Genomic DNA, 144,179 nt, shown 5'->3' on the forward strand with positions numbered 1-144,179 from the left:
TAGTAGGCAGGCCACCCTGCCAAACAGGAGGTGGCAGTAGCTCAGGCCTTCTCTACACTGCCACTTACAGCACTGAAACTCTCTTCGCTCCGGGGTGTGAAAAAACACCCCCCTCCAAGCGATGCAAGTTTCAGCGCTGGAAAGTGGTAGTGTAGGTAGGGCTACAGTGCTGGGAGCTCTTCCCCTCGTGGAGGTGGTTTTATTACAGTGGTGTGTCAGGATATAGATATTCAGGCCTGTCGGTAAAGGCCTGTACTCTAATTTAGGTGTATTCTTATCACTTAGCTAGTTCTAGAGGTATAAAAGAGAGAATCAAAATCACTGTCTGCTGGTGTAAGGTCCTTCTCTTACTGTGACAGTCTGAGGCCCTGTGCTTAGGCTAAGGCCCTTGGCTAAGCAGCAGAGGCAGCCATAAGCTGGGAAGCGACCGGTCACCTCCTCACATTCCAAACCAGTCACATTGAAATAAGGTGCTATTGGGCTGTTAAGAATACAATCCTGTCCTGATAATGCCTATCGCCTCCAGAGAAAGGAAAGAGCCTAGGGGATGTAAAAGGAAGTTTAGTTTGACAGTTTTCTGTTCAGTAACAACTTACTTATCAATAGACATAGCTGGGAAACCCTTATGTCTTTATAGATGTAGTTGTGAAATCCTCACTTCTGTATTGTTTTGTCATTATAGTTCCCACTTTGCTATTGTTTGTCTGTATAATCTCTGTCTGGTTCTGTGATTGTTTTTGTCTGCTGTATAATTAATTTTGCTGGGTGTAAACTAATTAAGGTGGTGGGATATAATTGGTTAAATAATCATGTTACAATATGTTAGGATTGGTTAGTTAAATTTCAGGAAAATGATTGGTTAAGGTATAGCTAAGCGGAACTCAAGTTTTACCATATAGTCTGCAGTCAATCAGGAAGTATGGGCGGGAATGGGAACAGGGACACAGGTAAGGCTCTGTAGTATCAGAGCTGGGAAGGGGGACACTCAGGAAGGAAACTGGAATCATGCTTGCTGGAAGTTCACCCCAATAAACATCGAATTGTTTGCACCTTTGGACTTCGGGTATTGTTGCTCTCTGTTCATGCGAGAAGGACCAGGGAAGTTAGTGGGTGAAGGACTAACCCCCCTAAGACGTTGGAAGAGCATTCTCCCAGCACTGGAGCCGCAACTACACAGCCACGTTAAAGTGCTGACGTGGCAGCACTTTAACATCGGCTGTGTAGACATACCCTCAGTCATGTTTTTTGTCTACTCAATGAGCTGGATGCAAAAGTTGTGAATTTTGATGAGAAAGAGATACATGATTTTTTCATGAAAATATTCCCATTTTCAACCAGCTCTGTTCATTTTTTGTGAAGAATGTGAAAGAAGAAATTCTCTCTGTCAAACCAGAAGGAGAGGGTGGTGTCTTTCTTAACTGGGACAGGGAGTGCATTCTGTCAGTAGTAGGCTGGCACAGGAAGAGATAAGGAACTACCAGTGGGATGATAGTGTGGTTCAAGGCAAGGACAGAGATCGAAGAGATCAGGCTTCAACTTTGTTAGGAGAATGTGAAGTAAATAGGGTAGAGACTAAACAATAATAATCTTGCTTCTGGGCATGCTTTTAGTTTAAACAGGCTGAATAGGCAAGCAAGAGAATGTAAGTGAAAGCACAAGGCTGCACCCTCCCTCCTTCTATCGGCATATAGAGACAAACCTGACTGGTGTGGAGGGCTTTGGAATAAGCTTGCTTGTTTAGCCCCAATAAACCCATCGAATTGCCTGCAGACTGGACTCTGGAGTTTTATTTTCCAGCCAACTGTGTCTGGGAACTGAGAGGGAGGAGGGAGCTGGACCCCTGCCAACATCTTGGTGCCATGACTCAGATACACTTCCCTGGATGGGTAAGTAATACAGTAGCAGTCAGGTAAGTCCCCTGCATCAACTGTCTGCACAGCTGTTTGACGTGGGTATGACAGGCTCTCATGAAGGGAGTTGCGGGTTCTCGAAAACTGGGGTAACTGATTTTTTAAACAGGTGGATATGGAGGAATTGGGGCCCATACCAGGTACAGGGGTCAACCTGGACAGAGATTGAGAAGGAGGTGGGTGAGGTGTTAGAAGATCCCAAGAGATAGGACTTTATACAGAGTAAAACAAATTTATTTGGGGTTTGGATACCATTGGGAACTGGGGGCTGGAGATAGATGATCTGCTGAGCAATTTTTGGTTAAAGTCTGCAGCTTTGGGGACATGAACCAGAGCTGGGTCTGTGTTGCAGCAGGCTAGCATGTCTGGATCAACAAGGCAGGGTTCTGAGTCCCAAGCTGGCAGGGAAAACAGGCTCAGAGGTAATCTCAGCACATCAGGTGGCAGTCTCAAGGGGATCTCTGTGACGAAACCCATCACAGGTACCTGTGGATGGGATTATGTTTAATAATCCAGGACACATGTGTAACCACTCACCGAATACCCACCTGTGAATTAATAAAGTGGGAAGAGGAATGGGAATCAGTTCCAGCAATATGGACAGATGGGTTAAGGGAGAGTGTAGAGGGGGAACGGAAATGTCAATAGACTGTATATGCATCCGAAGTGAGCTGTAGCTCACGAAAGCTTATGCTCAAATAAATTGGTTAGTCTCTAAGGTGCCACAAGTACTCCTTTTCTTTTTGCGAATACAGACTAAGACGGCTGCTACTCTGAAACCTGTATATGGAATGGATCAAGAGCCTTTACTCCGACAGATTGGAAATCTATCAGAAAATATTACATGGTGGGCTGGAGGTAATGGTATAATAAATGAAGGTGTCACAGATACATCATGGCATCTCAATGATAATGAGGTTGAGTATTGGATTAACTCATTGTATTCCTTACAGTGGTATCAATCAAAAGGGAACCAAAATTTGACATTCCAGACACCAGGGGTGTTGGCACAAAGAGGTGTCCCATGATGTAAATATCATTTTGTCCACATGTAATGATGAGGACAACATGGATCAATATAAATGGAAATGCTGATGTGGAGCTAAAATCACTCTAGGGGCACACACAGGGAAATTAAATCTAACTGGTTTGCAAAATGTAACCCTACAGATGGTGTAGATGCCCATCTTGAAAAATCTAGACCTGAACTGGCCACAGCCCAGAGCTAAAAGTATTCCCTGACAGGCAGACCTGAGTGATCCTTTATGGAAGCGAGTGCAACTGGCACTCTTTAATGTGTCCTTTTGATCTGTTACATGGGTAGTCTGTCCCAGTGAGTGGTGGGTGGGCCGGCTATATCCCAACTGCAGCACATCCATAGAATGGTTGAAACAACAATTTAATAGGTGGGTGAGAGGACATACAGAAAAGAGGATTATGGTGAACAATAAACAAGGGAATGGAGCATGGACCTTGGGGGAAAATTGGGCAACTAAGCATTTGATGAGTCACAATGTGAAATTGCAACAAGAAATTAATGAATGGATGGTACATCAAGTAGCTGCAATTGCAGATGAGTGGGAAGTAGCAAAATGAATCTACGGATAGCTGATTGGGCAGGACAATTGGTGAAATAGGCAGGAGATAGTTTTAGACGTTTGATGTGGGGAGAGGTGTGTATGGGAATGCAGAATGCTCAAGTAATGATATTAATAAATGTTATGAGGGACACATGGTTGGGACAGTGACTATCAGTTTTAAATCATGGCGCGAGCCCATACCTATCAACACTTGCAAAAACATGTCCGTCCACATGGAAAACAACATCCCCAACCTGTAAGGCTAGCACTGTGATACCCTGGGAGGGAAATGCAACCAAAGTAGTCCCCATGAGCCTGACGGGAGTACAGGAAAAGAGAAGGATTCAATAGGAACCCTTGGAGAATCAGTGGATAGGATGGAATGGTATAAATTGGACCATAATTGAATAAAACAACTGTGTATTCAGGGGGGGATATATGGATATGGCCCACCTCAATGGTGTCAGAGAAACAAAATGTGTGGCCTATTGCAAAGGGGGGACACTTAAATGTGATGTATATGGGAGATGGAGTGTTCTCCTGGGAATGCATGTAACACTCCTGCAATGTAACACTAGAGGGAAGAAACACAACAGCACATAACCGAACTGCACGCACCTATAAGCTGTTACCAGGACTATGGTGCACAAATGGGTCACTGGAGCAAATTGTTGTGAATACCCGGACCAGTGTGTACTACCCCATCCCACACCAAGTGGTCGAGTTGGTTTGGAAGATACCAAATTTTACTATTGACATTGAATGGACTTATAATATGGACAAAAGCACTCAAAAATTGCAAGAGCTGCTCACTGCAACTGCTGACAATTGCACGCGTTTCAGAACAATGCTGAAAGAATTCTAGCCATGTCAAAGAAGAATAGGTTTGCAAAATGTAACCAGTGCCAGTGGTGGTGGCCAAAATGATGGACTATATTTCATTGAGCAGGACATTCGATATTGCTATGAATTATCATGACACTTGGCCTACTATTAAGTGTTGCTTCTGCAACACTTAGAAGGCAGTGGGCAAGGAGCATATGGCAGTGAAATCAAGAACAGCCATCAATGGGAAGCCTGAGACACTGATTGGAATAGTGTGGAATGCCTGTATGAAGGAAGGTGCGGGCACTAACTCACAGTAGGGCACATCAATCAACAGCACTTTCCATCTTGATACCTGGCCCTATCAGGAAACGTGCTGCCATATGTCCTATGTTTTTCCCAGGATGCCTGGGCAGCGTCTCTTTTACCCAATGGGCCTGCTGAGTTCAATGGAGCCTGTCATAAATATAAAGGGAAGGGTAAACCCCTTTAAAATCCCTCGTGGCCAGAGGAAAAATCCTCTCAGCTGTAAAGGGTTAAGAATCTAGGATAACCTCGCTGGCACCTGACCAAAATGACCAATGAGGAGACAAGATACTTTCAAAAGCTGGGGGGAGGGAAAAACAAAGAGTCTGTCTGTGTGATGTTTTTGCCGGGGACAGAACAGGAATGGAGTCTTAGAACTTAGTAAAAGTAATCTAGCTAGATATGCCTTAGATTCTGATTTCTTTAAATGGCTGAGAAATTAAGCTGTGCTGAATAGAATGGATATTCCTGTCTGTGTGTCTTTTTGTAACTTAAGGTTTTGCCTAGAGGGATTCTCTATGTTTTGAATCTAATTACCCTGTAAGGTATTTACCATCCTGATTTTACAGAGGTGATTCTTTTTATTATTACTTTTTTGTTACTGTTACTTTTATTAAAATTCTTCAAGAACTGAATGCTTTTTTCATTGTTCTTAAGATCCAAGGGTTTGGGTCTGTATGCAAATTGGTGAGGATTTTTAATCAAACCTTTCCAAGGAAGTGGGGTGCAAGGGTTGGGAGGATTTTGGGGGGAAAGACATTTCCAAACAACGCTTTCCTAATAAAATAACCCAGATAAACGTTTGGTGGTGGCAGTGGAAGTCCAAGGGCAAAGGGTAAAATAGTTTGTACCTTGGGGAAGTTTTAACCTAAGCTGGTAAAAGTAAGCTTAGGAGGTTTTCATGCAGGTCCTCACATCTGTACCCTAGAGTTCAGAGTGGGGAAGGAACCTTGACAGAGCCACACCAATTTACATGAGCTGAGCCTTTGACCCAAACTGTCAGATACCTGAGCTGAGAATCTCCAAAATGCAAGTTACCCACAGTTTTATGCTCTTTGATTTTTTTTTAAATAAGATCAACACTACTTGAGAAACTTGAATTTCCCCAGTAATTTCCCCCCAGCTGTTTTCATCTGTATTTTCAGGCTGTAGATGATGGTATTTCGCATCGGGGTCAAGATGTTGTACTGGATAGAGAACATTTCATCCACAACCATGGAAGAGACTGAGCTGGGTTTTGTGTACTGTACAGAACCTGTCGGGTACCATAAACCAACCACAATCAGGAGGGGAGCTGCAGGTGGAGAAGGCTTTACAGCTGCCCTCCGCAGAGCGTATCCTCAGGATGGTGGCGATGATGTGAATGTAGGAGATCAGGATGAGGAGGAAGGAGCTTGATACAAATATCACAACAGAAGTGAGAAGCACCACTTGATTGGTGAGGGTCACAGTGCAGGATAGATGCAATAGGGGAGGGAGCTTCACAGCTGAAATGGCTGATTTGATTGGGGCCACAGAAGTGCAACCTGAGGGCTAAACCTCTGTTAAGCAGGGAATTTATGAAGCCTATTGCCCATGCCCCACTCACCAGCAGAACACAGATCCCTTTGCTAATGGTCTCCATATAACACAATGGGTCACAGATGGCAGTGTAGCAGTCATACACTATTGCTGAGAGAATAAAAATGTCAGCACCAGTAGGCAGGAAAATGAAGAATATCTGGACAAGGCAGCCATCAGCAGAAATGATTTTGTGCTCTGCTAGGAAATTGACCATCATCTTAGGGACAATGGCTGAGGAAAAGCAGATATCGACAAAGGAAAAATGAGACAGGAAGGGTGTGAAGGTGAGGATCAGCCCTTATCAGTATGATCACCACGTTTGCCACAAGCGTGATTAGGTAAATAACTATAAACACCAGGAATAGGAAAATCTGCATCTGTGGGTCACTGGAAAGTCCCAGGAGAATAAATGTAGTCACTTTGGTTTGATTCCGAGTCAGGAAATCTGACCTGTCAGACTGGGGGGAAAAATAATGAAATTAACACAGAAATAAATTGAAATGGCCTGTCGAAATCATCTGACCAAAAGGATTAATGTAAACCGAGGCTGACTACATCCTATAAAATGTGTGCTGTAAAAAGACAAAATGGGCTAGTTGCACAGAACGACTTTGGCACCTACCTACCATTTTAGGTGCCTAAATCCCAGAATCAAGCCCCACTGGTACTCACAAAAACCCTGCTCAGCTATGACATTGAGGGACCCCTATGTCAGTCTGTCCCAGTCTCTCCTGTTGAAGCTGTTCCACTGTGGTTAAATAATAAAAGAGGCTTTGGAGCAGAGGCACCGGATACTCAGCCGTCTGCATCGGAGGGTGAGTGCTCTAACCACCAGAATATACAGTCATTCATGCTCTTGCTGTCTCTCTCTGGCCCAATATCTCTTTAATCTGTCCCACTAACTTCAACAGAGCTACATCTGATTTACACCAGCTGGAGATTTGATCCCTTGACGCCTATGGAGCTATGGATGATTTACACCAGCATGGGATCTGGCCATTCTATAAATACTTTACAAAAATACAGAATGTAATATCGTAGAATTTTATTGGATGGATTCCTATTAACATCTCTAGGATTCTAGAAGAAGACAAAGACAAAGAAGACGAGGAGGAGGCAGAGGAAGTGGAAGAAACCTCCAAGGCCTAGAAATTCTGGTTTAGCACCCAGCAGGGTATAGTCTGTCAATCCAAACTAATATGGAGAATACAGGTAATTGATAAATATTATGAATGCCATAAAGGGGCGGGGGGTGGGGTGGTCAGACAAGCTTATCTGGGACAGCCTCCTCCCCTAGCAGGGTGAGTTGTCTGAAGGTAGGCAAGCCCATGTATCATTCAACTGTTCAAATAAACAACCAGAGATCATTAGAGTGAAAAGGACTCATCTTATAAACCAAAAAGTGATCTGAGGTTGTCTTTTGCAAAACCAGAAGAGAGGCTGAAGCAAACAAATGCTCCAACACTGGAAGGAGAGAAATGACAACACAGAGAAAGAAATGAAGGAGCATAGACTCACTGCACAACTGAGAGCTTTATTCCAAATAGGAGAATTTATGCAAATGGAGATTGAAAACCTGAAAAGGGAGGTTAGTCATGTAGAACTACATGCAAACATTTTGGTAGAAGCAATGATACAGGATAAAGAGAAACCAGCAATGGAAGAAAAATTGAGGAAAAATATGAATGAAACAGCACCTGAAGAAAGTACAGGAAATATGAATAATTTGTTGATTTGAGATCATGCAAAGTGTAACAGACATTGAGGATTGACCAGTGTTGCCAAGTAAGAAATTTGTACACCAGGAAAAACTGGATGATAACACAAGAACTTAATGAAGGACTCAAGGAAACTGGAGTAAAACCACCAATAGCCGGTAGAATTATATAATTTATGCTACAGTAACAGTAGCAGCTCATCAGCGTAAGATCAAGCCATCTGAGGATGTGAACCATCTTTCATGGCAATGAAGGTTAAAGCAGAAGAGTAAGCTTTTATATCAGCCTACGGGATGCATGAGAAAAACCATCTGAAGAGGTAAGAGAAGCAAACAGCCTTGGAGATAGCAGCTGGATGAGAGAGTCGTGAAGGAACAATGTAAATGAGAGCTGATCCATCTGAGTCATAGCCTTGAAAGATATTGAACACAAAGTTATTAGTACCAAGAGAACAGTCTCTTCACCAGAGACCCAAGGAGATTCTTTGATCTGATGGATGTTAAAAACAGAATAGGCAAAAATAGAGAGCCAATAAATGAAGTGGAATAGTTTCAGCACTGCTGGAAAGAAATCTGGTCTAAGACTGTGCAACATAATCAGACAGTGAACCGGATTAAAAATGAGAGGAAAAAATTACAAATCACACCCCAGAGGAATAGAAAGAAAGAAAGAAAGAAAGAAAGAAAGAAAGAAAGAAAGAAAGAAAGAAAGAAGGTACTAAGAGGAATGAAAAATTGGAAAAAACACTCAGACCAGCTGGTATGTTTGGATTCTGGATGAAACGTCTTAGAAACACTCCATGATTGTTTATTTTAACAATTTCATAAATGTTTGAAGAACGGATTTCCAGGGTGGATGATGACAGGGACAACTCTCCCCATACAGAAAAGAAAGAAAGAAAGACATAGTGATCCTAAGAATTATAGACTGACCATATGTTTACCCACTATATGGAAACTTCTAACAACATCTCTGGCAAAAAAAAATCTGGAAAGTGCCAGTTAGCAATGGAATGCTGGTTCCTGAGCAAAGAAACAATACAGTAAATATGAAAGGGACAAAAACCAGCCCAGGCCGAATAGGAGGATCACCTGAGTTGCAAACAAAGAAAAAGTTAGTGATTGTGTGGATAGACTACCTTCAAGGCATACAAAAGCATCTCACAATCATGGATCACTGAGACCCTGAAAATGCCCAAGGCTCATCCAAAGATCATTTCCTTTCTGCAGCAATCTATGTTTAACTGGAGCACTTGACTCTCACTGGAGGGGACTCATTGATGAGGTCTAAATTAAAAGAAATCTTTCAAGGATATGCCTTAGCACCAGCACTGTTTGTGGTACCCATGGTGCCACTGGCACAGATCTTGTTTAGATATGATAAATTGTGGCGATCAGCAAAGAGCAATGACCAGTTAACCATTTGTTAGACATGGGCAATCTGAAACTCCATGAACAGTCACAAAAAGGGGCTACAAAGAAGGATAATATGTGGAAAAGTTTGGTGAAGATATAGAGCTACTGATTGGCTTGGCTAACTGTGTGTCAGCGTCTGTAAAGATGGCTAGACTGGTACAATCTGATGACATACACATTAATGAAGGAACTGTCCATGCTATCTCAGCATGACCCCTACAAATATCTTAGAATCAGGGAACTGTCGGAGCTACAACATAAGAAATTGAGAGACAAAGCAAGGAAAGAATATTGCAGATGTGTAAGAACTACTCTACGGACAAAGCTCAAGTCTTAAGAATTTGATCTGAGCCATTAATATGCGGGTGATGCCAGTAGTAGACAAGATTGCTGGAATAATCAAGAGGAGAATAAAAAAGTATGTATCAGCAACAGCTGTCCTGCTTGGATGTCAGAGTATTGACTAGCAACCAAGGCATGGACAAAATGTAAATCCCATGATGTGACAAAGGGAAAATTCTGCTATCTGTGGAGGAAGCACTTGATAATGAAGAATATTATATCAAACTATGTGAGGAGTCAATCAGAATAAAGATCATCTGATCATGTTAACAAGCAATGATTGAGCTGCATCCTAGCCCAAGAAATCATGAAAGAAAGGAGAAAGGATACTACTAGAAAAGAGTGGAAAGATGTACACAGAAATGGAAGGAAAAGGCCAGGGTAGGGATCGTCGAATCGTGGAAGTCAATGAATGGCTACGCAGGTGGTGTCGGAAAGAATGCTTTGGATTCTTCGACCATGGGATGGTGTTCCAAGAAGGAGGAGTGCTAGGCAGAGACGGGCTCCACTTAATGAAGAGAGGGAAGAGCATCTTCGCGAGCAGGCTGGCTAACCTAGTGAGGAGGGCTTTAAACTAGGTTCAACGGGGTAAGGAGACCAAAGCCCTGAGGTAAGTGGGGAAGCAGGATACTGGGAGGAAGCACGAGCAGGAGCGTGTGAGAGGGGAGGGCTCCTGCCTCATACTGGGAACAGGGGGCGATCAGCGGGTTATCTCAAGTGCCTGGGAAATGCACAAATGCACAAAGCCTGGGAAACAAGCAGGGAGAACTGGAGGTCCTGGCGAAGTCAGGGAATTATGATGTGATTGGAATAACAGAGGCTTGGTGGGATAACTCACATGACTGGAGTACTGTCATGGATGGGTATAAACTGTTCAGGAAGGACAGGGAGGCCAGAAAAGGTGGGGGAGTTGCACTGTATGTAAGGGAGCAGTATGACTGCTCAGAGCTCAAGTATGAAACTGCAGAAAAACCTGAGAGTCTCTGGATTAAGTTTAGAAGCGTGAGCAACAAGGGTGATGTCGTGGTGGAAGTCTGCTATAGACCACCGGACCAGGGAGATGAGGTGGACGAGTCTTTCTTCCGGCAACTCGCAGAAACTACTAGATCGCACGCCTTGGTTCTCATGGGCAACTTCAATCATCCTGATATCTACTGGGAGAGCAATACAGTGGTGCACAGACAATCCAGGAAGTTTTTGGAAACTGTAGGGGACAATTTCCTGGTGCAAGTGCTGGAGGAACCAACTAGGGGCAGAGCTCTTCTTGACCTGCTGCTCACAAACCGGGAAGAATTAGTAGGGGAAGCAAAAGTGGATGGGAACCTGGGAGGCAGAGACCATGAGAGGGTCGAGTTCAGGATCCTGACACAAGGAAGAAAGGAAAGCAGCATAATACGGACCCTGGACTTCAGAAAAGCAGACTTTGACTCCCCCAGGGAACTGATGGGCAAGATCCCCTGGGAGAATAACATGAGGGGAAAGGAGTCCAGGAGAGCTGGCTGTATTTTAAAGAACCCTTATTGAGGTTACAGGGACAAAACATCCCGATGTGTAGAAAGAATAGTAAATATGGCAGGCGACCAGCTTGGCTTAACAGTGAAATCCTTGCTGATCTTAAACACAAAAAAGAGGCTTACAAGATTGGACAAATGACCAGGGATGAGTATAAAAATCTTGCTCGGGCATGTAGGAATGGAATCAGGAAGGCTAAATCACACCTGGAGTTGCAGCTAGCAAGGGATGTTAAGAGTAACAAGAAGGGTTTCTTCAGGTATGTTGGCATTAAGAAGAAAGCCAAGGAAAGTGTGGGCCCCTTAACTAAATGAGGGAGGCAACCTAGTGACAGAGAATGTGGAGAAAGCTAACGTACTCAGTGCTTTTTTTGCCTCTGTCTTCACGAACAAGGTCAGCTTACAGACTACTGCACTGGGCAGCACAGCATGGAGAGGAGGTGGCCAGCCCTCTGTGAAGAAAGAAGTGGTTCGGGACTATTTAGAAAAGCTGTACGTGCACAAGTCCATGGGGCCGGATGCGTTGCATCCGAGAGTGCTAAAGGAATTGGCGGATGTGATTGCAGAGCCATTCGCCATTATCTTTGAAAACTCATGGTGATTGGGGGAAGTCCCGGAAGATTGGAAAAAGGCTAATGTAGTGCCCATCTTTAAAAAAGGGAAGAAGGAGGATCCTGGGAACTACAGGCCGGTCAGCCTCACCTCAGTCCCCGGAAAAATCATGGAGCATGTCCTCAAGGAATCAATTCTGAAGCACTTAGAGGAGAGGAAAGTGATCAGGAACAGTCAGCATGGATTCACCAAGGGCAAGTCATGCCTGACTAATCTAATTGCCTTCTATGATGAGATAACTGGTTCTGTGGATGAAGGGAAAGCAGTGGACGTGTTGTTCCTTGACTTTAGCAAAGCTTTTGACACGGTCTGCAACAGTATTCTTGTCAGCAAGTTAAAGAAGTATGGGCTGGATGGACGCACTACAAGGTGGGTAGAAAGTTGCCTAGATTGTCGGGCTCAATGGGTAGTGATCAATGGCTCCATGTCTAGTTGGCAGCCGCTATCAAATGGAGTGCCCCAAGGGTCGGTCCTGGGGCCAGTTTTGTTCAATATCTTCATTAATGATCTGGAGGATGATGTGGATTGCACCCTCAGCAAGTCTGCGGATGACACTAAACTGGGAGGAGTGGTAGATACGCTGGAGGGTAGGGATAGGATACAGAGGGACCTAGACAAATTGGAGGATTGGGCCAAAAGAAATCTGATGAGGTTCAACAAGGACAAGTGCAGAGTCCTGCACTTAGGACAGAAGAATCCAATGCACCGCTACAGACTAGGGACCGAATGGCTAGGCAGCAGTTCTGCAGAGAAGGACCTAGGGGTGACAGTGGACGAGAAGCTGGATATGGGTCAACAGTGTGCCCTTGTTGCCAAGAAGCAATGGCATTTTGGAATGTATACGTAGGGGCATTGCCAGCAGATCGAGGGACATGATCGTTCCCCTCTATTCGACATTGGTGAGGCCTCATCTGGAGTACTGTGTCCAGTTTTGGGCCCCACACTACAAGAAGGATGTGGAGAAATTGGAGAGAGTCCAGCAAAGGGCAACAAAAATGATTAGGGGACTGGAACACATAAGTTACGAGGAGAGGCTGAGGGAACTGGGATTGTTTAGTCTACAGAAGAGAAGAATGAGGGGGGATTTGATAGCTACTTTCAACTACCTGAGAGGTGGTTCCAGAGAGGATGTTTCTAGACTATTCTCAGTGGTGGAAGAGGACAGGACAAGGAGTAATGGTCTCAAGTTGCAGTGTGGGAGGTTTAGGTTGGATATTAGGAAAAACTTTTTCACTAGGAGGGTGGTGAAACACTGGAATGCGTTGCCTAGGGAGGTGGTGGAATCTCCTTCCTTAGAAGTTTTTAAGGTCAGGCTTGACAAAGCCCTGGCTGGGATGATTTAATTGGGGATTGGTCCTGCTTTTGAGCAGGGGGTTGGACTAGATGACCTCCTGAGGTCCCTTCCAACCCTGATATTCTATGATTCTATGATCTCTAGTTTTTTTATATAAGAATGCCTAGCACTGCTCACATGGGATTCTTAAATAGGTTAAGTGCCAGATGGGGAAGGGGAGGCATAGAATCCAAACCCACTACAGTACCTGGAAGTGCTGTGAAAAGAACCAGAAGACTGAAAAACTTCTTATTTTGTTCACTATGGAATCCAGCTGTTAAATGCAGTGGTGTTTCTCTGGGATTAGATCAGTGTAACTAAGGTCACAGAGTGACCCAAACTCTCCTGGCTCACGGTTCAGTGCCCTACACACCAAACCATAGATGCTCATGATCAGCGTACTAGGGAATAGGTCAGAGGGAAGAATTTACGCTGCAGTTTCAAAAGGATCCCAAGATAGTTAGCCAGCCACTTCTGATGGGATTTGGGTAGCTGATCTCTTAGGCTCCTTTTGAAATCTAAGCTTTAGAGTAGATATTTTTCTTTCAAAATTTCTTTTTCATGTTTATATTATTTCTGTTATTTTTCACAATATTTCACAATGTACATTGAAATAGTCTATTATTCCATTGTATTCTTCTATTATACTAAAAAAAACTGACAGTCACCACTCAGAAGAGATTGAAATATCTTCTTTCTAGATCAAAAGGGCTCTTGTTTCTGTTCTGATGAGACAGTTTGCCATTTTCACACTTTTATCCTAGTTCCTTCTCAAAATTGTCGAGGAAGCAAACTGCTCCAATCTCTGCTAAGTAGCAGCTGCCCTCCAAAACTGGTTGGTTTGTGAAAAGGAAAAAGGGAAGAGAAAAAATAAATGAGAAAAGAAAATTTTGACTTTTATTATTATATTGTGAAAACTTGACATAATAAGGCATGCCATAGAGTGCAGACTACTGACATGTCATGACAATGTTAAAATAAATGGAATAACGTACATTGCAAAACAAACATTTTGAAGTGGAATTTTGATTCCTCCCCCCCCCCCAACAAACGGTTTGAAATGGGTTTGTTTTGCAATTTCCATTTCACATGACATTTGGAAAATACTGGTTTCTGCTGTGATTTGGAATGAAAACAAATGTCAAAAAGTCTCCATTTTCCCCATTTGATTTCCTGTCACTGCCTGCCTAAATCAGTTATATCCAGGCCATTGGGCAATAGTATCATGTCCTACTCGGGTGCCCAGATGTCCCAATTTTATAGGGACAGTCCCAATTTTTTGAGTCTTTTTTTTTATATAGGCTCCTATTAGCCCCCACCCCCATCCCGATTTTTTACACTTGCTGTCTTTTCACCCTATATCCTACTGAATGCCTTTCTCAAGATTTCTTTAATGTCTTTGTTCCTTAGCGTGTAAATGAAAGGATTAAGCAATGGTGTCATGATAGTGTTCAAGAGGGTGACAACTTTGTTCATTTCCAGTGAGTTTTGTTTGGAAGGCTTGACATAAAGAAAGATGGAGCAGCCGTACCATAAAACCACGACGGTGAGATGGGCAGAGCAAGTGGAAAAGGCCTTTTGCCAGCCTTGGTCAGATGGGATTCTCAGGACAGTGGAGATGATGTAAATGTAAGAGACCAGGATGACGGCACAGGATCCAAGGATGACAATAAAGCAGACAGTAATATACACCATCTCAGCGAGATGCGTGTCGGTGCAGGACAGCTCTATCCAAGAATCTACATCACAGAAGAAATGGTTGATGACGGAAGAGTCACAGAAGGACAACCTGGTGATCAGAAACGCCAGCACAGAAGTAGTCAGGAGGCTACTTGCCCATGATCCAAGAACCAGCTGAATGGACAAAGTGCTGTTCATGATACAGCTATAGCGCAATGGGTGGCATATGGCCAGATAGCGATCATAGGCCATGACAGACAGAAGTAGATATTCGGTGCAGCCAAGGGAGAAGACAAAGTACATCTGCAGGAGGCAACTGGGGAAGGAGATGGTTTTGCTTTGGGACACTAGGAGAGCAAGAGTTTTGGGAATGTAGCCTGTGGTGAACCAGATGTCCAGAAAGGAGAGATTACAGAGGAAGAAATACATCGGGGTGTGCAGGTGGCGGTGGATCCCCACTAAGGAGATGATGGTGATATTTCCCATCAGCGTCAGGAGGTACATGAACAAGAAAAGCAGGAAGAGAGCAATCTGCAAATACCGAGAGCCAGGGAACCCCAGCAGAATAAATTCCCTCACATTGGTCTGATTTCCCTTCGCCATTGGGTGCCCTCTTAAAACTGTTAAGACACAGGAAACTATAAAGGGAAGACAAAGAAATACCCAGGTGACTTGGTTAATTGCAGCTCATTGTTAACAAACTGAGCAGTCATGTACATAGATAATATATATTATTTTTTTAAAGCCCAAAGGGATTATACAATCTGACCTCCTGTATCACACAGGTTGGATAATTCCTTTCACCAAAGCCCAGTAGCTAATGGTTGAACCAGGGCTTACCTCTTAGGAAAAAGATATCCTATCTTGACAAGAGCCCTCATCTCCCATTAAAGAGCAGTATCCTGCAGGATACTGAACACAATTTATGTGAAGTAGTGCACATTCAGTTCTCAGTAGGAGATGTGAGTATGTTGTCATCTGAGAACTAGAGTTTCAATGGCAGATTGGCACCTAACTTCCCTAGGTTCCTTTGAAAATCCCAGCCTTAGATTCTGGTCCTCCCACAGAGCCAAGAAACCTGGCCTAACTGACCTCCCAAAGCCAGATGTAGAATCCTGGATTTCTTGCTCTCAGCCCTCTGCTCTAACCACGAGGCCCCACTTCCCTCCTAGAGCTGGGAATGGAACACAGGAATCCTGACTTCTAGCCCTAGAACCCTTAGACCCCATCCCACTCCCAGAGCTGGAAAACAGAACCGAAGCATCCTGATTCCTTTTTCTAAGCCAGAGGTTCTCAAACTGTGGTCTGCGGACCACTAGTGGTCTGCAAGCTCCATTCAGGTGGTCCACGGATATTTCCCTCTAAGGTGAGCATCTGGGCAGCCTCACACAAGAGAATGAAGGGCCACCCACCTAATTAGTGGAGCCATGAAGGTGTGGCTTCACTAATTAGGTGCCTGGACCCTTAAGACGCACATGTAAGGTGAGGTTGTGGTCTTGGAGGGAATAGGGGGTAGGTGGTAGGGGCAGCAGGGTGAGAAGAGTGGGTCTGGTGAATTTGGGACATGCAGGGCTGCAGCGGCCAGAGAGGTGACTTTCCCCAGCTCCAGGGCTGCGGATGCCAGAGAGAGATGACCCTCCTTCCCAGTCCCAGCTTGGGGGCTGCTGTGGTCGGGTAGAGGCACATCCATTGCATTAAAAAGATAGACTACAGATATTAAAATATGAATTGTGTGCTTTTATTTGTAAAACAAAAAATACATTAAGGTTTTTTTTATATCGCGCTTTTATCCAAACCACTTTACAATAGTTAGCTAATGGTACAAATGTTTGGAAAGATCATAAAGTGGTCTCTGAGACCCTAAGCAATTTTCAAGTGGTCCATCGGAAAAAAAAAGTTTGAGAACCACTGTTCTAAGCTATTAGCTCACACTCCCTCCAGAGCCAGAACATCAGAACATAAGAACAGCCATACTGTGTCATGTGGAGGGATAGCTCAGTGGTTTGAGCATTGGCCTGCTAAACCCAGGGTTGTGAGTTCAATCCCTGAGGAGGCCATTTAGGGATCTGGGGCAAAAATTGGGGATTGGTCCTGCTTTGAGCAGGGGGTTAGACTAGATGACCTTCTGAGGTCCCTTCCAACTCTGCTATTCTAGAATATCAAAGGTCCATCTAGCCCAGTATCCTCTCTTCCAACAGTGGCCAATGCCAGGTGCCCCAGAGGGCATGAACAGAATGTCTGCCTTGAGACATCTAAAGGACAATCCTCTGTTGTTGATGGAGTGCATATTTGACTTATACCTCCTTTGAACCATTGGTAACCATGATGGTACCCCCGATTTCCAGACTCCATTCACTTCTAATTCTGGGTATTCTCTATATTAAGGTTCCATTCATACATAGTTTGTAAAGGATTAATAATTGAAGCTTTAATAAATGCTTACCCAATTTGTATTGAGGCCAACCACTCCAAATGTGTTTATAAACCCGATATATAACCATTTCTGAAACTTTCTACTGATGTGCTTATAACCCTGGGAACATATACTGCTTATGTCTTTAGCATGCTTAAAATCAATTAAACTTTGTCAATAGGCATGGAAGAATTCATTTTCCCCATTGCTAATATCAATGCTTATTTTTAAGCATTGCTTTTCTATTTTTATGGATTTAGATTTCCATATTTGCACAGTATTATGCTTTTAAGTGTTTATTTCCATTTTTATCAATTAAATGTTCAAAGTTGCAGTTCATTATGTGGGCCAGACAATGGAGCAGAGTCAGACAATTATTTAATGACAGTAGATGCTGAGATTCAACATGTTAAACGTTTATAACTGTTAAAACTCTGTCATCACTTGTCAAAATAAGCAGAGCAAATACCCTTAAGCAGCATTTTCCTTCCTGACCTGTTAATTTGGATTATTGATGGAAATATATTTATGTCATTTTCTGGGTGTGCAGTGAAGTCAACGTTTATTGTCATTTACCGACAAAAATCTGATAATTCCAAGCCTGTTTCTAAAGGACTTAGAAAGGGAATCCTAATATGAAGTGTGATCCCATTTTCTTCAGTTTAATTAGCATCTCTGCAAACTGCACTCTCTTCAAGATGTTCTCACAGGAGTCACTGACAGGAATGTAGTAAACAATTCTGTTGGTGATACAATCGCTAGAATCTTTGTCTTTTCCCTCTAAAGTCACCGTATGACTCAGACTAAGTTTGGGGGAAGATTAGACCTGCCAAAACAAAACAAAGGATCTCTGCATAGTTTGCAAAACTACAACTATTTTGTAAGACAGCAAGAAGGTCAAACTGACCAGAAACCGAAAGTGAAATGTTTTTATACTGGAGAGTGAGCGCAATGCAGAAGCATAGGATTGCGTGCTCTATGATGCTTGAGGGAATTATGAACCCAAATCCATTGAATTTCTGAGGGATTTGTGCAACTTCCTCTAAACTAGTATTAATTTGAATGCTAAGAATAATAATAACACCACCACATCTGATTTCATTTAAACCGGTGTAACTTATAAGCATTCTGAGTAGATACTCAAAGAACTTTCAGAATACTCACTGTGTGGGTGGCAGTTCTGTGGATGCATCCTGAATGAAACATAATTGCCATCACATCAAATGTAGAAAAAAGGTGCTCTCTTAAGCATAGAGAGAAAAAACCAACAGTTATTTTTTAAACACAGACAATCATTCTGCTTCTCTGACACATTTTTTGAACATTTTCAAAAGATTCAAGCACACAACCTGCTCTAATGAAGTCAACCATCAAATATCCTTAATAGATTATCAGCATATCTTAGTATATACTTATAATTGAAAATGAACTATGTATTTTATATGTTATTGTCTTCCTCTCTCTCCCCTATGGCACTGAAGTCTATTTATCTCTTATATACTACTGTCTTCTTAGGTGCTCCATTCAGGCAATGTAAGAGTGTTCAATCCAGGATGACTTATTTCATCAGCTCAGGCGGCCACCTTGGGACATAATCTTCAGAGAAATTCACAGACTTTCTCAGAACTACAGAGGGAATTGCTTGAGGGGCCATGAACCAAATAATTCAAGAGCCAATCCTCAGAGAAGCTGGCTGTAATTCCCACATGGGTTTTGTAAACTCACACTTACCTACCTTCATAGATTTCCTCTGCACTAAATTCTGAGCAACTTCTACATGCTCTTGCCGCATGTCAAACCTCAATCATTATTCGTGGATCCAGTCCTGAGACGAGTTGGCTGAATAACAGAGCGCAGTGGGACAGATTCTTTAGGCAGCCAACCAATAGCAACAACACTTAGCTCTTATAGTGGGCTTTAAATCAGTAGCTCTCAAAGAACTTTACCAAGGAGGTCAGGGTCACGATCCCCATTTTACAGATGGGGAAACCGAGGCACAGACAGGGGAGATTCACGCTGGAATGGGTGAGAGGGGAATCAGCCAAACTGAGTGTAGTGGAGTTACTCCAGATTTACATGGGGGTGAATGAGAGGAAGAATCAGGCCCATTGACTGCAATGGGCCAAAAACCAGAGTCTCTTCTCCTGATCGTCCACTCACTGACACTGGGCTTACACAGCTATAACTCCACTGACTTCAGGAGAGTTACTCCAGATTTGCACTGGTATAGGAGCAGGATCCTGCCCCATGTGAACATAGCATGTGCCTGAATTTTAGAGGTGCAGAGGGGAATCACAACCCTGGCCAAACTGCGTGGACCAGATCCTCGCCTTGTGTGAATCAGCAAACCTCTATTGATTTCAGCTGAGCCAATTCTAACTTATATCCACTGGGGATCTGACCCAGTTTGACTTGGGATATCAGGAACTATAGGTGCCCATGTCTCATTCTCTTGCCCTGAACTGAAATCTAGTAGACACTGCATTTCATTCTCAAAAACACATTTCCTTTTTTGTTTCCCTTCACTCAATTGAGTTAGAAAGTGGTTTGTTGTCTTGAAATACAGGAAAGTAAAATAAAGCACAAAGTATCTGTCATTCCCTCCTCATGTACCAGGCAACCTCTGCAGGAGAAACAGCAGCCAGACAGTGAGGTGCCCACCTCACACTTTGATCTTGTAGGCCAGGTGTTTATGCACATAAAGGTGCAGCAGGAGCCTAGGAGGACTTTCCAAAGCACCTGAACAGATGAGGTGCCTAACTCCCTTTGGATGTTACATGGCTATCCTGCTTAGGTACTTTTGAAAATTCCATTGAGGCTGTCAAGGTTCCTCCCCCACTCTGAACTCTAGGGTACAGATGTGGGGACCTGCATGAAAAACCTCCTAAGCTTATCTTTACCAGCTTAGGTCAAAACTTCCCCAAGGTAACAAATATTACCCCCGTTATCCTTGGAATGGCCGCTACCACCACCAAACTAATACTGGTTACTGGGGAAGAGCTGTTTGGACGCGTCCTTCCCCCCAAAATACTTCCCAAAACCTTGCACCCCACTTCCTGGACAAGGTTTGGTAAAGAGCCTCACCAATTTGCCTAGGTGACTACAGACCCAGACCCTTGGATCTTAAGAACAATGAACAATCCTCCCAACACTTGCACCCCCCCTTTCCTGGGAAATGTTGGATAAAAAGCCTCACCAATTTGCATAGGTGACCACAAACCCAAACCCTTGGATCTGAGAACAATGAAAAAGCATTCAGTGTTTTACAAGAAGACTTTTAATAAAAAATAGAAGTAAATAGAAATAAAGAAATTCCCCCTGTAAAATCAGGATGGTAGATATCTTACAGGGTAATTAGATTCAAAAACATAGAGAACCCCTCTAGGCAAAACCTTAAGTTACAAAAAAGATACACAGACAGAAATAGTTATTCTATTCAGCACAATTCTTTTCTCAGCCATTTAAAGAAATCATAATCTAACACATACCTAGCTAGATTACTTACTAAAAGTTCTAAGACTCCATTCCTGTTCTGTCCCCGGCCAAGACGACTACAGACAGACACACAAACCCTTTGTTTCTCTCCCTCCTCCCAGCTTTTGAAAGTATCTTGTCTCCTCATTGGTCATTTTGGTCAGGTGCCAGCGAGGTTACCTTTAGCTTCTTAACCCTTTACAGGTGAGAGGAGCTTTCCCCTGGCCAGGAGGGATTTCAAAGGGGTTTACCCTTCCCTTTATATTTATGACAGAGGCCCAGCTCCTCAAAGGTATTTAGGTGCCTAACTCCCATTGATTTCAATGGGAGTTGGGCACCAATGTGTCTCTGTATATCTTGAGGCACCAAAATACCCTCCATGTAGTGACCTCAGGTGTCTATCTACATTTATGCCTTCAATAGAGCAGGAGTAGCCCATTATGCAGGGATTGTTTACAAATGTTTCCCATGGCCATCAAGAGGTATGTGAACAAGAATAGCAGGGAGAGAGAGATCAGTAAATACCAAGAGCTAGGGAAGCCAAGCAGAATAAATTCCTTCACATTGGTTTGATTTCCCTTCACCATTGATTTCACAATCTGCCAGAACACAAACCATAAAAGGAAGGACAAAGAAACCACAGGTGGTGTGGTAAGGGACAGATCATTGCTGATAGATAAATAATTGAGCTAGGAGAAGCAAGCTAATCTTTTTTTCCACAGTACATCTTAATATCAGAAAATGTGGAATAGCTGAAATCAAAAATTGTCCACAGGAAAATGTCAATTTTGACAAGGTGGAACTGCAGCACTTCTGGGGCAGAATGTAGTTTCCGCTGACAAAAATTCTGCAGGACAAATGAATTCTTTGTGTGTGCAGTGGTACAGAATTCCCTCAAGAGTAATATATATTACTGATATGGACTTTATTCTGGTTTCACATTATAAATGTAATCAGATCATAACCTCTAGTACCTATTCTACCATTAATTTTTAAGTCTGTGATCAGTTCCTCTTTATCTGTCAGGATAAGGTCTAATGTAGAACTACCCCATGCAGAATGCAACATTTATTGAGTTAGAAAATTGTCATCTATGATGTTTAGAAATTACAAGGATGTTTTAGGACTGACAGCAAATAACCTCCAGCATATGTCACTCACATTGACGTGCCCCATGATCACAGGTTTTTTTCTGCACATTATAGATAGGTGCATAAAGAGGTGATCATCTTGTTCCCAGTTTTGATTTGGTGGTCTGTAGCAGAAACCATCTTGTGCTTTGGCTGTTAGGACATTGATCCATAAGCATTTAAGATCATTTTCTTCCAAGTTATCAGTAACTCAGAAACAAGTAATGTTATTGATGACCTATAGTGCCATTCCCTATTTGATCTTTCCTAAATAGGTTATAATAATAGATTTTAACATTCCAGTTGCATTAATCATCCCTCCAAGTTTCAGTAATACCAAACAGATCAAATTTATTCTAATAAACGAACAATTCCAAATCCCCTTGTTTGTCACCCAGACTCCTAGCATTCATGTATAGGCAGTTCAGTAATTCCTTCTCTTCATGTCCTTTGATTCCTTGATTAATTTTGTTCTATATATTTCCATTTTGTTCTGAGTGCTCATATCTTCCCTCTTTTTAACCTCCCCTTTTGCTAATAGTTTAATCCCCTCCTGACTACTCTAGCCAGCCTGTCCCCAAGAAGACTGGTCCCACTTGTACTGAGGTGGACTCCATCCAAACTATATATCCCCCCTCCATAGAAAGTGGACTGATGTTCCACAAAACCAAGACCCTGTACCCTACACCACTTACCTAGCCAGCCTTCACCTCCACACTCTTCTTAGAATCATAGAATATCAGGGTTGGAAGGAACCTCAGGAGGTCATCTAGTCCAACCCCCTGCTCAAAGCAGGACCAATCCCCAATTAAATCATCCCAGCCAGGGCTTTGTCAAGCCTGACCTTAAAAACTTCTAAGGAAGGAGATTCTACCACCTCCCTAGGTAATGCATTCCAGTGTTTCACCACCCTCCTAGTGAAAAAGTTTTTCCTAATATCCAACCTAAACCTCCCCCACTGCAACTTGAGACCATTACTCCTTGTCCTGTCCTCTTCCACCACTGAGAATAGTCTAGAACCATCCTCTCTGAAACCACCTCTCAGGTAGTTGAAAGTAGCTATCAACTCCCCCCTCATTCTTCTCTTCTGCAGACTAAACAATCCCAGTTCCCTCAGCCTCTCCTCATAACTCATGTGTTCCAGACCCCTAATCATTTTTGTTGCCCTTCGCTGGACTCTTTCCAATTTATCCACATCCTTCTTGTACTGTGGGGCCCAAAACTGAACACAGTACTCCAGATGAGGCCTCACCAATGTTGAATGGAGGGGGACGATCACGTCCCTCAATCTGCTCGCTATGCCCCTACTTATACATCCCAAAATGCCATTGGCCTTCTTGGCAACAAGGGCACACTGCTGACTCATATCCAGCTTCTCGTCCACTGTCACCCCTAGGTCCTTTTCCGCAGAACTGCTGCCTAGCCATTCGGTCCCTAGTCTGTAGCTGTGCATTGGGTTCTTCTGTCCTAAGTGCAGGACCCTGCACTTGTCCTTGTTGAACCTCATCAGATTTCTTTTGGCCCAATCCTCCAATTTGTTCTTCATTCAGTCTTCTTTCATTCATGGGACAGGAAAGATCTCAGAGAAGATTGCTTGGATGTTCTTCTTCTTCAGCATGCTTCCAAGTTCCCAGAAGTCGTCTATTGTGAGATATCCCACAGCACAATGTCATTAGTGTATTATGAACCACCACCAATGGATCCTTGCCTGTTGACTTCAGAAGCCTTATTTTATTTCATGTGAAGAAGACATACCACCAAGCTCTTGAGAAAGAATTTTCTGTACCACTTCAGACCACCAAGCCACCAGGTCTTAAGCCATGTCTACACTACCGGCTAAATCGGCATTGCTGCGATCGATGCAGCAATGTTGATTTAGCGGGTCTGGTGAAGATATGCTAAGTCGATGAGAGAGCACTCTCTTGTCAACATCTCTACTCCACCTCCCCGAGGAATGGAAGCTATGCTGATGGGATAGCGTCTCCCGTCGACATAGCGTGGTGTAGACACTCTGTATGTTGACCTAAGTTCGTCAACTTCAGTTATGTAACTTTCATAACTGAACTTAGATCAACTTAAGCATTAGTGTAGACTAGCCTTTAGCTCTGGGAAGGCAGCACACCATGCTGTTGTCCACCAGTCCCTTGCAAAACATTCTTTCAATTCTTCTGAGTATTGAATCTACAACAAGGATCATTTGTCTTCCTAGGACAACTGGAGAACTGAGCTGTCCAACTTTTGCTTTGATTTTTTATACAAAAAAACCTATCAGAATTTTGGTCTGTAGGGAATTCTGAAATCTTTATTTTTGTTCTCATTCAGAATAAAAGAAAAAAATGACATTTTGGAAATTCTAATGGAACAGAAATTCTGGGTTCTGACCTGCTCTAGTTCTGATCAACATGAAATGTTTTGACATTTCTGAGACTAAAATTTTTTGAACATTTGATTCCACAAAAATATTTGGTAGTTCATCTTTTCATCCTGATTCAGCATGAAAAGAAATGTCAAGCTATTGGAATTTCCTATGTGATGGACATTCCATTTTCCAGGAAGCTCTAATTATGGATGGGATGTCCAAAGACACCAAGAAGTGCAAAAATTCTATTGAATCTCACTCACGAGCCTTTGGTAAACCCCAACTACATCATCTATGATGCAGTAAGGACCAAATTTGTTCCCCAGTATGCACAGGCCCAAATCCCAAATGTGTGTGATTTAACAGATCTGACTGAAAAATAAAAATGTATGGCTCCAAAAAAGTTGGCATGATTTTGGGGACGTTTTTTATTATTCTGTAACAAAATATTTAGTTTGAAAAGCAACAAAACTAACATTTTATTTCATTTACTTTCAAATTATTTCTGTAAAAATAAGCTAAATTATTTGAAATCACATTGTTTTCATGAAACATTTTGATTTTGATGAAATATCATGTGAAACATTGAAAACATTTGGCCAGTTCTGGTGACTGAGAAATGGGTTTTACCAATGAGGTCTAAGAGGGTTAAGCAACCTCCTTGAATTGAAAGTCATAGTGTAAAGCCAGACGGGACCATTAGACTATCTAATCTGATGTTCTGTGTATCACAGGCCATTGATTTTCATCCAGTTACACATATATTGAGATCAGTTACTTGGGTTAGACTTTCAGTCCTTAAGAGACTAAGCTGTTGTGAGCCACAGGCAGAGACCAGGAGAGACCGAGGTGACACCAATGCCCAAGGCCCCTGCAAGGACAGGGAACTGGTCACCTGAGATCTGTCCAGATGATTGTACCAAGCAATCTATGTCCCATGCTGAGGGGGTGAAAAAACCCCAAGGGGAAAATTCCTTCCTGACCTGACATCTGAGGATCATTTTGACCTGATCATATGAGGAAGACATACCAACCAAGCTCTTGAGAAAGAAGTTTCTGTACCACTTCAGATCACCAACCCACCCCGTCCAGTGTCCTGTCTCCCGCTGTTTCCAATCTCTGATGCTTCAGAGGAAGGTTTAAACAAACAAAACCACCACCACTGCCACCCACAGAATACGGAGCAGCAGGGGAACAAATCCCACCTTCTTCCTGACCCTTGCATGTGACCAGCTGAAGCCCTGAAGCATGGCATTTGATTATAGTAATTGTCTGAATGCAAGTTTTATTAGAATGTTGAGGGCAATGCAGGCAAATCTGTTCTCTCTTGGTATGTCTACATAGAACAGTAAGCCTGGGTGTCTGACACAGGTTTGAGACCAAGACCCTCTTCTGTCCACACACAAATCAGTCTGACTTAAGTCAGCAAGCACTCAGGACCCGGGTCCTAGGACTGTACTAGGGGCACGGGTCAGAGCCCACGTCCTGCTGTGACTTGGCTCTAAGCACTATCATTTTGCTGTATGGACAGAGCTCAACCCACAAACCTGAGTCAGAAGTTCTGCATCGTGCAATATGCACGTTACCATGGCTGTGGGACCTGGGTCTAGCAATTGTAAACCCAGATGGACGCTCAAGCATAGGCTTGGGAACCTGAGTCCACAAGGCCATGAAGAAGGGGGATGAACACGATTCATAGACTCACATTTTCACAGGCTGCAAGGCCGGTAGGAATCACCACCATCATCCAGGCTAACTCCACAAACCCACATACACAAATACATACAGACCTCAGAATTTCTCCCAGATGCTGGATTAAAGCATGCCTTTTACAAAGAGATCTAATTTTGCCTTAAGGACTTCAAGTTATTGTGAGTCCACAACTTCCCTGGCAAACTGTTACAATGTTTTATTACCCTCACTGCTAGGACACTGCAAAGGCAGTTGGATGTCTCATTTTCTTGCACTCTTTTGAAAAATCCCATCTTAAATAAGTACAATACTTTCCAAAAGATTGGAGGATAAAAAGGTACAATACAAACTTCATTTACATTCTGATGTTATGAATGGGTGTAAGCAAATATACAACAGACATCAATTATTCACATACATAAGACATTTCTTATTACAATTATATTGAAAAATGAAGGGCATTCATTTCCATATTTGAAATTATAAGGATTTTTTTTTCTTATATCTGTACTCTACAGAATCTTCCTGTTGCTGAATATTCATTGCACAGTAAGATAAAATACATGGACTGGAGAGTTCATGTATTTCAGTCCACTCAGCAGCTGAGCCTGGGACACCACTTAAAGTGGAACTTATAGTCCAGTGCTGTTAGATATCGCTTCTTTTGTTCAAGGGCAGGAGGCCTCCATTTTCACACTGTCTATATGTTAATATGATTTCTCAAAATAACCCTAAATATAATCCGGATTTGTTTGCCATCTCATTCACCAATGTGTATTATATGCATTTTTTCTAGGGTTTTCTAAATATTCTAAGGAAACTAGTCAGCCAACTCTAATTGATATTCATTGGAAGTCATTCTCCTAACTACCTTCAGTGCATTTGAAAATCCCAACTAGTACAGCAGTAGTGGCCACCAATGCCGTATACAGAGGTAATATCTCCTCCTGTCACCTTCTTGGTATTTCCCTACCTATGACCTACAAGGATCATATAAACCTTTCTTTGCCATAGCATCACACTCCCCAGTTAGTTATCCACAATGACGCATAAGTCATTTTCAGAGTCACCACTTTCCAAGATAGAGTCCCCTCACCCTGTACCATCTACAGAAAATTGATCCATAGACAGATCCCCTCAACAGAGAGTGCTTTCTCCCCAGATCTCAGGTTCTTTGTCCTGGGCTTAGTGATCTGCATTGTCACAGAGGAACACAGCTGTCTTAGTGGTTCATAGGTGGAGATACACACTTTGAGGTAACGAAGGCTTGAACCCTTAATGCAGCCCTGTTGATTTTACAATGTTGACCTTTTAGAAATAATATCATGTCCCAAAGAAAAGGAGTACTTGTGGCACCCTAGAGACTAACAAATTTATTTGAGCATAAGCTTTCATGAGCTACAGCTCACTTCATCAGACGCATGCAGTGGAAAATACAGTGGGGAGATTTTATATACACAGAGAACATGAAACAGTGGGCGTTACCATACACACTGTAATGAGAGTGATCAGGTAAGGTGAGCTATTACCAGCAGGAGAGAAAAAAAACCTTTTGTAGTGATAATCAAGGTGGGCCATTTCCAGCAGTTGACAAGAACGTCTGAGGAACAGTAAGGGGGGAAATAAACAGGGGGAAATAGTTTTACTTTGTGTAATGGCACATCCACTCCCAGTCTCTATTCAAGCCTAAGTTAATGGTGTCCAGTTTGCAAATTAATTCCAATTCAGCAGTCTCTCATTGGAGTCTGTTTTTAAAGTTTTTTTGTTGAAGAATTGCCACTTTTAGGTCTGTAATCGAGTGACCAAAGAGATTGAAATGTTCTCCAACTGCTTTTTTGAATGTTATAATTCTTGACGTCTGATTTGTGCCCATTGATTCTTTTACGTAGAGACTGTCCAGTTTGGCCAATGTAAATGGCAGAGTGGCATTGCTGCCACATGATGGCATATATCACATTGGTAGATGCGCAGGAGAACGAGCCTCTGATAGTGTGGCCGATGTGATTAGGCCCTATGATGGTGTCCCCTGAATAGATATGTGGACACAGTTGGCAACGGGCTTTGTTGCAAGGGTAGGTTCCTGGGTGAGTGGTTCTGTTGTGTGGTGTGTGGTTGCTGGTGAGTATTTGCTTCAGGTTGGGGCGCTGTCTGTAAGCAAGGTCTGGCCTGTTTCCCAAGATCTGTGAGAGTGATGGGTCATCCTTCAGGATAGGTTGTAGATCCTTGATGATGCGCTGGAGAGGTTTTAGTTGGGGGCTGAAGATGACAGCTAGTGGCATTCTGTTATTTTCTTTGTTGGGCCTGTCCTGTAGTAGGAAACTTCTGCGGAACCACCTGATCAACATCCTATACAGCAAACAGGGAAAGATTAAGAATGAGCTCTCAAAACTGGATACTCTCACAAAAAAATAGGAAGGAAGGAAGGAAGGAAGGAAGGAAGGAAGGAAGGAAGAAAGGAAGGAAGGAAGGAAGGAAGGAAGGAAGGAACACGGAGTAGCCATAGAGTAAGGGTCTCTGGATGTAGGTGAATAAGTAATATTAAGTAGGATTTAGGGAGGCTTGGGCAGGGGTTGAATTTTTTCCCCACATACTCCCATATCCCTCCATTCAGTCACTTTTCCCAATTAATGTTTTGGCAGTGAGGAAAGCAGACTGTGGAGATGAGAAAGGGAAACCACTCCTCACACACTGACTTCATCGTCTTGGGCTTCCCAGGGCTCCCAGAGCACCAGTGGCTGCTCTTTGTGCTGTTTGTAACCATCTACGTTCTGACCCTCATGGAAAACCTGGTCCTGATTGTGACCATCAAGTTGAACTGCCAGCTTCACACTCCCATGTATTTCTTCCTAGGCAACCTCTCCCTCTTGGAAATCTTCTATGTCTCGGTGACTGTTCCCAAACTTCTCTCCAACCTCCTGTTGGGGGAGAAGGTCACCTCTCTGGGGGGATGCATGGCTCAGCTGTATTTCTTCTTGTCCCTGGCTTCCTCTGAGTGTTTTCTCCTGGCGGCAATGGCCTGTGACTGCTATTTAACCATCTGCCAACGGCTGAACTACCCAGCTCTTATGAATCACAGAGCCTGCACCGTGCTGAACCTGGGCTCCTGGCTGAGTGGCTTCCTGGCTTCCTTCCCATCCATTGTGATGATCTCCAGGCTGCAGTTCTGCAGCGCTAACACCATCCAACACTTCTTCTGTGATCTCCTGCCCCTCCTGAAGCTGTCGTGCACAGACACCTCGACCATTGAGACGCTGGATTTCGTGGCAGCACTGTCTGTCCTTGTGATGTCCCTACTAGTGACAGGAACCTCCTACATCTGCATATTCTCCACCATGGCCAGGATCCCATCCACAGCCGGGAAGCATAAAGCTTTCTTCATCTGTGCCTCCCACCTGGTGGTGGTCTCCATGTTCTATGCCACCACCATCTTCATGTACGCATGGCCCAGGGCTGTTGGCACCTTTGACCTCAACAAGCTGGTGTCTGTCTTGTACACAGTGGTGGCCCCGTTTCTGAACCCATCATCTACAGCCTTTAAACAAAAGGAAATCTAACGCATTTCTAGCTAGATTGCTTACTAACTTAACAGAAGTTCTGAAGAGCATTCCTGACCTGATCCCAGACAGACAGACCCTTTGTTCCTCCCCACCTCCAGCTTTGAAAGTATCTTGTCTTGGCCTGCTAACCCCAGGGTTGTGAGTTCAATCCTTGAGGGGGCCATTTAGGGATCTGGGGCAAAAAATGGGGATTGGTCCTGCTTTGAGCAGGGGGTTGGACTAGATGACCTCCTGAGGTCCCTTCCAACCCTGATATTCTATGATTCTATGATTCCTCATTGGTCATTTTGGTCAGGTGCCAGCGAGATATCTTAGCTTCTTAACCCTTTACAGGTGGAAGGGTTTTGCCTCTGGCCAGGAGGGATTTTATAGCACTGTATACAGAAAGGTGGTTACCCTTTCCTTAACTTCCCTTTATTTTTATGATAGTAACTTTACTTTGTTCTGTCTGATATTATTTGGAACCACTTAAATCGTACTTTTTATACTTAATAAAATCACTTTTTTTGATTATTAATTAACCCAAAGTAAATAATACCTGGGGGAGCAAACAGCTGTGCATATCTCTCTATCAGTGTTATAGAGGGCAGACAGTTTATGAGTTTACCCTGTATATGCTTTAAACAGAGTAAAACGGATTTATTGGGGGTTTGGATCCCCTTGGGAGCTGGGTGTTTGGGTGATAGAGACAGGAGCACTTACCAAGCCATTTTCAGTTAAGTCTGCAGCTTTGGGGGCATGGGTTAGACCCTGGGTCTGTATTGCAGCAAATTAGTCTATCTGGCTTAACAAGACAGGGCTTTTGAGGCCCAAACTGGCAGAGAAAATGGGCTCAGAGGTAGTCTCAGCACATCAGGTGACAGTCCCAAGAGGGTCTCTGTGACCGAACCCGTCACACTGACCTCAAGCCATTGCCATGTGTTTGATGTTCCATTAAACACACACATCAATGGCTTTATAAACAAGCCCAGATTGGAGCCCACACCAAGGCCTTGCCTAGCAGAAGACAACACACTCTGCCCCTCTGGCCATGCAATAAGAGAGGAAAGAAAGTGGACCTGCTTTGGCCAACAGAACGTATCACTTACAGTTCTGAGGATCCTGAACCTTGTTAACTGCTGTGTAACATGTGATACTTGGACCATGTGTGGTGCTGTCATGGAAAGGTGCCTCTTCAGCATTCTGAAGAGGGAAGAGAGTCATGATGGATGAGAAAAGGGCAACTACACTGTATAATGGGCACTAGGGACAGCAGAGGCTGAGGGATGGGGAAGTGAATAATTCATTCTGGTTTTCACTTGCTCAAGTTCTGGTGCCTATGCTTAAAATATGTGAATTGGGCCTGCTTGACATAAATCAGAAGAAATTCCATTAACCCCCACGCATACGTTTACACTTTAGAGCCTTGTAAATTAATTTGAATGGAAAATTAAATCACAAGATTACATATGTGAATTCATGTGAATGGCTGGGTGGGGAAATGAATGACCTCCCCTGTTTCAGCGGAAGGACAGTTGAAATTAGGTTTGAAAGCTGGGGAATGATTGTTTTATGTGGTGATGTATGTGCAAGGCCCTTTGTGTGCAATTTTTTTATTTTGTTAAAAAATTCCTGAGGATTTACCAGTGTTTATTACAAATTTTAAAAACGATGAAAATCAATGCAAAAAAAATAAATTCCGTTTCTGTTAAATATTGAGGTTAATATTGGGGGACAAGAGGACAGAAAAAAAACAACAAATAGTGAAGTAAGAGTATTGAAAATAAAAACAGTTTAATGATGTGGTTTATTTCATGAACTGTACTTTAACAGTACATACACATATGCACATTCATGTTTGTTTTTTTTGTGTGTGTCTTCCACTGCATTGCCTTACTTTAACAGTCTAAGTGGAAATGTTAAGCTAATTTATTATTTCCAGAAACACATCTACCTAAAGTAATGTAGCAGAGTTTCTAACACAATCACTATTTTCATAGACTTGAAAACTCCAAAATTCACGTTCAAACTGGTTAAAAAAAAACATGTTTTTGGAAAAATCTGGGAAAATTTTCAATAAAAATTGGTATGTGTTAGAGTGCTACTGTGTGTGTGTGCACGCATTCACATTGTGTGTGTGGGTCTTTGTTTGAACCTCCTTTCATGGAATATGTGTGCGTGTGAATGCTTAAGGGTAATTCCTTTATATGTGTGTGAATCTGTGCATGTCTCCCTCTGCCTGCATGTCTATCAGTGTGCACATTTGGGAAATGAATGCTTGGTTACTATTTGTGTGTGTGAGAGTTGTGATTTGCTGCGTATCACACAGCTGAAGGCAGAACCCCAGCTGGTGTAAGTGAACGTAGCACCACGGAGGACAACCCAGTTGGCTGGTGAAAATGAGTATGAGGATCTAGCCCCATATTCCAATGTCTCCCTGATTTCTCTCCCATACCACTGATGTTCAGGCACAATTGTGCTCCACAGAGCTGCTCCTGCAATTGGCTGATGCTAAATGCACCACTGCCTGAGGTGGTATGGGGCCATCGACATCGCTGGCAGCAACTGCATATTGCCACAGTCTTACAGCTCTGTCCAGGCCTCTCTATGAATTGCTTGATGGTCTTCTGTCTAATCCATAGCAGCAATGAACCTGAATGAAGCTTCCTGGACTTCAGGATCTGAGACCAAAAAAGCTCAGATCCAAACACCCCCAATAAACCTGGTGAGTCTCAGAATCCAGAACTGAATTTCACAGCCCTGGTCATTCACGAGTTCTTAATTGGACAAGCAGCCACATGAGAACCACCACCCTGTGGATCGCACCAATTGGTCTCCTTACTGGCAAGCTCAGAAGCCACATGAAGGGACAATAGACATGGAATGTGAACAAACTTCTGGGTTCTGACCTATAGAAATGAGCACCTTGGGGCACTTAGGGAGCTCACTGCCTGATGGGGGTCAGGGAGATAGCATGTGCATGTATCCCTACTCATCTACCTTGTCATCTTTTTGTCCATCCATCCATCCATCCATGTGTATAATCATCTGTCCATCCACCTAATTGTCTTTCTTGTCTGTCCATCAAGATACCTGTCCATTTTCTCCTCCTTCTGCTATTTGTCCATCAAAGAATCTACCCCTTGGTCAGCCTGTGGAAGTGGACTTCAGTGGGCAGGGGCTGCTGAGTGGGGACATGTCACAGTCACTAAGTTCAATTTAAAGATATAACCTGATATTTGGTAACTAAGAAATATTCCTTCTCACTCTGTGTGCTGCTAATTCACAGGCAAAGCAGGTGGGAATTGGAGCTCACAAGAGGCTGGCAGAGTGACTGTAACACTCTGGTAAGGACAGCAGTGGCAAGGGGATAGACTGTAACAAGTGCTATCTTGGTCAGAGAAGTGGCAATGAATGGTCTGTCCGTGGTGCAAAAGGTGCTTGACCTTAAGGATGCAGCTGATTCTATAGGTCTGATCACAGATTTGCTGTGACAGATCCCCAGTGTGAAGGAACCCTGATCAGTTTTATTTGGAACATGTTAATTTCACTGATGCTTTGCTTAGATAAAAATATTAAAAAAAAAAAACCTGCTTCCTTATGTGCTTGTTAAAACTATCTCAGCTAGCAACACACTTACTAAAAAGAAATCTCTCCAATTAGCCATGAAGCACGTGTAACTCTAGAGAGATTTAAAGGAGGACACACAGATCATTAAAACTTCATTTGTCTTAATCAGCACTCTGAGGAATGTTAAACCCAGCCGAGAGCTGGACACTGCTTGGAGATTTAACAAACCTCTTAAGGAGTTACAGGCCAGTGGCAGAAACAAAGTTCCTCATTATTTTAATGGGTCCCATGGAGGGCCATTAGAATAGAAACAGTGTCGGGAAATGTAGGTCCCAGAGGTGGTCCCATAGGAGCTGATTAGAAGAGAAAGTCAGAGGCATTGATTAAAGTTAGACAAAGGAAGGGACAGGTCTGTTCCTGTGTCAAGTAGCCCCTGCTGGTTACAGTGAAATGGTCAAGCCAGTCATTCCCAGCCCCTGTGAACGGTGATCCCTTCCTTCATAAATTCCATCAGACCCCAGGGAGTAAGGGAATGCAAGGGAGATGGATGGGGGCAAGGAAACTGACATGTAAACACACCTCAGATTCCCTCTAGGTTAGCCAAGGCAGCATGGCCCAGGCAATTCCAGGTTTCTAGGCCTCAGGGAAGGAGCTCAGCCAACGTACCTGGGTTATGACAGGCTTTGCTGTCCTGCCCACGAACCCCAGCTCTGCTGATCCCCCTCAGACAGAACTCACAGCCTCCTCCACTGTTCCATCTCTGGGTTCACACACCCACAGCTCTGATCCTGCATCTGATTCCCAGCCTGCAGCCCCTGCTATCCCAGCCCCGGGCTTCCCCACAACACAGCAATCTGCTGGTGGGCTTCAATCCTGATCTGCAACCCCCTGAGCTCCCTGCACCCATGCACAGTTCTGTCATTGCCCCTCAGTCCTGCTCTGCAGCCCCCTGTTCTCTGCTGAAGCCCATTAGTCCTGACCCAGGGTTGGCTCCCTTCGCTGCTTTGGTGACATGCCTCAGTCCTGACTTACATCACCCCTTCTATTCCTGCCCCCAAACCGCTCCCCAGCTCAGCCAATGCATCACAATAGCGAGCCACAATCCCCCTATCATTGCTGTCCTACCCCCAACACACAACACTGACAACGCTCCTCGGTCCTGACCCACTGCCACTCCAGTTCACACCCACTCCTCTTTGAACACCCCGATCTTGACAATGCCCTGGCTAACCCAGGCCTGACACCCTCAGCGCTCTGGTATTTCTGCTGCGTTCTGCCCCAGAGCACCCCCTGGCCAGGCCTGGGACTGAGCTGAGCTGTCTCAATGCATTGCAAAGCAACTTGCGCTTTCCTTCCCCTACGCACGCGCACACACACCGCTGCTATGCTCCTCCTGGGCCACACCCACCAGAGTACATTGGGCTTTACCTGTAACAGCCCCTTACCCATGTGCATGGAACAACAACCCTACAACAATCGACAACCCACACCCCTGCCCAAATACTCCACATTGCACAAAACTTTGATATTCATTCGGGATGTGCGCACACACACACAAGACCTCAGTCCATCCAACAGGGAAGTCCACACACACACCAGACTGCAGCCCACCAAACAGGGGCAGTAAGTACACGCACACCCCACAAGTCTTATTGCCTCCAGAAGGGGGTAACAAGACACACATGCGTACACAAATACGCACACGCTGAACAGGATTCATTTTCCCACCGGGGAGCAGGAATCTCTCTCTCTCTCACACATACACACACACACAGTGTGCGTCCCTCAGCATGGCAATGACAGACAGATGCAAGTACATATTGAAATGCTCATTCCATGCAGCAGGAACACACAGTTACACACCCATAGAACAGGGTTGTTTACCACCAGCAGGGCTCACTCAGGGATTCCTGCACAGAGATGAAGTTCTGATCATGGGTTTAAGGCACTTGACCAGCCCTCAGACCTCTCAGCTCAGTTTCTGTCTTTACCACTGGTCCTGCATGGGGCACTGAGGGTGAAGTTTACAAACCAAAATTAATGGGAATTTGTGTCTCCAAATCCCACAAGCAGGCTAGAAAAAAAAATCTTAACATTAAACCCTGTGGACCGGACCTTCACCTGGTAGAAACTGGCCATAGCTCCATTTGATTCAATGGGGCCAGACCCCAGCTGGTTGCAATGGTCCATAGCTCCTTGTGTGAATCACTTAATTGTAGTAAATTACTTAATAGTTTCCATGCCTTGGTTTCCCTATCTGTAAAATAGAGATAATCGCATGTCTCACCCTCACAAGGTGTTATGACGTTAAAGTCTGTTCTTGACTGTGAGATGCTCAGACACTACACAGATGAGGCCTGTGTAAATACTAGAAAATATAGAAGGCTGGATCCTCCGATGCTGCAAATACACCTTTCTGTGCCTCAATTTCCCTTCATTTAACATGGGGATAAATCCCCTCTCCTTATTTCACATGAATGATGGGAGGTTACATTTATCATTGGTTGTGGTGTGCCCAGACTCTACCATGCTGGGAAGCATTTAGCTACCTAGACAGACGTAATCCCAAGCAATGGGCCCTAACACCACTGAGATCAAAGACCAAGCTCCCATTTGTCTCAGTGTTACCAGGACTGGGGCCTACGTGCATTGCCGGCTGATGAAGTAACAATACAGAGGCAAATTTCTGTGGGTGCCTGGGGCACTGCGAACCCGTCCACATTTCAAGTGTCCCAACTTGGCTAAGGAGCTGTTTTGGTTTAGCAATTTTACACTCAGACTTTCAGGTCAGAAGGGACCATCATGATCATCTACTCTGACCTCCTGCACGTTGCAGGCCTCAGAACCTCACCCACCCACTCCTGTAATAAACCTCTAACCTCTGGCTGAGTTACTGAAGTCCTCAATTCTTGATTTAAAGACTTCAAGTTACAAAGAATCCAACATTTGTCTAGTTCAAACCAGCAAGTGACCCATGCTGCAAAGAAAGGCAATAAACCCCCAGGGTCTCTGCTAATCTGACATGGGGGGAAATTTCTTCCCGACCCCAAATATGGGGATCAGTTAGACTCTGAGCATGTGGGCAAGACCCACCAGCCAGACTGGGAGAGAATCTCTGTAGTACTCCAAGCCCTCCCCATTTAGTGCCCCATGTCCGGCCATTGGAGTGGTTTACTAATAGCAGTTACAGATGGGCCATATGCCATTTTCACGGATAAACAGGAAGCATTGATCTGGATCATGATCATGCTATCAAAGTAAAAACAAGAGACTGAGAATAGGGCTCATATCAAAGAAATGCTGTTGCTTTCATGTGATCACTAGAGGGAAGCAAAGAGTAAGAAATGAGAAGGAAGCAGCATTGTAGGGAATGGATGGAAGGAGACAATCATTCACCCAATTTTAAGGCCAGACAGGACCAACGTGATCTTCTAGCCTACTCTCCTGTTTAACACAGGCCATGGGACATGCCTCACTTAATTCCTGCTTCTAATGCAAATAGATGTGGTTGGACGAGAACAGATCTTACAAAAACACATTCAGAACTGGGCAGCTCCTCTGTGAAATGACAATGACGAATATGAACAACATACAACACATTGACCATCACATTACCAGTATTATCACCACTTTTTACTACTGATTGTCATCTAGTGAAAACATTGGTTTTCAAAGTAGTCTAAGCCAACTCCAGCCCACACATTAGTATAGCACCCAGAGACTCTAACTGAGATCAGGGTACCATTGTACTATACCCTAGTACAAGACAGTCCCTGCACCCAACAGCTTCCAGTCTAAGCAGAGAGGGCAGACAAAGGGAGGAGGGAAACTGAGGCACAGAGCAGGGACATGAGCTGCCCAAGGTCACGCAGCCTGTCAGTAAAAGAGTCAGGAATTAAACCCAGGGCTCCTGGTTCAAGTTTTACTAGAGAAAAATTAGAATACAATTCATTCGAACTTGATGGTACCTTGAAATGAAAATTAACAGGTATGTTTATATCATTGTTTTGCATTACTATGGCACCCAGAAGCACCAGTCAAGACCAAAGCCCCATTGTGCAGGGTGCTGTAGAAACGCAGAGAGAAATAGCCCATGTCCAAAAGAGCTTATGATTAGGCTCAAAAGAATTTGATTTTATTGGTAATGCTGACTTCACCAAACACACATGAACCGACAAAAAATATTTCCATCGTTAATAATCAAAATTTACAGAGAAGCAAAATAAGAAAAATGCTGCCTGAGAAGATAGAGTTTGATTTCAGGTTATTTCCTGTATTTGTTGATATGTGATGTTGAAAATTTGTGTTTTAATGTTTATAGAACTTTAACTTTTTGAATGTCAATGTCCACTGTCATTAAATAATTACTGCCTCAGCCCTGCCCCAATGTCTGGCCTCCCACATCATTTCCTGCAACTGTGAGAATGTAAAAAATAAAATGGAAAAAAAAGGATTAAAAATAAGCTTCAATATTGTCTGCTGACGTGTTAGAAAATAAATCAAATTCTGTCAAGCCTACTTATAATGGAAACACACAAGACAGACAAAGGGTGGGAGGGAACCAACTGCCCAGCGAAGTGGACATTACACTCAGTTTAACAAAGTTATTTAAACATCTGAGGAGTGTTGGGAAATGTCATGCTTCCACAGGTTTTGTAGAGTTTAGGGCCAGAAGGGACAACTAGATTAGCTAGGCTGATCTCCTTCTGTAGAACACAGGCCATTAAGTCTCACGTAGATACCCCTATGGAGAGCTGGGCAAAATTTGTTGGCTGAATAGTTTATTTGTGGAAAAGGCAATGTCATTCATCCCAAGCTAGTGACAAATTTTACAAAAAGTTGCCAAATAGTTTTGGACAATTTTGCAGGTGTTAGGGGATTTAGGCATCTTTCAGCAAACAGCAGTGCCCTTCTTGTGACCTTTAGTCCCAGGGTTAGGGCACTCACCTGGGATGTGGAAGGCCCAGGTTTCATCCACCCCTCTGGGTCACGGCTGGGACAGGGGCAGCCTGCGTGTACCGGCCAGGCAATGAGTAGCAGGGCTGAGGGCGAGCCAGGTCAGAATGCCAGGCCCAGGCACCAAGTTGCAGGCGGCAGGTAAATAGGAGTGTCGGGGTTGTGCCAGGTCAAGAGATCAAAAAGTTGGGGTCTGGTGTCAGGTTATAGAGAACAAGCAAATAGCAAAGTCATGGATAAACCCGGGCCAGAAGCCAGAGTCTAGGGTGCATGGTAAGCAAAATCCAGAGCAGAAGAATGCAGACACTGTTACTCAGGGGGTTGGACTAGATGGCCTCCAGAGTCCAGATGGCCTTCCAACTCTGTTATTCTATGAAATAACCCCTCTCCACCCCCCAACCATGGCTTCCTGGTTTAAATACTAGTATCAGCCAATCAGTGGGCTGCGAGGGGCCACCACTCAGGCCCTGCTGGGCAGTACTTCCTGTAGAGCCTAGTTCCACATGGTCCTCCAGCAGAGCACAAACCCCCATCCCACCCACCCCTGAGCTTACAGTGGTGCTGTGGAAATTTCAATAACCCCCGTACCTATGGTCATAGGTTTGCCTCCTGAAAGGACTTATAGTCTATGCCTCCTAAGGAGAAAGGACAGGCAATGGGGTCTTGCATATTGCAAAAGAGTGCCTTAGCTACTAAGCTAGTCGGTTAGGGGAGTAAACTGAGTTTCTCTTGTCACAGGTGTTCCCTGTTGTTTAAACGGTCATTGGCACTGGCCTTCACCTTGCATGCCCCAACTATCAGGCTAGAGTCATTTGCATAATCACTCTGTTCCAGTGCCATTATGAATGATGCTGTATTGCCACTAATGATAACAAAGTAAGCGTCCTAACGACTGAGCTAAGCATTGTAAGGAAGGTACCTTCACCTCTACCACCACTGCCCTTTGGGAATGGAACCTAAGTACCTCCTTTTTCTCTTTTTTTTTTTTTTTTGTTGGGGCCATAACTAGCCAGTGAATTTATTGAGCTGATCATCTAGGTTGACCCCTTATGTCTGCCTCTGATTCACTTCTTTCAAAGACAGACTCTCCCATCTTGTTAGTAACAACCTGCATTCTTGGTTCCCAGATGGGTTACGTTGCATTTTGCAGTGTTAAAACACATTTTGTAGAACTGTGACCATTTAACCAGGTGATTCGGATCTCTCTCCTCCTCATTATTTACCACACCATTTATCTTTGTGTCATCTTCAAAGTTCACCAGCAAAGATTTCATATCCTATCTAGGTGCACCAGAGACAATAAGGCCAGACTCAAATACCTACATAAAGCAGATAAAAAGATTGACGTGACCACAGTGAGATGTGATCCACTAGTGGGGAAGGATTTGCTTCTGCCCTATGTTGCCTGGATTCTCAGGATGGATGAGATGATGTAGACATAACAGACGAGGAAGTTCAGAAATGAGCTCATTCCTATGATAACACTAGAGATGAGGACCACTGTATCATTGATGAAGGGGTCTGTGGAAGACAGATATGGCCAGGGAGTGATCTTGCAGCTTATCTGATTCTGTTTGGCCAAAGAAGTCTAAGTAATTCAAGAAGAGGACATTCACCAGTGTCTTCAGAAGCCCAATGACCCAAGCACCAATGAGCATCTGAATACAGGCAGCTCTGTTCATGATCTCCATGTAATGTAAGAAGTGAAGTGGCATATATACATGTCAGTCATAAGCCATTGCAGAGAGAATGTGATAGATAGATAGATAGATAGATAGATAGATAGATAGATAGATAGATAGATAGATAGATAGATAGATACTCTCTTGAACTCTGTCTCTCTCTTGTTCTCTATCTGGAGAAGCAAACCATGTCATGGCAGAAATCTATACTTGGAACCTGGCAAACCTTCTCCAATGTTAAATTTTAATAAAATTGTAGCCTGGTGTTTAAAATCCGTCTATCTATCCCAGTATCTGTCCTCATGCACTTTCATGTCCTGATCACCATTTTAGAACAGGACCCGGTGGAAATAACTGGATATTTATATTTGAAAAACTCTGTATATTTGGCTGTCTCCCTCTTCTCCACCCTCTGAATTAATTGTGTTTGCTTTCTTAGGGCCTGATTCTGCAAACACTGTAACACTTGAGTAACTTTGTGTAGTTTGTCACATTCCAGGGCAACTGCACCTGTGTTCCCCCACTATGGTCCCTCAAGGTCACCCGCTCTAGGCTCCCGGCTTCCCAACTTCACTTCTCTTGGGTGGAGACACGTCTTTCTCTCTCCTGACCAGGGTTATTCCAGGCCACACCGTTCCCTGCCTAATTGTGAATTCTCTAGCAATATGGACTGCCACAACAGGCCTGCTTTGGAGGACTTCCTCTTCTCCTCTGAGGCCATACGCAACATAATTGCCCACAGTTCAGTCAGCACAGAACTCTCTGTAAGCAAGGACAGTTATTATTAAGGTGAAAGCATTACAGAGAATAAACATCTTAAAGCAATAACAGAATTTACATGCTGTGACAGGATCCCCGGGGTGCAGCCTGGGATGGTGGGACCACGGTACCCCCTTAACTGTCTCCACCCTGGCTGACTCTCACAATGCCTTGCTAGTGACCAGCAGCAAACCCCTCCAGGTGCTGTTATCACTCAGCACAACTGCATGTGGAGACCCCGCAGCCAGCTAGACTGCATGAATGCTCCCAGAGCCATTCATGAATCACACAGAAAGGCACCAGATCCAAATTCCCCAGCTCCCAGCATTGTACCTCAGGAATATACCATCTTGCATTGCTCAAGACGAGCAGTGCAAATTTATTAATTGGTTCACCACTTCATCAATGGAAAATGGACAGACAGCAGCCTTTGCAAACCTGAGCACATTTGCCACACACTTCAGGCAAACTCACTGGTAAAGGTAAACAGTAAAAGAAGTTTATTGATTATAAAAGATAGTTTTAAGTGATAGGTTTCAGAGTAACAGTCGTGTTAGTCTGTATTCGCAAAAAGAAAAGGAGTACTTGTGGCACCTTAGAGACTAACCAATTTATCACTTCATCAGATGCATCTGATGAAGTGAGCTGTAGCTCACGAAAGCTTATGTTCAAATAAATTGGTTAGTCTCTAAGGTGCCACAAGTACTCCTTTTCTTTTTAAGTGATATTAAGTGATAGGCAAAAAGTCCGAGTTAGTTACCAAAATAAAATAAAATATAACCCTGCAGTCTAAACTCTCAAACCTATTAGACTGGGTAACATCTAGATTAAGCTGTTTTTCTCACTCGACTGGATATTACAGTCCATAGTATACAGATTTCACCCTTGAAATCTGGGAAGTCCCCTCAGTTGGAGTCTTCAGAGTATCCTTGTTGCTTTCAGCATAGGTGGGTGAAGGAGAAAGGCCCAGCATTGGTCTCCTCTATTTGGTTTTATACCCTCAGTCCATGTGCTTGGAAAACACAAGTCCAGGCATGTCTGGGGGGCATTGCTGAGTCTCCAGGGAAGGTTGAGTAATTCCCCTGGTGTGGGCTCATGCAGGTAAGTCATTGCATCGTAGCTCCCTTGCTGGACAATGGTTGTTGATGGGTTGATTGATACCCCACCCTGGTGTTGGCTACTTTCCTTGCTGTTGCCTCTGGAGAGCTAATGTCTGATTGATATCCCAACTTAAAGCATGTTTTAGTGACCACCATACAACACAATTCTCATAACTTCATATGCATTAATAATATATGTATATGGACAAAGAAATGACTTTCAGCAGATCATAATCTTTCCAGATACCTTACAAGGCCTGCTTTATATGTAAGATCACGATTATATAAAAATGAGAAATATGGGGTTTCCAAGACACTCCCTCAAGGTATAGAACATCACACATGCATGCTAATAAGTCTACCAAAGATGATCTCAACTCCAACAAGGAACCTGGCCAGTGATCAGTCTTTCAATACTCACACAGGGTCTATTTTTTTTTCAGTGGTTACAAGTTCATGACAGCTGTTCTCTCAGAACAAGCACATCCATGAATCTGAGAGTCAGTTATAACCCATTTGGGTCTCTGTTCTGGTCCTCGTGTGTCAGGTGATCATTAGATAATGGAAGGGAGTACTTGTGGCACCTTAGAGACTAACCAATTTATTTGAGCATAAGCTTTTGTAAGCTACAGCTCACTTCATCGGATGCATACTGTGGAAAGGATAGAAGATCTATTTATATACACACAAAGCATGAAAAAATGGGTGTTTACCACTACAAAAGGTTTTCTCTCCCCCCACCCCACTCTCTTGCTGGTAATAGCTTATCTAAAGTGATCACTCTCCTTACAATGTGTATGATAATCAAGGTGGGCCATTTTCAGCACAAATCCAGGGTTTAACAAGAACGTCTGAGGGGCGGGGGGTGGGGGTAGGAAAAAACAAGGGGAAATATGTTGGGTCATCCTTCAGGATAGGTTGCAGATCCTTAATAATGCGTTGGAGGGGGTTTAGTTGGGGGCTGACGGTGACGGCCAGCGGCGTTCTGTTATTTTCTTTGTTAGGCCTGTCCTGTAGTAGGTGACTTCTGGGAACTCTTCTGGCTCTATCAATCTGTTTCTTCACTTCCGCAGGTGGATATTGTAGTTGTAAGAATGTTTGATAGAGATCTTGCAGGTGTTTGTCTCTGTCTGAGGGGTTGGAGCAAATGCTGTTGTATCGCAGAGCTTGGCTGTAGACAATGGATCGTGTGGTGTGGTCAGGGTGAAAGCTGGAGGCATGTAGGTAGGAATAGCGGTCAGTAGGTTTCTGGTATAGGGTGGTGTTTATGTGACCATCGTTTATTAGCACTGTAGTGTCCAGGAAGTGAATCTCTTGTGTGGACTGGACCAGGCTGAGGTTGATGGTGGGATGGAAATTGTTGAAATCATGGTGGAATTCCTCAAGGGCTTCTTTTCCTAGCCGTCACCTTCAGCCCCCAACTAAAACCCCTCCAACGCATCATCAAGGATCTACACCTATCCTGAAGGATGACCCAACACTCTCACAAACCTTGGGAGACAGGCCAGTCCTTGCTTACAGACAGCCCCCCAACCTGAAGCAAATACTCACCAGCAACCACATACCACACAACAGAACCACTAACCCAGGAACCTATCCTTGCAACAAAACCCGTTGCCAACTGTGTCCACAGATCTATTCAGGGGACACCATCACAGGGCCTAATAACATCAGCCACACTATCAGAGGCTCGTTCACCTGCACATCTACCAATGTGATTTATGCCATCATGTGCCAGCAATGCCCCTCTGCCATGTACACTGGTCAAACTGGACAGTCTCTACGTAAAAGAATAAATGGACACAAATCAGATGTCAAGAATTATAACATTCATAAACCAGTCAGAGAACACTTCAATCTCTCTGGTGACTCGATTACAGACATGAAAGTTGCGATATTACAACAGAAAAACTTCAAAACCAGACTCCAGCGAGAGACTGCTGAATGGAATTCATTTGCAAATTGGATACAATTAACTTAGCCTGGAATAGAGACTGGGAGTGGCTAAGTCATTATGCAAGGTAACCTATTTCCCCTTGTTTTTTCCTCCCCCCTCCCAGACGTTCTTGTTAAACCTTGGATTTGTGCTGGAAATGGCCCACCTTGATTATCATACACATTGTAAGGAGAGTGATCACTTTAGATAAGCTATTACCAGCAGGAGAGTGGGGTGGGGGAGAGAAAACCTTTTGTAGTGGTAAACACCCATTTTTTCATGCTTTGTGTGTATATAAAAAGATCTTCTATACTTTCCACAGTATGCATCCAATGAAGTGAGCTGTAGCTCACGAAAGCTTACGCTCAGATAAATTGGTTAGTCTATAAGGTGCCACAAGTACTCCTTTTCTTTTTGCAAATAGAGACTAACACGGCTGTTACTCTGAAACCTGTCATTAGATAATGGGTTTCTCCTTAGGATGCAGCTTAAAAAGGATGGTTCCAGGGGCAAGAATTTCCCTTCCCCTGCTCCCAGGTATTTCCTAGCATCCCACATAACCGTGGTTGTCTAGCACATGATTTCAAAAATTCCTTTGACGCTAATAACACCTCCAAAGATTTACGAGTCACATTTCCTCCAGAAGTTATAGACAATCCCACAACAGCACATAAACCTTTGCATTTTTAATACAGTGAACTCTGAAAATACTTAAACTTAATTCAATAAGGTTAAACTCAATTCCACTTTGTACAGTGTATACAACTTGTACTTTCCACAGATTGCTGGGACGGGCTCAGAGTCAGCAGGTTATGATGATGGATGAAATAATATAGCACAACAAATGCAGGCATCTATGGTGTAATTTTGGCCTTTTAAAGTCAATGGATATTTTACCACAGTTTTGCATGTAGTAGTTCCATAGCTCAGCAGTTAGACCACTGGCCTTATAAACCAGGGGTTAATGAGTTCAGATCTCACTGTGGCCTTGGTTGTTAATGTGTATGGTCAGAGTGTGTTTTATATGGGGTAATATCTCAGAATTAACCCCTAGGATCCCCCCAGCACCTTCAATTTTATCTTCACTATAGACCTGCCCCAATGAATGAATTTTTCTAGGACACAACATGGGCTCAGGTTTCTGTCCAAGCACGATTTGCTGTTGAATCAGAACCTAAACTAGATTCCTCTTGTTATAGCTGGTGAAAGCCAGTGAGAAACCCCGGTCAAATGCTGACCCAGGTTGTCTATGCCTCCTTCAAAGTCCTTGGAAATCACCTGGTATTCACTAATGGATCAATCAGTGCTAATGGCCATTCCTAGCACTACCCTGCCTCTCTGCTCATCTCTTGCCAGGCAAAGTAATTGAGCAGGTCAGAGGAGAATCAGAGGGATGGCCATTAATATGGAAAAGATAAAAACAGGCAAGCGATCTCATGGTCTGTCAGCAATGATGAAGTTGACTTAGAACTGGCCCAGGATTCAGGACACCTGGGTTCTATTCTTAGCTCTGACAGTGACCTTCTGTTTGACCTTGCTGCCAATACTTCGAATCTCTGTGCCAGAGTGGGCCATCTTTATCCTCTAGTCTGAGCTCCTGCATAACACAGCCCATAACATCCAGCTGAACCGTAGCCTTGCTTAGAAGCACATGCAGTCCCACTAAGGCCCAGATTTTCAAAGATATCTAGGTGCCTAAAGATGTAGACAGTCACCTAGTGAGTTGTTCAAAAGTGCCAAGACACCTGACTCCCACTGAAATCAAGGCACGTAGGCATGGTTGAAAATCTCACTAAACCCCTATCTTCTTTAGTCATCAAAATACCGTTAAAAATCTGGCCCTGTATGCTTAAAAAGTATCTACCAAAATGGGACCCCACTCTTGGTTGGTGTCTCTAGATATTCCTGTAATAGAAATAATACATAGACATTTTAGTCCAGAACAGTATTAGCTCCCAGTTCCCAACTCTTGTTACTAGGATGTATTTTCTCCCTGAGTCAATAATGGACTCCTAGGGCATGTCTACACTGCATTGTAAACACAGGTCTGTGGGATCTGGGCTGGTGGACTCAGTGTTCCCAAGCCCTCACTTAAGCATCCACATGCCATTGTAATCCTGGGTTGATCTGGGTCTCACAGCCACGATAATGGATCCATACTGCACTGCCCAGACCTTCTGATTTGGGTCTGCAGCCTGAGCTGCGTCCACACTGCAAAATGACAGAGATTAAGACCACATTGCAGTGCAACTCAGGCGCAGACCACCCCCCTACCAGGGTCTGCCAGCCTGAGTCCTGAGGGCTTGCTGACCCAAATCAAACTGAGTTGTGTGTGGATGGTATGGGGGATTTGGGCTTAACCCTGAATCCAAGCCTGGGGTAACTATGCAGTGTAGTCCCACTCCTAATACCTAGAACACATTTATCTATCTATGGCAGATACCTATACAACCTTCCTCATGGTATTATCTGAGCACTTCACAGTCTTCAATGTCTTTGTCCTCACTACACTTTTGTGGGATAGGGAGTTACTGTTAAACCTGATGCAGAGAGAGAGACAAAGGGCCAGACTTTTAAAGGTGTTCAGAGGTGTTTAGGCCTAATGTTGCAGATAGTGAGATTTTCAAAAGTGCCTGGTGACCAGATTTTAAAGATATTTAGGTGCCTAGGTGATTTTAAAAATCCCACTAGTTCCTAGATTGTTAAATCTTATTGCTTTCAAATGAAGCTTTAGAAAACCCAACCAGGCACCTACCCTCAACTTCAGGCACCAAAATACCTTTGAAAATCTGGCTGCACATCACAGGGGGTCATATGCCAGAGCTGGGAAAAGCCCTTAGGTCTCCCAAGCACCAGGCTAGCTCTGTAATGCCCCATACTTCCTGCCTTACTACACCACCCTACAAATTCACTCTACATAATGACAGGTTTCAGAGTAGCAGCCGTGTTAGTCTGTATTCACAAAAAGAACAGGAGTACTTGTGGCACCTTAGCGACTAACAACTTTATTTGAGCATAAGCTTTCGCGAGCTACAGCTCACTTCATCGGATGCATTCAGTGGAAAATACAGTAGGGAGATTTATATACACAGAGAACATGAAACAGTGGGCATTACCATACACACTGTAACCAGAGTGATCACTTAAGGTGAGCTATTACCAGCAGGAGAGCGGGGGAGAGAAAACCTTTTGTAGTGATAATCAAGGTGGGCCATTTCCAGCAGTTGACAAAGAACGTCTGAGGAATAGTGGGGGGTGGATGGGGGGAAATAAACATAGGGAAATAGTTTTACTTTGTGTAATGACCTATCCACTCCCAGTCTCTATTCAAGCCTAAGTTAATTGTATCCAGTTTGCAAATTAATTCCAATTCAGCAGTCTCTCATTGGATTCGGTTTTTGAAGTTTTTTTGTTGAAGAATTGCAACTTTTAGGTCTGTAATCGAGTGACCAGAGAGATTGAAGTGTTCTCCCACTGTTTTTTGAATGTTATAATTCTTGATGTCTGATATGTGTCCATTGATTCCTTTATGTAGAGACTGTCCAGTTTGACCAATGTACATGGCAGAGGGGCATTGCTGGCACATGATGGTATATATCATATTGGTAGATGTGCAGGTGAATGAGCCTCTGATAGTGTGGCTGATGTGATTAGGCCCTATGATGGTGTCCCCTGAATAGATCTGTGGACACAGTTGGCAACGGGTTTTGTTGCAAGGATAGGTTCCTGGGTGAGTGGTTCTGTTGTGTGGTGTGTGGTTGCTGGTGAGTATTTGCTTCAGGTTGGGGGGCTGTCTGTAAGCAAGAACTGGCCTGTCTTCCAAGATCTGTGAGAGTGATGGGTCGTCCTTCAGGATAGGTTGTAGATCCTTGATGATGTGTTGGAGAGGTTATAGTTGGGGGCTGAAGGTGATGGCTAGTGGCGTTCTGTTATTTTCTTTGTTAGGCCTGTCCTGTAGTAGGTGACTTCTGGGTACTCTTCTGGCTCTGTCAATCTGTTTCTTCACTTCAGCAGGTGGGTATTGTAGTTGTAAGAATGCTTGATAGAGATCTTGTAGGTGTTTGTCTCTGTCTGAGGAGTTGGAGCAAACGCGGTTGTATCGTAGAACTTGGCTGTAGACAATAGATCATGTGGTGTGGTCTGGATGAAAGCTGGAGGCATGTAGGTAGGGATAGCGGTCAGTGGGTTTCCGGTATAGGGTGGTGTTTATGTGACCATCGCTTATTAGCACCGTAGTGTCCAGGAAGTGGATCTCTTGTGTGGACTGGTCCAGGTTGAGGTTGATGGGGGGATGGAAATTGTTGAAATCATGGTGGAATTCCTCAAGGGCTTCTTTTCCATGGGTCCAGATGATGAAGATGTCATCAATGTAGCACAAGTAGAGTAGGGGCATTAGGGGATGAGAGCTGAGGAAGCGTTGTTCTAAGTCAGCCATAAAAATGTTGGCATACTGTGGGGCCATGCGGGTACCCATAGCGGTGCCGCTGATTTGAAGGTATACATTGTCCCCAAATGTGAAATAGTTATGGGTGAGGACAAAGTCACAAAGTTCATTCACCAGGTTTGCTATGAAGAATTCCAACCCCAACCTGAAGCAAATACTCACTAGCAACCACACACCACACAACAGAACCACTAACCCAGGACTCTATCCTTGCAACAAAGCCCGTTGCCAGTTGCCAACTGTGTCCACAGATCTATTCAGGGGACACCATCATAGGGCCTAATCACATCAGCCACATTATGATCATTTTGTGGGTGGGGACTGCCCAGTGGATAGAGCAGGTTGGGTCAGATTTCCATGTTTTGCCTCCCTCTACTGCAAAGCAAACTCCCTTTGAGTCTGCATTCCACTTAAGATATTACATGTTGGTCCAAGTACATTTATGCACATGCATAAGTAGTGGTGGAGCATAGCAGGTTTTTATAAATTCTGTTCTGTGCCAGGCTGCAGAAGGGACCTCAGGTGGCCGCTGGGGGTATGGCAATTGGTAGTCAGGTCCTGTCTCACCCACTGACCGCAAAGTGCGTATGTAAAACCTGAGGAGAATGAAGATTAAAGTCTGGGAGACAGACTCCCAGCTTCCATATTTCTCTTTAGAGACACTAGCTCACACCTTAATACTCAGGCTGGGTACTGCTGAGTTCTTTCCAACTCAAAGGTTGTTGCCACAGTTCAGGGCAAATGTGCCTGTGTTCCCTCTCCATGGTCCCTTGAGGGCACCCACTCTAGGCTTCTGGCTGTTACCTTTCTTGGGCAGAGACCCACATCTCTATCCCTCTTGACCAGGAGTTTTTCCAGGCTGCATAGTTCCCTGCCTACCCTGTGATATCCCCAGCAAGCCAGACTGCCTAAGCACGCCTTCTTCTATGCTTTGCTTTCTCTCCAAAGGCTTATGAAGAACATAATTGACAGCTGTTAAAAGGTACCCACATCCCTTTCCAAACAAATACATTTGTTCTTCATGTGAAAGAATTACTGCGAAAACACATACAAAAATCAAATTTTCTATGTGTATGCTAAAAGCTTACCAGAGGTCACCCATCCATCTTATGGGGCCACAGTAGGCCAAAGTCCTTCCACCCCCTGCCAGGAAGGATTGAGGGTCCCCGAAACTGAAGGTCCTGTCTCTGCTGTATAAGAAGGAAGGCCCTGAGTCAATTTAAACTTATGTGATTTGTCCAAAAGTCCTTTCTTGGTCTCTTAGGCTCTGGAGAATCCAGTTAGAACCAGTATACACAAGCCTTTTTAGGTGGGGGTACCTCTCTGGAGGTGTTACAACCTGAGTGAATTTGCCTAATCACCACCCCACCCCATTCTTAGTTCCTGCCGGGCTGATGTCACCCTCCCACATGGAATTATACACAGTGCCTGGTCCACAATGATGCAGGAACTTACTACAGTAAGATCTCCCAAAGATATTGCAGGAAATTATCATCTCTATCACAGATATCATTAAAGAAAAAATGAAAATACTTCTAAATATAATGACATGAGTATGCATTCTCAGTTCATTGTATGAGCTCAGGCTATTGAGCACTCAGTTCTTCTGTGCATCGTTGTTAGCTAGTTAAGCAACATCACTAACATGACTTGAGCGTATTTTCCCCAGAGCCATTTTCACTTCTTTTTTTTTTCAGGCTGTAGGTGATTGGGTTTAACATGGGAGTTAAGATGTTGTATTGGATGGAGAAGAGTTCACCAAGGGGCCCACACGTTCCTTGGCTTTCTTCTTGTTGCTAACATACCTGAAGAAACCCTTCTTGTTACTCTTAACATCTCTCGCTAGCTGCAACTCCAGGTGTGATTTAGCCTTCCTGATTTCACTCCTACATGCCTGAGCATGCTTTTTTTGCCTCTCTCTTCACGAATAAGGTCAGCTCCCAGACTACTGCACTGGGCAGCACAGCATGGGGAGGAGGTGGCCAGCCCTCTGTGAAGAAAGAAGTCATTCAGGACTATTTAGAAAAGCTGGACGAGCACAAGTCCATGGGGCCGGATGCGTTGCATCCGAGAGTGCTAAAGGAATTGGCAGATGTGATTGCAGAGCCATTGGCCATTATCTTTGAAAACTCATGGTGATCAGGGGAAGTCCCGGAAGCCTGGAAAAAGGCTAATGTAGTGCCCATCTTTAAAAAAAGGGAAGAAGGAGGATCCTGGGAACTACAGGCCAGTCAGCCTCACCTCAATCCCTAGAAAAATCATGGAGCATGTCCTCAAGGAATCAATTCTGAAGCACTTAGAGGAGAGGAAAGTGACCAGGAACAGTCAGCATGGATTCACCAAGGGCAAATCATGCCTGACTAATCTAATTGCCTTCTATGATGAGATAACTGGTTCTGTGGATGAAGGGAAAGCAGTGGACGTGTTGTTCCTTGAATTTAGCAAAGCTTTTGACACTGTCTCCCACAGTATTCTTGCCAGCAAGTTAAAGAAGTATGGGCTGGATGGATACACTACAAGGTGGGTAGAAAGTTGGCTGGATTGTCGGGCTCAACGGGTAGTGATCAATGGCTCCATGTCTAGCTGGCAGCCGGTATCTAACGGAGTGCCCCAAGGGTCGGTCCTAGGACCGGTTTTGTTCAATATCTTCATAAATGATCTGGAGGATGGTGTGGATTGCACCCTCAGCAAGTTTGCGGATGACACTAAACTGGGTGGAGTGGTAAATATGCTGGAGGGTAGGGATAGGATACAGAGGGACCTAGACAAATTGGAGGATTGGGCCAAAAGAAATCTGATGAGGTTCAACAAGGACAAGGGCAGAGTCCTGCACTTAGGACGAAAGAATCCAATGCACTGTTACAGACTAGAGACCAAATGGCTAGGCAACAGTTCTGCAGAGAAGGACCTAGGGGTGACAGTGGACGAGAAGCTGGCCAAGAAGGCCAATGGCATTTTGGGATGTATAAGTAGGGGCATTGCCAGCAGATCGAGGGACGTGATCGTTCCCCTCTATTCAACATTGGTGAGGCCTCATCTGGAGTACTGTGTCCAGTTTTGGGCCCACAGTACAAGAAGGATGTGGAAAAATTGGAAAGAGTCCAGCGGAGGGCAACAAAAATGATTAGGGGTCTGGAACACATGACTTATGAGGAGAGGCTGAGGGAACTGGGATTGTTTAGCCTACAGAAGAGAAGAATGAGAGGGGATTTGATCGCTGCTTTTAACTACCTGAAAGGTGGATCCAAAGAGGATGGATCTAGACTATTCTCAGTGATAGCAGATGACAGGACAAGGAGTAATGGTCTGAAGTTGCAGTGGGAGAGATTTAAGTTGGATATTAGGAAAAACGTTTTCACTAGGAGGGTGGTGAAACACTGGAATGCGTTACCTAGGGAGGTGGTGGAATCCCCTTCCTTAGAAGTTTTTAAGGTCAGGCTTGACAAAGCCCTGGCTGGGATGATTTAGTTGGGGATCGGTCTTGTTCTGGGCAGGGGGTTGGACTAGATGACCTCCAGATGTCCCTTCCAACTCTGATATTCTATGATTCTATGATTTACAATGACAATTCAGCTGGGTATTTCTCAGAGCTTTCCATACTATGTCACTTCCAAAGATGCAACTTTCATTCTGGACACCTCCCAACTAATGGTCACAATCCCTGGTCCCAGAGATTCCCTGAATTGTGTAGAACCCTTGTATTGTGGTTGCTTCTTGGAGCCTCAGTCTTTGACCAGCATGCCATGATGTACAGCAAGCTGCTGCACAAACACAGAACAAAAAGACAGTCCCTGCCCAAAGAAGCGTACATGTGTGTGCTGTATCTTTGTTCTACCCTCTCTTTTGGCATCTGTGCTTTTTGTTCACTGGGATATACTTTAAAAACTTATATTAATTTCTTTCATTGCAACCTGCCGGTGGGCTTCTCCTATGTGACAAATCAGGAAAATGTCTGTATTGTTTCTTATTAATATTACATATGACTTTGTTTCCTGGTCAGTTTGGAATTACCTACCTGATGCATGAAGTTCAATGGAAGGAGGCTGTAAGAGAGGGGACAGGAGTGCTAAGGAAGGGTACAACAATGGCACAGATAGAGAAAGTCTCCTCAGACTCAATTACCAGGTTTATACCAATGTAGAGGGACTCACTCAGCCTCTATCCTGGCACAGAGCTGTTTGGCCATGGCTGAGAAGGTCAAAAGACATTGATGTGTTAGAAGGTGCCCCCAACAAAGAGGGAGGGGGGAATGGTCAGCATGCTGGAGGGTGGTGGATGGACAGACAGACTGAAAGTCTGGAGCTGCAGTGAGCAAGCTTGGTACCCAGAGAGAACATGAGACAGCAAGGTTGAGTCATGTCTATCTAGGTGCCGAAGGAGAATGCCAAGCACAGGGAAGAAGCTGTGAATACAGTCATAGAATAGAATCATAGAATATCAAGGTTGGAAAGGACCTCAGGAGGTCATCTAGTCCAACCCCTGCTCAAAGCAGGGCCAATCCCTAATTTTTGCCCCAGATCCCTAAATGCCCCCCTCAAGGATTGAACTCACAACCCTGGGTTTAGCAGGCCAATGCTCAAACCACTGAGCTATCCCTCCCCCCCCAAACTTGGGCCAGGGAGCTGTGGAGGCAGCAGTGGCTGGTGTGACTACCTGATCACAGAATATCAGGGTTGGAAGGGACCTCAAGAGATCATCTAGTCCAACCCCTGCTCAAAGCAGGGCCAATCCCCAATTTTTGCCCCAGATCTCTAAATGGCCCCCTCAAGGATTGAACTTACAACCCTGGGTTTAGCAGGCCAAAGTTCAAACCACTGAGCTATCCCTCCCCCCAGTCCTCCTTGTTACTTTCATATTGTCTTCTCCAGGCATTGTGGACAATTTGGGCAAAATTCCCCAAACCAGTGTAACATCATTGATACTGACAGAGTTACTCCTGATTTACATTTTACACTGTGCTTCGGCATAGCTAGTAGAGGTCAACCCCAGGTGGCAGTAGAGTGGGGGAATAAAGGGTTGACTTTGAGTAACTACATGATGATAAAATCTACCCATGACTTGTCTCCACTAGGGTTTTAAATAGAGACATCTATCTCAAAATATCTGCCTCAATGAAAAGCACACCCTATTCACAGTGAAGACAAAGTTTGGGGAGTTAGGTATTTTAAAAACCAGATCTACTTGGGTCATTGGAGATGGAAGTTTTAAATGACTTGATTCTCTCATGTGCAAATTGATGATGATCTTCATCAACCCTATCTCTGATCTAGCACATTTCATCAGTGGACCTTCAGATGCCTGAGCAAACAAGGTAAATATCACCATCCCCCAATTTACAAATGGGGACTGTGTGGTACAGAGCAGGTACAGTGACCCATCAGACCAATGGAAGGTCCAGGAAAGGAACCCACACCACTGGTCTGGGACTCCAATATCTCATTAGTAAAATGTCTTTGAAAAAGGAAAAGAGTAAAGCTGATTAAAAAGACTAAAACTCACCTGGACTCCATATGAGAATAACTGCTGATGTGAAGTTTTCACCCTGATCTGTAGCTCTTGGACTCATATAAGTAAAAACATCCTCTGTCTCACAAATCCATTCTTATAGGACATGTAATGAGCATAACCCTGAATGAGCAAATCAATGAAGGGACTTCACTGTGGTTGAACTAACATTCACAAAACCCTGATATACCCTGGATTAAGAGGCTCCCTTTATCTCATTGAAAGATGCACAATTTATTCCAGAATAATGGCTGAGGTTAATGGCTGAGATAATGGCCAGTTTCCCTTGGGCATAGGACCATGCATGTCACACTTATGTTCACTCAATAACTAATCAAAACTTTCGGACTCCTACATTTTGCAGCCTTAAGTAAAGTTCTAGGAAAGACATGATTTTATTTTATTTATACATAGGTACCAAGATTTGGATCCTCAGAGGGAGAAAATGAGTGTAGCCTCATTGATGTTCTCTCCATGGCAGTCTGCTCCTAAGTTAATCTTCCCTGTCTTCCCTTTATTTCCTAAATAGCTTTAACCATCTCTTCGTTGCACCATGTACATTTTATTGCAGTGTTTGGGTGTGTCTCTTTGAGGTTCTGGGGTGAGAGCACGTCCTTGACACTCTTGGTTTTCCATTTAGCATTATGGCTACTCTTCCCCCTGGGAATTCTGCAGGGATGGATGCTGTGCTGTCAAATGCTGTTATATTATCTGCTCACGACACTCGTAGATTCGTACAGTCTCCTAGCTATGTTGTATCCAAAGTCATTTGGGAAGGGAGATGTGAGAGGTTCCCCCACGGGGTACCACTGAGCCCCTGACCCACCAGCCTGGGCTCCCTCTCACGCTGTGCTGCTGTGACAATCTGAAGACATGTTCCCAGTCTTACACTTCCACCAGCATTCACACAGGTAGAGACACACCCAGTTGCAGTTACGTGCAGGCTCTCTGATCAGCCACTGAATGTAAATCAAAAATAGAGAGGCTAAAGCCAAGGTAACCACCAGCTTCCTGGTCTAGGACCCCAGAGCTGTACCATCCTGCTCTGGTCCAAACTCTGAGGAGTCTGAATTTACTATCGAGTTCGCCTCCCTCTGAGCCAAGATTCCCATGCACTTGACTCCAAACTCACTGAACTTGAACTGGAGTACCACTGGCTTAAAGTAAAACATAAAATAAATATATTAACTACAAAAGATAGATGTTAAGTGATTATAAATGACAGCTAACAGATCAAAGCAGATTACCTAGCAAATTAACAAAAACACAAACTGAGTTTAATATACATGATAGACTGGATATGAATTAGCAGAGTTTCACCCTAATTGATGGTACAGGCAGACTTGAAGATTCTTAAGGGGCAAGCTGCACTTTCTTTAGAATCATAGAATCTCAGGGTTGGAAGGGACGTCAGGAGGTCATCTAGTCCAACCCCCTGCTCAAAGCAAGACCAATCCCCAACTAAATCATCCCAGCCAGGGCTTTGACAAGCCTGACCTTAAAAACCTCTAAGGAAGGAGATTCCACCACCTCCCCAGGTAATCCATTCCAGTGCTTCACCACCCTCCTAGTGATTTTTTTTCCCTAATATCCAACCTAAACCTCCTGCACTGCAACTTGAGACCATTACTCCTTGTTCTGTTATCTGCTGCCACTGAGAACAGTCTAGATCCATCCTCTTTGGAACCCCCTTCCAGGTAGTTGAAAGCAGCTATCAAATCCCCCCTCATTCTTCTCTTCTGCAGACTAAACAATCCCAGTTTCCTCAGCCTCTCCTCATAAATCTTGTACTCCAGCCCTCTAATCATTTTTGTTGCCCTCCGCTGGATGCTTTCCAATTTTTCCACATCCTTCTTGTAGTGTGGGGCCTGTCATAAATATAAAGGGAAGGGTAAACACCTTTAAAATCCCTCCTGGCCAGAGGAAAAATCCTCTCACTTGTAAAGTGTTAAGAAGCTAGGATAACCTCGCTGGCACCTGACTAAAATGACCAATGAGGAGACAAGATTCTTTCAAAAGCTGGGAGGAGGGAGAAAAACAAAGGGTCTGTGTCTGTCTGTGTGATGCTTTTGCTGGGGACAGAATAGGAATGGAGTCTTAGAACTTACTAAGTAAACTAGCTAGATATGCGTTGTTAGGATATAGATATTCAGGCCTGTCTGCAAAGGCCTGTACTCTAAGAATGTAGGTGTATTCTTATCACTTCCCTTTTAGGACAGTGTCTGAGCTGCTAACAGCTTTGGATACAAAAGCAAGCTAGTAAGCCTCTGTGTGTAAATGCAAATTACCTAGCTGATGGGCACAAAGGAGCTGCAAATAACAAATACATCCGGTCAGCAAACAAGCTACTAGAAGACTCAGATTATGGCCCTTCAGGAAAGGGAGGTGAAAAAATAAAAAAACAAGTTGTCAAGGTTCCTCCCCCACTCTGAACTCTAGGGTACAGATGTGGGGACCTGCATGAAAAACCTCCTAAGCTTATCTTTACCAGCTTAGGTCAAAACTTCCCCAAGGTAACAAATATTACCCCCGTTATCCTTGGAATGGCCGCTACCACCACCAAACTAATACTGGTTACTGGGGAAGAGCTGTTTGGACGCGTCCTTCCCCCCAAAATACTTCCCAAAACCTTGCACCCCACTTCCTGGACAAGGTTTGGTAAAAAGCCTCACCAATTTGCCTAGGTGACTACAGACCCAGACCTTTGGATCTTAAGAACAATGAACAATCCTCCCAACACTTGCACTCCCCCTTTCCTGGGAAATGTTGGATAAAAAGCCTCACCAATTTGCATAGGTGACCACAGACCCAAACCCTTGGATCTGAGAACAATGAAAAAGCATTCAGTGTTTTACAAGAAGACTTTTAATAAAAAATAGAAGTAAATAGAAATAAAGAAATCCCCCCTGTAAAATCAGGATGGTATATATCTTACAGGGTAATTAGATTCAAAAACATAGAGAACCCCTCTAGGCAAAACCTTAAGTTACAAAAAAGATACACAGACAGAAATAGTTATTCTATTCAGCACAATTCTTTTCTCAGCCATTTAAAGAAATCATAATCTAACACATACCTAGCTAGATTACTTACTAAAAGTTCTAAGACTCCATTCCTGTTCTGTCCCCGGCCAAGACGACTACAGACAGACCCACAAACCCTTTGTTTCTCTCCCTCCTCCCAGCTTTTGAAAGTATCTTGTCTCCTCATTGGTCATTTTGGTCAGGTGCCAGCGAGGTTACCTTTAGCTTCTTAACCCTTTACAGGTGAGAGGAGCTTTCCCCTGGCCAGGAGGGATTTCAAAGGGGTTTACCCTTCCCTTTATATTTATGACACGCCCCCCAAATCTCAGCTAGGGTGAAACACTGGCTGGGATTTCTTCCTGGAGCTCTAGGAAAACAGAGTTAATAAGACACATGCATCTCTAAATATACTACCAAGTACATAAAGACTAACAATATTTTCCACATCTCAAGGACGATTTTAACCAGTTGATTCTGGGAAACTTTCACGGGAGAGTGCATCAGCCACTTTGTTAGAAGCTCCTGAGATGTGTTGGATGTCGAAATCAAAATCTTGGAGAGCTAAACTCCACCGAAGAAGTTTTTTGTTAGTTTCTTTGACGGTGTGAAGCCACTTTAGTGCAGCATGGTCGGTTTGCAGGTGGAAACGCCGTCCCCAAACATATGGGCGTAGCTTTTCCAGAGCGTAGACAATGGCATAACATTCTTTTTCAGTGACTGACCAGTTGCTTTCCCTCTCAGACAGTTTTTTGCTGAGAAACACTACAGGGTGGAATTCTTGATCAGGTCCTTTCTGTATTAAAACTGCTCCCACACCACGCTCGGATGCATCTGTGGTTACTAGGAACGGTTTGTCAAAGTCTGGGGCCCTTAGTATAGGGTCAGACATGAGTGTCGCTTTAAGCTTGTTAAAGGCCTTCTGACACTTTCCGGTCCACTGAACAGCATTTGGCTGTTTCTTTTTGGTTAGGTCTGTCAGTGGGGCAGCGATTTGGCTGTAGTGCGGTACAAATCGTCTGTAATAACCGGCCAAGCCTAAGAAGGATTGAACCTGTTTCTTTGACTTTGGGACAGGCCACTTTTGGATAGCATCCACTTTGGCCTGTAGGGGGCTGATAGTTCCTTGACCCACCTGGTGTCCAAGGTAAGTCACTCTGTTTAGGCCTATTTGACACTTCTTAGCCTTAACAGTTAGTCCTGCCTCCCTTATGCGCTCAAGGACTTTTTGTAGATGTTCCAGGTGGTCTGCCCAGGAATCCGAAAATATGGCCACATCGTCAAGGTAGGCGACTGCATATTCTCCTAATCCCGCTAGGAGACCATCTACAAGTCTTTGGAAAGTGGCGGGTGCATTTCGCAGCCCGAAAGGGAGTACATTAAATTCATACAGCCCGAGATGTGTGATGAAGGCTGACCTTTCCTTGGCAGATTCATCTAGCGGTACCTGCCAGTACCCCTTGGTTAAGTCCAAGGTAGAGATGAACTGGGCCCTTCCCAGTTTCTCTAATAGTTCATCTGTGCGTGGCATGGGATAGTTGTCTGGGCGAGTTACAGCATTTAGCTTACGGTAGTCCACGCAAAAACGTATTTCCCCATCTGGTTTGGGAACTAGAACCACTGGAGATGCCCATGCACTTTCAGAGGGGCGGATTACACCCATCTGTAACATATCCTGGATCTCCCGTTCTATAGCAGTTTTAGCTTGAGGAGACACCCGGTAAGGTTGGACCCTAATTGGGTGAGCATTACCTGTGTCAATGGAGTGGTATGCCCGTTCAGTCAGTCCTGGGGTGGCTGAGAACGTTGGCGCGTAGCTAGTGCACAGCTCCTGGATCTGCTGTCGCTGCATACGCCCAAGGGTCATGGAGAGGTTCACCTCTTCCACACCACCAGCACATTTCCCTTCGTAATAGACACCTTCAGGCCACTCAGCGTCGTCTCCTCCCTGGGCTGTAAACTGACAAACCTTTAATTCTCTGGAATAAAAGGGCTTTAGAGAATTAATATGATACACCTTAGGCTTTCGGTTGGAGGTGGGGAATGCTATGAGATAATTAACAGCTCCCAGGCGCTCCTGGACCATGAATGGCCCTTCCCACGATGCTTCCATTTTATGGGCCTGGAGCGCCTTTAAGACCATGACCTGGTCTCCTACTTTGAAGGAACGCTCTCTGGCATGTTTATCATACCAGGCTTTTTGCTCTTTTTGAGCATCCTGTAAGTTTTCTCTAGCAAGGGCTAAAGAGGTTCGGAGGGTGTTTTGTAGGTTGGTTACAAAGTCCAGAATGTTAGTTCCTGGAGAAGGTGTAAATCCCTCCCATTGCTGCTTCACCAACTGCAATGGCCCCTTAACCTCACGGCCATATACAAGTTCAAATGGAGAAAACCCTAAACTGGGATGTGGTACAGCTCTGTAGGCAAAGAGCAACTGCTGCAATACTAGGTCCCAATCATGGGAGTGCTCATTTACGAATTTACGTATCATGGCCCCCAAAGTTCCATTAAACTTCTCCACCATGCCATTTGTTTGATGATGGTAAGGAGTGGCAACCAAGTGATTTACCCCATGAGCTTCCCAAAGGTTTTTCATAGTTCCTGCCAGGAAATTAGTCCCTTCATCTGTGAGGATGTCGGAGGGCCAACCTACCCTGGCAAAAATGTCTGCTAGTGCCTGGCACACACTTTTAGCCCTGGTGTTGCTTAGAGCTACTGCTTCCGGCCATCGGGTGGCAAAATCCATGAAAGTCAGTATGTACTGCTTTCCTCTGGGTGTCTTTTTCGGAAAAGGACCCAGAATATCCACAGCTACTCGCTGAAATGGAACTTCAATGATGGGGAGTGGCTGGAGAGGAGCTTTGACCTGGTCTTGGGGTTTTCCCACTCTTTGGCACACCTCACAAGACTGGACATAGGTAGAAACATCCTTGCCCATTCCCTCCCAGTGGAATGACCCCCCCAAACGGTCTTTGGTCCTGTTCACCCCAGCATGGCCACTAGGGTGATCATGGGCTAAGCTCAAGAGCTTGGCCCGGTATTTAGTTGGAACTACCAACTGTCTCTGAGGATGCCAGTCTTCCTGGTGTCCCCCAGAAAGAGTTTCCTTGTATAAAAGTCCTCTTTCTACAACAAACCTGGATCGATTAGAAGAGCTGAGAGGCGGTGGGTTGCTCCGTGCCGCCGTCCAAGCTCTCTGGAGGCTTTCATCTGCTTCCTGTTCGGTCTGGAACTGTTCCCTTGATGCTGGAGACATCAGTTCCTCATTGGATTGGGGACATAGGCTTGGTCCCTCTGGAAGCGATATAGGGGATGGAGCTGTTTCTGTTGACTGTGAACCGCTCTCCGCTGGTGCACTATGTGGGGATTCAGGCTCCGGCTGAGCCTCTTGTGTAGGGTTATCGGCTGCTGCCAGTTCAGGTTCGGTGGGGCCCTCTGGTGTTGAGGTTGCAAGTACTGGATTCAGTGCTGGCACGGGGTCTGGTGTTGGTTGTTTGGCTGGTTCCGGTTCTGGGACTGGTTCCGTCTGGGTCTCTGGGACTGGATCCACTACTGCTGTTGCAGACATTGGCCTGGGGTCCAGGTCCATCACCTCTGACTGGGTCCTGATAGAAGTTTCCGGAACAGAGCTAGGCCTCACGGCTTGTTTAGCCTGGTTGCGGGTGACCATTCCCACCCTCTTGGCCTGCTTCACATGATTGGCCAAGTCTTCCCCCAACAGCATGGAGATGGGATAATCATCATAGACTGCAAAAGTCCACATTCCTGACCAGCCCTTGTACTGGACAGGCAACTTGGCTGTAGGCAAATTGAAAGAGTTGGACTTGAAGGGTTGAATCGTCACTTGGATCTCTGGGTTGATTAAATTGGGGTCCACTAAGGAAGCATGGATAGCTGACACTTGTGCTCCGGTGTCCCTCCACGCGGTGACCTTCTTCCCACCCACACTCACAGTTTCCCTCCGCTCCAAGGGTATCTGGGAGGTATCTGGGCCTGTGGACCTCTGGTGTGATTCCGGTGCAATGAACTGTAACCTGTTGGGGTTCTTGGGGCAGTTGGCCTTTACATGCCCCAGCTCGTTACATTTAAAACATCGTCCAGCTGACGGGTCACCGGGGCGAGGTGGGTTGCTGGAGAACCTCTAGGCAAAGAAAACCTGCAATTCACAAGATAATCCCCTTTTGTCTCTGCTTGGCCACAAAGCAGAGAGAAACCAAGCTGCTTTCAGTTTCAAAGCTGCCTTCTGGACTTCCTAAAAATTCCTTTTTAAAATCTGTATTTCTAGTTCAAAAAATCTCAACTGGATCTCAAAATGATTTCAGGTTAATCCCACCACTGTGCCACCATGTCAAGGTTCCTCCCCCACTCTGAACTCTAGGGTACAGATGTGGGGACCTGCATGAAAAACCTCCTAAGCTTATCTTTACCAGCTTAGGTCAAAACTTCCCCAAGGTAACAAATATTACCCCCGTTATCCTTGGAATGGCCGCTACCACCACCAAACTAATACTGGTTACTGGGGAAGAGCTGTTTGGACGCGTCCTTCCCCCCAAAATACTTCCCAAAACCTTGCACCCCACTTCCTGGACAAGGTTTGGTAAAAAGCCTCACCAATTTGCCTAGGTGACTACAGACCCAGACCTTTGGATCTTAAGAACAATGAACAATCCTCCCAACACTTGCACTCCCCCTTTCCTGGGAAATGTTGGATAAAAAGCCTCACCAATTTGCATAGGTGACCACAGACCCAAACCCTTGGATCTGAGAACAATGAAAAAGCATTCAGTGTTTTACAAGAAGACTTTTAATAAAAAATAGAAGTAAATAGAAATAAAGAAATCCCCCCTGTAAAATCAGGATGGTATATATCTTACAGGGTAATTAGATTCAAAAACATAGAGAACCCCTCTAGGCAAAACCTTAAGTTACAAAAAAGATACACAGACAGAAATAGTTATTCTATTCAGCACAATTCTTTTCTCAGCCATTTAAAGAAATCATAATCTAACACATACCTAGCTAGATTACTTACTAAAAGTTCTAAGACTCCATTCCTGTTCTGTCCCCGGCCAAGACGACTACAGACAGACCCACAAACCCTTTGTTTCTCTCCCTCCTCCCAGCTTTTGAAAGTATCTTGTCTCCTCATTGGTCATTTTGGTCAGGTGCCAGCGAGGTTACCTTTAGCTTCTTAACCCTTTACAGGTGAGAGGAGCTTTCCCCTGGCCAGGAGGGATTTCAAAGGGGTTTACCCTTCCCTTTATATTTATGACACAAGTTAAGCCTGAAAATAAGGGGGACAGGTTAACCTTAAGGGGTGTGTGTGTGTGTGTGTGTACAGTGCTAAAATCTGAAGCTGTGTCTCAGCTATTACCTGAGAATAAACTTAAAGCTTGGTACAGCAGAGAAACTATTGCAAACTTGGTCTGTTGTACAAGAGGGGAAACTGAGGTACACCATCTCATGAATTTCATAAATGACCAGTGAGTGAGGTAATTCACTAGCCTGACTATAGAACAAAATAAAGACAGTCTGGAGGTAATTCTTCTGTTTTTCCTGCAAGTAGCAAGGACATTTGTAAAAGAAAGTGGTGTTATTATTAAGCAATAATCTGTCCCCACCATGGGGAAGGAAATTGTTTCTTTTGTTTTTCAGACACTCTACAAGCAAGCTGGCGCCAGCGGGGAAAATAACCCAGAATACCATGGATCTATGTTTTGTGTTGTTTGTCTGTGGTGTTTGTCTTGTTGCTAGCATTGTTGTGTTTTAATGAACAGAAAACCTCATGATGTGGGTGGGGGATGGCTTCCAAAGGCTGGCCTTGTGGGGGAAGATGTGTATGGGAATGCAAATTCTCAACTAGGAGGCCAGCACCTGTGTAATAGCTACCGTGGTACCTGGAAATGGAATGGCAACTAAGGTGGCCCCCACAAGCCCTATGGAAATAATGAAAAGGGGAGGAGCTCACTGGGAAATCAATGGGGGTGTGTGTAAAATAGTGTAAATTAATAGAAGATGTTTGGATGTGCCCCTCTCTTATGACTATAGAGGAGCGGGATCAATGGCCTATGCAAGGGGTGGACAATTGGGTGTACTGTGTATAAGGTGTTTTGCTGGGAATGTACATATTACTGGGGGCACAATTACACCAGCCCATAACCAAACTATACCCATCTACATGCTGCTATATGGACTTTGGTGCACAAATGGATCTGTGAATCTTATTGCTGTGAATAAGCCAGGGCTTACTGCCTGATTCCATACCAAGTGGTCGGGCTGGTTTGGACAATATCCCATTTCTCTGTGAACATTCAATGGACTTGTGATATGGACAAAAGCATACAAAACTTGAAGGAGCAGCTTGTTGCAACTGCCAGCAACTGGACACAAGATCGTGACCCCATCGAAGGAGGAGAGGCAGTATTTTGGGGGTGTCTTGGATGTTGGACCATACTGCAGTGGTCAGGACTCGGTGTTGCTGTGGATTTTGTATTGTTAACTGTACTTGTGTTACGTTGCATAGGGAGATAACCTATTAGGAATGTAATAAGCCCTCCAAACCCTGCAGTGTACTAGACAACCCGGACCCAACCTTCTCAGGCCCACTCTAATGGGAAGTCTGGAACACTAATTGGAATAGGTGTGGTATGCCCGTATGAGAGAAGGTGCAGGGCACTATACTACACAAGGGGCAGTGGGACAAATGGAATATCGACACCTTCCACCTTGATGCCTGGCCCTATCAGGAAATGTGTCGCCATATGTCCTATGCTTTTCCAGGGATACCTGGGCAGGAGGATCCCAAAAGAAAAAGAAAAAAAAAGGGGTGGAGTGTTAGGATATAGATATTCAGGCCTGTCTGCAAAGGCCTGTACTCTAAGAATTTAGGTGTATTCTTATCACTTGGCTAGTGATAGAGGTATAAAAGAAAGAATCAAGATCACTGTCTGCTGGTGTAAGGGCCTTCTCTTACTGTGACAGTCTGAGGCCCTGTTCTTAGGCTAAGGCCTTTGGCTAAGCAGCAGAGGCAGCCATAAGCTGGGAAGCGAACGGTCACATCCTCACATTCCAAACTAGTCACATTGAAATAAGGTGCTATTGGGCTTTTAGGCACTATCAGGACAGGATTGTATTCCTATCACCTCCAGAGAAAGGGAAGTGCCTAGAAAATGTAAAAGGAAACTTAGTTTGATAGCATCCTGTCTGGAAAGAACTCACTTATCAATAGCTGGGATGTGAAATCCTCACTTCTGTGTTGTTTTGTCATTATAGTTCCCACTTTGCTGTTGTTTGTCTGTATAATCTCTGTCTGGTTCTGTGATTGTTCCTGTCTGCTGTATAATTAATTTTGCTTGGTGTAAACTAATTGAGGTGGTGGGATATAATTGGTTACATAATCATGTTACAATATGTTAGGATTGGTTAGTTAAATTTCAGGAAAATGATTGGTTAAGGTATAGCTAAGCAGAACTCAAGTTTTACTATATAATCTGTAGTCAATGAGGAAGTGACGGGGTGTGGGTGGGCATGTGGGTGTGTGAGATGGGAACAGGGAATGGGGGTAAGAAAATTGGAATCATGTTTTGCTAAAGGGGGAGATGGGAACAGGGAATGGGGGTAAGAAAATTGGAATCATGTTTTGCTAAAGGGGGAAATGGGAACAGGGAATGGGAGTAAGGAAGTTGGAATCATGTTTGGCTAAGGGCAGGAATGGGAACAGGGACACAGGTGTAAGGCTTTGTGGTGTCAGAGCTGGGAAGTAGGATACTAAGGAAGGAAACTGGAATCATGCTTGCTGGAAGTTCACCCCAATAAACATCGAATTGTTTGCACCTTTGGACTTCGGGTATTGTTGCTCTCTGTTCATGCGAGAAGGACCAGGGAAGTAAGTGGGTGAAGGAATAAGCCCCCTAACATGCGTTAGATTATGATTTCTTTAAATGGCTGAGAAATTAAGCTGTGCTGAATAGAATGGATATTCCTGTCTGTGTGTCTTTTTGTAACTTAAGGTTTTGCCTAGAGTGATTCTCTGTTTTTTTAATCTAATTACCCTGTAAGGTATTTACCATCCTGATTTTACAGAGGTCATTCTTTTTTACTTCTTCTATTAAAATCCTTCTTTTCAAGAAACTGAATGCTTTTTCATTGTTCTTAAGATCCAAGGGTTTGGGTCTGTGGTCACCTATGCACATTGGTGAGGATTTTTACCAAACGTTCCCCAGGAAGTGGGGTGCAAGGGTTGGGAGGATTTTGGGGGGAAAGACGTTTCCAAACAATGCTTTCCTAATAAAAATAAACCCAGATAAATGTTTGGTGGTGGCAGTGGAAGTCCAAGGGCAAAGGGTAAAATAGTTTGTACCTTGGAGAAGTTTTAACCTAAGCTGGTAAAAGTAAGCTTAGTAGGTTTTCATGCAGGTCCCCAGATCTGTACCCTAGAGTTCAGAGTGGGGAAGGAACCTTGACAGGGCCCAAAACTGGACACAGTACTCCAGATGAGGCCTCATCAATATCGAATAGAGGGGAATGATCACGTCCCTCGATCTGTTGGCAATACTCCTACTTATACAGCCCAAAATGCTGTTAGCCTTCTTGGCAACAAGGGCACACTGTTGACTCATATCCAGCTTCTCGTTCACTGTAACCCCTAGGTCCTTTTCTTTTACAGCTTGGAATGCCCAGGTGTTTCATACACAGGCTAGAAATCCCTTCAGCCTGGGTCCAGCACTTCCCCAGTTAAGTTTTTGTTCCTCAAGTATTTTCAGGAGTACTGTTGTGTGGGGAGTGAAGAACAAGAGATGATGTCACTTCCTGCCTTATTTAGCTTTTGCATATGGCAAGAACCCTTTCCTTCAAAACTTGGTCTTAAGACCAGTTTGTGGAAAAATACTGACATCCCAAGATGGAGTCCAGAGTCATGTGGCCTGGTCACATGTTCTTGTGGAGTAATAGCAGCCATTACAGTTACAGGCTGTCTGGAGTGTTCTCAGGAAGGCTCACCTGGTAGGAGATAAGCTTCTCCTAAGGCCTATTGTTTTCTCTAATGGCTCATTACCCTGAATAGGCCCTTCCCAACCAGCTATCTAGACTGAAAGCATCTTCTCTAGTGGCCATTACCCAGGTGTAAGTACATTTGAAGTACAGATACATAGTCAGTATTTATAACTTCAGATACAAAAATGATACATGCATACAAATAGGATAATCATATTCAACAACTCATAACTTTTCCAATGACACCTCACATGTCTTATCTTGTACAAAATGCATCATAATTATGTCATAATCATATCTTAATAATATTACTATGACAAATATAGGGTGCAATGTCACAGGAGACCATGCAAAGCAGTATTGTTTGTGGGTCAGTCTGTCATGAGGCTTGGCTTCTCTCCCACCTTCTTCCCTGCAGAAACTGCACAGACTCCACTGGTTGTGCCTTCACTGTACCCTCTGATTTTAAGTTCCCTCCAACATTTCCACAACAACCATGCAACAATCTATCTGCAGCACCCACGGGCCCTCTCCCCAAGACCGGAGGGGAACCAAAGCCTCCCCCCTTGAGGCCTCCATGTAACCGAGCTCAGCTAGCCCTGGTCCCCTCTATCTCCTCCCTTTTGGGACTTTCTGCCTTTTTGTCAGCCTTTCACTGATGAGATAATTCAATCCTTATCCCAGCCAGCCTGATTGTCTAATTACCCCCGTCTCTACGGGAACTAATTAACATCGGAGTGATCAGAGTTCAGGGTGCCTGCACTTGGTCACTCAGCCCCCCTCTTGCCCACCAGCAAAGAGGGAATTTAAGACTTCCACAGAGGAATGCCTAAGTCATTACACCTTGAGCTAGCGAGCCACTAGCTTCTAGCCAAAACATATAACACTTTCTCAGCCTCTGTGGACTGCGCAGATGGGGGGTCAGATAAAGTAGACTGACAAGGAGCTTACATGTTTTCTCTGAGCAGAGGAATCTCTACTGAGCACCTGAAGATCAGAGCAGTTCAAATCCCCCCTGGGGTGATAAATGCTATTTTGGGTGTTATACCAGTGATTGAAATAGGAACCTCCTGAAGGCCACCTTCAGTACCCAACCTGTGTACGCACTCATCTTACTAAACCATATTGAAGCTTATGCCACCAGAACTGTACTGGTATTTTTAGAGTGGTAGCTAAATGAAAGCTAATTCTGGGGTGCCTTCTGGAACTGCAAAATGACACCCTCAATAGCAGTGTAAAAAGACCTTCAAGAAAGGACATGTATACTGGCAGGCAACTTCTAATCCATCTCCAGTGTAGGGCTAGTGGTGTGGGGCAAAGCTAATTAGATCATTGCTCTAACAAGATCATTGCTTAAGACAAAGCAGATCTCGCTCCAGGCTTCTTTTTCTATGCATCCAGCCGCACATTGCTCCCAGGGTATGTGTTGCGGGGTCCATAAATGTCACTGCAAACATCCCTTCTAACCCTGATCTTCACACTTACTGTTATTTTACACACGTGAAACTCCACTGACTCCAGTGGAGTTATTCGAGATGGTTGAAAAATCTTATTTTATTTCCACCAAATATTACAAATAATTGTATTCAAAAAATTGTTTGAAAAAATTGTATTTTAGACCACCACCAGAAAAAATGGCATGAGATGAATATTTTTTATTTCAAATTGCAATTTTCATTTTTTTGTTTGTTTCTGTTTTGAAAAACAAACAAACATATTTCTGTTTTCAGATTTCCCCGCAGCGCTTTCTCTCCTTGGTAAAAGAGGAAAAAAGAAGAAAACTGAAAGAAAAAAATGTAGGGAAAATGGTGAAAAAAAATCAACTCCTTCTGACATATACTTTGTCTGCCTTCTTTATTTTCCCACATTTTCAGTGGAAAAGAGGAGGAGAGAGTGAAAAAAAAAAAAATTCTGAAAACCAAAAATCAAAACCCTCATTTTATTCTGTTTTCAAAACCCAAAGAAAACACTTTCTTTTGGCAGGCTTAACAAACAAACAAACAAACAAAAGTACCCTTGTTTTATGTTGTTTTATTTTTTTCTCCTTAAAAATGCTGTAATATTCAATCTTTCGTGAAAAAAAATCTATAAAACTATTTTTGCTGGAAAAATGTTTGTTAAAAAACTTCAGCCAGCCCTAGGAGTCACTCCTGATTTACACAAGGGTGAATGAGAAGAGAATCAGCTCCATTCGCTCCAGTGGAGTTCTGATTTCCATTGGGGTCAGAGGGAAAGGAATAAGCCCTAGTGACTCCAATGCAATCACTCCTGATTTACACCAGGGTGCATGAGATGAGAATGAATCCCATTGACTCCAGATGTTCCCCAGAAAGAGGGATTGATTTGATTTTTGGAAGACTATGGCTTTTCAAATCCATCAACAGAAGCTAGTTTTCCAAGTCCCCTAGCTCAGGGCTTAGAGCACTGGTCTTGTAAACCAAGGGTTGTGAATTCAAATCTCACTGGGGCCGTCTTTCTTATTTTGTGGCACCTAGCATTGGCCGCTGTCAGAAGACAGGATACTGGGCTAGATGGACTTTTGGTCTGACCCAGTATGGATGTTGTTACCTGAGAGACGCCACATCCCTCTTCAAATCCCTTCTCCCCCTAAGGCAGAGGTGGGTCTTCAACCAGGCATCTCCCATGTGCAAGTGAGCTCACTAACCTCTGGGCAAAAGGTCACCAGAAATGACCTCTCCCTCCTGGTCAGTTTGTATGGAGTTCAAGCATGCACATAACTACAGGCAGAAATATAGGGAGTCTTTACAGTGGAAAGTGAGGTGCTATGTGAGTTTGGGTGCCTACAGTGTTCAGGGGTTTCAAACCAGGTCTTTTTTGAATTTCAGTGAAAGTGGCTGTTAGGTGTCTAAATCCCTTTGGGAATCTAGCTCCCATGCCTGAGAAAACTTACAGTCTGGGTGTCTTCTTCTTAGCATATGTGCAACATGCCTCAGGTGGCACGAAGCCAGTTTTCATCCCCGAATTTGGTCTGCTCATTGGATCATTCCCCGGCCCAGGTACATGGAGTCATAGATTCCAAAGGCCATTGTGACCATCTAGTCTGACCTCCAGTATAACACAGTTTCCCAAGCAATGTTAATGTTGGCTCTATAAACAACTTCTATAACACAGGATTGCATTTTAAAATTCCTTGATGGCCAGGATTCTGGGAATGAAAGTGTTAGTTTATTTCAGTCACTCATCTGATCTCTGAAGAGCTTTATTGTGAGTAAGTTTGCATACTGCCTATGACTGTTTCTTCTTACCCTTCTAGGTGAATTCCATACTATCAGATTTTCAGTAGAACTCAACTTAAGTAGAGAATTCTACTTCAAGGCTGATGGTACAATATAACCCATAGTAATTTAAATTTCAATGACTGTTATAAATGTATAGCGCTTTCAAATTCTTGTAGTGGGTTTATTTCATAGACAGAGAATGGAATACACAGATCACTTCTCGAACAGTTAAACAGAAAGACGAATGCATGGCATGGACATATCCAGTACAATACAATCTCAGAAATAAAGTTATTAGGAAAAACTGGCTATGGAGATAAAATGTTCAGTTCTTAGTATCTCAAAAATACAAGAGCTGTCTCCTTAGCATTGATACCAAAGACATTAGAAATTTAATGATGAAGAGAGAGACAGTGAGAGATAGAGGTTATGGAACTGGTCAAGAAATAGTTTAGTTACTGTGGAAAACTTTGATGGAATACAGCAAAGCATTCATTTCCTCAAAATATTTTTTTCAGAAGAAAGAAAGAAAGAAAGAAAGAAAGAAAGAAAGAAAGAAAGAAAGAAAGAATACCTGAGAACATTTTTTTCCAGTTACGGGTTTTTAATTTTTTCTTTAATATCTGGAATTTTTAATAAAAAATACACATTTCCTAAAGAAATTTCATTTTGATGAAAAAGCCATTTTTCATCAAAAAGGGTTTTTAATGAAAGATATTGACTAGCTAGCCAGCCAGCTAGCTAAATATTCCTAATAATTAAGTCATCCTTGATATAACTCATATGCTTTTGGCCACTTGGTTATGGAGTAGCTGATATGCCTGTTTATTTACAAAACTATTAATGAAGGTTTATCCAGTCAGTCCCATGGCGAGGGAGAACCAGACAGTGGTCACTGAGTTCATCTTCCTGAAGTTCACCAGCCTGCCGCAGTTCCAAGTCTTGCTCTTCATGCTGTTCCGAATCATTTACATCTTCTCACTCATGGGTAACCTGTTCATCATCCTCATTGTCCTGATGGACTCCGGCCTCCACACCGCCATGTCCTTCTTCATCTGCAACCTCCCACAGGTGAAGGTCTGGTACATCACTGTCACAGTGCCCAAGATGTTGGCCAACTTCTTAGCAGATAAGAGGACTATCTAATTTCTTTTACTTCTACTTCTCCTTTGCTGGCATTGAGCTGTTCCTCCTGACAGTCATGGCTTATGATAGATACTTGGCCATCTGCAACCCACTGCATTACTCCACCATCTGCAACCCTAGGATTTGCTAGAACTTGGCCATGGCATGTTGGCTCATGGGGTTTGCCTGCCCCACTTTCCCATACTTCATGCTAGCCAGGATTTCCTTCTGCACCCCCAACAGGATGAACCATTTCTTCTATGACACTGATCAGCTCTTTAAGCTCTCGTGCACAGACACCTACACCATCGAGGCAGTAGGCTGTGCCTTCAGCACTGTCATTGTAATGTCTGCCATCCTCTTCACCATGGCCTCTTACTTCCAAATCACAGCCACCATACTGGTGGTTGGACTAGATGACCTCCTGAGATTCCTTTCAACCCTGATATTCTATGATTCTTTGATTCTATGATGTCATCAGCCATCGCCCACAAGAAGACATTTTCCACCTGAGCCTCGCACCTCTCAGGGGTCACCATATATTTTGGGACGCTCATTTTCATGTATGTCCACCCTGCAGGGAAGTATGAATCTGATGTCAGTAAAGTGGTGTCTGTTTTTTATTCTGTGATAACACCACTGCTGAATCTGATAATATACACACTGCGGCACAAGGATGTGAGAGAGGCCCTGAGAAAAACATTCCTGTGTCTCTTCATTCCATTACAAACTCCCATGGCCCTAGACCTCTCTCCTCTAGCATGCCTCCTTGTACCACTGTAACAGAGATTGAGCAATACACAACAGACCGTTTCAAACCTGACCAGTAATTTTCAGTGCCTTAATTTCTGGGTATTCTGCTTGAGACCCATTAAAGTGTCTTGGTTTTCAGAGGATGGCCATTAATAACTTTCTGAAAATGTGCCTCAAGTTCGGCACCCAAAACAAAGAGGCACGTGAAACCAGACTGAAAATGTAGGATCTATATACTCTAGTAGAGTGGCAGCTGTGGTAGACTTAAAGTGGAGACACTTGCAGTTTAACAGATTACCTGCATGCTTACTCAGATTGTCTTGAAAATCGCTTTGCTTCATAGATGGCCAGTGTAGGGTTAGTGATCCAGATGTGAGGTCACTTAAACAAGGGGTTCTTGAGATAATTACCCCCTAATAAATAATGTCAGATTTTTTTTTCTGATTCTTCCAACTTTTTTTTTGGCCCATGCCTGGGGCAACATGCCTTAAGTTTGTTTTTCCAATTTTTAGCAGTTTCAGTTGGTGTCAAGGTTCCTCCCCCACTCTGAACTCTAGGGTACAGATGTGGGGACCTGCATGAAAAACCTCCTAAGCTTATCTTTACCAGCTTAGGTCAAAACTTCCCCAAGGTACAAAATATTCTACCCGTTGTCCTTGGACTGGCCGCTACCACCACCAAACTAATACTGGTTACTGGGAAAGAGCTGTTTGGATGCATCCTTCCCCCCAAAATACTTCCCAAAACCTTGCACCCCACTTCCTGGACAAGGTTTGGTAAAAAGCCTCACCAATTTGCCTAGGTGACTACAGACCCAGACCCTTGGATCTTAAGAACAATGAACAATCCTCCCAACACTTGCACCCCCCCTTTCCTGGGAAATGTTGGATAAAAAGCCTCACCAATTTGCATAGGTGACCACAGACCCAAACCCTTGGATCTGAGAACAATGAAAAAGCATTCAGTTTTTTTACAAGAAGACTTTTAATAAAAATAGAAGTAAATAGAAATGAAGAAATCCCCCCTGTAAAATCAGGATGGTAGATATCTTACAGGGTAATTAGATTCAAAAACATAGAGAACTCCTCTAGGCAAAACCTTAAGTTACAAAAAAGATACACAGACAGAAATAGTTATTCTATTCAGCACAATTCTTTTCTCAGCCATTTAAAGAAATCATAATCTAACACGTACCTAGCTAGATTACTTACTAAAAGTTCTAAGACTCCATTCCTGGTCTATCCCCGGCAAAGACCCAGCACACAGACAGACACAGACCCTTTGTTTCTCTCCCTCCTCCCAGCTTTTGAAAGTATCTTGTCTCCTCATTGGTCATTTTGGTCAGGTGCCAGCGAGGTTACCTTTAGCTTCTTAACCCTTTACAGGTGAGAGGAGCTTTCCCCTGGCCAGGAGGGATTTCAAAGGGGTTTACCCTTCCCTTTATATTTATGACACGCCCCCCAAATCTCAGCTAGGGTGAAACACTGGCTGGGATTTCTTCCTGGAGCTCTAGGAAAAACAGAGTTAATAAGACACATGCATCTCTAAATATACTACCAAGTACATAAAGACTAACAATATTTTCCACATCTCAAGGACGATTTTAACCAGTTGATTCTGGGAAACTTTCACAGGAGAGTGCATCAGCCACTTTGTTAGAAGCTCCTGAGATGTGTTGGATGTCGAAATCAAAATCTTGGAGAGCTAAACTCCACCGAAGAAGTTTTTTGTTAGTTTCCTTGACGGTGTGAAGCCACTTCAGTGCAGCATAGAATCATAGAATCATAGAATATCAGGGTTGGAAGGGACCCCAGAAGGTCATCTAGTCCAACCCCCTGCTCAAAGCAGGACCAATTCCCAGTTAAATAATCCCAGCCAGGGCTTTGTCAAGCCTGACCTTAAAAACCTCTAAGGAAGGAGATTCTACCACCTCCCTAGGTAACGCATTCCAGTGTTTCACTACCCTCTTAGTGAAAAAGTTTTTCCTAATATCCAATCTAAACCTCCCCCACTGCAACTTGAGACCATTACTCCTCGTTCTGTCATCTGCTACCATTGAGAACAGTCTAGAGCCATCCTCTTTGGAACCCCCTTTCAGGTAGTTGAAAGCAGCTATCAAATCCCCCCTCATTCTTCTCTTCTGCAGGCTAAACAATCCCAGCTCCCTCAGCCTCTCCTCATAACTCATGTGTTCCAGTCCCCTAATCATTTTTGTTGCCCTTCGCTGGACTCTCTCCAATTTATCCACATGGTCAGTTTGCAGGTGGAAACGCCGTCCCCAAACATATGGGCGTAGCTTTTCCAGAGCATAGACAATGGCATAACATTCTTTTTCAGTGACTGACCAGTTGCTTTCCCTCTCAGACAGTTTTTTGCTGAGAAACACTACAGGGTGGAATTCTTGATCAGGTCCTTTCTGCATTAAAACTGCTCCCACACCACGCTCGGACGCATCTGTGGTTACTAGGAACGGTTTGTCAAAGTCTGGGGCCCTTAGTACAGGGTCAGACATGAGTGTCGCTTTAAGCTTGTTAAAGGCCTTCTGACACTTTTCGGTCCACTGAACAACATTTGGCTGTTTCGTTTTAGTTAGGTCTGTCAGTGGGGCAGCGATTTGGCTGTAGTGCGGTACAAATCGTCTGTAATAACCGGCCAAGCCTAAGAAGGATTGAACCTGTTTCTTTGACTTTGGGACAGGCCACTTTTGGATAGCATCCACTTTGGCCTGTAGGGGGCTGATAGTTCCTTGACCCACCTGGTGTCCAAGGTAAGTCACTCTGTTTAGGCCTATTTGACACTTCTTAGCCTTAACAGTTAGTCCTGCCTCCCTTATGCGCTCAAGGACTTTTTGTAGATGTTCCAGGTGGTCTGCCCAGGAATCCGAAAATATGGCTACGTCGTCAAGGTAGGCGACTGCATATTCTCCTAATCCCGCTAGGAGACCATCTACAAGTCTTTGGAAAGTGGCGGGTGCATATCGCAGCCCGAAAGGGAGTACATTAAATTCATACAGCCCGAGATGTGTGATGAAGGCTGACCTTTCCTTGGCAGATTCATCTAGCGGTACCTGCCAGTACTCCTTGGTTAAGTCCAAGGTAGAGATGAACTGGGCCCGTCCCAGTTTCTCTAATAGTTCATCTGTGCGTGGCATTGGATAGTTGTCTGGGCGAGTTACAGCATTTAGCTTACGGTAGTCCACGCAAAAACGTATTTCCCCATCTGGTTTGGGAACTAGAACCACTGGAGATGCCCATGCACTTTCAGAGGGGCGGATTACACCCATCTGTAACATATCCTGGATCTCCCGTTCTATAGCAGTTTTAGCTTGAGGAGACACCCGGTAAGGTTGGACCCTAATTGGGTGAGCATTACCTGTGTCAATGGAGTGGTATGCCCGCTCAGTCAGTCCTGGGGTGGCTGAGAACGTTGGCGCGTAGCTAGTGCACAGCTCCTGGATCTGCTGTCGCTGCATACGCCCAAGGGTCATGGAGAGGTTCACCTCTTCCACACCACCAGCACATTTCCCTTCGTAGTAAGGAGGCGGCAGTAATTGAGGCACTGGGGGTGAAGCAGGGGGAGGGATGGCTGCAGGAGCGGACAGGGGTGGCAAGATCAGCAGCCCCTCTATTGGCGCAGGAGAGGGTCTTTCCGAAGCGACACGCTGTGTCGCATCGCCAGGAGGGGGGATGGCTGCAGGAGCGGATGGGAGTGGCGAGATCACCAGCCTCTCTATTGGCATGAGGGAGGGCCTTTCCGAGGCGACACGCTGTATCGCGTCACGGCAGAGGTGCCAGGCATGTAAAGCCTGCACGGGTGCCCGAGGCTCTTTGTGCAATGTCTGGCCCAACCGCTCCCAGTCCGCTAGCTTAAGGGTTCTGGCTTCAGGGTACCACGGGCATTGAGCACTCACCTCCTGTAGCAGGAGAGTGAGTTCTCGAGTGGGGCAGTCGTGCTGAGCCTTACGCAGCAAATACTGTAGCTCACTGCGGTGTTGCACTTGCAAAGCAGAGAGGGAGCTTCCTATACTTACCACAACGAAAAATACTCACCGGGATCCGTGAAGCGGATGAGTGATGCGTCTGAAACCCTTGCCGGGCGAGGTGAGTGCTGAGGGCCCCACGTTTGGGCACCAGTTGTTGCAGTCCAAATACAAGACAGAACAAGGCTTTAAGCAAGCAAGCAGGCTGGTCTGCCTTGTCAGCTTTCCACCCTCTCTTTTATTCCTTTTCTCCTCCTGCACATTACATACTCCAACAGATAAAAGGAATACACTGGCTTTATTTAACTTTCTTATTTATCAATTTCTATCTACCGCATTCCTTGCTCTCGGGCCTTGAGCCCAGTCCTGGGAGGCTTCCCACGGTTCATGTCATCTGGGCGAGTTTCCAAGGTTCATGCCCTTGAGAGGAGCCGTGTGTGCACTGCTCCTACACAACAGTCAGGGTGTGCCCTGAATGTTGCCAAGTGCATGAACCCTGCATGAATGCTACATAGATAAAGCATAGTAAGTTCTTGCCACTATTATTTGTGCATGTCAATTTTTTTGTTGTAAGTGATCAAGAAGAGAGACGGAAGAATGAATTTGATTTGATTTTTTTATGGAGTACCATTCACAGCATGGAGATCATGGCAAAAATAAATAGGGATGTGTGAACTTACCAGTCCCATGAACCTCACAAGTTGTGAGACTGGTTCTACCACCTTTAGTCATGGTGAGAGGTTTCATCTGCTCTGAGTGATGCCACTGCCGTTTGGTGGCCATTCTTTGAAATACTGGCCTTTTACCTTTAACACCGGGGACAATTAAACAGTGGGGCAATTTGACAGATGAGTTGGTTGATTCCCCAGCACTGTAAAACCTGCAATCAAGACTGGGTGTCTCTCTGAATGATATGCTCTACCACAGCAACACATTTTTTGGACTAGATGCAGGAATTATTGGGTGGAATTCCAGGACTTGTGATGTGCCGGATGTCACAAATGTCTCTTGAAGCTTCAAAAATCCATGTAACCTCCACTTTCCCCACTCCATATGTAAAACAGGAAAATGATAAGAACACTACATTTCTAAAGTCCTTTGAAATCAATAGTAGCAAAAATTAGCCATAAAACTGTTAGATACTATCAATGAACTAATGGTTTCTTTTGTAATTATGTATGGTAATGTTTTCAAAAGCTCCCATTTTACCTACAGTTCCTGTTATTGCTAGGGGGTTTTAATAAATACTGGGTGAACTTGTTATGCATTAATTTAAACCGAGTCAAAAATGATGGCTTTGAAAGTGTGACAAAATCTGCCTTGCTTTTAGGGGAGCCTGGGAAAAAGGGAGCAGATGAAGATTTTTTGTGATAGTCTGGGGACTAGAGAACCACAACATCTATCTGTTTCCAACATCCTCAGGAAAGAATCTCCTTTCTACAATGATAGCTGGGTCCTGTCTATACTCTAGTACCATGGACACTAAACTTTCAAAGTAGATGTTACTCTCCGTCTCGCTCACTTTAAATTTTTCATTCAGCCTCAATCTCTCCTTGCTTTTCCAACCTATGGCTTTTATCTCGCAGCATTCCTCATTTCTCCCTGTCTTTATGCATTCATTTTTCATTGTCTCATTAACTCCTTTTCCCCCCAAAACTATATTGTTTCTCTACTTTCACTCATCCCCCAGCATTAGTTCCAGCCACTAACATTATACAATAGCTTGTGTTAAACATTCAAACCCGTGATTTTGGCATAAATTAAAATTAAGGACACAGTGAGTTATCCCTATTGTTGAAAGTTTAACCCAGTACATGAACCATTTTTTTTTTTTTTTTTAGAAAATCAAAAATTTCTGGCTTAATAATAGTACTTGTTTTTTACAGCACTTTTAATCCATTGATCTCAATGGACATTACAAAATTGGGTATGATTTTATATGAGTATTTATGTCTTTCATGGATATTTGTTAGGATACAGATATTCAGGTCTGTCTGTAAAGGCCTATACTCTAAAAATTTAGGTGTATTCTTATCACTTGGCTAGTTCTAGAGGTATAAAAGAAAGAATCAAATCACTGTCTGCCAGTGTAAGGTCCTTCTCTTACTGTGACAGTTCTTAGGCTAAGGCCTTTGGCTAAGCAACAGAGGCACCCATAAGCTGGGAAGTGAACGGTCACATCCTCACATTCCAAACTAGTCACATTGAAAGAAGGTGCTATTGGGCTCTTAGGAATACAATCCTGTCCTGATAGTGCCTATCACCTCCAGAGAAAGGGAAGTGCCTAGAAAATGTAAAAGGAAACTTAGTTTGATAGCATCCTGTCTGGAAAGAACTCAATTCAATTCAAAAGCTGGGATGTGAAATCCTCACTTCTGTATTGTTTTGTCATTATAGTTCCCACTTTGCTGTTGTTTGTCTGTATAATCTCTGTCTGGTTCTGTGATTGTTCCTGTCTGCTGTATAATTAATTTTGCTGGGTGTAAACTAATTAAGGTGGTGGGATATAATTGGTTACATAATCCTGTTACAATATGTTAGGATTGGTTAGTTAAATTTCAGGAACATGATTGGTTAAGGTATAGCAAAGCAGAACTCAAGTTTTACTATATAGTCTGCAGTCAATCAGGAAGTAGGGGGGTGGGGGTGGGCATGCGGGTGGGGGAAATGGGAACCGGGAATGGGGCTGAGGAAATTGGAATCATGTTTCGCTAAGGGCAGGAATGGGAACAGGGACACAGGTGTAAGGCTCTGTGGTGTCAGAGCTGGGAAGGGGGACACTAAGGAAGGAAACTGGAATCATGATTGCTGGAAGTTCACCCCAATAAACATTGAATTGTTTGCACCTTTGGACTTCGGGTATTGTTGCACTCTGTTCATGCAAGAAGGACCAGGGAAGTTAGTGGGTGAAGGAATGTTTTTTTCTGTTTCATATGTGTAAACACCCACAGCACAGACATGCTCAAAATAACATATATACACAAACACACTCAAATGTACAAGCACACCATCATGCACACTCACAAATGCATATGTACAAAGAAAATCAAAATGCATACCTTCAGAAAGTGAAAAACATGCACAAACACACGTCGTGGGCCGATCCTCAAGTGGAGTAAATCTCTGTAGCTCCACTGACTTTCCCCAGCTGGGGATTTGTCTCTCATTGTTTTGTTTTGTGTGTTTGTGCATCTACGTGCAGTGTGCTTGTGTTTGTGAGGTGTGGGTCTTAGGAGTAGGTGTTTGTGTTTATAGAAGATTTACACAGAAGTAGCCATGAAATGCAAATCCAAGCTCAAATCTCACCACACCAAAATACTGGATGGTGTGTTTCACTGATCCATTGACCTTCAGTACTCTTGTGTGTAGTGTGGATTACTCCGAGGTCTGACCTTCCAGACTATAGTCGGGTAACATTCCAAAGCCTGGATCGGGGACTTGAGTGCCTCCTAATGGAAGAACTGGGCTCCAAACAACTTATACTTCAAACATCTCTCTGTCTATGTTCTTATACCATAACGTTGGCACAAAGCACCTTGGAGCATGTATCAGAGCAACACCAGTAGAAAAACCAAACAAAGAGAGTTTTGCAAGGAGCATTTGATTTTAAACAAAAATCTAAGCAAAAATAAAATGTCAGTAAAACAGTCTTGGGTGTTAATAATATTCCTGAGATGATCAACAGCATTCAGATTAAGGATGGGTGAGAATTTTACAAATTTTGATGAGAAGCAACAGATTTTATTTCAAATGATTGTTTTTAAATGAGAGATACAAGGTGGGTGAGCTCTCCAGCTACACAGCACTCTTCTTCTTGTCTGGAAAAAGCAATCAGAGTGTCCCAGTTTGTAACCTCTTCTCCAATGCCTGCAGAAGTGTTAATTGTCCACTTCACTCTAACTAGTTTCCTGCAATACGGTAACCCCTTACCTTTATCAATCTGTCCCACCTTGTCGTTAGCTGGGACACTCTGATTACTTTGTCCAGTCCTGAAAGAAGAGCTCTTTTTAGCTCCAGAGCTCATCTATTCCATTGAAGCTGGTTCCATACAAGCTATTGCCTCACCCACCTTCTCTCATTCATGTCCTGGAACCAACCTGGTTACAGCACCACTGCTAGCAACACTTATATATCTAACACTTGGTGCCCTTCCTATCTTCCCTACTTAATTTCAAGTTCATCTGATCAAGTGTTTTATACTTTGAAAAATACTGTCATATTGTCCTGATATAGAGTCACAGAATCATAGGACTGGAAGGGAACTCGAGAGGTCGTCTAGTCCAGTCCCCTGCACTCATGGCAGGACTAAGTATTATCTAGACCCATCCCTGACAGGGGTTTGTCCATCCTGCTCTTAAAAGTCTCCAGTGATGGCGATTCCACAACCTCCCTAGGCAATTTATTCCAGTGCTTAACCACCCTGACAGTTAGGAAGTTTTTCCTAATGTCCAACCTGAACCTCCCTTGCTGCAATTTAAGTCCATTGCTTCTCGTCCTGGCCTCAGAGGCTAAGAATTTTCTCCATCCTCCATGTAACAACCTTTTATGTACTTGAATGATTATTAGTTAAGGTATATAAACACACCCCTGAGTGGCGTAGTTAAGCCAGTCTGAGTCCTCGTGCAGACACTGCTAGGCCGAGGAAAGAATTCTTCCGTCAACAGAGCTCCCACCTCTCAGGGTTGGCGCAGGTAATGTCTACACCAAAGAACTTCAGCAGCACAGCTACAGCACTGCAAATGTGCCACTGTGACATTCCAAGTGCAGACAAGCTCTAAGCCTCCCATCACCTCTCGGCAGTGGGAATATTATTATCACCTTCATCCTCATTTTTCAAGGGTAAACTGAGGCACACAGGGCCAGATATTTTGCAGGTATTTAGGCACCTCATGGTGTTTTCTAAAGCACCTAGGCACCTAATTGCCATTGAAATGCTTTTGAAATTCCCACTAGGTGCCTAAATATCTTTATAAACTGGGCCTGAAGTGACCTATTAAGGTAACACCGTGACTCTGTGCTGGAGATGAGAATTGACCCCAGAATCCATGATCTCCAATACACTGCACTCTTTACAAGATCAGTTTTTTCCCTGCTTGTGACTCAAAAAGTTAAGGTCACTGGATGTCCATAAACACATTAGTTACAGCTTGCAGTTAGGAAAACAATGCAACATGCATCACTCAGAGTTATTGCTGGGAGGTGATACCCGGGGATAGATTCCCAGAGGGACTTAGGTGTTTTGATATTGAGCTTGACAGCACCTAGCTTGTAGGGACCTAGGAAATCACTGGGATCCCCAAAGCCTGGGTTAGGCACCTCAGCTCCCTCTCCAATGAATGAGCAGAGATAGCTGCCTCAGAACAGGATTCACACTAGCCAGCATGCTAGGCGGGGAGCCATCTAACCTAGCCAATGGGAGATGCCAAGGAGGGGGTAAGGGGTGCCTCTGGATCAAGTGAAGTCCACTCTCTGTCTGAGGGAAGAAAAGAGTAGAGGAGGAACACCCCCCACCACCACCACGTCTGGGGTGGGTGTCCTAGCCAGAGGCCTATGGGATATTCTGCTGTAGGTTTCCCTCTGACTCTCTTGTTGAAGCTGTTCCACGGGCAGCTTGGAACAGCTCAGCCGTGCCCCGGCTGCGACTAGCAGTGCTACTATATGGCTATACCGCTCTTTGTACTCCCACGAGGGGAGCCACACTCCCAGCTCAGATGGCAGATCTACCCAATGAGAATAACTTAGTCCAGGTGAGATCATGCACCAACAGGCCTTAATGGGGCCAGGATTTCACTCAGGATTCCCAGATGATACGTTCATAGACACATTAGAAAAAGAGAGAGAGAGATTGGCTAGATGACAGATATATTTATTAATTTAAATTTATAATTGCAAATTACTTTTACAATAGTTAAAACATCTGCTTGCATACATAACTGTTTAAACTATGCAATATGCTATAATAATGGAGGAGAAGAGGATGGTCCAGCAGGGAGGTGTTCAGATATCATGGATGTAGTACAAGACCCTGGATGGCCTGAGAGAGAGAGAGTCACTATCTGTGAAAGGATAGTGGATAGATTATAGTGGCAAACAATAGACTGACAGACAATCGAATAGAAACAAGGCCACATTTTTAAAGAAATTTAGGAACTCATGGGATTTCCAAATGCACCTAGGCATCTAACACTAAGGATTTGTCTTCACTATGGGGCTAAATTGGCGGTGCTGTGATTGATGCAGCGGTGTTGATTTAGCGGGTCTGGTGAAGATGCAATAAGTCGCTGGGAAAGCGCTCTCCCGTCAACTTCAGTATATGACCTCAATGAGAGGCGGAAGCTATGTCGATAAGAGAGCCTCTCCCACCAACATAGAGCAGGGTAGAAACTGCGGCGAGTCGATGTAAACTATGTCGACTTAAGTTACGCAAGTTACGTAACATACATCAACTTACCCTGTACAGTAGACAAGGCCTAATTAAAATCTATGACTTTTAGGCACTGAAGTGCTTTTGAATACCCCACTATTTGCCTAAATACCTTTAAAGATATGTCCCTTGGACACTATAGAAAACAGGTTAGAAAGAGAGAGTGGGGGGGGCAAGGGGGGATGTTTGCTTGGTGATAGATAGATAGATAGATAGATAGATAGATAGATAGATAGATAGATAGATAGATAGATAGATAGATAGATGATTTATCCGGCATATGAGAGAGAGTGAGAGAGAGAGAGAGAAAGCCTATAGTAAAGTTAGTTAAGTTAAAAGGAATGAAACATATTGACTTAGAGGAATACTTATTTAACATCACACACACACACGCACTCCCTGCCATACTCAGCTTCACCTTCCCCTCTATTACCAACCCCTGTTAGGAATGTTCCCAGCCTTGGGCAGCAGTACACACCTTCCCATCACTGCTTTCCTCAGAGCTTCTTTAACCTCCTTGTTCCTCAGGCAGTATATAATGGGGTTGAGCATGGGCGTCACCACCGTGTAGAATATGGACACCAGCTTGTTGAAGTTGACTGAGTCTTTGGAGTAGCTGGACGTTGGCCGCACATACATGAACATCAGGGTGCCAAAGAAGATGGTCACCACAGCCAAGTGGGAGCCGCAGGTAGAGAAAGCTTTCTGGCGCCCCAGGGCCGAAGGGATCTGCAGGATCGTCACGATGATGAGAACGTATGAGACCACGATTAGAAGGAAGGAGCTGACGATGACGCTGGTGGCCACAATGAAATTGACTGTCTCGGCCTTGCGGGGGTCCCTGCAGGACAGTTTCAGCAAGGGTGGGGCATCGCAGAAGAAATGGTTGATCTCGTTGGGCCCACAGAATGGCAGCTTGCAGAGGGAGACCAGAGGTGGAACATTGACAACAAAAGCACCTATCCAAGAGCATATGGCCAGACGAACACAAACCCTGTTGTTCATGAGGATCGGGTAGCGCAGCGGGTTGCAGATGGCTAAGTAGCGATCATAAGCCATGATGGCCAGGATGAAGCACTCAGCTGTACCCAAGGTGATGAGAAAGTACAGCTGGGCGAGGCAACCGGCATATGAGATGGACCTGTCTGTGGCCAGGAAGACCTGCAGCATCTTGGGAACAATGTTGGAGGTGTACCAGATCTCCAGGAAGGAGAAGTTGCTGAGGAAGAAGTACATGGGGGTGTGGAGGCGGAGGTCGAGACGTACTATTGTGATGATGACAATATGTCCAGACAAGGTCATGAGGTAGATGATCAAGCCCACAAAAAAGAGCAAGAGCTGCAGCTTCTGGAGGCTTGGGAAGCCCAGGATGATGAAGTGGGTTACAATTGTTGTGTTCCAAACCTCCATAGCCACATAGTGTCAGATCTGTGGGGTTAATACAAAGAAAAATACACCATGTCTTACTAGAATTAAACACATGATTAATTAAAGTGGCAGGAAATTGGGGTGGATAGAGAGAGAGAGAGAGGAGGAGGAGGAGGAGGAGGAGGAAGAGGAAGAGAGCCTTATAAGCCCTTGTATTAGAGGCCTGTTATGAGCTAGGACCTGCTTACAGAATTTGGCAAGAATAGGGCTGATATTGCAGAAATACATATTTCTAAGAAGTCCTAAGCACAGAGTACTTACACAAACACATTCCAATATTAAGTGGTACCAGAACATTCTGATATCAAGGATGGTACAAAAACATTCTCCCGGGAACACAATGACCCCTCCTAAAAGACAAGGTCAGGATAAAGTATGTAATAAAAATGTTTTAATTGAACCAACATGTATAAGGTGATGAGTAATAACTAGCCAGGTCAGGGGGCAGTAACTAATCTATTGTTTTGTCCAGCCGAGGGGGGAATGGAAAGTTCCTCCATTCACTGAGCTGTGTCCATTGTCATGGGCATACATATCTTAGTATCCTCGTACAGTCTGCCAGGTGCTATTACTGTGCTTTGGAGACAATAAACCTGGCCTGGTGCTTTCATACCTTAACGAATCTTGTGGTCATTGGGCGGTTCACTAGACGTATGCTCTGCCAGCTGTCTGTGCATAGCTGGGGCAGCACACAAAAAAACCCACACACACACAGCCAAACATCTAACAACAGAGAGAGAGAAAGAAAGAGATGGGGGGGCATGTAGCTAGATAGATAGATAGACTTGAAGCATTACACTCTTTCAGTTAGGTAATGGAAAGAATGGATATCACTCTGTCCAATCAAAACCAATCAACACATCTGATTCTTTATAATGAGTACTTAGATAGACAGATTGCTGCAAACTTAATTTTGTATAAGACTAGAATTGGGCTTTTATCCACAACAGTGGTGATCTCATTTACTTCAGTGAAGCTATTCCTGATTTATAACAGTGTAAATAAGAGCAGATTCATGTGCTCTGAATGATTGATAACAATCATATGAAGAACAATTCTGAATAACAAATCTACTCAAGAACATAGTTATCTGCTTGGAAAATAGGTTAAATTCTCTAAGGCATAAACTTTCCCTCAGGTATATCAGATAAATCTGGAGGAACACTATCCATTTCAGTGGAATTACTCCTACACTGGTTTGACTGTGGCTAGAATCTGATCCCACATCTTTCCCTGAAGTCCAGACTCTTTCTCTCACAGTACGTTTGAACTTGAGTAACCCATTGATTGCAGCTGAACTATTCACAGATGTCGGTACTACGGCAATGTGACTGAGTGCTGAACCCCTTCAGCTGTATACCCCTGTAATTCTATTGAAATCCCCAGTGCAAAACTGCAATAGTGGAGTGCTGGATCAAGTCCTTTGTGACAGAGTTGGGATTGAGAACGTTTGTATTTGGAGATTTCGTTTTCAGACACTTCTAATTTATGGGAAATCACAGTAAATATCTTTTTGTTATATCTTGTAACATTACATCCAACCATGTACAGTTCAGTTCTGCTTAGACACTGCAAAGGGGGAGAAAAATGCTAATAAAATCCTGATCAGGAATTCAGGAATGCTTCATAGGATTGATTCCATTTTAATTACTCTGGTTTACTTTGGGACTGTTGAAGAAAACTCTCAATGAGATTTCAGAGTAGCAGCCATGTTAGTCTGTATCCAGGGGTGCAAGTAAGTTAGAGGACTTACCGTTATGCTGGAGTCCTGAGCAGGGGGCGTGGCCTCAACCGGAAGAGGCGTGGCCTTAAATCCCTGGGCCCTTTAAATCTTGATTTAAAGGGCCAGGGCTCCAGATGTGGTAGCGGCAGCTGGGAGCCCGGGGACCTTTAAATCACCCCCGAGCTACCAGCGGCAGAGGGGGCTGGGAGCCCCGGGGCTCAGGGGCGATTTAAAGGGCCCAGGGCTCCAGCTGCCGCTACCACAGTGGAGCCCTGGGCCCTTTAAATCACTGAGGAGCCCTGGGGTCTCCCGGCTGCCACCGCTACCCCGGGGCTCCGGGCTCTGGCAGAGCTTTAAAGGGCCTGGGGCTCCGCTGTGGTAGCAGCTGCCAGAGCCCCAAGCCCTTTAAATCCCTGCCTAAGCCCTGCTGCCCGAGCCCTGGGGTGGGGTGGGGGGCTCTGGCGGGGATTTAAAGGGACCTGGGGCTCCAGCCACTGCTACCGCCCCGGCCCTTTAAATGCCCGCCGGAGCCCCACCGCCGCTACCCCAGGGCTTTGGCAGCAGGGCTCTGGCAGGGATTTAAAGGGCCGGGGCAGTAGCGGTGGCTGGAGCTCCGGGGCCCTTTAAATCCCCACCGCAGCCCCGCCGCTGCTACCCCAGGGCTTTAAATTGCCCTCTCGGAAAGCTGGTCCTGGTATGGCACACCGGCTCTTACCGGTACGCTGTACCAGGGTGTACCGGCTTACTTTCACCTCTGTCTGTATCCGCAAAAAGAAAAGGAGTACTTATGGCACCTTAGAGACTAACAAATTTATTTGAGCATAAGCTTTTGTGAGCTGCAGCTCACTTCATTGGATTCATGTAGTGGAAAATACAGTGGGGAGATTTTATATATACAGAGAACATGAAACAATGGGTGTTACCATACACACTATAATGAGAGAGATCAGGTAAGGTGAGCTTTTACCAGCAGGAGAGAAAAAAAAAAACTTTTGTAATGATAATCAAGGTGGGCCATTTCCAGCAGTTAACAAGAACTTGTGAGGAACTGTAGGGGGGGGGGGCAGGGAAATAAACATGGAGAAATAGTTTTACTTTGTGTAATAACACATCCACTCCCAGTCTTTATTCAAGCCTAATTTAATGGTGTCCAGTTTGCAAATTAATTCCAATTCAGCAGTCTCTCCTTGGAGTCTGTTTTTGAAGCTTTTTCTCCTGCTGGTAATAGCTCACCTTACCTGATCACTCTCATTACAATGTGTATGGTAACACTCATTGTTTCATGTTCTCTGTGTATATAAGATCTCCCCACTGTATTTTCCACTACATGCATCTGATGAAGTGAGCTGTAGCTCACGAAAGCTTATGCTCAAATAAGTTTGTTAGTCTCTAAGGTGCCACAAGTACTCCTTTTCTTTCAATGAGATTTCGGTGCCTAACTCACTGAAACAGCTTCAAAAATCCCAACCTTCATTGGCTGAAGGCAAAATTTTTTAAAGTATTTAGGTACCTAGTGGGATTTTTAAAAAACACCTTGGTGTCTAGCACCTGTCCTCGATGCCTTTGAAAATTAGGTCCCTAAATACCTTTTAAAAAGTAGCTATAAGTCTTTATAGAGAGATAAAACACACATTGCACCACAGTTTAGATGAAACAGAACTAGAAATATCAAAAAGCAGAGTTGCTAATTTAAATACCCAGGCACGCCTTTTGTAGGCGTTGTGCAGATTTCCTTTGAGGATGAGGACCGATGGGCTGAAAATGGAGTGATCCCTTTATGAAAAGTGTTCCCCCATAGGTGATGTGGTGGTTTTGTCTGTTATCATTTTCCTGTGTGACTTCATTCAAGAGCTAGCGATTGCCTGGTTTCACCCACATAGTTTTTTTGGGACATTTGATGCACCAGAGGAGTACACCACATGTTATGATAGGCATGTGTAGGACCCATGGATCTTGAAAGATGTATTGTGTGGGCTGTTGAGCCTAGGAACCTACATTCATAACTCTCCTTCACACTAAAAGCCATGGGATGAACAGAGACACTGGCTTTATGGCTCTTTACAACAATTTGTAGCACACCCCACTGCCTGCTACCCATTAATTGCCCTCTTTGGTTCAATTGGTCTCGTAAAGCTTGTGTGAATGCCTTATGTTTAACAATCTGTCCCACCTTGTATTTAGCTTGGAAACTCTAGTTACCTTCTCCAGACCTGAGGAAGAAGTCTGTAAAGCTCGAAAGCATGTCCTTTCCACCAAAAGAAGTTGGTCCAACCTCACCCACCTTCTGTCTCTCTAGAAGGTCTTTGACTTGCTCCAATATCAATATTCTTTAAAGCCTGGTCTACACAAAATTATAGGGCTAGTATAAGTATGTTGATTAGAAGTCTATTTTTTAACTAATACAGTCATAGCTGAACAGCCCCTAATATGGGTGCAGCTATACCAGAATAATGTTGATTGATACCAGTAAATCTTATTCCCCTTCCTGCATGGCTATAGCAGGTATACATACTATATATGTCATAAATATAAAGCGAAGGGTAAAGCCCTTTAAAATCCCTCCTGGCCAGAGGAAAAATCCTCTCACTTGTAAAGGGTTAAGAAGCTAGGATAACCTCACTGGCACCTGATCAAAATGACCAATGAGGAGACAAGATACTTTCAAAAGCTGGGGGAGGGAAAAACAAAGAGTCTGTCTGTGTGATGCTTTTGCCGGGGACAGAACAGGAATGGAGTCTTAGAACTTAGTAAGTAATCTAGCTAGATATGCCTTAGATTATGATTTCTTTAAATGGCTGAGAAATTAAGCTGTGCTGAAATAGAATGGATATTCCTGTATGTGTGTCTTTTTGTAACTTAAGGTTTTGCCTGAGGGATTCTCTATGTTTTGAATCTAATTACCCTGTAAGGGATTTACCGTCCTGATTTTACAGAGGTGATTTTTTTTATTGTTACTTCTTTTTTACTGTTACTTCTATTAAAATTCTTCTTTTCAAGACCTGAATGGTTTTTTTTTCATTGTTCTAAGATCCAAGGTTTGGGTCTGTGGTCACCTATGCAAATTGGTGAGGATTTTTACCAAACCTTCCCCAGGAAGTGGGGTGCAAGGGTTGGGAGGATTTTGGGGGGAAAGACATTTCCAAACAATGCTTTCCTAATCAAATAAACCCAGATAAACATTTGGTGGTGGCAGTGGAAGTCCAAGGGCAAAGGGTAAAATAGTTTGTACCTTGCGTAAGTTTTAACCTAAGCTGGTAAAAGTAAGCTTAGGAGGTTTTCATGCAGGTCCCCACATCTGTACCCTAGAGTTAAGAGTGGGGAAGGAACCATGACAGTATGCAATAATGGTGTAAGCACATTTATACTGCTATAACTGCATCCACACTTGGAGTTGAACTGCTCTAATTATACCGGTGTAGACAAAGTCTAATTTTGCCATTCAAATCAAAAGGAAACTGTCCATTTACTTCAATGGCCACTGGATTGAACCAAAGAAGAAGGCATCTAAGAAATAAGGTCCAGTGAACACTTACGCTTTCCACAATTTCTACAAATCAGCTATCTTGCTGCAGTGTGCTCTGTCTCCCAAAGATGCACCTAAATAATAAATAAATAATAATTCAAAGACAATGAGGAGTTTTAACATCAAGAAGCATGTAATAACATCAGGAATTGATCAGAAAGGTTAGGAAAAACTCTTGCATTCTCACAATGGTGATTTTCAGAGAGAATCAATGGACATCACTTTGCCTCACTTAGAATGACAGCATGCAGGCATGATTTAAGTGGAGCAACTGAATACTTACTTTTTCGACAATTTAACAGATCAGATATTTTGAGGCAGTGTTTTATATCTCACAAAGATACACCTATAAAAATAGTTCAGAGCAAGGAATTTCTTCAAGAAACATGCAATATCATCAGTAACAAATTAGACAGTTTAGGGGAAAAAAACATGTATCCACACAATGTTGAATTTCAGAGCTAATTAAGCAGGAGGCTTAAGAGATGATTACAGACCTTGCTACACCTAACTCGAAGTGACAGAAATGGGGAGCATAAAACACTTTTTCTTCTAACTTCCCCTTGGGTCCCTCGTCCCTAAAGAACCATCCAATCACCATAGGATGAGCTCACCAAACAGTTAATTAGCTGTAAAACCAGTGGAGAACACAGAGGGGCGGATTCTGAGCTCAGTTGCTCCGTGAAGACCGAGTCCAGTGTCTGCTGAAACCAAAGCTCGTCTGTCCATTTAAATCAATGGGTGTTGGAACAGCCCCAAAATCAAGAATAGCTGTGCTAATCTCACTGTAATTACTCCAGATTTACACAAGTGTGCAAGAGCTCACTAGGGCTTGGGGGATGGCAACTAAGGGCCAGATTTTTTTCTCACTTACAGTGATTCAATATCACTATTGACCTTAGTGGAGAAGCTCCTGATTTACAATGGGGTGAGTGAGAGGGGAATGAGACATCATGGTATTCTCCTGATAGATTTCTGCCTCCTGGGCTGATTTGTGGACCTTTTCCCACAGTCAAACAAACCATCTTGGAGTAGGAAACCTGTGCAGAGACTAGTGGGATATCATCTCAGATACCCTGATACTTTCACAGGGTTTAGAGATTTCTCTTCCCCCCGAGGATGATGTATGAGGTAATGGGAATGAAGGCAGAGGTGGGATCTGTCCTTGTGTGAAGGGGCATGTTAGTGGATGTGAGCATGGAGACCTTCCATCCAATAAACTTACCAATACACTACAGCTTAGTTCCAATGTATGTATTATGTTCCTAAAAGCTCATGCTTCAGGGTTTCAGCCAGCCATCTGCAGGGGTCAGGAAGGTATTTTATTTTGAGTCTCCTTCCTTTGAAACATCAGGGATGGCCAAGGGCTGGAGATGGGACATTGGATGGAGAAAGCCAGGGCTCTGAGATCGCACCAAGTATTCTCTCGCTCAGGTGCTGGGCTGGCTGGTTCTTGCTCACATGCTCTGGGTCTAACTTTTGGCTTTTGACACAGTCCCACATGATATTCTCATAAGTAATCTTGAGAAAGGTGGTCTTGGGATAGATAAGTGGATAGATAATTGGTTAAAAAACTGTAAACAAAGAGAAGCTATTAATGGAATTGTGTCAGATTGGAGGGAGGTCTCAAGTGGGGTTCCACAGGGATCTGTTCTGTGTCCGGTGTTCTTTACCATCTTTATTAATGACCAGGATGTAGGAATAGAGAATATACTGATCAAATTTGCATATGACACAAAGCTGGTGGGGAAGGGTGCAAACACTTTGGAGGATAGAGCTAAAATTCAGAGGGATCTTGGTAAATTGTAGAACTGGCCTCTAGACAACAAAATGAAATTTAACAAAGACAAGTGTAAGGTGCTGCACTTAGGGAAGAAAAAAACAAATGCCCAAATACAGACTGGGGGGTAACTGGCTTGGCAGCAGCACTGCTGAGAAGGATCTAAGAGCTGTGGTGCATCACAACCTCAAAACAAGTCAGCACTGTGATGCTGTTCCAGAAAAAGGAAATGCAATTTTGGGTTGCATGAACAGAGTCCTAGCATGCAAGTTATGGGAGGCGATAGTACCGCTCTACTTGGTGCTGGCTAGGCCTCAGCTGGAGCACTCTGCCCAGGTTTGGTCACGAATGTAGAGAAAGGATGGAGAGAAACTGGAAAGGATCCAGAGGCGAGTGACAAAGCTGATCAAAGGGATGGAATGCAGCCATATGAGCAAAGGCTGAAGGAACTGTATGTTTAGTTTGGAAAAGAGGAGAGTAAGGGTGGACATGATAGCAGTCTTCAAATACTTGCAAGGCTGCCATAAAAAGATGGAGAAAAGTTGTTCTCTCTTGATACAGAGGGCAGGACAAGCGGCAATGGGTTCAAACGACAGCACAGCAGATTTAGATTAAATCTCAGGAAAAATTTCCGAACTGTAAGAACAGGAGGACAATGGAACAGACGCCAAGAGAGGTCATGGAAGCTCCTTCACTGGAGGTTTTCAAAAGAATGCTGGACAGCTGCCTGTCTTGGATTGTTTAGAGACAACAAATCCTGCATCTTGATTTTGTGGATATGTCTACACTGCAATAAAAGACTTGTGACAAGTCTGCAGCTGGCTCAGGTGAGCTGGCTCAGGCCCCTGGAGCTCAGGCTGCAGGGCAATGAAATAGTGGTGTAGCTGTTAGGGTGAGGGATGGAGCCAGGGCTGTGAGACCCACATGACTGGGGAGGGGAAAGGGGCAGATACACTGTATAAGGAACAATATGCGGAAGCAAAGGGGAAAAGATAGGAAGAAGCAGCTATACTGTATAAGGGGTGGCTATACTGTATAATGGGCACTAGGGGTCAGCAGAGGGTGGGGATGGGAAAGGGGTGGCTATACTGTATCATGGGCACTAGGGGCAGCAGAGGGTGGGGATGGGAAAGGGGCGGCTATACTGTTTAATGGGCACTAGGGGGCAGCAGAGGATGGAGATGGCCATACTGTATAATGGGCACTAGGGGGCAGCAGAGGGTGGGGGTGGGAAGGGGCGGCTATACTGTATCATGGGCACTCAGGGCATCAGAGGGTGGGGTTGGGAAGGGGTGACTATACTGTATAATGAACATCAGGGGGAGGCAGCAGAGGGTGGGGGTGCTCCTCTAATTTCACCTTGCAATATTTCCCTAAGAACAGTGTTATCATAGTTTCATTATTTCAGCATTACCACCCATGTTTTCAGCCACTGCTCTTTGGTCAAAATGATTCTATTCAGTTCAATGGAGCTACACCAGACTGCATTAGCCAGCTCACTATGATTAACATCTAATTAATGCCCAGGAGGCTTTGAGTCTGAAAGTCTCAGGAGCTGGTCATATATTTTCACATCAGCCACCCATAGAGGCTACTTATCCCTTGAGTGCCTCACTTTCCTGTGGGAGGAAGGTGGAGATGGAGGAGGGACAGTCAAGGGATGATCATAAACGGTGTCAAGGAATTGAATCCTTCAGTTCCTGCCATTGTTAGCACAGAGCAGTGTAAATCGCTGTTGGCAGAGGTGATGACCAGCCTCAGAACAGCTAAGAGTAGTTACTATCAAGAGAATTAATTATTCCAAAAGCTTAGCCATTCACTACTGTGAATGAAAAATCTCCCGGTGTATTTTGCTGAGCTGTTTGCCCTGCATTTGTGAGTGTGGCCAGGGCAAGAGACATTCCTGGACCTGGCATGGTCCCTGGTCATTGGCCCAATGTTCACATAGGTCCTGGTGCTGAGTCCTCATTGACTCCAATGGGAGCTGCAGCTGATAAACTGGAGAAGAAGGGCATGAATAATTCCCTGGGGGGAGCAGAACCTTTCCCTTCCCACGGTACTCCCGAGACATTTCATGTGGAGCAACAAAGATGATGCAATGTCCTTTAGCTGTTGCCAGTCAACATTTAGCTGCTGAGTTGCTGTACTTTGTGTCTCTAAAAAATAGCAGATAATCCCCTCCCTGCTCTTCTGGGCCTATTTGGCATCCAGAGATTGTGTCCGTTTGTCTTTGAAATGACCATATCTGTAATTGCTTCACCCTAAACACTACAATCATGTCTCACTGGTGTGGTTAATATTGCCTTGGGTTCCATCACACAGGACCACAAAGTGCTTTAGCAATGCATCAAACTGAATGTGAAATAGAAATGTACTTAGTGGTCTCTGGAACCAAGCCCTGAAATGCAGCTACCTCTTACAGGCAAAGATAGGATTGCCAATTTGGGTTGGACATATTCCTGGAGGTTTCACCCCATGGCAAGATCTTTAAATTAAAGGAGGGCAACAAAAATTATCAGGAGGTTGGGGCACATGACTTACAAGGAGAGGCGGAGGGAACTGGACTTATTTGGTCTGCAGAAAAGAGTGAGGGGGGATTTGATAGCAGCCTTCAAATACCTGAAGGGGGGATTCCAAAGAGGATGGAGCTTGGCTGCTCTTAGTGGTGCAGATGACAGAAAAAGGAGCAGTGGTCTCAAGTTGCAGTGGGGGAGGTGTAGGTTGGATATTAGGAAACACTGTTGCACTAGGAGGGTGGTGAAGCACTGGAATGGGTTACCTAGGGAGGTGGTGGAATCTCCTTCCTTAGAGGTTTTTAAGGCCTGGCTTGACAAAGCCCTGGCTGGATTGATTTAGTTGGGATTGGTCCTGCTTTGAGCAGGGGATTGGACTAGAGGACCTCCTGAGGTCTCTTCCAATGCTAATATTCTATGATTCTATGATTAATCTTTAATTCCTGGAGACTCCAGGACAATGCTGGAGGGTTGGCAACCCTCGGCAAACCAACACAACACTATTAAAAAGATGATGAAGGCAGGAAGGTGAGAATACCTGATGCAAAGTGGGAACTCTGTCTACGTCTACACTGAACACGCGTGGCTGGCCCAACTCAGCTGACTCAGGCTTGTGGAGTTTAGACTAGGGAGCTGTAAAATTTCTGTGTAGACGTTCGGGTTCTGGGATGTCTACAAATTGAGAAGGTCCCAGAGCCCAGGCTCCAACCCCAGCCCCAGCCCAAACCTACATCACAGTTTTTAGCCCCCCCCCAAGCCAGGCCCCAAGAGCCTGAGTCAGCTGACCCAGGCCAGCTGTGATTATTCTGCAGGGCTTTTATTCCAGTGTAGACATACCGTGTGTGTACATTGGCACACGCACATATGCACCACTGCAGCCCCCTGCTGGAAGAAACTGTTACAAAATATTGCCACTAGCCAGTGCACACCACTACACCTGTGAACAGCACAACAGAAAACTTGGTGGCAATAGATGGTTTTGCATTATGGTATCGCATCTAAGCCATATAACTTCCACCAGAAATAGCACTGTGACAACATGGACCAGTGTGTTCCAAACTGAACCCTCTGCCCCCGTTCCCTACAGTGCTGCACTGCCTGGAATGGTGCTGGGCACTGACTTCAGCATGCCCCAAGACAGGAGAGTGCCCCCAACTAAGCCCCCACCCCACTCCCTTCACCTCAGAATCCCCTGACACAGCCCAGGGCGTGGGATTACCACTGACTCCAGAGGAGAGCTCCACCGAACCACACAAATGCTCCAAGCTCTGCAGAGCCCCCAACCGCCTCACTAGGTGGGCATGGACCCCACTTCCTGTAGCGCAGCACCCCCTGGTGGCACACGGGATCATCTGGGGCCAATGCTAACTCTAACGGTGGAGTAGGTCCTGGATTTGCAAAGGTTTGTAGGCCGCTGACTTCCATTTAAATCAATGGAAATTTTAGGGACTTAGGGACTTTTGAAACCCATACTATGAATCTATCGTCTTCTTTAGGCCCTTAGAGCAGTGGTCCCCAACCTTTCTTGTGGGAATAGCATATTGCTATTCCCAGAAGACTGTGGCAGGCGACGGACACCCCATCACCGAAATGCCACCGCCAAAAGGCAGCAGCGGCAAGAAGAGTCACCACCAAAATGCCGCTGAGGAACGGCGGCGGGGTGTCCTGCGGGCGCACAAAAATGCCCCGGCAGGCGCCTTGGCAGGCACTGTGTTGGGGACCCCTGCCTTAGAGTGTGATATCAAAAGCACCTATTTGATTTAGGAGCAAAAGTCTCATTGGCTTGTGTTCCAATATGTCTTTGGCTCTATTGAAAACCCTACCCTAAAATCCATATTTAGACCTCTGGGCTAAGACTTTCATTGGAGCCTAGAGGAGTTAGCTGTCCAATGGCGTATGGATGCCCAACTTCATTAGACCCCTTTGAAAATCACAGCCCAAAATAATTGCCCTGATTTTCAGAGGTGCTGAACCCCCAACAGCTCTCACTGATTTAATGGCAGCCCTCAGAGACATGCATCTCCTCTGAAAATCAGAACTATCCCATGCCATGACTTCAGGAGGTCTGACTCTCTCCCATACACTCCCTTGCCTTTGGTGGCGGTACCCTGCGTTTATACCATTGGAACTAGGGGAAGAATTAATTTGGCTCAGTTACGTCTGTCTGATATGTTCAAAGGAGACTTAAGCAACCAACTTCCCCTGAAATTAAGTGGAATTTGGGCACCTAACTCCCTTAGTCTTCTTTCAAAAACCCACCCTTTCTTCTCAGTTACACCAGTGAACATCCATAGGCGCAACTCTGACTGAAGCTCCGGGGTCAGCTGTGCATAGCTCTCAAAATGGGTAGCCCTCCTCATCATGAAACACTATCCCCAGGCCCAGTCATGCCAGCTCTGCAAAAAGATCCTCTCCCCCCAATCCATGTTGGTTTCCTGTGCCCAGCAATGGTGCTGAACACTGTGTAGGTGACCCAGGAACTGGTCCACTTGTTCCAACAGCATTGGTCAGTCCATGCTGGCTGACAGCAATTCAAAAATGGTGCAAGCTCATCCAGAAAGGAAAAATGGGACAGAGACAGTGGGGGTAGGGGGGAATGGAATGCACCTGACTTCCCACAGTTCACAGCAAATGCATTTCCACGATGCACGTGGATCAGCAGCAAAGCAAAAGACCATGGGATACCCTTGGAAAATGCTACACCCTCAGTTTAGGGCAAACTGCTGCCATGTGTTCTCACAATGTAGATTGAAAATGGAACAGGTGTCCATGTGCATGCTACTGGGGCAACTCGTATTTCGTGTATTACCTGAAGCTCATCAAAAAGCTTTGGATTAACACCTCCCCCATGGTGTAGACACACTTTCAGTCTGGGTGGCCAAGGTCACGATTTGGTTCCGACTCCTGTCTCTGTCTAGAAGAGGGTTCATCAGAGATAATCAAAGGGAATGGAGCAGATGCTGAGTTCAGATACACTGGTGTCAATCTAGAGTGACCATATCCCTTTAGTTGGGCCCGGAGTCTGATCGTCTTATTCAGATAGAATCAGAGAATATCAGGGTTGGAAGGGACCTCAGGAGGTCATCTAGTTCAACCCCCTGCTCAAAGCAGGACCAATCCCCGATTAAATCATCCCAGCCAGGGCTTTGTCAAGCCTGACCTTAAAAACTTCTAAGGAAGGAGACCCCACCACCTCCCTAGGTAACGCATTCCAGTGTTCCACCACCCTCCCATGAAAAAGATTTTCCTAATATCCAACCTAAATCTCCCCCACTGCAACTTGAGACCATTACTCCTTGTTCTGTCATCTGCTTCCACTGAGAACAGTCTAGATCCATCCTCTTTAGAACCACCTTTCAGGTAGTTGAAAGCAGCTATCAAATCCCCCCTCATTCTTCTCTTCTGCAGACTAAACATCCCCAGTTCCCTCAGCCTCTCCTCATAAGTCATGTGTTCCAGTCCCTTAATCACTTTTCTTGCCCTCCGCTGGACTCTTTCCAATTTTTCCACATCCTTCTTGTAGTGTGGGGCCCAAAACTGGACACAGTACTCCAGATGAGGCCTCACCAGTGTCGAATAGAGGGGAATGATCACATCCCTCGATCTGCTGGCAATGCCCCTACTTATACATCCCAAAATGCCATTGGCCTTCTTGGCAACAAGGGCACACTGTTGACACATATCCAACTTCTTGTCCACTATAACCCCTAGAACCTTTTCTGCAGAACTGCTGCCGAGCCATTTGGTCCCTAGTCCGTAGCGGTGCATGGGATTCTTCCGTCCTAAGTGCAGGACTCTGCATTTGTCCTTGTTGAACCTCAGATTTCTATTGGCCCAATCCTCTCATTTGTCTTGGTCCCTCTGTATCCTATCCCTACCCTCCAGCATATCTACCTCTCCTCCCAGTTTAGTGTCATCTGCAAACTTGCTGAGGGTGCAATCCACACTATCCTCCAGATCATTAATGAAGACACTGACCAAAACCGGCCCGAGGACCGACGCTTGGGGCACTCCACTTGATACTGGCTGCCAACTAGACATGGAGCCATTGATCACTACCCATTGAGCCCGACAATCTAGCCAGCTTTCTATCCACCTCATAGTCCATTCATCCAGCCCATACTTCTTTAACTTGCTGGCAAGAATACTGTGGGAGACAGTGTCAAAAGCTTTGCTAAAGTCAAGGAACAATACGTCCACTGCTTTCCCTTCATCCACAGAACCAGTTACTCATCATAGAAGGCAATTAGATTAGTCAGGCATGACTTGCCCTTGGTGAATCCATGCTGACTGTTCCTGATCACTTTCCTCTCCTCTAAGTGTTTCAGAATTGATTCCTTGAGGACCTGCTCCATGATTTTTCCAGGGACTGAGGTGAGGCTGAATGGCCTGTAGTTCCCAGGATCCTCCTTCTTCCCTTTTTTAAAGATGGGCACTACATTAGCCTTTTTCCAGTCGTCCGGGACTTCCCCCGATCGCCATGAGTTTTCAAAGATAATGGCCAATGGCTCTGCAATCACATCCGCCAACTCCTTTAGCACTGTTGGATGCAGTGCATCCGGCCCCATGGACTTGTGCACGTCCAGCTTTTCTAAATAGTCCCGAACCACTTCTTTCTCCACAGAGGGCTGGTCACCTCCTCCCCATGCTGTGCTGCCCAGTGCAGTAGTCTGGGAGCTGACCTTGTTCGTGAAGGCAGAGGCAAAAAAAGCATTGAGTACATTAGCTTTTTCCACATCCTCTGTCACTAGGTTGCCGCCCTCATTCAGTAAGGGGCCCACACTTTCCTTGACTTTCTTCTTGCTAACATACCTGAAGAAACCCTTCTGGTTACTCTTAACATCTCTTGCTAGCTGCAACTCCAGGTGTGATTTGGCCTTCCTGATTTCACTCCTGCATCCCCGAGCAATATTTTTATACTCATCCCTGGTCATTTGTCCAATCTTCCACTTCTTGTAAGCTTCTTTTTTGTATTTAAGAGCAGCAAGGATTTCACTGTTAAGCCAAGCTGGTCGCCTGCCATATTTACTATTCTTTCTACACAACGGGATGGTTTGTCCCTGTAACCTCAATAAGGATTCTTTAAAATACAGCCAGCTCTCCTGGACTCCTTTCCCCCTCATGTTATTCTCCCAGGGGATCTTGCCCATCAGTTCCCTGAGGGAGTCAAAATCTGCTTTTCTGAAGTCCAGGGTCCGTATTCTGCTGCTTTCCTTTCTTCCTTGTGTCAGGATCCTGAACTCGACCATCTCATAGTCACTGCCTCCCAGGTTCCCATCCACTTTTGCTTCCCCTACTAATTCTTCCCTGTTTGTGAGCAGCAAATCAAGAAGAGCCCTAGTTGGTTCCTCCAGCACTTGCACCAGGAAATTGTCCCCTACATTTTCCAAAAACTTCCTGGATTGTCTCTGCACTGCTGTATTGCTCTCCCAGCAGATATCAGGGTGATTGAAGTCGCCCATGGGAACCAGGGCGTGCGATCTAGTAACTTCTGCGAGTTGCCGGAAGAAAGCCTCGTCCACCTCATCCCCCTGGTCCGGTGGTCTATAGTAGACTCCCACCACAACATCACCCTTGTTGCTCACACTTCTAAACTTAATCCAGAGACACTCAGGTTTTTCTGCAGTTTCATACTTGAGCTCTGAGCACTCATACGGATCTGAGTGTTTTCTTTTCTGCCCTGCCTGTCCTTCCTGAACAGCTTACATCCATCCATGATGGTATTCCAGTCATGTGAGTTATCCCACCAAGTCTCTGTTATTCCAACCACATCATAATTCCTTGACTTTGCCAGGACTTCCAGTTCTCCCTGCTTGTTTCCTAGGCTTTGTGCATTTCTGTATAGGACTTGAGATAAGCCGCTGATCGTCCCTCTTTCTCAGTATGAGGCAGGAGCCCTCCCCTCTCACGTGCTCCTGCTCGTGCTTCCTCCCGGTATCCCATTTCCCCACTTACCTCAGGGCTTTGGTTTCTTTCCCCCGTTGAACCTAGTTTAAAGCCCTCCTCACTAGGTTAGCCAGCCTGCTTGCAAAGATGCTCTTCGCTCTCTTCGTTAGGTGGAGCCCGTCTCTGCCTAGCACTCCTTCTTCTTGGAACACCATCCCATGGTCAAAGAATCCAGATAGCATAATCCCTTACTCTGCAAGTAGCACTCCCGGCGGGGTTTGCAATTCACTTTGCATAGGAAAATTGGAATCTGTCCCATTGGAATCAAAGGCATTCCCTGCAGAGCAGTGTGTTACCCAGTGGGAGTAAATGGAGCAGAATCTGGATGCTGACTTCAGGCTTGGCTTTTCTAAGGAAACTAAGGGAGTTTGGTGCTCAGATCCCATTGAATTTCAGTACATTCTTTTCAAAACCCCAGGCCCTTTGTGGCCCTTCCATAGATTTCAAAGGATCATTGTCACCATCATATCAATGACACATGGGTGCCTAACTCCTCATAGGTTCCTTTGACAATGCCAACCTCAAATAATTTACTGTCCTGATTCCAATAGACTTATTTAATTGGGGCCAAACTTTTACTGACATGCAATGGTAAAGTGCAAAGTCCTATTGGAGTCAGTTAGAATACAGGTGGAGTAAGTTACCACCAGACATGAGTAAGCGTGTCACACTCTGACACATTCATCCTCCTCGTACAGTCCCATTGAGATAAATGAGGCTACCACTGGAACAAAACAGTGCTGCTCCTTCTTCTGACCGACCCCAGTGTCACCCCCTGTAGAGCAGTAGCAGATATCCAGGCTTTGAAGATCAACTTTCCATTGGAGTAGAAATCATCAACACAGACCTGGACATGTCCTGAGAGTAGCATACTGCGAATAGAGGACAAGCAAACAGAAGAAGTGTTATGCTTGTACAAAACACATAAGATCGTTTACAGGAGAGAAGGCAACACACTGCATTTATTGAGAAAACAGCAGTTAGCATATGCTTTTCAGTCACACATACACACACCATGCACACTGTCCTGCCAGTCGACGTTATAGTTACCAGTCCGGATCAACCTAGTGGCCAGCTAGGTTGATCAACGGTAGGGAGGAGCCGGGTTCCGTCAGTCATGACATGATGCTCCAGGGACATCTTGGCAGGACGAACCCAAAGTTTTATGGCAAGGCATCCTGTTTATATAGTGATTTTTCTTCTTTGGGACTAATGAGCTTTGCTTCGTTATGCTGTCATTAATTGTTGTTTGATGAGTTCTTGTTTTTTTAAATTGTTTTTTGTTATTTTTTATTACAACTATTTTGTTTATATTGATAGGTGTCTGTTTTATTTTTAGAGTTGTTAATTTGCCCTTTTTTTTACATTTTAATAGGAGAGTGTTGCAGCCTTCTGGCGCCCTTGCCTTTGTTTATGGTTTCTTCCTTGTACATTTGGTTCAGCGATGGCCTTTAAGCTTATTTTTTAACACATACATTTCTTATTTACACACAAAACAGAATTAATTTACACAGAACATTTTGAACAGAAACATTAAATTGCAATGCAAAAGACAGACAATCATTGCATTTTTTTACTTATTTTAACATGCTAAACCTACAACAAATTGGTGACCCTGAAAGGTTTATCACTGTTTTGAAATCAGTTCAGACACAGATTCTGGCTGATGTATCTTTACCAATGGCCCATTAGGCCATTCCTTTCTGCTATTCAAAAAGGGTGGCTGGCAGGATATGATTAAACTATACACCAATATATTTAATACATGCTACATTATTATTTTTATTATTTCTTTTAAATTGTATTAATACAAACATAAAATTTTACTACTACATGTTTCCCTTTTGACCCCTCAAGAACAAGAATTATTGAGTGGGTCATATTTTATACAATTGTTTCATAGCAATATACTGAGAGACAATTTGAGCTTGTGGTTGTAATTTAACAAACTTTTTTTGTTGTTCAACAGCACATACAACACATTTCTAGCAAGCAAACACAGGACAATATTAACACAACTAATAATGGGTGAAACATAATAGACAATGAACCCTTAGAGATCAGGGACCAGCCTGTAAAAATGCTGTACCAATGATAGCATGTTTTTATTAGCATGTAATATTTGAACGACATGATTTTCTATAGTTCTTTGTGTCTGTTGTAAAAACTGAGTTACCTTTTTTAGTTTATTCCTGTAGCGGAATGACGACTCACTGGTGTGGCACCTCCTACTGGTTGTCTGGGAATTAGCTCTTTTCCAGCATATGGAGCGCCCTCTGCAGGCCGGTGTGTTGCCTGTCGCTGGCACCGTGTCCCTCCCGGACCCCGGTGCCCCTTTCCCTTGGAGTTCTGCCCCAGCAGTACCCCCACTCTGGGTGTCCCCTCAAAGGGGAACTCCCAACCCTCTAAACCCACCTTGCCTCAGTGGCTACTGCCAGTCATCATCCAGCCCCCTTTCCTTGGGGCAGACTGCAGTCTGTAATGGCCACTCATCCCTGGTAAGGGGGTAGAACCTGCTGCCTTTGCCTATACTCAGGCTGCCCCTCTGCAGCCCCAGTACTTTTGGCCGTAAACAAGGCCTGCAGCCTGGGGGTTTACCAGGGTGGAGCTCTCCAGCTCCCTTTGCCCTTCCTCAGCCCTGCTCTGCTTAAGGTACCTCTCTCTCAGACAGCTAGCCCTTCCCACTCCAGGGCTAGAGTAAGACTCCTTCAGCTTCTGGCCCACAGCCCCGCTGGGCCCCAATTAAGCTGGCACACCTGTGGTCAGCGACTTATTCAGCTTCCCCAGCTGTTCTTAATCCCTTTTACCCAGCCACAGCCCTCTCCAGGGCTGCTTTTAACCCCTTCAGGGCAGGAGCGGAGTGACCACCCTGCTGCAATTCCATACACATGTTTTTAGTAATGTGTCCTTGCTGCATGGTTCTGTGATGACAGATAGGGATAAGCACACCCATTTTTGAGGGCTCCATTTTTACACCCTTAGGTATCCAATAATTTTTTTTCCAGCTTACTGACCTATAACCTGGGGTAGCCAAAAGGATCCCATGATCAATTTTGGGAGCGGGCTTACTTTTTATATTTTTGTCTTTATAGACTGTTGGTGAACAATTTTAACAATAATTTTACCTAATAACAAATTTGTCTTAACCATGCTGGAAACATATTGCATTTATTTATATTTGTAGATGTTAAACAAGGACCTTTTTTGTTGTTTTAAAAGATGCGTTAATACCCGAACATTTCCGGATATTACCCAAAACATTTTATGTTCAAGTGATGCTAAACTAAGAATTTGCATCTCAGTACATCCCATGGCCAAGACAGTTTTATTTTCTACTTTTATTTGTTGTTTTTACAGTAGCCAGGAGGTGGTGTTTAGTCACTGCCACATATTTTATGTTGCTTTTAGGTTTACCAGACCTATTTCTACCAAATTCACAGTATTATTTGCCTGCTTGTGAATGAGACTATCTTGCAGTTGTGACAAGGAACTTAACTTATTTTTAATTACCTTCAGGTTTACAGTATGTCATAAATATAAAGGGAAGGGTAAAGCCCTTTAAAATCCCTCCTGACCAGAGGAAAAATCCTCTCACTTGTAAAGGGTTAAGAAGCTAGGATAACCTCGCTGGCACCTGATCAAAATGACCAATGAGGAGACAAGATACTTTCAAAAGCTGGGGGGAGGGAAAAACAAAGAGTCTGTTTGTGTGATGCTTTTGCCGAGGACAGAACAGGAATGGAGTCTTAGAATTTAGTAAGTAATCTAACTAGATATGCGTTAGATTATGCTTTCTTTAAATGGCTGAGAAATTAAGCTGTGCTGAATAGAATGGATATTCCTGTCTGTGTGTCTTTTTGTAACTTAAGGTTTTGCCTAGAGGGATTCTCTGTGTTTTGAATCTAATTACCCTGTAAGGTATTTACCATCCTGATTTTACAGAGGTGATTCTTTTGTACCTTTTACTTCTATTAAAAGTCTTCTTGTAAGAAAACTGAATGCTTTTTCATTGTTCTTAAGATCCAAGGGTTTGGGTTTCGGTCACCTATGCAAATTGGTGAGGATTTTTACCAAACCTTCCCCAGGAAGTGGGGTGCAAGGGTTGAGAGGATTCTGGGGGAAAAGACGTTTCCAAACAACGCTTTCCTAATAAAAATAAACCCGGATAAACATTTGGTGGTGGCAGTGGAAGTCCAAGGGCAAAGGGTAAAATAGTTTGTATCCTTGGGGAAGTTTTTAACCTAAGCTGGTAAGAATAAGCTTAGGAGGTTTTCATGCAGGTCCCCACATCTGTACCCTAGAGTTCAGAGCGGGGAAGGAACCTTGACACAGTAATTATAATTTTTGCTTTAAAGCCAACTCCTTTTAATATGGTGCCTACTGTATTTTGTTTTGCTTGGTCATTGGCGTGCTGATATGGTTTTATCCAGGCCGTTATAATAGGAATGGAAAACCTGTCTTATGAAAGGAGACTCAAGGAGTTTGGCTTGTTTAGCCTGATGAAAAGAAGGCTGAGGGGAGATAAGATTGCTCTCTTATAAATATATCAGAGGGATAAATACTGGAGAGGGAGAGGAATTATTTAAGCTCAGTACCAATGTGGACCCAAGAACAAATGGATATAAACTGGCCATCGGGAAGTTTAGACTTGAAATCAGACGAAGGTTTCTAACCATCAGAGGTGTGAAGTTTTGGAATAGCCTTCCAAGGGAAGCAGTGGCGGCAAAAGACCTATCTGCCTTTAAGATTAAACTCGATAAGTTTATGGAGGAGATGGTATGATGGGATAACATGATTTTGGTAATTAATTGATCTTTAAATATTCATGGTAAATAGGCCTAATGGCCTGTTATGGGAAGTTAGATGGGGTGGGATCTGAGTTATCCAGGAAAGACTTTTCTGTAGTATCTGGCTGGTGAATCTTGCCCATATGCTCAGAGTGTAGCTGATCGCCATATTTGGGGACGGGAAGGAATTTTCCTCCAGGGCAGATTGGAAGAGGCCCTGGAGGTTTTTCGCCTTCCTCTGTAGCATGGGGCACGGGTCACTTGCTGGAGGATTCTCTACTCCTTGAAGTCTTTAAATCACAATATGAGGACTTCAATAGCTCAGACATAGGTGAGAGGTTTTTCACAGGAGTGGGTTTGTGAGATTCTGTGGCCTGCATTGTGCAGGATGTCGGACTAGATGATCATAATGGTCCCTTCTGACCTTAGTATCTATGAATCTATAAGGTGAACATTTGGGTTTTAATTTAGACATGTTTAACTGAGTCCAATACATACCAATTTTTATTTTTACTAATAGTGGATTTAACAAGACTTTTACTGGATTACTTTGAGTTACAAACAACTTGGGTTTCTTTATTTTAATTGGGGTACCTTTTTTTAATGCATAATCTCTCCTCCAGGTTCTGTGCATGTGTCAGGGAACCATAGGTTCAATTTACTACAGGGCATTGGACAGTATTCCACAATAACTGTTAGTATTGTCCCTGTCTTAACAGGATCATTCCACTGATATGGTAATTGTGGGTAGCTGGAACTTCAGGTGGTATCCCCATAGGGACCCTCTATTTTAACCCCTGTTTTCAAGTGGTTTGGTATTTCTGTGGTGTTTATAGTGAACCTTAAGTTACACTTTTCCTTTCCAGGCATACATATTGGTATTTCCTAAGGGTTTTAAGAGTTGGCTAGTATTTTTATTATACCATTTCTTGAGGATCACTGCACCACGGGTAGGAATCCATGATTGGTTGGCGGGGAGTGAATTATTTTTAAATGTTGGCTTATAAGGAGGGCTGCATTTTTTTCCATGATTGCCTTAATTATCTGGGTGCTAAAAGTTCCCAGAAGCAGGTAAAGCCAGACTTCCTACTGGAGTTTCATTTTCTGTGGATTAAAATTGTGGTGGTTAAGCAGTGCCTTATGCTTAGGTTTCAGGGTGTTCTTTTCTGCAAAGAATTTAAACATTATTATTTATGTAAACAATATAATTGTGAAACATGGAGCCATTTTAGTTTTTCACTTTTTTAAATACGGTATACCAATGAGCTAAGGCGGTTCACTATGGAGTAAGGGCCTATCTAGTTTGATTTCAGTGAGTGACCCCTTTTTTCCATTTTGAGATACATGACTTGATCCTGTGTTTTCCACAGGGCTGCCTTTGTGGGCCTTGGTTTCTGAATTTTGTTGGTCATGTGTTCGATGGCCTGATTAACCCTATACTGGAGGGTGGTTTTATTTTCTTGTAACTGTTTAAGCCATTGAAAATAATTATGCTGGGTTATATTAGGGCTCTTTTCTTGACCATGTCCCAGGTAACTAGGATTAATCATGAGGCACATTGGATGTTCAAATACAATTTGGAAGGGCTGAATTTTTGTCCTTAGTCTATTACTGCTGTGCATGGCAGCCAAAATCAGAGGGAGTTTATTCAGCCAGATTTTTCCTGTGTGATTACTACCTTTCGGAGCACTTTCTTAATATGCAATTTATGCACTCGACTTGGCTTGAGGACTGAGGCCGGTATGGTATATGGAGTTTTTGTTTAATTTCCAATGCTTGTATTATTGTTGTAAAGATTTTTTTTACAAAGGCTCCCCCATTATCAGAATCTGTTATTTCAGGGGTGCCATATTTACATACTACCTTATTAAAAAACGTTTTGGCCACTACCCTGGTGCTATTATTTTTAGTAGGAAATGCCTTTACCCATTCTGAAAAGGAATTAATTATTACCAGTAAATACTGGAATTCTTTTTTACTTCTTGGCTATTTATTAATAAAATTAATTTGAACCCTGTGCGCCGCCCAAGCCTTTGTTGGTGCATCATGGGTTGCCAGTGAGGATGACGAGCCTTGTCCTGAGAGCACCACACACAATTTTGCACCCATGTTTTTACATCATCTTTCATATACTTTTATCAGTAAACCAGACATGCTTTTTTTGACCCACAGTATTTAATTTTTTCAGTGGGGGTACCTCTGCCAAGGCAATTCTTTGCTCCTGAGTGACCTCTGGACATTTATGTTGGTTCCCTTTTTCAATATTTTGTAATAGTGTGGCACCCAAGGCCACGTTATTAGCTGCCAAATGAATAACAAAAGGCTGTGATTCATCAGGGAAACAAAGGGCTGGGGCTGTGAGAGCCTTCTGCTTTAGCAGAGTTAAAGTGGAGTCCTGCTCTTTTTCCCATTTTTATTTTGTCTTTTTCTTTAACAGTTTCCACAATGGGTGAGTTATTTTAGCATATTTATAAATGTGTGGTCTAAGAAAATTTAATTTTTCTACCAGTACTTTTAAAGAGTGGGCGTCGGTAGGGGCCAGCATTTTTACTAGTGCCACTACCTTTCCCTGATTTACCTGTTTTTCTTTTTGTTCTTTGGTTTTACTCTTTTGTGCTGCCATTTATGGGCAGTTCTTTTTTTTTTCTTTATTAGTTAGGTAATTTGCATTAACACAGATGCTTTCTGGCTTGCTTTTGGATTTAAAGCCATCAGCAGCTCAAAGACTCTGTTTTAAAAGGGACACAATCAACTTTCACCAGAGTTTTGATTACTTTCCACTTTTAACTCCTGCTTCCAAAACACACAGCAATCTGAAAAAGAAAACACAACCTATTGTGGCTCCCTTTGGAGCCCTAATAGGATTTAATGAACTAGTATGGTATGTTTTTGCATTTTTTTTACCCCTTCTACAATATACACTGCACATGTTCTGGGGAAAATGCACATTTCTTTCATAGTTTAATTTTTATAACATTAGCCATATTAATTTTTACATAAGGTGTAACTGTTTTTTTGTGCTCACAGAGTTTTTATGTACCCTTATCAAAGTGACAGTTTGATTACCCAGCATCACCTTAAGGCTCAGTGTGGGGCACTGTCTTTTTGTTTTTAACTACAGCTTTTATTTGCTATTTTGTTACCAAAAAACAAGTTCAGAATCTTTTTCCATGTTTTTGGTTTTGACTGCCCAGCTGCAGCCATGACTTTGGTCTTTTAAAAAGATATTGAACTTATAAAGCATTAAGGTACCTTAAAGGTTAAATGCTAAATACCAAGGCCAAACAAAACTCTAGTTACCTGTATCTGGCAAAAAACATTTTTTTGGTTTTACAACTTTGAAAGAAAGATTCAAATGGATTTTAGTGGTATTATTTAAAAAACAAACCAATTTATCTTAAACCTACAAAGCAAGAGTTTTACAAACCAGGAGTGTTGTTTTAGGTCCTAACGCTCCACATATTTACACAATATATTTATACACACATATTATTTTTTAACACCCCTTACACTGCTTTATTTTTTACACAGCTGTACATACATTACATTTATATACATTTGGGGGCAGTTAAAATCCAATAGAAACCCCTTATGTTTTTTTTAGCAAATTTGACTAAATTGTTCATAGTCAAATGATTTAAACAAGATTGTCTTTTTGCCTGGCTTATTTACAGACATTCCTTTGGAAAAGAGTCCATTTTTCCTTCAGAATGGGTGCAAAGAAACCAAAAATTCTTTTTCTATAACACTTTTTCTTTTCAACACTTTTACAATGTTTAACCACTTAATTCCCTCTAGCCTCTGCAGAGTTAACTTTTTACTCTTTTTCCTTAAATTACTTTCTTATCTCCCAAAATGACACCTTTATTAACTTAGATTTCACCATTCCAAGTATTGTTCCAGAGATCTGAATTCCCCATGCCTGTACTTACTGCTTCGCTTACTTCTGCCATTATGCCCTCAGGGCTTCCAACCTGTTTTTCAATTTTTTTATCTGTTGCCTGCCTCCTTGTCTGGGACCAATCCTGCTTTTCTTGCTGAACCGCATTCTCCACCAAAAATGTTATGCTTATACAAAGTGCACGAGATCTATTATGGGGAGAAGGCAGCAAGCCGCATTTATTGAGAAAACAGCAGTTAACATATGCTTTTCAGTCACACATACACACACCATGCACACTGTCCCGCCAGTCAATGTTATAGTTACCAGTCTGGATCAACCTAGGTTGATCACCGGTAGGGAGGAGCCGGGTTCCGTCGGATGCGACACAATGCTCCAGGGAAGTCTTGGCAGGACAAACCCAAAGTTTCATGGCAAGGGCCCCTGTTTATATAGTGATTTTCCTTCATTGGGACCAGTGAGTTTTGCTCCATCGTGCTGTATTTAATTGTTGTTTGATGAGTGCTTGTTTTTTTAAATTGTCTTTTTTATTTTTTATCACTACTATCTTAATCCCAATGATAGGTGCCTGTCTTATTTTAAGAGTCATCAATCTGCCCTTCTCTGACGTTTCAATAGCAGCATGTTGCAGCCTCCTGGCGCCCTTGCGTTTGTCTTTGGTTTCTACCTCGTACATCTGGTTCAGTGATGGCCTTCACGCTTATCTTTTAACACATACATTTCTTATTTACACACAAAACAGCATTAATTTGCACAGAACATTCTGAACAGGAACATTAAAGTGCAATGCAAAAGAAAGACAATCATGGCATTCTTTTACTTATTTTAAAATGCTAAACCTACAACAAATTGGTGACCCTTAAAAGTCTGTCACTGTTTTGAAATCAGTCCAGACACAGATTCTGGCTGATGTATCTTTACCAATAGCCCATTAGGCTATTTCTTTTTGTTATTTAAAAAGGGTGGCTGGCAGGATATGATCAAATCATACACCAATACATGTAATACATGCTACATTATTATTCTTTATTCTTCATTTTAAATTATATTAATACAAACATAAAATCCTACTACTACAGAGGGGGAGTTCCCAAAGAGTTTTTGCCTTTCATGCTTCTGTGAGCAGTAAATACATCTGAAGAGATTCTTAGAAGGAAGAGAATATGGATAATGAGCGATCAGCTGTTGTGACCTGCACAGGATGTGCCATGTCTGTCTTTCTCCCAGAGGATAGAAGTGACCTTGTCTGTACAAAGTGCAAGTTGGTCTCCATATTGGAAGAGAAGGTTAAAGGACTCAAGTATCAATCCTGAGTTGCAACAGAGAAAATGAAGACTTTCTGGATAGAAGTTAGCATTTGGTATTCCAGGAACAGCATGCTGAAGAATCAGAGAAGGAAGTACAGAACGGGGAAGAAAATTTTCACCATGTGACCTCCAGAAGAAGAAAGAGGAGAACCCGTGTGTCCCCAATGCAGATAGAGATAAGAAACCATTTTCAGGCTCTCTACGGAGGAGAATGGTTTGGAAGAGTCATCTGAGGGAAGGGATCAGAAGGAGACCCCATCGACCAGAAGGCATGGGATGCATTGTCCTAGGTATGAGGATTCCACAACCACCACTCCCAAGAGGAGCAGACAGGTGGTGGTGGTCGGGGACTCGCTCCTAAGGAGGATGGAGTCATTCATCTGCAATGCACTGGGAAACTTGAGAAGTGTGCTGCTTGCCTGGAGCTAGAATTCAGGATTTGATGGAGTGTCTGCCTAGACTGATCAAGCCTTCAGAACGCTACTCCTTCCTACTTCTCCACATGAGCACCAATATTGCTAAGAATGACCTTGAGGGGGTCACTGCAGACTATCTGGCTCTGGGAAGAAGGATAAAGGAGTTTGAGGTGCAAGTCATTTTCTCGTCCATCCTCCCTGTTGAAGGAAAAGGCCCAGGTAGGGACCATCAAATTGTGGAGGTAAATGCATGGTTACACAGGTGGAGTCAGAGAGGGGACTTTGGATTCTTCGACCATGGGATGTTGTTCAAGGAAGAAGGATGACTAGGAAGAGATGGAATCCACCTAATGAAGAGAGGGAAGAGCATCTTCGCAGTCAGGCTTGCTTACCTAGTGAGGAGAGCTTTAAATTAGGTTCACCAGGGGATGGAGACCAAAGCCCTGAGGTAAGTGGGGAAGGGAATACCGGGAGGAAACACAAGGAGGAGGGTGCAACAGGGAAGACCTCCTGATTCATGCTGAGGAAGCAGGGCAATTGGCTAGTTATCTTAAGTGCCTGTACACGGACACAAGAAGTCTGGGAAACAAGCAGGAAGAATTGGAAGTCCTGGCACAGTCAAGAAACTATGATGTGATTGGAATAACAGAGACTTGGTGGCATAACTCACATGACTGGAGCACTGTCATAGATGGGTATAAACTGTTCAGGAAAGACAGGTGAGGGAGGAAAAGTGGAGGAGTTGCACTGTATGTAAGAGAGCAGTATGACTGCTCAGAGCTCCAGTGTGAAACTGCAGAAAAGCCTGTTGAGAGTCTTTGGGTTAAGTTTAGAGGCAAGAGCAACAAGGGTGATGTCATAGTGGGCATCTGCTATAAACCACCAGACCAGGAGGACGAGGTACAGGATGCTTTCTTTGGACAACAGAAGTTTCCAGATCATAGGCCCTGGTTCTCATGGGGGACTTCAATTACCCTGATATCTGCTGGGAGAGCAATACAGGATGCTCACTTCAATCCAGGAAGTTTTTGGAGAGTGTCGGAGACAACTTCCTGGTGCAAGTGCTGGAGAAACCAACTAGGGGTCATGCTCCTCTTGACCTGCTGCTCACAAACAGGGAAAAATTCATAGGGAAAGTAAAAGTGGGTAGCAACCTGGGCAGCAGTGACCATGAGATGGTCGAGTTCAGGATCCTGACAAAAGGAAGAAAGGAGAGCAGCAGAATCCGGACCCTGGACTTCAGAAAATCAGACTTTGATTCCCTTAGGGAACTGATGGGCAGGATCCCCTCGGAGGCTAATGTGAGTGGGAAAGGAGTCCAGGAGAGCTGGATTGGATGAATGGACTATAAGGTAGATAGAAAGCTAGCTAGATCACTGGGCTCAATGGGCAGTGATCAATGGCTTGATGTCTAGTTGGCAGCTGGTATCAAGCGGCATGCCCCAGGGGTCAGTCCTGGAGCTTGTTTTGTTCAACATTTTCATTAATGATCTGGATGATGGAATGGACTGCACCCTCAGCAAGTTCGTGGATGACACTAAACTGGGGGGAGAGGTAGATATGCCCAGAGGGTAGGGATAGGGTACAGAGTGTCCAAGACAAATTGGAGGATTGGGCCAAAAGTAATCTGTTGAGATTCAACAAGGACAAGTGCAGAATTCTGCACTTAAGACGGAAGAATCCCATGCACTGCTACAGGCTGGGGACTGACTGGCTAAGCAGAGGTTCTGCAGAAAAGGACATGGGGATTATAGTGGATGAGAAGCTGTATATGAGTCAACAGTGTGCCCTTGTTGTCAAGAAGGCTAACGGCATATTGGGCTGCATTAGTAGGAGCCTTGCCAGCAGATCGAGGGAAGTAATTATTCCCCTCTATTCAGCACTGGTGAGACCACAACTGGAATATTGCATCCAGTTTTGCGTCCCCCACTTCAGAAAGGACGTGGACAAATTGGAGAGGACAGGTCAGCAGAGGGCAACAAAAATGATTAGGGAACTGGAGCACATGACTTATGCGGAAAAGGTGAGGCAACTGGCCTGATTTAGTCTGCAGAAGAGAAGAGTGTGAAGGAAAATTTGATAGGCCTTAACTTCGGACAAGCTTTTTAGGCCTTGACCTTTGGCCAGGCTTGTTTCTGTGGATAAGGGCCAAAAGTCCCCAAGCAGAATAATTTGTAATAGTCAAAGCTTATGAAATATATAACCGCAACAGTTGTGTTAGAAAGGTCACAGACTGCAAAAGAACAGACAGTGAATAACAGGAGGGGCCTAGTGGGGGAGATGCTTGTTTTTGCTTTTGGCCTGCATTGATTTTCTAATGTAATCCTAATAAGGTGATATATTGCTAAATAAGAAAGTGTGTGTAATTAATTGTGGTTTTGAGCTATATAAGCTTCTGTATTCCTTTCGGAAGGGTCGACAGCTGGGCAGGCTGTCATCCCCTGAATGCTTGCAAGCTTGTAATAAAGTGGGCCTCAGGCTTGTTCTGATCCAAACACAACACGTGGTTGATTTTTCCACCCCAAGAGTGAGGGGGGATTTGATAGCAGCCTTCATCTACCTGAAGGGGGGCTTCAAAGAGGCTGTTCTCAGTGGTGGCGGATGACAGAATGAGGAGTAATGGTCTCAAGTTGCAGTGTGCGAGGTCCAGGTTGGATATTAGGAAAAACTATTTCACTAGGAGGCTGATGAAGCACTTGAATGGGTTACCTTGGGAAGTGGTGGAATCGCGATCCTTAGAGGTTTTTAAGGCCCATCTTGACAAAGCCCTGGCTGGGATGATTTAGTTGGGGTTGGTCCTGCTTTGAGCAGGGGGTTGGACTAGATGACCTCCTGAGGTCCCTTCCAACCCTGATATTCTATGATTCTATGAGCTATCCACAATGACTCCAAAATCTCTTTCTTGAGCGGTAACAGCTAATTTAGACCCCATCATTTAATATGTTCTAGTTGGGATTGTGTTTTCCAATGTGCATTACTTTGCATTTATTAACACTGAATTTCATCTGATATTTTGTTGCCCAGCTCGACTTCAATGGAAATAAACTAATAGCCACCAGATGGAGATCTGGCCCCATATTTCCATAGGCCCAGATCCAGAAAGGTTCCTAACCCCCAGATTTAGTTGCCTACAGGCCAAATTTTTTTTAAGTATTTAGGCACCGAGACCTAATCCGCTTGACAACAAGAGAAGGGTTCTTTTCTGTGGATCACAAACAGAGATAGGCACCTCCCTCCTGCCCCGATGTAGGCACTAAACAATTGTGAGTGGGCTTGGGTTTAGCTAGCAGACACCTTGTGTGTCATCGGCATCTTGATGGAAGTGGTTCAGACCATGTGGATCTTCAGCCTGCCCTTCTGTGGCTCCAACCACATCCACCACTTCTTCTGCGACATCCCACCAGTGGTGAAGATGGTATTCACAGACACCTCCAAGATTGAGACTGTTTTCTTGGTCATGTCAGGGCTGTTCATCACGAGCCCTTTCCTGCTAATAACCCTGTCCTACGTCCGCATTATCACCACCATCCTGAAGCTGCCGTTGGCAGAGGGAAGGTAGAAATCTTCCTCCACCTGCTCCTCCCACTTCATGGTGGTAACTTTGTTTGATGGAACGGCCCTTATTGCCTATCTGAGGCCCAAGTCCAGCTACAGCCCAAAGAGTGACCCAAATGATTTCCCTCATGTACACAGTTGTGACACCAGTGTTGAACCCCATAATATACACTCTGAGGAACAAAGAGGTGAAAGAAGTCTTTTGAAAAATGGTATAGAAAAGCATCTTTTCATACAGCTGGAGAAATTTGAGAAAGAAAAGTAGAGTTAGTCAGAATGGGAGAAATCCACTAGCATTTTATGGACCTCCCTCCCTCCTCCTGCAGCTCTCATTTATTCATTGACATTTTGCTATGGGAGGGTGACGTGTTCTGTAGGAAAATGGGTAGGGAAAATTGTGTTTTAAAAATATCTACTTTTCTAATCTAAATTTTAATGACAGGTTTCAGAGTAGCAGCCGTGTTAGTCTGTATTCGCAAAAAGAAAAGGAGGACTTGTGGCACCTTAGAGACTAACCAATTTATTAGAGCATAAGCTTTCGTGAGCTACAGCTCACTTCCTCAGATGCATATCGTGGAAACTGCAGCAGGCTTTATATATACACAGAGAATATGAAACAATACCTATTCCCACCCCACTGTCCTGCTGGTAATAGCTTATCTAAAGTGATTTCCAGCACAAATCCAGGTTTTCTCACCCTCCACCCCCCCACACAAATTCACTCTCCTGCTGGTGATAGCCCATCCAAAGTGACAACTCTTTACACAATGTGCATGACAATCAAGCTGGGCTATTTCCTGCATAAATCCAGGTTCTCACATCCCCCCCACCCCCATACACACACAAACTCACTCTCCTGCTGGTAATAGCTCATCCAAACTGACCACTCTTCAAGTTAAAATCCAAGTTAAACCAGAACATCTGGGGGGGGGGTAGGAAAAAACAAGAGGAAACAGGCTACCTTGCATAATGACTTAGCCACTCCAAGTCTCTATTTAAGCCTAAATTAATAGTATCCAATTTGCAAATGAATTCCAATTCAGCAGTTTCTCGCTGGAGTCTGGATTTGAAGTTTTTTTGTTTTAAGATAGCGACCTTCATGTCTGTGATCGCGTGACCAGAGAGATTGAAGTGTTCTCCGACTGGTTTATGAATGTTACAATTCTTGACATCTGATTTGTGTCCATTTATTCTTTTACGTAGAGACTGTCCAGTTTGACCAATGTACATGGCAGAGGGGCATTGCTGGCACATGATGGCATATATCACATTGGTGGATGTGCAGGTGAACGAGCCTCTGATAGTGTGGCTGATGTTATTAGGCCCTGTGATGGTGTCCCCTGAATAGATATGTGGGCACAGTTGGCAACGGGCTTTGTTGCAAGGATAAGTTCCTGGGTTAGTGGTTCTGTTGTGTGGTATGTGGTTGTTGGTGAGTATTTGCTTCAGGTTGCGGGGCTGTCTGTAGGCAAGGACTGGCCTGTCTCCCAAGATTTGTGAGAGTGTTGGGTCATCCTTTAGGATAGGTTGTAGATCCTTAATAATGCGTTGGAGGGGTTTTAGTTGGGGGCTGAAGGTGACGGCTAGTGGCGTTCTGTTATTTTCTTTGTTAGGCCTGTCCTGTAGTAGGTAACTTCTGGGAACTCTTCTGGCTCTATCAATCTGTTTCTTTACTTCTGCAGGTGGGTATTGTAGTTGTAAGAAAGCTTGACAGAGATCTTGTAGGTGTTTGTCTCTGTCTGAGGGGTTGGAGCAAATGCGGTTGTATCGCAGAGCTTGGCTGTAGACGATGGATCGTGTGGTGTGGTCAGGGTGAAAGCTGGAGGCATGCAGGTAGGAATAGCGGTCAGTAGGTTTCCGGTATAGGGTGGTGTTTATGTGACCATTGTTTATTAGCACTGTAGTGTCCAGGAAGTGGATCTCTTGTGTGGACTGGACCAGGCTGAGGTTGGTGGTGGGATGGAAATTGTTGAAATCATGGTGGAATTCCTCAAGGGCTTCTTTTCCATGGGTCCAGATGATGAAGATGTCATCAATATAGCGCAAGTAGAGTAGGGGCTTTAGGGGACGAGAGCTGAGGAAGCGTTGTTCTAAATCAGCCATAAAAATGTTGGCATACTGTGGGGCCATGCGGGTACCCATAGCAGTGCCGCTGATCTGAAGGTATACATTGTCCCCAAATGTGAAGTAGTTATGGGTAAGGACAAAGTCACAAAGTTCAGCCACCAGGTTAGCCGTGACATTATCGGGGATAGTGTTCTTGACGGCTTGTAGTCCATCTTTGTGTGGAATGTTGGTGTAGAGGGCTTCTACATCCATAGTGGCCAGGATGGTGTTATCAGGAAGATCACCGATGGATTGTAGTTTCCTCAGGAAGTCAGTGGTGTCTCGAAGGTAGCTGGGAGTGCTGGTAGCGTAGGGCCTGAGGAGGGAGTCTACATAGCCAGACAATCCTGCTGTCAGGGTGCCAATGCCTGAGATGATGGGGCGCCCAGGATTTCCAGGTTTATGGATCTTGGGTAGTAGATAGAATATCCCAGGTCGGGGTTCCAGGGGTGTGTCTGTGCGGATTTGATCTTGTGCTTTTTCAGGAAGTTTCTTGAGCAAATGCTGTAGTTGCTTTTGGTAACTCTCAGTGGGATCAGAGGGTAATGGCTTGTAGAAACTCGTGTTGGAGAGCTGCCGAGCAGCCTCTTGTTCATATTCCGACCTATTCATGACGACAACAGCACCTCCTTTGTCAGCCTTTTTGATTATGATGTCAGAGTTGTTTCTGAGGCTGTGGATGGCATTGCGTTCCGCATGGCTGAGGTTATGGGGCAAGTAATGCTGCTTTTCCACAATTTCAGCCCGTGCACGTCGGCGGAAGCACTCTATGTAGAAGTCCAGTCTGCTGTTTCGACCTTCAGGAGGAGTCCACCTAGAATCCCTCTTTCTGTAGTGTTGGTAGGGAGACCTCTGTGGATTAGTATGCTGTTCAGAGGTATTTTGGAAATATTCCTTGAGTCGGAGACGTCGAAAATAGGATTCTAGGTCACCACAGAACTGTATCATGTTCGTGGGGGTGGAGGGGCAGAAGGAGAGGCCCCGAGATAGAACAGCTGCTTCTGCTGGGCTGAGAGTATAGTTGGATAGGTTAACAATATTGCTAGGTGGGTTGAGGGAACCATTGCTGTGGCCCCTTGTAGCATGTAGTAGTTTAGAAAGTTTAGTGTCCTTTTTCTTTTGTAGAGAAGCAAAATGTGCGTTGTAAATGGCTTGTCTAGTTTTAGTAAAATCCAGCCACGAGGAAGTTTGTGTGGAAGGTTGGTTTTTTATGAGAGTATCCATTTTTGAGAGCTCATTCTTAATCTTTCCCTGTTTGCTGTAGAGGATGTTGATCAGGTGATTCCGCAGTTTCTTTGAGAGCGTGTGGCACAAGCTGTCAGCATAGTCTGTGTGGTATGTAGATTGTAATGGATTTTTTACCTTCAGTCCTTTTGGTACGATGTCCATCTGTTTGCATTTGGAAAGGAAGATGATGTCTGTCTGTATCTGTACAAGTTTTTTCATGCAGTTGATAGATTTCCACTCCATACGGCTAAATGCAGTGCCTTGCATAATGACAGGTTTCAGAGTAGCAGCCGTGTTAGTCTGTATTCGCAAAAAGAAAAGGAGGACTTGTGGCACCTTAGAGACTAACCAATTTATTAGAGCATAAGCTTTCGTGAGCTACAGCTCACTTCCTCAGATGCATATCGTGGAAACTGCAGCAGGCTTTATATATACACAGAGAATATGAAACAATACCTATTCCCACCCCACTGTCCTGCTGGTAATAGCTTATCTAAAGTGATTTCCAGCACAAATCCAGGTTTTCTCACCCTCCACCCCCCCACACAAATTCACTCTCCTGCTGGTGATAGCCCATCCAAAGTGACAACTCTTTACACAATGTGCATGACAATCAAGCTGGGCTATTTCCTGCATAAATCCAGGTTCTCACATCCCCCCCACCCCCATACACACACAAACTCACTCTCCTGCTGGTAATAGCTCATCCAAACTGACCACTCTTCAAGTTAAAATCCAAGTTAAACCAGAACATCTGGGGGGGGGGGTAGGAAAAAACAAGAGGAAACAGGCTACCTTGCATAATGACTTAGCCACTCCAAGTCTCTATTTAAGCCTAAATTAATAGTATCCAATTTGCAAATGAATTCCAATTCAGCAGTTTCTCGCTGGAGTCTGGATTTGAAGTTTTTTTGTTTTAAGATAGCGACCTTCATGTCTGTGATCGCGTGACCAGAGAGATTGAAGTGTTCTCCGACTGGTTTATGAATGTTACAATTCTTGACATCTGATTTGTGTCCATTTATTCTTTTACGTAGAGACTGTCCAGTTTGACCAATGTACATGGCAGAGGGGCATTGCTGGCACATGATGGCATATATCACATTGGTGGATGTGCAGGTGAACGAGCCTCTGATAGTGTGGCTGATGTTATTAGGCCCTGTGATGGTGTCCCCTGAATAGATATGTGGGCACAGTTGGCAACGGGCTTTGTTGCAAGGATAAGTTCCTGGGTTAGTGGTTCTGTTGTGTGGTATGTGGTTGTTGGTGAGTATTTGCTTCAGGTTGCGGGGCTGTCTGTAGGCAAGGACTGGCCTGTCTCCCAAGATTTGTGAGAGTGTTGGGTCATCCTTTAGGATAGGTTGTAGATCCTTAATAATGCGTTGGAGGGGTTTTAGTTGGGGGCTGAAGGTGACGGCTAGTGGCGTTCTGTTATTTTCTTTGTTAGGCCTGTCCTGTAGTAGGTAACTTCTGGGAACTCTTCTGGCTCTATCAATCTGTTTCTTTACTTCTGCAGGTGGGTATTGTAGTTGTAAGAAAGCTTGACAGAGATCTTGTAGGTGTTTGTCTCTGTCTGAGGGGTTGGAGCAAATGCGGTTGTATCGCAGAGCTTGGCTGTAGACGATGGATCGTGTGGTGTGGTCAGGGTGAAAGCTGGAGGCATGCAGGTAGGAATAGCGGTCAGTAGGTTTCCGGTATAGGGTGGTGTTTATGTGACCATTGTTTATTAGCACTGTAGTGTCCAGGAAGTGGATCTCTTGTGTGGACTGGACCAGGCTGAGGTTGGTGGTGGGATGGAAATTGTTGAAATCATGGTGGAATTCCTCAAGGGCTTCTTTTCCATGGGTCCAGATGATGAAGATGTCATCAATATAGCGCAAGTAGAGTAGGGGCTTTAGGGGACGAGAGCTGAGGAAGCGTTGTTCTAAATCAGCCATAAAAATGTTGGCATACTGTGGGGCCATGCGGGTACCCATAGCAGTGCCGCTGATCTGAAGGTATACATTGTCCCCAAATGTGAAGTAGTTATGGGTAAGGACAAAGTCACAAAGTTCAGCCACCAGGTTAGCCGTGACATTATCGGGGATAGTGTTCTTGACGGCTTGTAGTCCATCTTTGTGTGGAATGTTGGTGTAGAGGGCTTCTACATCCATAGTGGCCAGGATGGTGTTATCAGGAAGATCACCGATGGATTGTAGTTTCCTCAGGAAGTCAGTGGTGTCTCGAAGGTAGCTGGGAGTGCTGGTAGCGTAGGGCCTGAGGAGGGAGTCTACATAGCCAGACAATCCTGCTGTCAGGGTGCCAATGCCTGAGATGATGGGGCGCCCAGGATTTCCAGGTTTATGGATCTTGGGTAGTAGATAGAATATCCCTGGTTGGGGCTCTAGGGGTGTGTCTGTGTAGATTTGTTCCTGTGCTTATAGCAGGGAGTTTCTTGAGCAGATGGTGTAGTTTCTTTTGGTAACCCTCAGTGGGATCGGAGGATAGTGGCCTTTAGAATATGGTGTTGGAGAGTTGCCTGGCAGCTTTGTGCTCATAATCCGACCTGTTCATGATGACTACAGCACCTACAAGCTGTCAGGAACAATATCCCTGACAAGGCCACGACACACCTGGTGGCTGAGCTTTGTGACTTTGTCCTCACCCACAACCATTTCAGATTTGGGGACAATTTATACCTTCAAGTCAGCAGCACTACTGTGGGTACCCGCATGGCCCCACAGTATGCCAACATTTTTATGGCTCACTTAGAACAACGCTTCCTCAGCTCTCATCCCCTAGAGTCCCTCCTCTACTTGTGCTATATTGTTGACATCTTCATCATATGGAACCACGGGAAGGAGGCCTTTGAAGAATTCCACCTGGATTTCAACAATTTCCACCCCACCGTCAACCTCAGCCTGGACCAGTCCGCACAAGAGAGCTACTTCCTGGACACTATAGTGCAAATAAGCGATGGTCACATAAACACCACCCTATACTGGAAACCTACTGACCACTATACTTACCTACATGTCTCTAGCTTCCATCCAGGACACATCACACGATCCATTGTCTACAGCCAAGCCCTCAGATACCACCGCGTTTGCTCCAATTCCTCAGACAGAGACAAACAGCTGCAAGATCTTTATCAAGCATTCTTAAAACTACAATACCCACCTGGGGAAGTGAGGAAACAGATTTACAGAGCAAGACAGGTACCTAGAAGTCACTTACTACAGAAGAGGCCCAACAAGGAAAATAACAGAACACCACTGGCCATCACATACAGCCCCCAGCTAAAACCTCTACAGCACATCATCAACGATCTACAACCTATCACAGAAAACGGTCCCTCACTCTCACAGATCTGGAGAGGCAGGCCAGTCCTCACTTACAGATAGCCCCCCAACCTGAAACAAATACTCACCAGCAACTACCCACCACACCACAGAAACACTAACCCAGGAACCAATCCCTGTAACAAACCCTGTTGCCTTCTCTGTCCCCATATCTACTCTAGCGACACCATCAGAGGACCCAAGCACATCAGCCACCCCATCAGGGGCTCATTCACCTGCACATCTACTAAATGTGATATATGCCATCATGTGCCAGCAATGCCTCTCTGCCATGTACATTGGCCAAACAGGAGAGTCTCTATGTAAAAGAATAAATGGACACAAATCAGACATCAGGAATGGTAACATACAAAAGCCAGTAGGAGAACACTTCAATCTCCCCGGACTTTCAATAACAAATTTAAAAGTAGCCATCCTTCAACAAAAAAACTTCAAAAACAGACTTCAAATAGAAACTGCAGAGCTACAATTCATTTGCAAACTTAACACCATTAATTTGGGCTTGAATAGGGACTGGGAGTGGCTGGCTCACTACAAAAGCAATTTTCCCTCTCTTGGTATTGACATTTCCTCATCAGTTATTGGGTGTGGACCACATTCACCCTGACTGAATTGGCCTTGTCAGCACTGGTTCTCCACTTGTAAGGAGAACCCTTCTGTTCATGTGCCAGTATATTTATGCCTGTATCTGTAATTTCCACTCCATGCATCTGAAGAAGTGGGTTTTTTTACCCATGAAAGCTTATGCCCAAATAAATCTGTTAGTCTTTAAGGTGCCACCAGACTCCTCATTGTTTTTACAGAATATGAGTCGCTCAGATACATTGGTGATGAAACTTGTATATTAATACCTGGAACTTATAGAGTGCCTTTCATCTAATCTAACAAAATACATTCCAAAAGAGGTAGGAGACATCATCCCCATTTTACCAATGGGAAAACTAAGGCACAAAGAAGTGACCTGACATAACCAAGCTCACAGAGCAGGCCTGGCATCCCTTCCACGAGGACACACTGCTCTCCACTGCCTTTATCAAACTCAGTGGCAATCCTTGTATAGGATTCAGTGGGCTTTGTATCAGGCCACTGATAACCATGTAGAGAGACAGGAAGAAAGAAAAAGTAATATAATAGTGTGACGTTCCCCTCTGGTGTTATCTGGACCGATGATCTGCTAGGTCACTCCAATCCTTGACTCTGGGAGCTAGCCTTACCCTGCTCTGCTGTGAGAACCCCCCCCCCCCCACACACACACACACACACACACTCCTGGGCTGTTCACTCACAGCCCCTGGCATGTAAGCCACTCCCAGCTACTTGCAACTGAATGACACCAGCCAATATCTCCAGCCCCAGACACAACCCTAGGAACCTCTGTCTTGCAGTGTCCAGTTCTGCCCGCTGGGCGCTGCAAGCTTATATGAATTCATCAATTTAACAAAAAGAAAAGGAGCACTAGTGGCACTTAGAGACTAACCAATTTATTTGAGCATAAGCTTTCGTGAGCTACAGCTCACTTCATCGGATGCATTCAGTGGATGCATCCGATAAAGTGAGCTGTAGCTCACGAAAGCTTATGCTCAAATAAATTGGTTAGTCTCTAAGGTGCCACTAGTATCCTTTTCTTTTTGCGAATACAGACTAACACGGCTGCTACTCTGAAACCTGTCAATTTAACAAAGAAATTGATATGTACTAGGCTTGTTATCCCAAGGGGAGTCTCTGACATGCTTCAAAGCAAATGCACTGCTTCAGGTAGAATAAACAAACACATTTATTAACTACGAAAGATAGATTTTAAGAGATTATAAATCAAAGCATAACAAGTCAGATTTGGTCAAATGAAATAAAAAACAAAACACATTCTAAGCTGATCTTAACACTTTCAATGCCCTTAAAAACTTGGATGCTTCTCACCACATGCTGGTTGGTTGCTCTTCAGTCAGTCTCTCCCCTTTGATCAGCTCTTCAGTTGCTTGGTGGTGATGTCTGTAGATGGAGGTGGAAGAGAGAGGAAGAGCATGGCAAACATCTCCCCCTTTTATCATGTTTTTTCTTCCCTCTTGGATTTGCCCCCACCCCCGCCCACCCTTCAGAGTCAAGCGAGCATTATCTCATTGCAGTCCAAAACTGACCAAAGGAAGGGGGGTGCTTCACTCGAGAGAGCAACAGATCCTTTGTTGTTGCCTAGACCAGTGTCCTTTGTTCCTGTGAAGCTGGGCTGGGTTTGTCCCATACATGCGCTGATGAGGTGTGAACTGCCCCTCTGATTTTGGAGAGTTTTTACCTGGTTTGACTTAAGCCATGAGGACACATTCTCAGCCTCATAACTATATACGTGAAATTACAACCTACAGCATTACTATGACATTACTATAACATTATTATAACAACCATACTCAGTGCATCATGAGCCTTCTGAAGACACCCGACATGACAAACTTTGTATTGGATACCCACACAATCATATTATAAGGATGAATGTGGGGGTGCTGGGTGTTCCCCCAAGGTACAGAACGTCACAACTAGATAGATAGATCAGATTAGATTAGATTAAAAGTGCAGTATACCATGTATGCTTGAATAGGGTTTGTGTGTTTGTAAATTTTTGTGTGATTGTATTATCACTGTGGGTGCAGTGTTTGTTGTGTAGGGTGCATGGAAAATTATGTTTTATTTGACAATATGTGTACTTTGGTGTGTATCTGTTTACAAAATGTGCACTTCCTTGTTAATTTTTTGTTGTTGTTATGCAACTGGTCAGGCCACAAATTTCTATTTACGTTGCATAATTTTCATTTACACTGAACCAAATTATCAAGATACTTAGTGCAGTTGAGAACAGAATTTATTCCATTGTATCCACACAGATGCAAGCACAAAATACATAAAAATACACATATACACACACAACAAACCTAGAGAGTGACATCTACACAAAACCCACATTCTTAGGGAAGCCCTTTTAGGCACCAAAAAAAAAACAAACCCACTCAAACACATTCTCCATACAGAGACTCAAATAGAAACACACAGGTACAGAGATGTTCAAGTAGATACATGTACAACAGAAAACCCAGCAGACTCACAAATGGAGCCAGGACCAGTGTAGCTGCACTTACACCAGCTATGGATCTGGTCCATCAAATTCAACAGAGCTACACTGATTTACGTGAGCTGGGGTTCTGCCCCATTATATTCCTTTACCCATTAGCAAATACCACTAGACTTATTAGAACATTATGGGTAGGACTGGTTGAAAAATGTTCACTGACCCTTTAAAAAAAATAATGAAAAACTGGATTTTCAAAAACAGTGAAAATATTCATGGGAAGTATCTGCTTTCCTGTAATTGTTTTGATTTTTCACAGGGATGGGGGCTACTAATTTCCAGAGGCTTTACGCAAAAAAAATGCTCATTTTTTCTCAGTTTTTGGCTGAAAATATTGAAACTGGTTTGGGTGCTCCCTGCAAGAATAGGCAGGAGCCATTAAAGCCACAGGCTCTGGACTTCTCTTTTCATGGTCCTGAAGCGGAAGCTGCTACGCAGCTCTCGGCAATGGTCCCCTCTCTCTGAGTAACTCAACACACATAAAAAGCCTGCAGCACCGAGCATCAGAGCCTGGGTCTACTGATTCGGGATGACGGAGCTCACGTTGCAGGATTAAAAACATCAGTGTAGACGTTCCTGCTCCGACAGGGGCCCGGGCTCGGAAACCCAGAGTGGGTGGGAGGGTACAGCCCAATAATGTCTATATTGTCCTATTCCCCCTCTTAGTACGAACCCTGCATTCCCCAGTCAGATGTCCCAGGCTCTGAGACTTGGTGCCAGGGGGGATTATTTGCTGGGTAGCTGTACCCTCTGTGGCTACGTGGGCAGACAGGCCCCCAGGGTGAAACATCCGATCCATTCTCGGGAACCAACAAACCTCACCTGTGGCACAGCCAGGCACACTATTAATAATTAGGGCTGCAGATTTGTCATGGCATTTTTTATCCAGAATCACAGGGTGGCAGTCACGGTAAATTTGCTAAAAGCCAGGGATTTAGTGGCAGCTCCGGGAGGTGGCACTGAGCACCCGGAGCAGTGCCTGGCACCCAGCCTTGACCCCAGCCCTGTGCAGAGGGGAGGTCTGCATCAGCCAGCCCTACCTCTTGCTCCTGCTCTGTGCCTGTTTCTATGCTAGCCAGCCCCTTTCCCAGCCTGCTTTGGCTCCTGCCTCAGCCGGCTGACTGGCAATTCTGACACCCTGGCCCACGCTCGCCTCAGGAACATCAGCAGCTGCTGTGTCTGCTCCAGAGGGGCAGCTGGGCCACACCTGAGAGGTGCTGCGACCCCGCGCACTTGGTCACAATGCCTGGAGGGGGGAGCTGAGCCCCGCCCAGGGGAACTGGAGTTGCAGGACCCCCCCACTGCTGGGTGAGTCACAGACACACACAAAAAATTCACAAAGAAATGGGAAAAGAACCTTGGCTCTGACTTCTTTCCTGCTGTGACAGCCTTCAACCCTGTGAATAATGTTTAAAGAGCACCCCCACATTTGTCCCCACTTCCCTGCCTCATACAGTGTCATTCCATTAGTGAGAATGAGATCCCAGAGTGCTGAGAGGAAAAGCACTAGCCAAACCAACAACCAACAACCCAGAGTTACCTTGACAGTGTGACATGATGCACAGTATCTTTGATAAGACCAAGAGAAAATGAAGGACAATTCTGTAGGTTAGATACGTAAGAGTAAGTTAGAGTGAGTGATTAGATGTGTGTGTAAGAGAGAGAGAATTCTGGAGACAATTTAGGTGTTGATGGCTCCAGAAAATGAACTTGGGGCCATAACAGTAACAAAGGAAAACGCCCCAGACTGTCTTGTACTTGCCTTCCCATTTGTGATCCACCGCATTGTTTCTGAAACCCATTTACCAACAGAAGAGAAGCTTCTCTGCTAGAGGATCTCAGATCTTGATCCTTTCTGTATTGTTCAATGACCGCTGGGATAAATTCCCCAGGGTTGTCTCTGAATACGGGTGCCCAGGAGAATTAGTAATTGTATTCTGTCTGTAAACACTTTGATCAATGAAATCAACTCAGCAACGCAGAAACAACCATTCAATTCAGAGATTGCCTAGTCCAGATTGCAAGGCCAATTGTACGTGTTGATCAAAGTGAAGAATATTCTTCATCACTGTTAAGCTGTATTTATTGCAATAAAGGCCTGAGCCCTTAGAGCCTGGACAATTTACCTAAGTTCCTCAGGTACAAGTACATGTGATAAGGATGTAACATTTGTATTTATAGATTTCAAGAACAAATATAATTGATTGCTAAGCCAAAAGCTTTTAGCAATTGCTGTTAGTGAAATCAACAGCATAGCTCTTGTTGGAACTGGTGTGAGCTCTGACTAGGCTGTAATGGGATACTGTGTCCACGTCATCATGACCAAACCATCACGCTGGGAACTAATTGCCCTACCTTGTTGGCACTCTCAGGATAGAGCTGAGAACTCACTGGACCATGGGTAGTTCTTAACTCCCCTCTCAGCCCTAGAGTGACTTCTTAAGGACAGAGTTGAGGCAGATTGGCAGGGAGTGGGTGTAGGGAAATTCACAGAGCCCTTGCCATGCTGATTGTGGTCTCCAGAAAGCCAAGGGAAGAATCCTACAGAGAAATCAGCTCTTTCCACTTTGAATTTCTAAATCTCCAGTTCAATTCTATCCCCTGGCAGGAGTGACTCCAGTTTGTTACCACCTGGTGGCTGTCTGGTGTCTCTTGTGAAATGCATACAGTGGGTTTCAGACCAGCTGCCCGTGGACACATGTCCATGTGTAAAATGTATTCACCAACAGCCTTGGAATTCATTTGCAAACCTCTTGCTCCATTCATAACAGTGGCCAAAGGCTAGTGGCGAAGTTCACTCCAGTGCCATTCCCACTGAGTGTGACTTTCAGTGTGAACTGGACAATCCTTTGAATATCCCAGCCTAAACCTGCAAAGGCCTTGCGTGTACTTGATGCTGAAGGGTCATGGACCTTGAGGTACCCTGGGACACCTGGATGCAGGCTCCCCAAAGCAGGGATGAGGCAGAATGGCAGGACACTGTGTTGGAACTGTCACTACTTCAGCCTTAGCCTGAGATCTTTGATGGGTCACAGGAGAAATTCTGTTCTCATGTGTAGAGCTGTGCTTGTTGGATTAGGGTTTTCTTCCATTGGATCTTGGCAATTGACAAAGTTATGATGCTGACTGGAATGGTCTCAGCCTTTAGAGCCAGTCTTTTCTTGCCTGTGTTTTTTGCCAATCGTGATTATTAAGTAGAGCTGGTAAAAGAATAACAAAACCTCTGATTTATAAACTTGTTTTTGAATAACATAGTAAGGACACTTCTCTAATGATTGGAGAGAAGGCTGTTCCAAGACGATTGACTGTTTAGAGCAGGTAGCTGAGCATCAGTTTTTCTGGGTTCAATTCCTCTCTCGGGGAGAGGAGTGGGTGTAGCAGTTAAAGCGTGTGGGGCAGTTGGGAGTCAAGATTCTGGGGTAAAAGGGCACATCAGGGAGCTGGTTCAGCACACGTGTGAATGTTGTAATCTATCTCCACCTTCCTGTGGAGATCAACTGTCTTCTTTAATTGACAGCTCTTCAGGGAAGGAATTATATTCTCAAATATACCCTTGTTGTGGCCATATCATAGAATCATAGGGTTGGAAGGGACCTCAGGAGGTCATCTAGTCCAACCCCCTGCTCAAAGCAGGACCAATCCCCAATTTTTGCCCCAGATCCCTAAATGACCCCCTCAAGGATTGAACTCACAACCCCCGGTTTAGCAGGCCAATGCTCAAACCACTGAACTATCTCTCCCGCATCAGATCAATAAAGCCACTGTCCTGACTGGAACATGTGAGCATTGATCTCACTCCCCGCACGGTTGTACACTTGGATTTCCAAAGGAGGCTGGTGAAGTTAGGAACCCAAATGCAATTCAAAGCCCATGGGAGTTGGGTGACTGACAATCTCAGCCTTCATTATTTTAGCCATACCGTCAAGGTCTACAACAATGACTGTGAGTGACCACAGATGGGTAGATAGAGTCTGTGATTGGTTCCATTCCCCTGAAGAAGGGTTCAGCTTTGAACAAACAGGGAAGCACTGGGCAAAGGGATGAGTATTCTGGGACATGATGCCATTAATAGGAAGATGAAGACTTGGAGTCAACCAACTCTCATTGACCTTGAGCAGCATTTGAGAGCCTACCTCAATTAGCAGTCTGTGAAACTGTAAGTGGGGTGTCAATGTAGTTATGGAATACACCTTTTGCACACCTAGACAAATTTCTTCACACTCCTGCTATCAAACTTTTCACACCGCAGATGTCAAAATCAGTTCTTGCCCCCTTAAGGCTGGTTGGTTGGAGGAAGTGCTAAGAGACTGGTTAGGGGCAGTGCTAGGAGGGACATGATTTAGGTCCTGTACCCACGGATCATCTGCTCTGGGAAACAGGCAGGATTTTCTGCGGTAGTTCCTCCTCTCCCCTTGACCAATCAACACTGAGATGTGCCCAGAAATCAAGTCCTATGAGGTCCTATGACCCTATTGAGCAGATACAACACCTTTGATTACATTCAAATCAGAATAGCCCCTCTGAAGATTTCACTTTGATTTCTGATTTTGCCCCAAGTTATGTCACCAGGCTAGGGATATTGCCCACCCACTGTGACAGTATGTACCCCATGTTCACCCTTTTACAGAACTATTCTGTACAAAGTATGACTTGTGAGGAATCATTTGAAAAATCATAAATTGCTGAGCATTATTATCCATATGGCAATATTGTATATAGAGTTATAAGATGCTTCCATATAACAATGCTAAAACACATTCTAAGACTAGGGAACAAGTCCAAACAGATCCTCAGAGGCAAAAGGAAGGCTGGAGACTCAGCCAAGTGTCAACAAGGACTATCACCTGTTTAAGTGGTCATTCATCAAGCAGGAAAAAGGATGTGGGGTGAAAATCCACATTTTGACAAGGGGCAATTGCAGTTCCTGTCAAAAACAGACTTGCTGGTGCCTGAACCCCAGCAGGAGGTGGTTCTCAAAGAAGAAAAGGAATAATAAAAGGGGGAAAATCAAATAGGAATCTCTTTCATGGTCATGAAAACACAAGAGAGAAAATGGTACACTTTGATAAGGAATGAATTTGCTGGAAGTGGCAGTAAAAACTTCACTATTTTACAAAGCTAGGAATTAGAGCTCTTGTAACTCTCACTTGTCTGGTTAATATATCATTCCTGTGGTTTTGCTTGAATGCTGTACTCCCTTAACCATTCAGAGCTCTTTTATAATGAAGACTGTTTGTGTTCAAATTTGTACTAACCTGTGTCCATTTCAACAATGAAAACTCCTAACTCACCTTCCTAGAAATGAATTGTTGCTATCTCACATGGATCTCCAAGTGCCGCAGCACAACTGCTTAAACAGATTCTGGTGACCGTTGGGAAAATATTCTCAGAAAAAAGAAAAGAAGGACTTGTGGCACCTTAGAGACTAACCAATTTATTTGAGCATAAGCTTTCGTGAGCTACAGCTCACTTCATCGGATGCATTCAGTGGAAAATACAGTGAGGAGATTTATATACACACAGAACATGAAAAAATGGGTGTTATCATACACACTGTAAGGAGACTGATCACTTAAGATGAGCTATTACCAGCAACAACGCTTCCTCAGCTCTCGTCCCCTAATGCCCCTACTCTACTTGCGCTATATTGATGACATCTTCATCATCTGGACCCATGGAAAAGAAGTCCTTGAGGAATTCCACCATGATTTCAACAATTTCCATCCCACCATCAGCCTGGACCAGTCCACACAAGAGATCCACTTCCTGGACACTACTAATAAGGATGGTCACATAAACACCACCCTATACCAGAAACCTACCGACTGCTATTCCTACCTACATGCCTCCAGCTTTTACCCAGACCACACCACACGATCCATCGTCTACAGCCAAACTCTATGATACAACCGCATTTGCTCCAACCCCTCAGACAGAGGCAAACACCTACAAGATCTCTATCAAGCATTCTTACAACTACAATACCCACCTGCTGAAGTGAAGAAACAAATTGATAGAGCCAGAAGCGTACCCAGAAGTCACCTACTACAGCACAGGCCCAACAAAGAAAATAACAGAACGCCACTAGCCATCATCTTCAGCCCCCAACTAAAACCTCTCCAACGCATCATCAAGGATCTACAACCTATCCTGAAGGACGACCCATCACTCTCACAAATCTTGGGAGACAGGCCAGTCATTGCCTACAGACAGCCTCCCAACCTGAAGCAAATACTCACCAGCAACCACACACCACACAACAGAACCACTAACCCTGGAACCTATCCTTGCAACAAAGCCCGTTGCCAACTGTGTCCACATATCTATTCAGGGGACACCATCATAGGGCCTAATCACATCAGCCACACTATCAGAGGCTCGTTCACCTGCACATCTACCAATGTGATATATGCCATCATGTGCCAGCAATGCCCCTCTGCCATGTACATTGGTCAAACTGGACAATCTCTATGAAAAGAATAAATGGACACAAATCAGATATCAAGAATTATAACATTCATAAACCAGTTGGAGAACACTTCAATCTCTCTGGTCACTCGATTACAGACCTAAAAGTCGTAATATTACAACAAAAAGACTTCAAAAACAGACTCCAACGAGAGACTGCTGAATTGGAATTAATTTGCAAACTGGATACAATTAACTTAGGCTTGAATAGAGACTGGGAGTGGATGGGTCATTACACAAAGTAAAACTATTTCCCCATGTTTATTCCCCCCCATAACCCCCCACTGTTCCTCAGATGTTCTTATTAACTGCTGGAAATGGCCCACCTTGATTATCGCTATAAAAGGTTTTCTTCCCCTGCCCCCTCCCCACCACTCTCCTGCTGGTAATAGCTCATCTTAAGTGATCACTCTCCTTACAGTGTGTATGATAACACCCATTTTTTCATGTTCTGTGTGTATATAAATCTCCTCACTGTATTTTCCACAGTATGCATCCGATGAAGTGAGCTGTAGCTCACGAAAGCTTATGCTCAAATAAATTGGTTAGTCTCTAAGGTGCCACAAGTACTCCTTTTCTTTTTGCGAATACAGACTAACACGGCTACTACTCTGAAACCTATTCTCAGAAAGACTCTGCTGGGATGTTCCCAGGCAACCCAAACTCCCCAATAAACAAGCAATGATGAGCTCATTCTTCCAACAAAAGAATAGCAAGCTCTATCTGCCAGAGCGAAGGGTTGGCATATCGTAGACCGGTGGAGTTCAGAGTTGGAAATGTGAAGAGTGAACGTGTCTCTCAAAGAAGCTGTGAAGACCCTTGGCATTATCCTGGTCCCCTTTCCATTACCTTGCAAGGATGGTATCATGGTGCATTGCTCCCTGAATGAAAAATCACATCACAGACATTGGGCAGCCATTGCCAAGAGAGTATCCCATAGTTATTTTGTGACTCCATTTTACATCTCTCTCTATCTATCTATGTAATCAGGATAATATCTGAGCTTGTCCCAATATCTCCTCTCTCTCTCCCTCTCCCTCTCCCTCTCTTCCTCCTCCTCCTTTCTCCCTACCCTTCTCCCCTCATCTTCTTTTCTGGATGTTTCCAAACTGCTATGAGCGTCCTTCTCTCTCTTCCTCTCCCAGGATGCTGAATGTCTTCTCTTTTGCCCTCTCACCAGCCTCCTCTGACCTGAATCAGTCACTGGGATCCATGAAGAAAAGGAGTACTTGTGGCACCTTAGATATTAACACATTTATTTGAGCATAAGCTTTCGTGAGCTACAGCTCACTTCATCGGATGCATCTGATGAAGTGAGCTGTAGCTCATGAAAGCTTATGCTCAAATAAATTGGTTAGTCTCTAAGGTGCCGCAAGTACTCCTTTTCTTTTTGCAAATACAGTCTAACATGGCTGCTACTCTGAAACCTGGGATCCATGAGTGACTCCTGTCAAATTCACAGGAGTTCTGGCATTTCCATGGCATTAAGATTTGAACAAAAAGACAGCAGGTTTTCTACTGTTTGCTCGACACCTCCTAAACAGGCCAACACGTGGGAGCCAAAGACAGGGAGGGTTCCTCCGAGCAATTTTTCAAAAGGAATTATTTTGGGGAATTTCTCTGGCCTGTGTTACACAGGGGGGTCAGACCAGATGATCATAATGGTCCCTTCTGACCTTGGAGTCTATGAACCATCACAGTTCCTCTCTGCAGACAGGATGAAGAAAGCACCTATTAAATACGATGTTTCCAGGAGAGCCATGTATTGCCACCTGGATGTTGTTGGTTAAAAAGTGTGTCTGCTGTTATGAATTCATTACTGGAGTCTGACCTTCAGTCTCAAACCATCCCTCATTCTAGAGCCATATAACAGACTCATTGGAGCAGGACAAGTGGATTACGGGTTGCCCACCTTCCATCGGTCTATAGAGTCATGCACTTTCTCTCTCTCTCTCTGGCCCAATGGCTATTTAAGTATTTATCCAAAGTGAATGGCTTCAGCAGGAGAAACTAGGGAACCTCATATCAAAATATCCCCCAGCCCAGAGGTAATAGAGCTATTCCGAGAAATAGCAGGTCCCTGTTCAAGTCCCTTTTTTCCTAAGGCAGAGGTGGGAACTGAAGCTGGGTCTTTCACCTCCTAGGTGAGTGCCCCAAACGACCGAGCTGTGAGTTATGAAGGAGGTGAGAGTGCATCCCAAGCAGAGACAGGAACCTCGATTGAATCTCCCATTGGCTAGCCTAGACAAGGAACCCCTGAGTGTGCTAACTTTTGTGAATCCCATTTTTAGGTGCCTGCCTCACCCCATTCATTGTACAGGGAGACTGGGTGATTGAACTGAGGCGTTGAGAATCCCAGTGAATTTCTTGGCACCTATCATAGAATCACAGAATATCAGGGTTGGAAGGGACCTGAGGAGGTCATCTAGTCCAACGCCCTGCTCAAAGCAGGAACGATCCCCAATTAAATCATCCCAGCCAGGGCTTTGTCAAGCCTGACCTTAAAAACTTCTAAGGAAGGAGATTCCACCACCTCCCTAGGTAACGCATTCCAGTGTTTCACCACCCTCCTAGTGAAAAAGTTTTTCCTAATATCCAACCTAAATCTCCCCCACTGCAACTTGAGACCATTACTCCTTGTTCTGTCATCTGCTACCATTGAGAACAGTCTAGAGCCATCCTCTTTGGAACCCCCTTTCAGGTAGTTGAAAGCAGCTATCAAATCCCCCCTCATTCTTCTCTTCCGTACACTAAACATCCCCAGTTCCCTCAGCCTCTCCTCAGTCCCCTAATCATTTTTGTTGCCCTCCGCTGGACTCTTTCCAATTTTTCCACATCCTTCTTGTAGTGTGGGGCCCAAAACTGCACACAGTACTCCAGATGAGGCCTCACCAATGTCAAGTAGGGGGGAATGATCACGTCCCTCGATCTGCTGGCAATGCCCCTACTTATACATTCCAAAATGCCATTGCTTCTTGGCAACAAGGGCACACTGTTGACTCATATCCAGCTTCTCATCCACTGTCACCCCTAGGTCCTTCTCTGCAGAACTGCTGCCTAGCCATTCGGTCCCTAGTCTGTAGCGGTGCATTGGATTCTTCCATCCTAAGTGCAGGACTCTGCACTTGTCCTTGTTGAACCTCATCAGATTTCTTTTGGCCCAATCCTCTCATTTGTCTAGGTCCCTCTGTATCCTATCCCTACCCTCCAGTGTATCTACCTCTTCTCCCAGTTTAGTGTCATCTGCAAACTTGCTGAGGGTGCAATCCACACCATCCTCCAGATCATTTATGAAGATATTGAACAAAACCGGCCGCAGGACCGACCCCTGGGGCACTCCACTTGATAGCGGCTGCCAACTAGACATGGAGCCATTGATCACTACCCGTTGAGCCCGACAATCTAGCCAACTTTCTACCCACCTTGTAGTGCATCCATCCAGCCCATACTTCTTTAACTTGCTGACAAGAATACTGTGGGAGACCGTGTCAAAATCTTTTCTAAAGTCAAGAAACAACACGTCCACTGCTTTCCCTTCATCCACAGAACCAGTTATCTCATCATAGAAGGCAATTAGATTAGTCAGGCATGACTTGCCCTTGGTGAATCCATGCTGACTGTTCCTGATCACTTTCCTCTCCTGTAAGTGCTTCAGAATTGATTCTTTGTGGACCTGCTCCATGATTTTTCCAGGGACTGAGGTGAGGCTGACTGGCCTGTAGTTCCCAGGATCCTCCTTCTTCCCTTTTTTAAAGATGGGCATTACATTAGCCTTTTTCCAGTCGTCCGGGACTTCCCCCAATCGCCATGAGTTTTCAAAGATAATGGCCAATGGCTCTGCAATCACATCCGCCAATTCCTTTAGCACTCTCAGATGCAACGCATCTGGCCCCATGGACTTGTGCATGTCCAGCTTTTCTAAATAGTCCCGAACCACTTCTTTCTCCACAGAGGGCTGGTCACCTCCTCCCCATGCTGTGCTGCCCAGTGCAGCAGTCTGGGAGCTGACCTTGTTCGTGAAGACAGAGGCAAAAAAAGCACTGAATACATTAGCTTTTTCCACATCCTTTGTCACTAGGTTGCCGCCCTCATTCAGTAAGGGGCCCACACTTTCCTTGACTTTCTTCTTCTTGCTAACATACCTGAAGAAACTCTTCTTGTTACTCTTAACATCTCTTGCTAGCTGCAACTCCAGGTGTGATTTGGCCTTCCTGATTTCACTCCTGCATCCCCGAGCACTATTTTTATACTCATCCCTGGTCATTTGTCCAATCTTCCACTTCTTGTAAGCTTCTTTTTCGTATTTAAGATCAGCAAGGATTTCACTGTTAAGCCAAGCTGGTCGCCTGCCATATTTACTATTCTTTCTACACAACGGGATGGTTTGTCCCTGTAACCTCAATAAGGATTCTTTAAAATACAGCCAGCTCTCCTGAACTCCTTTCCCCCTCATGTTATTCTCCTAGGGGATCTTCCCCATCAGTTCCCTGAGGGAGTCAAAGTCTGCTTTTCTGAAGTCCAGGGTCCATATTCTGCTGCTTTCCTTTCTTCCTTGTGTCAGGATCCTGACCTCGACCATTTCATGGTCACTGTCTCCCAGGTTCCCATCCACTTTTGCTTCCCCTACTAATTCTTCCTGGTTTGTGAGCAGCAGGTCAAGAAGAGCTCTGCCCCTAGTTGGTTCCTCCAGCACTTGCACCAGGAAATTGTCCCCTACAGTTTCCAAAAACGTCCTGGATTGTCTGTGCACCGCTGTATTGCTCTCCCAGCAGATATCAGGGTGATTGAAGTCTCCCATGAGAACCAGGGCGTGCAATCTAATAATTTCTGTGAGTTGCCAGAAGAAAGCCTCATCCACCTCATCCCCCTGGTCCAGTGGTCTATAGTAGACTCCCAGCACGACATCACCCTTGTTGCTCACACTTCTAAACTTAATCCAGAGACTCTCAGGTTTTTCTGCCACAATGCTCCAAAGTTGCTCCTGAATTATAAATAATTACTATGAAACACACAACAGTTGTATAGGTAGGAAGAGCTGATATCTCTGTAGGATGCTGTCCTTGGCTTTCTGGAGGTCACACATAGCATGGCAATGGCTCTGTGATTTACCTACACCCACTCCCTGCCAGTGTGCCTCACCTCTGTCCTTAAGAAATCACTCTAGGGCTGAGAGGGGAGGTAAGAATTACCCATGGTCCAGTGAGTTCTCAGCTCCATCCTAAGAGTGCCAACAAGGTGGGGCAATTAGTTCCTAGTGTGCTGGTGTGGTGATGACATGGACACAGTATCCCATTACTGACACCATCCCTGCTCCACTAAGATGTCTGCTGTTGCTGTCACTGACAGTTATTGCTAAAAGCTTTTGGCCTAGGCATCAGAGTCAAGAAAGAGAGACAGAGGGTCAGGAGCTGTAGTGGGAAAGCTGTAATTTGGTGCCCAGAGAGAACAGGGACCACCAAGGCTGGATTATGTCTACCTAGCTACTGGCAGGGAATGCCAACTGTAGGAAAGATAATGGTTTATAGGTATTTTAAATCTGCTTTTCTAAGCTTTGGGCACCGTTTGGACAAATCCTCCTGCTTCTGTTTCACTGCAAACTCTTCCTAGCCTCAGGCCTCCAAAGGGGAACTCCAGCCAAGTCAAAGGACATCTAGACCTGCCAGGTAGCCCAACTGGTGCCCAGGGAGGAGTAACCCAAAGTCCCAATCAGAGTGGTAGGATTGTGGGGTTCCCACCCCAGAAAGAAGTAGAGGCATGAGTCAACCACATGAAAGGGGTGTGCTCAAGGGACTGGAGAAAGGTTTCAGAAGGGAGTAGCCTACTGAGGAGGCTCCCAGAAGAGCAGATAAGTTTTAAAGTCTGGGCTGTATTTTATTACAGCCACATGTTAGGAAAGATGTGGGCAAACAGGAGAGAGTCCAGAGGAAAGCAACAAAAAATGCTTAAAAGTTTAGAAAGTCTGACCCATGAGAAAAGAGGAAAAAACTGGGAAAGTTTAGTCCTGAGAAAGGAAGACTGAGGGGAACTTGATAACAGTCTTCAAACACATTGTTTTAAAGAGGACAGAGATCAGTTGTTCTTCATGCCCACAGAAGGTAGGACAAGAAACAATGGGCTTAATCTGCAGCAAGGGAGATTCAGGTTAGATATGAAGAAAAACTCTTTTACTCTCAGGGTAGCTACGCTCTGGAACAGGCTTCCAAAGGAGGTTGTAGAATCTCCATCACTGGAGGTTTTTAAGAACAGGTTGGGCAAACCCGTGCCAGGATTGGTCTAGTTTTACTTGGTTCTGCCTCAGCACAGTGGCTGGAGTTGATGACTTCTTGAGGTCCCTTCCAGCCTGACATTTCAATGATTATAATTGTCATCCCATAAGGCCAAGCTCCTGATGTTCTGATGCAATTTAGTGAGGTGAAATTCCCATTGACTTCATAGGCTTGGATTTTCCACAAAAAGCTCCTTTCTGAACCAGCCCTAGTAAAGGGACCAAGCACTAGTATCTAACATTGATACATCATACGGTCACACTGGGCATAATTCTTCAGTCACATGTTGGTGTGAGTCCTCTGACATCACTGGAATTATTCAAGATTTGCATGGCAATGAGTATCAATCCTTTGTTTTGTGTTGTTTGTCACCATAATAATTCTTGACCAGATTTAACCTAAAGCAAAGACATCATTTCCTGAAGTGAAGAGGTGCTGAAGGCTCTCCAGGAGGGCACAGCTGGACCTCTCAATTGTCCTCCAGAGACTCCGCTTTAATTCTGAAGAGTAAGGACTAGGGTCACAAGGAGAAATAAGGGGTTTCAACACTCCAGGTCTGATTGCCTCAGTTTCAGATGCTCTGCTGCCTGGTGGAGCTCACACCCCCAAATTAGGAACCCAGGGACAGACTCACAAAACAACTTGGGTGTGGTGAGGCTGAGCATCACCATACTTAGCTTTTAGGAAGCTGGAGAATCACTGGGGCTCACAAAGCGTGAGTCTGGTGCCTTAGCGCCCTATGCAACGGGTGAGAGACTGGCGCTACGAATGTGACTCACAAAAGGCAACCCACTAGGTGGGGAGATGCCACAGGGAGGTGGCAAGGAGATGGGAGTCCTCTTTTGTAGACAGGTTCCTAATCCCATCGGCAGGGAGGCACCTCCCTCTGCTTGAGATTCTCAGCTGCCAACCGTCCCTTGGTGTTAGGCACCTACATCATTTTGGAGGGGGTGAAAAGCAATCCCTCCTAACGTTTAGCCCAGTGGTTAGCGTATTCACTTGAGATGTGGGAGGCTCCTAGTTCAAGTCCCTCCACCCCAACAATCCCTGAGTGGGAGGGCAGATTTGAACAGATCTTTTAGATTCATAGACTGTAAGGCCAGAAGGGATCATCGAGATCATCTCGTCTGTCTTCCTGGATATTGCAGGCCGCAGAATCTTACCCAGCCACTGCTGTAATACACCCCTTACTTCTGGCTGAGTTTATGACATCCTCACTGTGATGGGTTGGATCACAGAAACCCCTTTTGGACTGTCATCTGATGTGCCTAGACTACCTATGAGCCCATTTTCCCTGCCAGCTTGGGACTTCAGTACTTTGCCTTGTTTGAGCCAGACACGCTTGCCTGCTGCAAACACAGATCCAAGTCTGAACCATGTCCCCCACAAGCTGCAGGCTTAACTGAAAACAGTTTAAGAAGTGCTCCTGTCTCTAGCATTCAGATACCCAGCTCCCAATGGGATCCAAACCCCAAATAAATCCGTTTTATCCTGTATAAAGCTTATACAGGCTAAACTCATAAATTGTTCACCCTCTATAACGCTGATAGAGAGATATGCACAGCTGTTTGCCCCCTCCGCAGGTATTAATACTTACCCTGGGTTAATTAATAAGTAAAAAGTGATTTTATTAAATACAGAAAAGGAGAATTTAAGTGATTCCAATTAATAACAGATAGAATGAAGTGAATTACCAAGCAAAATAAAATAAAACACACAAGTCTAAGCCTAATACAGTAAGAAAACTGAATACAGATAAAATCTCATCCTCAGAGATGTTTCAATAAGCTTCTTTCACAGACTGGACTCCTTCCTAGTCTAAGTCCAATCCTTTCCCCTGGTACAGTCCTTGTTCTAGCTCAGGTGGTAGCTAGGGGATTTCTCATGACTGGAGCCCCCTTTGTTCTTTTCCACCCCCTTATATATCTTTTGCACAAGGCAGGAATCCTTTGTCCCTCTGTGTTCCCACCCCTCCTTCTCAATGGAAAAGCACCAAGTTAAAGATGGATTCCAGTTCAGGTGACATGATCACATGTCACTGTAAGACTTCATTACCCACTTGCCAGCACACAGGTGTACAGGAAGTCTTAAAAGTAAACAGAGCCATTTACAACCAGTTGTCCTGGTTAATGGGAGCCATTAAGATTCCAAACCACCATTAACGGCCCACACTTTGCATAATTACATTAGGAAATCAGAGTTATATTTCATATTTCTAGTTTCAGATACAAGAATGATACATACAAATAGGATGACCACACTCAGTAGATTATAAGCTTTGTAATGATGCCGTATAAGAGACCTTTTGCATGAAGCATATTCCAGTTACATTATATTCACAATTATTAGCATATTTTCATAGAATCCTATGGAGGGCAACAACAATGAGGAGTCTTGTGGCACCTTAAAGTCTAACACATTTATTAGAGCATAAGTTTTTGTGGGCTATGACCCACTTCTTCAGATGTATGGAGTGAAAATTATAGTAGGCAGGCATAAATATACAGCACAAGAAAGGATGCCTTTCAAAGTGGGGGGTCAATGATTCAATCAGGGTGGATGTGTCCCATTCCCAACGGTTGAAAAGAAGGTGTGAATGTCAACAGAGTAAAAATTACTTTTTGTAGTGCTAACGAGATGGATGGCCCATACTCAACAGTTGATGGGAGATTACTTCTTGTAGTAACCCAGCCATTCCCAGTCTTTATTCAGGCCTAATTTGATGGTGTCAAGTTTGCAAATGAATTCCAGCTCTGCAGTTTCTCATTGAAGTCTGTTTTTGAAGTTTTTTTGTTGAAGAATGGTCACTTTTAAGTCTGAAATCGAGTGTCCAGGGATGTTAAAATGCTCTCCCACTGGTTTTTGAATGTTAGAATTTTTGACATCTGCTTTGTGTTCATTTATTCTTTTGCGTAGAGACTGTCCAGTTTGGCCAAAGTACATGGCAGAAGGGCATTGCAACGTCACACTCACATCATGATTTACAGAGAGTTATAGAGAGACTATAAGTTATAGAGAGAATCCACCTTTTACTCTAGTTTAAACCTGCAAATGGGCCATACCCTAAGCTGCAGAGAAATGTGACCCCCCCACACACCTAAAAAGTCTCTGCCAATATGACCTGGGGGAAAATTCCTTCCCAACCCCAAATATGGCAATCAGTTGGACCTTGAGCATGTGGGTGAGACCAACCAGCCAAAGAATACTCTGTAGTAACTCAGAGCCCTCCCTATCTAGTGTCCCATCACGGGCTGTTTGGCAGATTTTCTACTAATAGCCTCAGATATGTCATGCCATTGTAGGCAGTCCCAACAGACCATACCCTCCATAAACTTATCAAGCTCAGTCTTGAGGCCAGTTAGGATTTCTGCCCCCACTGCTCCCCATGTGTGGCTATTCCAGAACGTCACTTCTCTGATGGTTAGAATTGTCTACCTATCAGGTAAGTGTCATGGCCACTGGGATCTGAGTTATTCTGGTGCAAGGCTCCCTCTGTCTCACTAGGTGAAATCATCTACTGTAGAGAGATCATTTAAAAAGGCATTGGAGCAGGAAAATCAGAATATTTTTGCAAAATCAAAATTTTCCTATGGAAGATTTAAGTTTAAGATTTAAGTTTTCCAGAAACTTCATTTTCCATCGATAAGTGGTTTGATGGAAAATTACCAATCAGCTGCAGACACAGTATCTGGAATTATAGATCTTCTTAAACAGGAGGGGTGAAAATCTAGCCCAATTGAAATCAACGGCAAAACTCCTATTGACATCAGTGAATCCAGGATTTTACCCTACGTGGCTGTTGTAGAAATCAGCTTCTACCAGAAGTACAAACAGATAAGCCCCCCCACATCTTGAGTTCCAGGCTTGCCTGCATTGTTGTTTACCAGGAGTCACACCATGTCTGGAACTTCATACCATCCACAGAGCCAACCAGTGATTGATTGAATAACATTGTTTTGCATTCATCAAATACTTCTGCCCCCTTTTGGATCAAAAAGTATCTAGTTACATTTTGGGACCCTGGAGACATTACAGCTGGAAGTAGAATTGCTGCAGTCTGGTATTTTCCTTGATGTAATCTTGTTTATTTACAAGGAAGGTACAAAGTCCTACTTCTCTGAATGCAGGAGAAAACAAGAACAACAAAAAAAGCCAGTTTCTTAGCTTACAGCCTCAAACCTCTTGAGTCAACACCAACCCAAAAACTTTCTCTTTCTAGCTTTTCCCAGGGTCTCAATAGGCTCACGGGCTACTGCTTGGCTTTCTTGCTTTTTTGCCTCTGCTTCTCTTTCTGTTCCTGTATGTTATGAGTTTCTGTGTGTTCTGCATTCCCCTCCCCCTCTCCCCTGGACTCTTTCCCCTCCACACACACACACACACACAATACACAAACAATACTCATCATCAACCCTCCATTCACTCAGTCCAAACTCCTGGGCAGGATCACAACCTCCTTTTGCCTTAGGTGGGAGGCTTCTGATGAACTCATCCTAACTGAAGGGTGCTTCCCACCCAACCTCAGCGAGGTTTGTGATTGATGTAGTTCCTGGTACCCCTCCACATAATGAAGCCACCTGGGGAAAGTTCTTCCTTAGGCCCTAAATAATCCTGAGGTTGTCATTGGTTTCCTCAGTGCCTCCTTCACCATGTTGTTCCGTAGGGTGTATATGATGGGGTTCAGCAGTGGGGTCAGGACACAGTAGAAGAATGACACCACCTTGTCCATGTCAGAGGACTCCATCACAGGCGGCCGGGCATACATAGAAAGGGCTGAGCCATAGAATATGCCTGTGACCGCAATGTGGGCACCACATGTGGTCAGAGCTTTCTGGAGACCACTCTCTGAAGGCATCTGCCATGCTGTCCATATGACACAGCTGTAGGAACCGGCGGTGAGGAGGAAGGAACTCCCGGCTATGGCCCATGTCAGGGTGAAGCACACGAGCTTGCTGAGATGCGTGTCTGAGCAGGAAAGCTTGGCCAGGGGGACAAAGTCGCAGAAGAAGTGATCAATCTCATTGGGTCCACAGAACGACAGCCTGGACACGGCCACGGTGAGGACGGAGGAGGCCAGGAAGCCAGACACCCAAGCAACCACCGACAGCTTGAGGCACAAGATGTTACACATGATGGTGGAGTAGCGCAAGGGGTGGCAGATGGCCAAGTAGCGGTCATACGCCATCACCGCTAGGAGGAAGAACTCAGTGGAACCCATGGAGAAGAAGAAAAACATCTGGGTTATGCATCCATGGACGGAGATTGACCTGTTCCCCAACAGAAGCCCAGCCAGCATCTTGGGCACCGTCACTGAGGTGTACCAGATCTCCAGGAAAGAGAGGTTGCTGAGTAACACGTACATAGGGCAGTGGAGGCTTGGACAACTCCTGACTATGGCAATGATGGAAGTGTTGGTGGCAATTGTCAGGAGGTAGATGATCAGGAACATCACAAAGAGGATCCACTGCAGCTCCGGGAATGCAGAGAAACCCATGAGAATGAACTCAGTCACTTCAGTTTGGTTAGCCCCTTCCATGGTGCTTGCAGCCGTTTGATCCATGAGAGAAAAAATACATATGTTAATATGAGGATTTCCAGAGCAGAGCCAAATCCTGAGAGGCACTGAGATAGATAGATAGATAGATAGATAGATAGATAGATAGATAGATAGATAGATAGATAGATAGATAGATAGATAGATAGATAATGAGTCTGAGCGCTCTGACCGGCTTTGTTTTTTGACAAATTGCCCTCACAAAAGTCATTATATAGGACGTTAAAAATCTAATTGCATGTGCTCTTTAGTAGATCAATAAATTAATGAAGAGCTAAAATTTCTAATGCTCTGTGAGAATCTGGTACCTTAGATTTACCCTGCATGCACTCTAGATACTTCTTCTTGTGTCAAATTAATGCCCTCCAATTAAATACCAGCTCATTGTCACCAGTACGATTGTCAATGTCTCTGCTATCTCTTCACTCAGGAATGGGGTTTGGAGTTGCAAAGCAGCACTTGAGCTTCTCCGCATGCCTGAAGCCTGTCTGTCCCAAACTGGGACATTTATAATGAGTGTAGGACACATCCAGGGAATGCACTGGGAATCTGAGAACTGAGGGATGTATCTGCTGTTGCTCTACCTAATTACAATACGATGTGTGCATTTTCCCCAGCTCCTACTTTACCTCAGAGATGGATGAGTCTGCCATAGCCTGAGCTAACAGCCTTTGGGATTTTAGCTCAGCCCAGAGGGGTTCAGAACCCAGAGGTCCTGGGTTCACTGTGCCCACCAGACCTGAGACCCTCGTGTAATATGTGGCGACGCGAACAAGGGTTTAAGCTGTGATGTGGGTTCCCCAGCCCCACTTCTCAGTGCCACAAGAAAGAAGGGGGATTCTAGCCTACTTGTGCAGCTTTTAATTATACTGGGGCAGATGCAGGTGGATGGTCCATTGAGAAAAGCTGCAAGGCAAGAGGCTGGGATTCTGTCCCCACACGTGTCCAGTTGCTTTCCTGGATGACCTTATGCAAATCACGTCAGGCGAGATTTTCAGACATATGGATTCATAGATACCAAGGCCAGAAGGGACCAATGTGATCATCTAGTCTGATCTTCTGTACAACCCAAGCCAGAGCACTGCCCCCAAATGATTCCAGTCTTCATTTAAAAATTATCCATGATGGAGAATCCACCAGAACACTTGGTAAACTGTCCCAATGTTTAATTACTATCCCCATTAAAAATGTAGGAATTTGTCTACCTTCAACTTCCAGACATTTTGGTGCCCAAAGATACATACAGGTGTCTAGTGGGATTTTCCAGCTGCCTTCACTGATTAGCCACCTAACTCCCATTGAAATCACTTGTATGCCCACCATTCATGGCAGTGCCAAGCACAGGAACAAACCTCACTCACCCAGACACCTAAACAGCTCTGCCATATACCCAAGCAGATACACCCTACAAATCCAGCACCCGTCTCCATCTATGTCCAACACACACCCCACTCCCCAAAGGCCTGGTCTAAACTTAGAAGTTAGGATGTCATAGCTACATTAGTTGGGGGCATGAAAAAAACACACCCGTGACTGACATGCTATGCAGACCTAACTCAGGCAGCTACGCTGATGCAAGACTGTTTCTGCCAACGTAGCTAGTGGTGTTCCTACACTGACGGAAAAACCCCTTACACTGGTGTCAACTGCATCTTTGCCGTGGGTTTACACTAGCATAGCTACACAAATGTCCTTGTCTTGTAGACACAGCCTCAGTCTGAATTCTTCCAAGCCTGTTTGTGTTCGCTACTCATGGCACTAACTGAACTATTCATTAATTAATATTTCTCATTTTAAATATATTTCTGGGTCTTTTATGTAACACAGATACGTTCATTTGCCAATGCACCCTATTCCTCCCCCCACCCCCAACACACACACACACACTCACTCTTCCAACCCACATGCCCAAATCTAGCCTACCTATACAAACATGGACACACAAATATCTCACCCATACAAAGTCATACACACACAAATGTGTAACATACCGGTCCATCTATCTTCTAAGGACACAGACAAAAGTATTATGCACAAAACTCTCTCTCTCACACACACACACATATTTATTAGACAAAACCACATCTGTAAAAATTAAACAAAGCTTTCAAATACACAAAATAACCTGCAAACTTGCTTCTTCTTCAGTCTCTGTTCTTTGTTAAATAAACTTCTTCGTGCTTTTACTGTAAATATATCCAGGTGCGGTGTGTTGAGCAGAGCATGAATCTGAGGTAAGTGGGCACTGTCCCTTTGGGACTCACGGAGCTGTGAATTTGGGGAGTGTGCACTGGAAAAGGGGTTGGAGGATAGGAGGGCTCATGGGTTGGCAAATGCCTATCACTAGCCCGTGAAGGGAGAGCAATGTCTGCGGAGGCCCTGAGTTGCTAGAGGCTGCTGGGGTCACACAGTTGACCCCAGCAAGTACAGGCAAGCCTTCTTCACACTCAAGGCAAGTGGTAGCCAGGTGCCTCGCAATCCTGGAAACCCCTGGGAAGTGTGACACACACAGTAACCAGTCACACCAAATTCCTACACACTAAAGTCATTCACACCCATGCACACACTCCAGTGTGACTGCTAATATGACCAAGAGCTGCCAGACAGGACACGCAGTAGAGAAGAGAAATGGAATTTTCTTTGTATAGAAGTAACAGACTCTGAGGTTGCTCTTGTTGAAGTCAACAGGAGTTTTGCTTTTCATTTTTGTGGGAACAGGGCTGGGCCCATGGACTGTTCTGGAAGATGGCCTTTTGTGTAACACTACAATGAGAACACTCCAAATAGAATCCCAATCTTAAACTTCCTTTAAAAAAAAATATCTGTGTGGCAAATTGCCAGCACTACTATGATGGGTCTCAAGCTTTCTCTTCTTCTGGGCGGGGGTGGGGGGGGTTCAGGGCGCCATTTCTTGCCCCTGAACTGGGGTATTAACTGCCTCACTAGTGTCCTAGAGGAGGGGAGTGGAGAGGGGGGGACCCGGGCCTGCCCCGTACTCCGGGTCCCAGGCCAGGGCCCTAGGGGTAGCGGTAAAACACTTGAACTAGCAGTTCCTTCCCCTGGGCTACTCCCCTCTCCTTCCCTTCAGCTTGTGGGGCTTCCTGCCCTCCCACTGCACAAACCACATGTCCCTTTACCTAGGGTCTTTGTCTTCTTAGCCCACCACAGCACTTCGCCAACCTCTCCTCTGTTTCCCTCCAAACTGCTCTCTGCTCCAACACCAATCCACTCTGCTTCAACTCCTCCTCTTGATTGAAGCAGTGGGGGGGTTATCAGGTGACTGACTTCAGGTGCTCTAATTGGCTTCACGTGCTTTAATTGGCTTCAGGTGCTTTAATTAATCGATAGCAAACTTTCTTCCCTCTACAGGGAATAAGGCTCCCTTCTAACACTCTCCTGCTGCCCTCTGGCCATGCTGTATCACATATCCCCGCCCCACCGCTCAACACCATGGGGTTGGGCTACTTGGGACGAGAGGCAGTGCTGTCGTCTTAGGTCATCAGCATTGCCGTGTTGGCTTCCGGCCCTGTGCTGTACCTGGAAATGGAAGGGCTGCAGGGATAGGAACCACCTAGTCATTCTTGTGTTCTTCTCCTTGTTTCTGTGCATCCACTGGGGTGGGGCGTGGCCTGTCACGAGGGTAAACTGCCGCCTCAGTAGGTAGTAGCGGAGAGTCTCCATAGCCCATTTTACTGCCAGACATTCCTTTTCAATGATGGTGTACTTTTGTTCCCTGGGGAGGAGTTTCCAGCTGAGGTACAAGATCGGGTGTTCCTCCTCACCTACCATCTGCGAAAGGACGGCTCTTAGCCCTACCTCCGAGGCATCTGTTTGTAGGATGAATTCCTTCTCGAAGTCTGGGGCTATGAGTACTGGATGGCAGCAAAGGGCGGTCCTTAAATCTGCAAATGCTCATTCTGCCACATCAGTCCACTTTACTATCTCGGGGCCCCGAGTCTTGTGGCGAAATGAGGGATGAAGCTCATATAGTATCCTACTTTCCCTAGAAACGCTCTGACCTGCTTTTTGCGGACTGGTCGAGGCCAACCTTGTATTGCCTCCACTTTGTTCCATTGGGGTTTCACCAAACGTCTCCCTACTACATACCTGAGGTATCTGGCCTCAGCTAGTTCTATCACGCACTTGAGAGGATTGGCCTCACTTCCGCAGGGTGTCTAGCACCACTTCTACTTTTCTTAGGTGCGTTTCCCAGTCAGGGCTATGGATAACTATGTCGTCTAGATAGGCGGTGGTATACTTGGCATGGAGTAGCATCAATTTGTCCATAAGTCGTTGGAATGTTGCAGGGGCCCCATGGAGTCCAAAAGGGAGGACAACGTATTGGAACAG

General features: G+C 44.4%; 4 protein-coding genes and 1 pseudogene across 6 annotated transcripts; 1 reads left to right on the forward strand and 4 right to left on the reverse strand.

Annotated features, from left to right (window-relative positions):
• Positions 1–5,703: 5,703 nt before the first annotated feature.
• On the reverse strand, positions 5,704–6,993 carry LOC311529445 (olfactory receptor 5G9-like; annotated as a pseudogene). Its single transcript has 2 exons — positions 6,973–6,993; positions 5,704–6,642 (listed from the first exon to the last, which is right to left on the reverse strand). The product of its transcript is annotated as an olfactory receptor 5G9-like (transcript).
• A 7,478-nt stretch (positions 6,994–14,471) lies between these two features.
• On the reverse strand, positions 14,472–15,398 carry LOC311529446 (olfactory receptor 287-like; the record flags this gene model as incomplete). Its single annotated transcript, XM_084645419.1, has 1 exon — positions 14,472–15,398. One exon carries the CDS (start codon positions 15,396–15,398, stop codon positions 14,472–14,474), a length of 927 nt encoding a protein of 308 aa, XP_084501545.1.
• A 13,125-nt stretch (positions 15,399–28,523) lies between these two features.
• LOC311529854 (olfactory receptor 226-like) lies at positions 28,524–111,902 on the forward strand (the record flags this gene model as incomplete). The annotated part of the gene is made up of 2 exons (XM_084646115.1): positions 28,524–29,363; positions 111,897–111,902. The coding sequence occupies 2 exons, from the start codon at positions 28,524–28,526 to the stop codon at positions 111,900–111,902; spliced, it is 846 nt and encodes a 281-aa protein (XP_084502241.1).
• On the reverse strand, positions 80,376–100,125 carry LOC311529832 (olfactory receptor 11L1-like). Of its 2 annotated transcripts, XM_084646092.1 has the most exons (3): positions 99,969–100,125; positions 87,564–87,627; positions 80,376–82,307 (listed from the first exon to the last, which is right to left on the reverse strand). In XM_084646092.1, exon 3 carries the CDS (start codon positions 82,287–82,289, stop codon positions 81,309–81,311), a length of 981 nt encoding a protein of 326 aa, XP_084502218.1. In that variant the 5' UTR covers positions 82,290–82,307; positions 87,564–87,627; positions 99,969–100,125; the 3' UTR covers positions 80,376–81,308. The 2 variants fall into 2 exon arrangements, with proteins under 2 accessions (XP_084502218.1, XP_084502219.1); XM_084646093.1 differs by lacking the exons at positions 87,564–87,627; positions 99,969–100,125 and adding an exon at positions 86,230–86,356.
• Positions 111,903–138,869: 26,967 nt separating the features above from the next.
• LOC311529447 (olfactory receptor 11L1-like) lies at positions 138,870–139,811 on the reverse strand (the record flags this gene model as incomplete). Its single annotated transcript, XM_084645420.1, has 1 exon — positions 138,870–139,811. The coding sequence occupies one exon, from the start codon at positions 139,809–139,811 to the stop codon at positions 138,870–138,872; it is 942 nt and encodes a 313-aa protein (XP_084501546.1).
• Positions 139,812–144,179: the final 4,368 nt, after the last annotated feature.

Source organism: Lepidochelys olivacea (genome assembly GCF_965140295.1).
Source record: "Lepidochelys olivacea isolate rLepOli2 genome assembly, chromosome: 13".
Classification (NCBI taxonomy): domain Eukaryota; kingdom Metazoa; phylum Chordata; order Testudines; family Cheloniidae; genus Lepidochelys; species Lepidochelys olivacea.

Coding starts and splice junctions, on each gene's coding strand:
- LOC311529832 (XM_084646092.1), bottom strand. CDS start 82,289: ATGGAGGTTTGGAACACAACAATTGTAACCCACTTCATCATCCTGGGC.